This window comes from Neomonachus schauinslandi, chromosome 10, assembly GCF_002201575.2.
Source record: "Neomonachus schauinslandi chromosome 10, ASM220157v2, whole genome shotgun sequence".
NCBI classification, from domain to species: Eukaryota; Metazoa; Chordata; class Mammalia; order Carnivora; family Phocidae; genus Neomonachus; species Neomonachus schauinslandi.
Window position 1 is genome coordinate 116065984 of NC_058412.1, and position 143882 is coordinate 116209865.

The window sequence follows — 143882 nt, forward strand, 5'->3', positions numbered from 1 at the left end:
AAACGAAGTACTCCTACTTGATACCACATGTATCTTGAAAATGTTCATGCTAAGTGAAAGAAGCCAGTCACAAAAGGCCACACAATGTAGGATACCATTTACATAAAATGTCCATAATAGGCAAATCCATAATGGCAGAAAGTAGATTAGTGGTTGCCCAGGGGCTGGGCAAGGCCGCAGAGTGGCTGGGGAGTGACTGTTGATGGGCTTAGGGTTTCTTGTTGGGGCGATGAAAATGTTCTGGACCGAGAAAGTGGTGAAGGTTGTACAACTCTGAATATTCTACAAAACCACTGAACTGTATACTTTAGAAAGACAAACTTTATCGCATGTGAATTATATCTCAATAAAGCTGTTATTAAAAAAAAAAACCTAGAGCATGTTACCATTGTTATAGAAATAAGGGGTGTGCGTGGGTATGTGGGGGTGTGTGTGTGGGTGTGTGTGTGTGCATGCACACAGGCTGGGGAAGGTCTGAAGAATATATTATCAGGCTGTTCACAATGGGAATACAGCAAACTTACACTTGGCCTACTTCTTCCCCCACATTTTTGGGGGGTGGGGTGGGACATAGTCCTCCAGCTTTTCCTTTAAAATTTTTTTCATTACAAAATTTTCTAAAATTTAATATACAAAAATATATTCTCACTATAAATCTACACCACGCTGACAAATCAGAAGCGCCCCCGCCCCCCCCCCCCACCGCCAGCCATTCTCCTCCCCACCCTGAGGGTGACCACAGCTGACAGCCAGCTGGAGCTCCTTCTCGACCTCTGGCTCTGTGTTTAAAATACTGAAATAGATGGGGCTCTTTTAGACTTTCTTTCCTTCCTATGTTTACTTGACTCTGTGATCTTTGATTTTTATAATAAGCACCTTAGGCAGAAGAAAACCGCAAACATCCAGCATTTTTAAAAAGTTTGTGTTCATGCTACATTATTCTACATGTTACAGAAACCATGGATACAATACAATCCCATCTTCATTTTCTAAAAATACATAGAGAAATACACATTGTGTGAACACAGAGAAAAGCCTAAAAAGATACAAACCAACTTGCTAACCATGGGTTAAGCTGAGTCAGGAGCAGAATTGAGGGGGGTGGTTAAGAGAGGCTTCCCTCTTCTTTTTTATGTAGGGTTATTATTTCTATTATTTTTTGGATAACACATTCACATTGTTCAAACTTCAAAACCACAAAAATGGGGGAAGGGGGGCCAAGTGGGGGAAGGGGAGTGAGACACCTAGGCTTTCAGTTATGGAATGAATAGGTCTCAGGGATGAAAGGTACAGCATAGGGAATACAGTCAATAGGGTTGCCTGGAGAGAGATGGTAGCTACACTTACGGTGAGCACAGCATAATGTGTAGACTTGTTGAATCACTATGTCATACACCTGAAACCAATGTCACGTTGTGTGTCAACTACACTTCAAAAAAAAAAAAAAATCACAAAAAGGAATACAGTGAACCCAAGTCCCCAGTTTTCCTGCCAGAGACAAACCAATACACCTGGAGTCTGACATACGCATCCTCAGTGGTAGGCTGGGCCTGCACTGATGTGCTTTTGTAGTGATATTTTTGCTTCACTGAGCTTCTGTTAGGGGAAAAAAAAATGCATATAGACCTATACATTTCAATATGTGTGTGCATATAGATAGAAAAATGTATTGGAAGTATACGCCCCTCCCAAATAATAATTTGATAATTACTCAGAGTAACTTCCTCTGAAAACTGGATTACAGGTGAATTTTTCCTCCTTTTCACTTACTTGTATTTTTTTCTATTAGTCTTCCTCTATTAAGCCTATATATAACCTGTCGGGTGGAGGGGGAAAATCATAGTGAGATGTTTTTAATATACTTTCCCAAGAAAAGTCACTGGACACCTTTCCAACCGGCAGAGAGGAAGCTCTGAGAGCCATGAACCTCCCCAGGAAGGGAGGGCAGTAGGCAGCGAAGAGGGGCCAGAGCAGCAAACCCTTTCAGGACCAGAGTAACTCCAGCCTTTTCTGGTTGGAACTGACCCCCCCCGCATTCTAGTTGGTGTCTGGGACCACCCTGCGCTGCCCCCCCATCTAAGCCATTTGGGCTCCCACACCACCCTTCAGCTCTGGAGGGAAAACAAGGCAGGCTCACAGAGCACAAAGACCTCCTCCCCTCTGCAGGACAGCAGCTGGCCAGGCGGCCTGGGGGGCTGTGGTGCCCCTCCAGGGAGCCAGGGCCTGTCAGAGCCCCTTGGTAGAGCCCCCAGGGGCAGATGTTCTGGCCCCAGGCCTCAGGAGAGTGGGAAGGAAGGGGCAGGGCAGGGCAGTCCCAGACACCAACAAGAATGCCGGTTGCTAAGTGCCAGATCCCAAGGGCACATTCTTTGGCCTGGCACACATCAGGGGCTTCCCCACCTACCAGCAACTCACAAGGCCACCTCTGAGCAGCCAGGGTGGCGCCTCTAAGCATCCTTGGTCTAACAGCTCCTAGTAGGAGCAGGAGCTATGGCCTCCCTTGTCCTTCCCTAGGAGACTGGTAGATCGTGTCCCCCGCACATCCAGTGCGCACAGAGATGCTGCCTGAGCACAGCTCTGCAGAGGCCCCCTGCGCTCAAACACCTTCCCTGCTTCCGTCCTGCCGGGAAACAAAGACCAACCTTCAAGGAATAGAATGAACCTGCTGCCAAAACAGCCGGGCAGAGTCTCACCAAATATGGAGGGGATGTTTGAAAGGGTCTCACTGAAAACACAGCCTGTGCTGTGTGTCCAAAATTTACTCTAGAGGGGACCTGGGATGGGGGTGCGTCTCGAAGACTGAGGCATTCTTCCTCCAGAGCAGCTGAAGCAGCTAGAGCCGAGTGGCCCGGGCTAAGGGGAGATCATCTGGGGGGAGGAAGCAAAGACTGGTTTAGACGTGAGCCCCAAATCAGAAGTCACTGGGGCACACACTGACAATCGCAGGCATGACTTGCGATGTAAATGCTCCTTCCATGGGCAAGAGGCAGCCTGACACGGATCGCGCCTTGCTAAGCACTTCACCTGCTTGTCTCTGAGAAGCAGGGATTCGTATTCCTGTCTTATAAGTGAACAAACTGAGCCCTGGAACAGTTACATGATTTGCCCAGCAGCACAGTCATTGGCAAGTGAGCGGCAAGGCCAGCATTCAAACTCAGGCCCGTGTGACTCCAAATTCGAGTTTCCCCTAAACCACACAAACCACAGCCCGGCTGCATTAGATGACACCACCAGCAGAACCAAGATTTGAACCTGGGTGATCTGATGCCAAGGTCGGCACCCTGCCTACCCCATCGGAGTGGGAATCAGGACAAGAAGCCCGCGCTAGAGACGGAGGGACTCACTCCCTGACGTGAGCAGCCCCTTTGGAGGTTCTGAAAACACAGCAGGGCCCTAGGGAGGTACCTGGATAGGGTGAGGAGGGTGGGGCGGCACCTAAGAGTCAGGGTGACTTTGGGAGATAGAGAGTCCTGGGTTAGAATCCCATCTTTGTCTTTCCCCAGTCCCATCTCTATGCAGCAGTCCACTCCTTGGTATACACCCAAGAGAACTGAACACAGATGAACATCCAAAACCCGTATGCAAATGTACACAGCAGCATCACATAGACTAGTCAGAAGGTGGAAACAACCCAAATGTCCATCAACTGATGAGTGGACAAACAAAATGTCTATCCACACAATGGATTATTATTTGACCATTAAAAGGAATGAAGTACTAGGCTGCCTGGGTGGCTCAGTTGGTTAAGTGTCTGCCTTCGGCTCGGGTCATGATCCCAGCGTCCTGGGATCGAGTCCCACATGGGGCTCCCTGCTCAGCAGGAAGCCTGCTTCTCCCTCTCCCTGACGCTCGCTCGCTCTCTCTGACAAATAAATAAAATCTTTTCAAAAAATTTTTTAAAAAAAGTAATGAGTACTGACACATGCTTCAACATAGATGAACCTTGAAAACCTGATGCTATGTGAAAGAAGCCAGTCACAAAAAAATCACATATTGCAGGATTCCATTTGTATGAAATGTCCAGAATAGGCAAATCCACAGAGACAGAGTGTAGATTAGCAGTTGCCAGGGGCTGGAGGGCAGGGGGAATGGGGAGTGACTGCTAACAGGTACGGGGTTTCTTTCAGGGACAATGGAAATAGTCTAGATTTAGATCATGGTGATGGCCGTACAACACTATGAATATATTAAAAACCATTACATTTGACATTTTAACATGGTGACTTTAATAGGATGTGAATTATATCACAATTAAAATACTGTCGAGAAGCGTACCACCTATAAAATGAGGATAACAACACTAGGCATGTTGGGAGGCTGTTGGTTTCACAGCACGAGGAGGTATACCAAATGCTTGGTGTGGTGCCTGGTACAGAGCCAGCACTCAGACCCAGCAGCTATATTCTAATACATCACGTCAACACTCATGTTGGCTTTCTGCCTAAAACACAAGAACGGGGGACTGATACTGGACGAGGGGGAGGCTGGTGTTACGATTCTTGAACTGCAGCCCAGCTGCCCAACAGAACCACCGCAGAGGGCAGCTGGGGCCGGCCACCCTCCCTTCTCTACAGTGAAGAGCGATCGCCATGGCAACCACATCAGCTCAGGCCAGGGGCTCCTGTTCCCAGCTGGGTGACAGGATCGCCACAGCAACCTGTCAGGATGGCAAAGGCAGATCTGGATGATGGGACTCCGGCAGCTCTGGCAGAACTGCTAAGGGACCCTCATCTCCATGGAAACGATGTCAGGAAGGAGGAGGGGGAGAAGGCAATCAGCAAAGAAACACAGGGCCACACCCCCTTGCCCGGATCCTGAGACACCAAGGGGCATGCCAGGGAGGGCCAGACCTGCCTTGCTGACATCGCCTTCCTAGGGGAAGTGAACTAGTGTTTCTTGAGCACCTACTGTGTGCCTGGCACCACAAAGGGCTGTATACATGCTTGACTACATTTCAAATTTCACAAATAATCCCCCCACCAAAACCCACCTAACTACAGCATTCATTAAAAGAATACAAAGCAAAGTCATTTCCCCCATGCTATTCCCACCTCTCACTCCTTAGTTCAGTGGATTTTCCTCCACACCTTTGCTATACATTTGCACATATACATGCCCCCAAACCAGCCTGTTCTGTATGCCTTTGCAAAATAATTAGTGGGATTGCACGATACATATACATATATATGTGTGTGTGTGTATATGTATCTCTCTTTCTTTTCCTATTAGAGATCTTTCAGCATCAGTATTTATATATCTACCTTATTCTTTTTTTTTTTTTTTTAAAGATTTTATTTATTTATTTGACAGAGAGAGAGATAGCGAGAGCAGGAACACAAGCAGGGGGAGTGGGAGAGGGAGAAGCAGGCTTCCTGCCGAGCAGGGAGCCTGATGTGGGACTCGACCCCAGGACCCTGGAATCATGACCTGAGCCGAAGGCAGACGCTTAACGACTGAGCCACCCAGGCGCCCCCTTATTCTTTTTTTTAACTGTGCTAAAGTATACATAACATGAAATTTACCATTTCTAGTCACTTTCAAGTATATATTTCAGTGGCATTAGGTGCATTCACTTTGTCAAACAACCACTATTCATCTCTAGAACTTTTTTATTATCCTAAACTGAAACTCTATACCCACTGAATACCAATTCCCCACTCCCTCCTCTCTCCAGCACCTGGCTACCTCTGCCCTGCTTTCTGTCTCTGTGAATTTGGACTACCCTAAGTATGTCCTATACGTGGAACCATATACTACTGGTCCATTGGGGGCTGGCTTATTTCACTTAGCATCATGTCTTCAAGGTTCATCCATGGTGCAGCATGTGTCACAATTTCATTCCTTCTCAAAGCTTACCAAGAGTCCACTGTATATATATATATATATATACATTGATGGATATTTGGGTTGCTTCTACCTTTTGCCTATTATGAATAATGCTGCTTGGAACAGAGGGGTACAAATATCTGTTCATGTCCCTGCTTTCCATTCCTTGGGGCATAAATCCCAAAGTGGAACTCCTGGCTCATATAATAATTGCATGTTTAATTTGTTCAGGAATTGCCATACTACTTTATTCTTTTTAACTTCTTCATAGTGTTCTATGGTTACCCAAGCTTATTGCTGGTCATAAACAACCTCGTGAGCTGGGTACTGTTATTATCCCGATGTCACAGATGAAGAAACGGAGACTTAGAGGGGACACGGCTTTGGGATCTCAGCCACATCTCTGCCAAGAAAGGGGGGGTGAAGTCAGGCAAGCTGTCCCCCTCTGGGCCTCAGTTTCCTCTCCTTTACAATAGAAACATGCTGAGTTTGAGGCACCTGGGTGGCTCAGTCGGTTAAGTGTCTGACTCTTGATTTGGGCTTGGGTCATAATCTCAGGGTCCTAAGATTGAGCTCCGCATGTGCTCAGTGAGGAGTCTGCTTCTCTCCCTGTCCCTCTGCCCCTCCCCCTGCTCATGCACACTCTCTCTCTCTCAATTAAATAAATTAATCTTTAAAGAACAAAAAAGAAACATGCTAAGCTTTAAGGCACTCTCTGAAACTGTCTCCCCTTTCCACTATCAAGGGTGGCAACAATGAGATGTGTGAAGACAGCCCCCTGTGCCGTGGGCCAGGCCACGGGGGTGGGGGTGGGGGTTGGCAGGAGGCTGCCTGAGAGAGGGGCCTCCCACCCAGCCCTGGAGCAGAGCAGGGCCCCACGGCAGCCCTTAGCAGCAAATGCCCCGTCTCTACACTGAGAAGCCATTGGCACGTCACACCAACATGCCCAGGAGGAAGGGCAGCCGGAGGACTGTTCTGGCTTCAGGGCTGTGGTGTCTCAGGCCTGGAACACTGGCACGCCTGCCCTCGGGGAAGGTGAGGAATGCCCTAGAACAACGTGCAATCCTAGGATACCCTCGTGGCAGCCAGATAGCTGAGATCTAGCTGTGCCTCTGTGGTCAGAAGCCACCCGGGGCTGGCTGGACACAGACCCCTGAATTCTGGAGGATTTCAGCCCCTAGGGGTCACCTAGGCTGACGGCTTTCAAGAGGCATTCTGCGAGCCCACTGGGCCCTGTGTGACCTTGAGGACATCCCTCCTTCTCTCAGGGGCTGTTTCCTCATCCATAAAATGGGTATAATCACAACCTCACTGGGCCTTTATGGAAATTGTTGAGGTAAAGTGTCTAGCACGGTACCTAACATGCTGCACTCCCAACACATAGCAGAAGGCAAGTGGAAGGACTCATATGAGCAAAGACAAGCTGGTGCCTAGGGGCCACATTCAGGAAGCGTCTAACGTCCTAAAATCTGTGTTGAGAGGCTGGCGAGAGGGTGGCCAGAGGCCCGGCCCCAGCACTGCCTTCACACCAAATGCAGCCCCTAAAGCATGTGCACACAAGTTATCCCAGCTAGTCCTCACAACACTCAGGGCATCATTGTCCCGTTCTGTAGGTGAGGAAACTGAGGCAGAGGGCCCGGCCCCACGCTGGACACCGTGGAATGCTTCCTTAGTTAATCCTCCCACGGTTTGCGGTTCTTTGGTGGATGACTGTCTCCTTCACTGGCCTGTGGGCTCCTTGAGGACAGGAACCAGTGTCTTCCACTCACCACTGTGTCCTCAGGGTCGGCACACAGAGTACACAGTGGTGCTCAGGAAATGTGTGCTGCGGGGATGAACGCGTGACAAAGACAGCTCCACCAGGGACGCGTAACCGTGCAGACACAGCGGTTCAGAGCCCCGGCGCACGGCCCCCTGCCCCGGCCTGGCCCTGCCTGGGACGGAGGGGCCCTCACCTCTCTCGGCCGTTCCAGCTCCGTCTGCAGCACCTGCTTGGCCAGCTCGGTCTCGATGAGCCGCTGCCGAAGCTCCTCGTTCTCCTCCTCCAGCCGCGCCCGTTTCTTCTCCACCGCCTCGAGCTCCTTATGCAGCCGCACGGAGATGTCCTTAGAGACCTGAGCAAGGGTGGGTGATGAGCAGGGAACCCCACCTGCCCCCGGCTTTGGCTGCAGAGCAACCCCCCAGCAGACAGTGTTTCTCACCACCCCCACTTAGATGAGGAAACCGAGGCACAGAGTCAGTAGAGGGTACGGGGTCACACAGCCAGGAAACAGCAGAAGCAAAACCCAAACCCAGGCACCCCGTGCTCCCAATGTCTACATCACAGTTCAGTCCCCAGGAAGCTGGAAAGGCCCTGCCTGTTCTTCGCAAGGCCTTTTCAATTATCCAGCGCAGTCGGTGTTTCCAATTCTCACAAGAGCCTGAGGCAGGGCCAGAAGCTCATTTTAAAGGGAGGGAAGTGAGCTGGCGTGGAAACCAGAGCAAGATGGGCAGCCCCAGAGCCATCTGAATCCCACTGCTGCCAGTGACCAGCACGGGATCCTGGGCAAACCATCTCCCGACTCTGTGCCTCAGTCTCCTTAACTGCAAAATGGATGCAATAATAGCAGCAACCTCATGGGCCCCGCAGGAGGACCGAATCAGCTATGGCACAAAAAGCCTGGGCCCTGGGCCAGCACAGTTGAGTGCCGGGGGAGTGGTCATGCCGAAGCTCAGAGAGGGGCCTGACTTGCTGGAGGTCATGGTGTGACCCCGAGGCTGGTTTTCAATTGTCTGGGACATAGAACATGCTCTAAATGACAAAGGCTGGGCGCGTGTCCAAGTCATCCGTACAGAAAGGAACTAACAGAGCAGCAAACGTCAATCCTGGTGCCAGGGTTCTGCAGCAGAGCACCCCATTTCCTCGAGGACACCCTGGGGGTCAAAGGCCAGGAAGGGGGAGCCTCTGGGGATGCGGAAGGCCCTTCTGAGCTGGTAAATCACAACTATCATTCGTTGACTACCTACCGTGTGCCAGATTCATTTACCCCAATTCTGTCTGAGGCTCACAGCCGAAGTGACCTGACTCGGGGTCATGCCTAGCCAGGGGGACCCGAGCTGGGGGGAGCCCCTGGGATTTGCCCGAGAGGCCAATGTGGTCAGGGGCTCTGGAGGGGTCCGAGGGCTTTGCCCACAAGAGGTACGTGAGGGGCAGACAGCCCAACACCCCATGCCTGCCAGTCTCGGAAATGGCCATGGCACCTCCTCTACGCCGGAAGGGAAGAGGGCCCTCCCTGGCTCTTCCCTCTGCCTGGGCCCAGGCCCAGCTCGGCATGGACCCGTTGGCAGTATGAGAGGCAGGCCAAGAAAAACAACGGCCAGAAAGGGAATTCGGCGCTGCCTCCCCCACCGTCTGCTGCCCACTGCCGCTCTCTGCCTCTGAGGATCCCCAAGGACAGCCAGGATCTATCCCCCGTCCACAAACCCCTCAATAGCAGAACAAGGACTTGGCAGGCAGGAAGAGCTAGACTGAGTATGACTCCAGCGCTCTCTGTGTGGACACCCAAGACAAGTTTATTGACATATTCGAAGTCTCGGTGTGGTCACTGGTAAGTGGAATGGAGACAGCCCACTCCCAGGAGCCACTGTGAGGAACACATGACGTAGTCCCTGGGCTGGTGGTTGGAACATCAAGAAATACAACTTTTTAATGCACTGCCAGGATCACTGCTTCACCTCTGTGCACTGGTTTTACTGGACTGGGCCTCACTCTTGAGTTTGGGGTCAAGGATTTTGCTGGAAGTGTTCAGCCCCAGGCTCTTGGCTGTGGTCTCCAGTTTGGGGCTATTAAGTCACCCAGAAAGTCCCTGCCCTGATCAATACTCCATTCATTCATTCATTTATTCGTTCATCCTGTTGAGACCGTGGGGCAGGAGCGGTGGGGCACAGAGATGAAGGCCCCAGACCATGCCTGGGCTCCTTCACCTCCCTGTGTCCCAGTAGCAGCGCATGGTCTGGCACATGCTAGTGCCCAGGAAATGCTGGTCGGAGAACAAACAAATCCAAGGTTCCAAAAAGGGAAAAGAGAGGGAGGTGAAGGAGCGAATGCCTGATATATGGGGAGATGCACCTCTCCTAACTTGACGAGGGGGATGCTCCCCTCAACCAGCACCCCACCCACCGTCCAGGGAGGGCTGTGTCCCTGACTGACGTGAGGGCTTCTCTCCTAACTGCGCTCCCACTTGGGGCCAGCTCCTCTCCATCTGAGGGGTCGCTCCATCCCCACCATGGCCTCGACCTGGTAGGCAACACTCCCCCTCAAGAAGTCATGATCCGTGGATTCCTGGGTCCTCTTGGGTTCATAAATGACTCTATTGATCTCATCCCTTCCATGAGTCCCCAGGCTCCTTCCACCCCATTCTCCATAGGATCGCCTTCCCCATTTGTCCCCCACCCCCAAGGGTTGCTATGTCAAGAAAGCCCAACCCCAGGCAGCTTACAGGATTGCAGTGGGAACAAAAGAGCCCTTAATTTCAGATCCCACAGAACCCTGTGCCCCCTTTAGAGGAAGAGCACGGTAGCCTGGAGGGCAGGAGTCTGGTGGCCTCCGCCCTCCCTTCCTCTCTCTCAGTGGCCCTGGGTGCTCTTGCCTCTCATGGGTGACTTACAGAATCGGCTCTCACTTCCTGACACCACAGGCCTTCAATCCCCTCGAGAAAGGCTTTGTTATTCCCATTCTGAGGTGCAGAAAGGAAAGGTCACTTGCCCAAGGGCACACGGCTAGGAAGCTACAGAAACAAGGTCTGAAATCAGGTGGGTCAACTCTAGAGTCCTGCTCTCAACCTGACCCTGTTGTTGGCCCAAAGCCTGAAGACATTATGTTAATATCGGTACTAAAAGTATTAATAATAAGCCCAGCAGAGGGTTCACGGTGTCACATGCTCACAGGGCCCCACCTGCTTGTCTCATTTCATCGTCTTACGATCCTCCCAACTACTCCCAGGGCAGGGGGGCTGAGATACTACGGGAGGTGAAGCAGCTGCAGCTTCTGGACACCAGGGCAAATCCCCAAAGCACAAACAATGCGTTCAGCCATGAGGTCACTGTTTACAGCACTGAGGCCTGGCTCCTGCCAAATGCAACCAGCAGCCTCCAGGCCACAGTCCCCCTCGCATCAGGCCTCTCAGCGTCCCTGTCACTGTCACTGAATCCTCAGGGAGGGGGAATGGGAGGTGGGGCCTGGGAATCTGCACTGTGGACAAGCCCTCCAGGGGATTCTTATCCACACAGGCGGGCTGAGATTCTGGCCTCCCCTTCCCTGCCCTTGCCCCAGCCACTTGCCCTACGAGTGCCTTCTAGGATCTTCTGAACAGTAACACTGCAACCAACATTTGCTCCTTTGCCGGGTGAACACCCGGTGCCGGATTTTGTGGCCAGCACTCTCTTTACATGAGCCATTTCGTTTTATCCTCGCAAAAATCTCTCTAGGTAGAATCTAGTTTTATCTCCCTTTTCCACAAGAGGTGTGAAGCAGCTTTCCGAAGGTCACGCACCAAGCAAGTGGGAGAGCAGGTCTCTGCACCGCCACCACCCTGCCCTCCTCATGTATGTTCCCACTGAGGCTCTGTGGGGCCTGCAGGCTGTGAGGACCACAGACAGTGAGAGAGCCTGGGGGAGAGGGATACCAAGGTGTTACTCATGGCGCCCTCACCAATAACCTACCTGCTCGACAAAACCACTGGAACTGCAAAAGCCCTATAGATTTGGCTGCTCTCAGCCCCATATTTAACAGAAGGGGAAACTGAGGCCCCAAGAGGTGGCCCCAAGCCAGTCCCAGGGTGGGCCAAGGAGCTGGCAAAGCAAGTCAGAGAGTCCCCAGGGATACCCAGCTCTGAGGTCCCCTCCCCAGCTGGGCCCATCAAGCCCCCCCAGGAGACACCACAATTCTGAGAACCCCCAAAGTGACTGAGAACAAGTCCAGCACGTGGGGAGGATGTGGTGGCCAGAGGCATCCAGCCCGGGCCTGCAGGGATGAGCTCAGCGCTCCAGCTGCAGGGGCGGGGAGAAGAGGGGGAGAAGGGGGCAAGGTGGACGCTGATTGGCTAGTTCAAATCCCAACAGAAGGGGCGGCTTCCCTGCCCCGGGAGCCGAGAGACCCCCTCCGACATGCACACCAGCTGCTCTGGCTCCTCCCACCGAGGCGCTGGCTAGCCGGCCCAGTCGGTCCTCCCCCCCCCCGCCCCCCAATCTCTCTAAGGCTGACTCTTTGGTGTCCCGGCCCCAAAGCCCCAGCCACCCAGGCCCCAACTCTGCTTCGTCTGAGCTTCTCCAGCTCTTCCCCACCCCACGCCCTGTCCATCCAGTGCCTGGAGTTGGAGTATCTGTGCAACCACCTATCCCGGGGGCTGCCGGTCAGGTAGCTTTGGCCTGGGAGACACACCCCTTCTGAGCTCAGTTTCCTCATCTGCACAGCCGGCCTGTAATCCCAACTGCGCGCCCGCAAAGACAATGGGAAATGCGAGCCCGCCTGTGGCCGGCTGGCACTCAGGGTTTACCTCCCGGCCCTTACAGAGAGGCTCTCTCCCCGCCCCGGCATTCCTCCTCCCCACTCCCGGCTCAGGCCCTCTTCTCCCTCAGGCCTGGGTTCAGAAGTCACCCCTGCAGGAAGAGCCCCTAGGGCCCCCAGGCCGCACCCCCACCCCCAGCTCCTACACCCCCTGCTCACACTGGGCTGAGTTCTGAGAGCTGGGGACTGGGCACACAGACAGGCAGGGGTCGGCTCTTCCTGGAGGGCCCTCCTGCCAGTCTCCAGCCCATCAGCAGGGAGGGAGGCCAGGCCAGGCACAGGAGGCTGATAAGCCTGCACTGTAACCACTACACACTGAGTGTCATGTGACCTTGGACAGGTAGGTCCTTCCTTTCTCTGAGCCTCACTTTCCTCATCCAGAAAATGGGACTAATAACAGCTAACATTTTTGAGGGTTTACAGTGACATCTTACCTGTATTATCTCTTCTAACCCTCAGAGAACCTCGCTGCTGTGACACCCATTTTACAGGTGAAGAAACTGAAACTTAGGTGACTTGCTCAAAATCTCAAAATTAGGGCACTTTGGAGTCCAGATTTAAACCAGCCCTATCCAACTCCAGGCCTTCACTACGCTCCTTAGCACAATAAAGAAACCTCCACAGGGGCGCCTGGGTGGCTCAGCCCCCTTAAGCCTCCAACTCTTGATCTCAGCTCAGCTCTTGATCTCAGGGTTGTGAGTTCAAGCCCTGCATTGGGCTCCACGCTGGGCGTGGAGCCTACTTAAAAATAAGATAAAATAAAAAAATTTTTAAAAACCCCAAGAACCTGGGGCGCCTGGGTGGCTCAGCCGTTAAGTGTCTGCCTTCGGCTCAGGTCATGATCTCAGGGTCCTGGGATCGAGCCCCGCATCGGGCTCCCTGCTCCGTGGGAAGCCTGCTTCTCCCTCTCCCACTCCCCCTGCTTGTGTTCCCTCTCTCGCTGTGTCTCTCTCTGTCAAATAAATAAATAAAATCTTAAAAAATAAAAAAATAAAAATAAATAAAAATAAAAACCCCAAGAACCCTCCCCAGACGGTACATGGACAACTCAGAGCCCAGCATGTGGTTGACACTCGGAGTGGCTGCTTTGAGTAGGATTCATATTTATGATATTACCTTGGGACACCCCTGTCAGTTCGCCAGGGATCCCCACTTTACAGATGAGGAAGCTGAGGCCCAGAGAGGTGGAGTAACTTGCTCAAGGACACACAAGGAGCAAGCTGACCTGGGCTCGACCGGGGCTTGGGGGGGAGGCCTGGTGCTTACCTTGACGTCCTGCTCCAGCCCACGGATGAGCTCCCCATCCACCTGGCCCGTCTGTGCGGCTCGGAGGCTGCGGCGCTCGGCCTTGCGCAGACGGTACTGCAGAATGCGGCAGGTCTTGCTGGCCTGGTCCAGCTGCTGCCGCAGCTCCTGCAGCTGATACACATCCTCCTCCATGTAGACGTCCCGCATCTCCAGCATCTCGGCCCGAAGCTCCTCGATCTCGTCCTGCAGGGCGACGGGGCGGTCAGTTCACCACCGGGCCCCATGGCAGTGGCCTGAGGCCTGAATGCAGGCCACACCCAACACTCTCCTAGGCTGAATAACGGCCTCCAAAGACATCCGTGTCCTCGTTCTCAGAACCCGTGAATATGTTACCTTACACGGCAAAAGGGACTTTGTGAAGGAGATGAAGGTAAGGATCCCAAGATTGGGAGATGTTCCTGTATTCTGTCTGGGCAGCCCAACGTAATGACATGGGTTCTTGTAAGAGGGAGGCAAGAGGATCAAAGTAGGACGTGACGTGACAGAGCAGAGGTCAGAGGGACATGCACTGAAGATGGAGGACGGGTCACGAAGCGGAGAATAAAGGCCGTGTCCAGAAGCTGGAAAAGGGAGTAGATCCTCCCCCAGGGCCCCGCCATGTGGCCTCACCAACATAGCCCTGCCAACACCTCGATTTTCAGACTTCGAACCTCCAGAATGCTAAGATAATAATCTAGGATTGTTCGAAGCCACTCGATTTGCGGTGATTTGTCGCAGGAGCAATAGGGAAACTAACTGCTCTGGGGAAGCAGGACAGGCTCATTCAACAAGCATTCATGGGCACCAACTCTGTGCCAGGCCCCGTGCCAAGCACGGGGGGTGGGAAGGGACAGTACTGACCAAGACTGATGGGGCCCCTTCTGTATCTTCTGCACGGAGCCCCAGATCTCACTAGGGAGACACATGATAAACCAACAAATTAAAAAATCCAAATAAATGGCGAGAAACAAAAACCCCCACACCTAGGTAACATGCTACAGCACTGGGGAAAGGCTGTGTCCCAGGGCATGGTCGGGGTGGCCGTCTCCAAAGAAGGGACATCTGAGCTGAGGGAAGAAGGAACAGCCATGCAGCCAGCCAGCCAGGGAGAGATGACTCTAGGCAGAGGGTCTGGTGTGTGCAAAGGCTAATAGGCAGGACAGAGCCCAGTGTGTCAGAATATAGCAAGGTGGCCAGGGTAGCTAGAGGAGGGTGGGCTGAGGCCGGGCAAACAGACAGGGATCGGCCATCTAGGGCCTTGAAGGGCCAAGAAGAAGTTGGGTTTGGGTTTTAAGTGGAGGGTGCTGGGGGATGACCTCACTTCCTCAGGGCAGCTCCTGACCACCTCCGTCACCAGCTCCCAAATGTCCCTCACTTCCCCTTTGTCACCATGAGCATATCTAAATTTTCTATTTAAGAGTTTGTCTCCCCTCTGGGAGTGTGTGTGGGGCACTACCCCACATCTACCCTGATCCCTGCTGTATCCCCCACACCCAGCATTGGCCTAGCACCCCACAGACTCCCAACAAACATTAACTGAATGAGTGTACCATGTGCAGTTAGATAAACAACCACAAAAAGACATACCAACCTGAAACAATCATTAGACAGACAGATTGTAAGGCGGTGAGTGAGGAATCCAGCAGGAGAAACGGATAATTATTATATCTAATAACAAATGTGAAAACTGAGTCACAAATAGAAATAATATCTACTCTTAGTATGACTGAATGAATTAAACAAGATGGTATACTAAAAAGAGAAACTGAGGGACGCCTGGGTGGCTCAGTTGGTTCAGTGTCTGCCTTCAGCTCGGGTCATGATCCCCCGGTCCTGGGATCGAGTCCCGCATCGGGCTCCTTGCTCAGCGGGGAGTCTGCTTCTCCTTCTGCCTGCCACTCCCCCTGCTCGTGGTCTCTCTCTCTCTCTCTGGCAAATAAATAAATAAATAAAGCTTTAAAAAAATAAAAATAAATGAAAAGAGAAATTGAGTCACAGGGGAGGAATGATCTGCCAAAGGCATCCCTGAGGAGCCAGAGGAAACACCCAAGGGTGGTGCTGATGGGGGCAGGGAGGTGGGTCCAAGAAGCAAAAAAAAAACAACTCTGCAGGCTCTGGAGAGGGGCCACAATCCAGAGTGTGTTCACCAGCCCCTCTGTGCCTTCCTTTCCCCAAAGAAATTGGGTGGCTCCCTCTGGGGGCATGGCCTGAGGTTGTCCAGTGTCCCCTGGAGACTGGGTAGGTCAGTTTAATTCAGGAGCAGGGTTAGGAAGCAGGCCAGTTCTTAATGTGAAAGCTCATTCGTCTGTTTGACTCCCGCGGACTACTTCTCACATGGTCCTGAACTCAGGAGAGGAAGACAGAGGGGACAAGGATCTGTTTCTCCCAATGACATACTGTCCCGTTCCCACCGTCAACCCAAGGACTAAATCCCCACTTGCCACCACGGCCTCTCCTCTAGGGGTGGCTTCAGCAGCAACCCGCAAAGTGGATGATTCTGCCTACACCAGCTCAGAGGAAGGGTTCCCTCACCAGGACCCCATCTCCACCTCCATCCCAGTATACACACAGACTCACTGCCACCATGCCAAGTGGACAGAACCTAAAAGTGGAAAAAGAGGAAGTGGGACAGTCAATGATCACACCAGTCCAAAGAAATGAGGAAGTGAGGGGTCCACACTCCATTTCAGCTGGTGGATTAAGGAAGCATAAAGGAAACGGCACTCAGGAAGTACGGGCCAGATGAGCCTGTATTCAAATCCCCACCCTGCTATTTCCTAATATCTCACTTATTCTCACTACAGTCACGCTAACAGGTGATGGGGAGGATATGGAGGTCTAAGTGGACCTGAAGCATGAACCAAGGGGAAGGGCAGAGAACATTAAAGCTCATAATGTTGGGCTACGTTAATAGATGTATGACATTTAAGTCATGGGAGGTGACATCGCTCAACACAGGACCACATCCAGAGCACTGGAGTCAATCTGGGGGGACCATTTATTTTGTTAACTTTTAAATAACTGATTTTTCTATTTATAAAAGTAAACCATGATCACAGAAACAGTTTTGAAAGTACAGAAACCTAAATCACTCATAATTCCTACCCCTGGTCCTAAGTCACACTGGCTCTCGAACTGTGGTCCCTGGACCAGCAGCATATAACCATCACTGGGGAACTTGTCAGAAATTCTCATGCCTCAACTGAGACCCGCTGAATCAGAAACTCTGGGAGCAGGCCCCCCAAGTGACTCTAAGGCAGGGGGTTTCCTTCCAGTCTTTTTCCTAAAAGGGCAAGAGCCATCTGTGGCAGGACTACAAGACCAGGGCCTGACACAGAGCAGAGCCTCAACAAGCATCTATTGAACAAGTGAATCAATCAATGATCTTTCTCACATGAGCAGCTGGCTCCCCAGGGCCTGCCCTGGACCACAGTCAGTTTCTAAAAATGCAGGATGTTGCATTCACGCCAGCTCCATCTCCCCATGGGGCTAAGGAGGGGGGCCCAGGCCCATGCAGGCTCGTCCCAGCTGCAAGGCAGAATGCGGGTCAGCCCCTCCTGGCACGGCCCATGCAGGAGGGCGAGTCCACAAAGGCAGGCTTGTGGCCCGCACGGGCTGGGTCGGCTGGGACTCGGGCAGCCCGGGCTGGTGAATGCAGGACCCAGGCAGGGTCCTGAGGTGGGGTCAGGGAAAGGGGCTGCTAGGCCCTTGGGACGGGACCCTGGGGGGCAGGACCTTGCTTCACTCCAGAGGTTCTTTTTTTTTTTTTTTAAAGATTTTATTTATTTATTTGACAGAGAGAGACACAGTGAGAGAGGGAACACAAGCAAAGGGAGTGGGAGTGGGAGAAGCAGGCTTCCCGCGGAGCAGGGAGCCCGATGCGGGGCTCGATCCCAGGACCCTGGGATCATGACCTGAGCCGAAGGCAGACGCCTAACGACTGAGCCACCCAGGCGCCCCATCACTCCAGAGGTTCTTAGACCTCACTGAGCCTCCAAATCTTCCAGGGCTGCTCAGTCCTCCAGTCCCAGCCCCTGGCCCTAAAAAGCCCTCCGGTGACAGTCTGACCCAACGGACAGAGCTTGGAGAGAGGGAGGGGAGCCCGGCCTTCTCAGCTCCTTCACAGACAGCTCAGGGCCCTTGTTGCTCCTCCCCCCACCCCCCAGACCCCTCAACCGTGTGCAAGTGGGAGGGAGGGGACAAACTCCCCTGGACTCCACAGGCCCAGTGGCTATACAGAAAGGTTGTTGGAGACCCCCCAACACCGGTAGGGGAACCCCAAACCTCACTCTCCCCTGCAGATAGGAAAAGGCCAGCAGTGCCCTGGGGGCCCTGATTCTCAATCCCACAGTCCGAAAGGCCAGCCTAAAGAAGCCGGGGAAAGGTGCTCAGACCAGGCATGGCCTGCCAGCCCCTCGACAGCCCTCTATCCCCTCTGCCACTCCTTCAAGCTGACCGTCTCCTCCCCTTGAAGCTGACCCTCATTATTTAACACGGACAGAGAAGGGGGCTGCGGGCAGGGATAGAGAACAGGAACGGGGCACCCTGCCTACTGCCAGAGCAGTCTTCACTGAAAATGTTTATTTTGCTCTGATTACAGAGGTCATTCCTGTTTATTGGAGATAACTTGAAAAAAAAAAGGTCACTTTCTGTCTCCTCCACTCTTTCCCACTGGCTTCTGCAATAGGTGCAGTCCCTTACCTTGGAATCCAAACTGTCCCTGGTCTCCTCCCTGTTTCTGCCCCCCACCCCTGCCCCTGCATCCTCTGGCCCCCACATCCAGATATCTCAGGGCACCTGGCTGGCTCAGTCAGCAGAGCATGCGACTCGGTCTCGGGGTCATGAGCTTGAGCCCCACGTTGGGTGTAGAGGTTAGTTAAAAATAAAATCTTGGAGACGCCTGGGTGGCTCAGTTGGTTGGGCAACTGCCTTCGGCTCAGGTCATGATCCTGGAGTCCCGGGATGGAGTCCCGCATTGGGCTCCCTGCTCGGCGGGGAGTCTGCTTCTCCCTCTGACCCTCCCCCCTCTCATGCTCTCTGTCTCTCATTCTCTCTCTCTCAAATAAATAAATAAATAATATTTTAAAAATTAAAAAATAAAAAATAAATAAAATAAAATCTTGGGGGGCACCTGGGTGGCTCAGTTGGTTAAGCGACTGCCTTCGGCCTAGGTCATGATCCTGGAGTCCCAGGATCGAGTCCCGCATTGGGCTCCCCGCTCAGCAGGGAGTCTGCTTCTCATGCTGTCTCTCATTCTCTCTCTCTCAAATAAATAAATAAAATCTTAAAAAATAAAATAAAATAAAATCTTGGGGCGCCTGGGTGGCTCAGTCGGTTGGGCATCTGCCACATCGGGCTCCCTGCTTGGCGGGAAGCCTGCTTCTCCCTCTCCCACTCCTGCTTGTGTTCCTGCTCTCGCTCTCTCTCTCTCTGTCAAATAAATAAAATCTTAAAAAAATAAAATAGAAAAATAAATAAAAATAAAATCTTAAGAAAACAAAAACAAAAACAAAAAAAACACTACCACCTATCAGGAGGCTCACAAATGACCTTTTGATCAAGCCACATTTTATTTATTTTTTAACATTTACTCATTTGAGAGAGAGAGAGAGAGAGAGAGAGAGCACAAGTGGGGGAGGGGAGGGGCAGAAGGAGAGGGAGAAGCAGACTCCCCACTGAGCAGGGAGGCTGATGTAGGGCTCGATCCCAGGACCCTGGGATCATGACCTAAGCCGAAGTCAGATGCTTAACCCACTGAGCCACCCAGGTGCCCCATCAAGCCACATTTTAAATGCTGCAGGAAAGAATGCTTTCCGCAAGAAACCCACACACATAAGATGATGAATCTTTGTACAGTGAGGATGGGGGGGGGCGGAGTTTAGGTCTGGGGCCCACCGGAACACTTGCATGTGACAATGACTCCAGATGCATGAGTCTGATGGAATTGGTCTGGAGGAGTAGACGGTGAGAAGGTCTCCTGACCTGCAGGACCAGAGATGAAAGTGACCAAACCCGAGGCCCCTCTGCGGAAACACAGCAAGTGGCAATGGCTGGTATGAACCCCAGTAACAGCTGCCAGCCAGCCCTGAGGGAGCAGGGAGGGGACCAAGGAGACAGAAGGTTCCTGAAGGCAGGAGGAGGTCACCTCTTACCAGCCACCAAAGAAGAAACTATACCACAGCAGAGAATCCCCCAGCTACCTCCTATCCAAGAGAGTCAGACCCCATAAGGCTAGGGTAGATGCCTGTTCACCCAGCACCCCCAGGGAGCTCAGATGTGAGCCCTACAGACCACCCTTGTACACCAAAGCTGAGTCCGGTGCAGGAAGCCAGCGTCTCAGCCCCACTAGCTCCCAAAGGGACTCTGTACTGCCTGGGCCTCCTTCCACTCTGTATGTCTCCCACCTCCTCATCCCTCCACCTCAAATGCCACCTCCACCAAGAAGCCTCCCTGGCTGCCCCAGGCACAGCCTTTTTTATGAACAATTACTGAGTCTCTATAGTGAGACAGATTCATCACCAAATCATTGAATTTAACCCTCAGGATGGCCAGTTTTCTCCCCACTAATTTGTTCTCCACTTAGTACGTGGAATGTTGTTGTTTTTTTAACCACGTTACTCCCCTGTTTAAAACTCTCCAGTGATCACCAAAATCTGGAAACGACCCAAACGTCCCTCAGCTGGTGGATGGAGACACAGTGGCACATCCACGTGAGGGAATACTACTCAGCAATGAAAAAGAATGAACTGCTGAGACCCTCAACACCGTGGCCCAGGCGCAAACGCATTCTGCCGGGTGAAGGAAGCCAGACTCAGCAGGCCACTGGAGGATTCCCTTTCTATGACATTCTGGAAAAATCGGGACTGTGGAGACAGAAAACAGATGAGGGGAGAAGCTGGGGGAGGAGGAATTGACTAGAAAGGGGCCCAGGAGGAGTTTTTGGGACCGTTCCACATCTCGACTTTAGTGGTGGTTACAGAATTGCATCTGCAGTGCATCTGCCAAAACTCACTTTACCGTATGTAAATCACCTGACCTAACAGCAAGACAAAAGCCCGACCCCTGCCCACCTCCCCATCTTCACCTCCCCGCATTGGCTGTTCTCCCCGCAATCACCTAGCCTGTCCCACCACTAAGCCTCTGCCCTGCTGGTCCCTCTGCCCAGACTTCTCTCCCTGCATCTCTGCGCTCCTGGCTCCCCTCGTGCTCAAAGCCCCCATGTAAATGCCTCCTCTTCAGAGAAGCCTTCCAGACCCCTCTAGGCCCACTGTGTCCATCTCAAACCTGTTTCTTTCATGGGACATGTCACAGGCTTATCTGTGATGTTAATTATGTTACTTATTGATCTGTTTGCTTACGGAATGTCGGTCTCTACCACTAAGATGTGAGCTTCAGGAGGACAGAGCCTAGCCCAGTGCCTGGCACTCAAAGGATCAACTCAATAAAAAGCTGCCCAATTAATAAAGGGGTCCTAAGAGGGGAAGATTCCCATCCTGTTCCACTCCCCTGCAGAAAACCACCTCCAGTCAGTGCTGCTGTGTTTAAATCTAATTCTGTGATTCTGCAAAGCTAATGCCCATGGAAGCCTCGGAGCCTAGTGGTGGGCCTCAAATCCCGGCCTATCAACCCCCAGGCTGCATTCCCAAATATGTCACCTCCTCCCCAGGTTCCAGGGACTTGACCTGCCGATAGCAGACAGATCCAGGAAGAATGATAGAGCTGAGCTGAAGGACCCAAAACTTTCCGTCTGTGGGACAGCAACCATTCCAGGGAGGGACGGGAGCCTTTGCCTGGCTCTCCTGCTCCCACACTGCCCTGGCCACCACGGTCCCTCCCTCAGGCTAACCCCAGGCTGCCTGCCCATCTGCCACCCTGGCTCTGGCCTGGGGCACTCACCCCAGCCCGGAAGGGCTGACCTGCAGGGTGGGCCAACAGTGGCCACAGAGGCGGCATGCCAGGCCCCCGAGAGGCTAGGGCAGCCATCTGCTATCCCTTCTGTCCATCCCCCAGGTCTGTCAAGTCTCCAGATGAAATCACTGCAGTTGGACCCCAAAGAGGGCACAAGGCTCTGCAAAGCTCCACTTCCCTCCCCACTCAAAAGCAAAGACTCCAGGAGTAGCAAGGGGTGGGGGGTGGGGCAGAAGAGGCAGGGACACTGAGGCCTAGAGAGGGATTAGGGACAATCACATGGCCCCCCAGAAGATCCAGAGTCAAGTAGAGAAGGACTCTGGGCTCCTGCCTCCCAGCCCAGAACTCAATCCAGCTTAGCGTCCTTGGGTGAAAGCTGGGCTCTGGTTTGGGGACAGTCAGGGACAAAGGCCCTAGAGGAGGGCCAGGACACCCAGCCAGGTATGGCCATGCCACACAATGCCCCTGCTCTGGCTGGCACGGAGGCTACCTGGTCCCGGCGACCCACAAGGTCATGGGGAAGACAAGGGTCTTGGACTGGCCCCTCCAACACCAATAAATGGTAACAGGCGAGAGCACTCTCTCCGGGCCAGGCACAGGCCGGGCAGCACCCGCTGCCTCACTGTACTCCCCGCCACCCCCAACTGACCGGCGAGGAACCAAGATCAGAAAGGTCAACAATGTTGCTCAAGGTCACACGCTCAGGGGCACAGCCAGGATTCAAGTCCAGTTTGAGCTCTTGTCAACTACACTAGACAGTCTCTATAATAGGACAAGAGCTAGTATTTACAAGGGTTTACCGAGGGCCAGACACCTGGCTGAACGCGGCACGAATGTCCGTTATCCTGTGCTCAATCACAGGCCTCCTGAGGCCGCTGCTAATATTTCATACCCATTGTACCAATAAGCAAACAGAGGCTCAAGGAGACGAAGGCTCCACAGCCAGTCCGGAGCGTGCCTCCCACATCTGGCACCGCTCTGCGCCTGAGACCAGACACGTGTGCGTGCGTGTGTTTGGGGTGAGAAGCCACCCAGGGAGCACTGCCCACCAAGGCCAGGCCTGGCTTGCCACTGGCCCATTCCAGGCCTCCCCCAACAGAACAGGGAGACATCCGCAGCCCCCACAGCCTCGGGGGGTGGGTGCTCACAGTGGGAGTGCCTGACGGTGTCCCTCTCATCCTTTCTGTGGGAACAGGAAGGAAGGCAGCATTTGGATCTGGATGTGTTAAAAACATCTCCCAAATGGCCCCTGGGCTGCAGCCAGATCTCTGAACAGGGGAGGACAGGGCTCAGAGGTCTCTGGGGAGGGAGAGTGAGGCCGGAGAGGCGAGGGAGTGGCTCCAGCACATCCCAGCATCCCACACCTCCGAGGCTTTGCTTGTGCCACCCCCTGCCCAGGGCCCTGCACCACCGGACCGCCCGTCCTTCTGCCTCTTGCCATCTCTAGGCTGTGTGACCTCTGCCGAGCCCTTTAACCTCTCTGAGCCTCAGTGTACGCCTGTGTAAAAGGAAGGGGCTAGGTCCCCCCCAGGTAAGGCAGAACACATGGGGGGTGGCTGGTGTGCAACCTGTAATTACCCAATTAAGAATCTAATTACCATTGAGGTAAATGTCCCCAAGGAGCCCACAGAAAGTTCCTGGTTGTCTAACACAGGAGCCGGGCCTGCAGCTGAACACAGGGAGGAGGAGGAGGAAACCAAGGGCAAGGGGAGGGAACTGCAAGCACCAAGGCCCCGCAGGTGGGAAGAGCACGGGGACTGAGGCCCGGGTGTGAGGAACACAAGGGAGCTTGCGTGGAACGGGGGTGAGGTGAGGCTGACGGAGGCAGAACCACACAGGCTGCCCAGGCACTTGGCCAAGGCCAAGGAGGGGAGAGGCTGATGCAATTGACCCAGAAGATCCCGAGCAGATCTGGGGCAAACCAGCATAAAGCTGCTTCGCTGGGCCGGCGTAGCTGTGGGATCCCAGACTATTTCCCCTGGAGCCTGTGCTTCTCTCTGTGGCCCAGGCAAGAGAAGATGACTCACCTTGGTCTTAGCATAAGAGACCCCACAGGCGCCCTCCACCAGCAAAGCGGCATCCCCAGGTTGCAGAGTCTGCAGCACGCAGCACTGGCCGTTCGGAGATGACTGACAGGAGGGAGAGGGGGGACACCCAGGGAGAACTGTGTTTGGGGATCCCCACGATGCAATTGAGCTCCACGCACACCTCCCAGGCCCCGGCTCCATGCCAAGACCCACACCCGGAGCCAGGAACAACCTCTACTGTCAAGGACACAGGGCTCACAGGCAGTCAGACCGGAGCCTGCCAATGACGGACGAGGGAGGACAGCTGTTGAGCCCCTGCACTGAGCCAGGCCCCCACTAATCCTTACCTACGTGCTTCCTCCTATTTTATGCTCACAGTGACCCTGGAGGCCGAGCACTGTCAGCATCCCTAATTTACAGATGAGGAGCCTCCTAAAGGAGAGGCTCATAGAGGAAAAGGCAAAGCCGGGATTCAAGCTGAGGTTGGCTTGGCTCCAGACCACAGTGCTCTAAGCACCGTGGGCCCCGGAGAAGGGCAAAGCTGGCCTGCTGCCCCCCCTTGCCTGACTACCGGCCATTCCTCGAGGAGGCCAGCGCTACCTGCTCAGAATGCAGACTCCGTGCTGACCTGTGGGCCTCCAGAAAGGCCAGGGTCAGCCTGTCCCAGAACATCCTGGAGTCTCTGGCTCTCTCCCCACCCCAGCTCCAAGTTCCTTCTGGCACCAGAGGGCAGAGAATATGACTGCAGATGAGGTCATGTGTATGGGCTATGAGGGGAATGACCTTAGTAATAACCTTGGCTGCTGGTCAGGGCCCTGCCTGGAGCTTAGCCCAGCGCGCCCCACCCTCCCCCTGGGGAACTTCCCTTCCTCTGTGCCCAGGATGCTACTGGATGTGCCACGTACCTGAACGCTAATCCTCCCAAGTGCCCTGCAAAAAGGGATTAGTTTCCCATTTTACAGACAGGAAGACTGAGGCTTGATGATGGGCTTTTCACATGGAGATCATGCACAGAGAAGAGGTAACAAAGCAAGGTTTGGCCTTAGACCTGACCTCAAAGATGGAATTTGTCCATGAGACCACAGAGCCTTCCTTCCCTGCCACCCTGGGCTCCTGTGCCTTGTGCCTGGCCCTACCGATACACACTAAGGGGGGGGCAGCTCCTAGCCCTGCTGTATGGCCCCCTCCCAGCAAGGTGTTCACAGCGCCTCAGCATTCCATGCCCTTCCCAAGCAGGCCCAACCCCCTTCCCAGCCTCTCCCTCACCACTGCCCACACCCACTATTCCCTCCAGCTCTTCTATTTTAAGCCTGTAGACCACCTGCCTTTCATTCAATCACACGACAAACATTTGCTGAGTCCCTATCATGTGCCGGCACCATTCCAGCAGCTGGGCACACAGGCAGCCACTCAAGGCTAACTCCTCAGCTCTAATGCCTCCTCCTCCAGGAAGTCTTCCAGGTCCCTCTTCTTCTGAGTGCCCACATCTCCTCCAACCTCCTCTATCCTGGCCTCCTTCATTGTTTCCCAGGCAGAAACGGGCACCCTTCAAAGATGGGAGTGGTGTGGCCCTCCACAGTCCCCAGCAAAGGGAGAGGGGAGGAGGAGGTAGATGAGAGCAAGCCGGAAATTCCAAGGAGATTAGAAGGGAGTTGCCCCTGGCCGTGTTTCTCCTGTGGGCAGGCCTGACAATTGCTCCATTTCTTTCAGCCCACTGGCCCCGGGCCCAAGTGCTGGGTATCAGGGGCCTGCGGGCCTTCGGTGGAGCTTCTCCTGACTTAGTGACCTGCCGGGTCCAGGAGGTTACACGTCAAGCCCCCGCCATACTCCTCACTATTCCCAGCAGCCTTGTGGAGTAGCTGAACACAGTAGGTTGTACACATTCACTCCAGAGGACAGGGACCAGGATTTCCTGTGTTTCTGTGTGGGTGAAATGTCACAGCCTGTGTGCGTGTGTGTGTGTGTCTGGGGACCCTGGCTTGTGGGTCTCTGGTTCCCGGTGGCAAATGCTGCAGGCCTGACATGTGAGTGCTCTCCGCTCGTGTCCCTGCTTACGTGTCCACGGCTGCGCGTCTTGTGCCTGTGTGTGCGTCTCCCGGGCGTGGGTATGAGCCCCAGGTAAGCGTGCAAGGGCCGCCGCTGCTCTTTGTGGAAGAAACAGGGCGAGTATCTGGTGATGAGCTTGTGCCTGGGCCCGCCTGGCAGGGGCGGATCTGTGGATTTCCGTGGATGCTGGTGTCTGTGTGTAATGAGTCTGAGTGGGTTTGTGTGCGTCCCTGCGTGTGTATGTGTCCTTCCGATACGTCGGAGGGTGTCTTAAAGCCGTGTGTCCATCTGGGACACAGCCAAGTATGTCTAGGTATGTAAGATGTGTGTGTGTGTGTGTGTTTCTGAGCCAGGGGTCTCCTAGATGGCGTGAGGCTGTTGTGTCTGGTAGTGTGTGGGTGTGAGGAGACAGATTTTGTATCTGCATGGGTTTGTGTCCTTTGGAGGGTGTATCCTCTCTGACGTATCTGGAGGTGTGCTTCTGGAAGCCAACAACACACGTGTGTTCCTGGATGTACACGTGACACGTGTGTGAATGGCTGTGGATCTCTGAGCATGAGCTGTGAATATGTGTGTTTGTGTGTGCAAGAGTGAGCCCAGGGACACGGGCCCAGCCCCTCTGCGAGGCATGCTGGGAGCCCTGGTCCCCCCAGGCCTCCGCGGCAGCCGCCTCACATTTTCCGTCTCGCTGGAGCTGCCCTCCTCCCCCTAAGACAGGCAAACCGCTGAGGATTCTGAAAGACCCGGCTCTCAGAGCAGCTTCTTCCAGGCCGCCTCTCAGCTGCCATGGGGAGGGCTGGGATTCGGGCAGGGAGCAGCCAGGAGCTCTGCTGACCATAATGACCACCCCCTACCCCCACCCAGTGACACATTCTGGGAGCTGAGAAGAGCTTCACAACTTGCTCCTGGGCCAGACATCTGGTGGCCCGGAGGCTCTCAGAAAATATGGGTGGGGAAAAAAACAGAAAGAAAAGAAAAGAAAAGAGAAAAGAAAAAAAGAAAGAAAGGAAAAAAGAAAAGAAAAATATGGGTTGAGTGAATGAATGAGTAAATGAATGAATGAATGGATGAATATAGGTTGAGTGAATGAATGCTTGGAGAAGCAGGTGAGGGAAAGGGACCACAGGGACAAGCACTCACATTTACCGTGCATGCCAGCGGAAGGGGTACGACCCTGAGGCAGGCATGCTTATCCCCCACTTTACAGAAGAAACGAAGCTCAGAAAGGCGGAGCCTCTCACCCAATCACACAGCGTGTAACCGGCAAATCCAGACAAGAACTCTGCTGTGTGAAAGTCAGAAGCCCAGGCTACCTCCTGCATAGGAGAGGGTGGGAGAGCCAGGGGGCAAGGGGAGCTCCTTAGGGTTTTCCAGGGAGGTTCCCAAGTACATCAGCTGTGCAATCATGGGCAGGTTACATAGCCTCTTGGTTTCCTCATCTGTCAAACGGATCTGACGTCAAAACCCTCGACACGGGGTTGCTGTGAGGATAAGGGCTTACTTAACCCAGAGCCTAAGGCACTGGGAGTGATCCACAGGGGACAGCGATCACGAGGCCAGAGCCACAGAAGTCCAGGATCAGTGGTCTGGGGGTCCCCAAGCTGGCTCTCACATTCCAGCACCCTGGGCTCCAGCCTAACCATTAACTAACCCTTAAGGCTGGATCCAAACCCCCATCCTTTCCTCCAGGATCTCAGATTCCTCCCATCCCAATCACGTGCTGCACCAGCGCGAGGTACACACTCACCTCCATGCATGCACATGCATGCCCCTCTCCCCCTGCCTGTAGGCTCCAGACTCCAGTCCCAGCATCCGTTCCCCTCACTTGTTCCTGACAAGTCTTAGCCTAGAGCCTGGCACACAACAGGATTCCTTTCAGCAAACTGTGTCCCAGACTAGACGCACTGTTAGCAACCCGAAGCTCACTGCTCCAGTCATGCTTCAGAAAGACCAGGACGCAGAGGTTTGGAATCCTGGTTGTGACCTGGGGCCTCCATTTACCCAACTGTAAGTGAGACCCAGGGGGTGGAGTAGATGCTTCCTCTGGGCACTCCTGAGCTGACATCTGTACTTCAAACACTCACACCTAGAACCTCCAAGGGGGCCGGGGGGGGGGGGGGGGGGGGGGGGGAAGTGGCCTTGCTTCAAGGTGCCCACACAGCATGGAATGTGATCACACCTTCCTGTCCTCCCTGAAGCAGCTCCTGATTTATTACCATCCTAAAGCCGCGGGGATCCACCTTCCTGGCTTCTCCCAGCTGCCCCAAGAATGAAGACACAGACATCCTATCTGCTCATTGGCTAATAATGACAACAATTCCCCAAGAGATGTGGGATTTCACTGCTTGTAAAATCTTTTCTCGTCTATTCATACCTCCCTGATTCCTGAAAACAATCTTATGAAGCTGCCCAAGTAGGTTCCATCATCTTCATTATATAGATGAAAAAAAGGAGCTCAGAGAGGCCAAGTGACTTGCCCATGGCCACACAGTAAATGGCAGAGTCAGGTCTCAAAGCCAGGTCTCTGGGCCCCAACTCTCAGATTCTTCCATCTACACTGGGGTGGGTTCCCTGCACATCCTCACCCACAGCACATGGGTTAGCGGTGATGAGGAGCTGGAAGAACTCAGACCACCAGGGCTTTGAAGGTCAAATGCAGTCGATGCGTCTGCTCTGCAGCTAAAGCTGCGTCTTAGAATTCTGGAACCTCAAAAGTTCATCATCTCCAAACTTCCTTGGCCAGAAGGGATCCTAAGGTCAGGCAGTTCAACTGTAGCCACCACATAAATCTCTCCCTGAATCTTCCTTCTAATCACAACCACCAACATTTTATACAGTTTACAAGCTGCTTTCCACAAACCCCACATCTTCGTCCAAACACGCAAGGTCATCCAGCCTTTGTTTGAACAACTCAAGTGACAGCGGGCTCACTCCCTTCTCTCCTATCTCTGATTGGGAGGCAGCTGCCCCATACGCTCTTTCCCCACTTGGGCCCCCGGGCAGGCCTCATGCAACAGGAGATCTGCCACCACCCGTGAGGCCTTCCTTCCCCAGCTGACAGTTCCAGGGCCCCCACCTCTGGGAGGTGAACCCAAGCAGGGCCCCACCAGACTTGAGACTCAACCTAGGTAGCACGAAACCTACAGGGGACACACTGGGGAGCTGGAGTCCTTCTCCTGGTAACTCAGTTTCTGCATCTGGGAAGCAAAAAGGCCCAGAGGGGCAGAAAACACGTCAAGAGTGTAATACACTCTTACTCCCAACCCTGGCTGTCTGGAGAACCGGCTCAGGGACCCAGAGCAAGTCCCCTCCTCTCTCTGGCCACAGTTTACCCATCTGCAGAATGAACAAAACACCTCCTGTGACAGCTTCTATCCTTATGGTCCACATCCCCAGTCTCTAGATCTTCACCTCGCCTCTGTGAGATTGGTGGCTGGGTCAAACAAAGCTCTAGACAAGTTCAGGGACCCACCCAAGTGCACACAGCGAGAACCGCACGGTCTGGCCCAGCTCACCTCTCCACCCAACCTCCTTCCTCTCTCCAGTCTCTATGCTGTCCCTCAAAATCAACATGCTTTTTCCCACTTCCCTCAGCCTGGAATGTTCTTACTCCAGCTCCTATTCAGCTGGCTGCATGTCATCCTCCAGGCCGTGGCCTCCCTGAACGTCCCCAGCCCCACTTTCATGCGCTCTTGGCACACATTATCCTTTCACCCTTATCCTGATCTGTATTGTGATTTACTGAACTGCTATTGTTAAATCCCAGTCTCCCCCACTAGACTCTGAGCTCCGTGAACACAGACACGTCATCCTCGTCCAAGGCCGTATCTCGGATCTGCACTAGGGCCTGGTACACAGTAGGCACTAAATAAATGATGAAAGAATGAATGAGAGGCCAGAAGAAAGAGTCAGGCCCGCTTCAGGTGGGGAGGAGGATATTCTGCCACCCACAGAACCCACAGAGAACATGCTGGGTACCTGTGGAAATGTGTCCCACACCGCTGGGGAGCCGCCGTGATCACAACTGGCCTCATCTGAGGCTCACTCCATGCCAGGCACTCTAGTGTTTACACACATTATCTCCTTCAACCCTTAAGGTTGGAAGAAGCGTGATGTACCTTTTTACAATGAGGGTTTCCTCAATGAGGTCTGGAGACAGTAAGTCACTTGCCCAAGGCCACACAGCCAGGAAGCCAGACCCCAGATCCACTCGTGGCCTGAGGCCTGCCCGTGAAGCCTGAAGGGCTGAATGAAAGTGGAAATGTGGTTCAGCCCCAGCCCAGGCAGTGGGGGGTGCCCAGCCAGGCCTTGGCCCCTGGAGACCTTGGGCTCAACCCCCAGCCTTCTGGAACTACTGTCCATCTTAACAGTCACGGCTGGCCCAGGCAGACTCCAGAGCTCTGCCTGATGACTTCGTGGAATGGACAGGAGCCCACAAGGGTTGGTGCATGAGGAGACCTTGAAGCAAAGCTTCATGGTCCATCTCGCTCGCCAGGATGAACAGCGTGGGCCAGGAGGTCTGCGTTCAGAGCAGCTCAGGCAGGCAGGGCCAGAAGCAGTCAGGGCACCAAGAGGGCAGAGCCAGGCTTCTTTCTGGCTTGTCTCTGTCCTCCTACCCACCCCCCACGTGTCCTCTCCTCACCACGGGCTTCTGAAGACTGTGAGAGCTGACTGGGCCTTCAACTGTCAACAGTGAATGGGGCCTTTGGGAAGACTTGCCCTCCCATTTAACAGATGAGGAAGCTGAGACCTGGCTTGGGGAAAGATTAGAGGCTGAAGGGGTGGATTATGCCGATTCAGACAGACTCTGTCTTTTTATTCTACAAGCATTTCCTGAGCACATGCTGGAGAGGAGATCCTGGGGGAAAATCAGGAGGAAGAGACACAGTTGAGTAAGACCCCAGAAGTCTCACGAGAGAGAAACCTACTTGGCCAGAAGAGCCACAGCGCAAAGCTAAGTGTCGCCAGGCAGACATCAATCAGCAGAGTGATGTTAATTCTGTGGCTCTCAGCCAGGGTACGCTGGGGTGCTGTGCCAGGCCATCAACTGACAAGAGTAGCAGGTAGCATTTCGGCCTCTTCCAAAACCATGCCCAGCCAGTCGTGGTAGAGCCCACGAAGCTTTCGGTCTCCCCAGCCAAGGCCAGCACATGAGCACTGGGCTGTCTGTAGAGCTCTGGGTACCAGGCAGTGGGCAGGCAGAGACTGGCCAGTCCCCAGTGGGTGCTCATGTCCACCGAAAGGGGGAAGGCAAGATAGGTCTGCTCTCCAGGGAAGCTCTCAGGTCCCCAAGATGCCCAGACGGAATGCCCCTTTCAGACGGACAGCTTCCCTCCTCTGCGTGGGAACACGGGAAGGACAAGGGCACCGGCCATGAGGGGCCAGTGGGACTGCTGTGCGTACAGGGCAGAAGAGAGCAGAAGACAACATCCTGGGATTTAGGAAGCTGCCTCTGAACCAGTTCTCCCACGACATCATCCTCCCAGGCTGTGGGACCGTTAGACTGGGCGGAAGTCGGACTCGAGCCAAGGGGATGTTCCCAGATGTCATGCTTTCAAACAGGACCCGCCCTGAAAGGCAGGCGGGGACAGGCCTGCACCAAGGAAAGCCCTGGATGAAGACTCAGGATGGTGTTCTGGCCTCTCCCTTGCAGGGGGACAGCCACAGGTTTCCCTGGCACAAGTGCACCCCAATACCTGTCCCCCGAAAAGAGAGCCACCAAAGGCCTGGCCTCTGGCCTGGGGGTGGGGCTTCTAAGAAGCTGAAGGACAGGGGTCCAGCCCCTCACTGACTACCCCCACCCCATCCCAAGTAATGCATCTGGGCATCTCCCAAAGCAGTTTTCTCAAGACTCCCTTCCTCCAAAATCAGCGCCCTATGGCCAGTCTCAACTGGGTTCCTCCTCAGGGAGACGGCTTCCCAAACAAAAAGGGAGGCAGGATGTGTGGGAGCCCTAGGCCGAGCTCAGGGTGGTCCCCGAGGACTTGGGCCCCCTCTCCCAGCTCCTTCAGTGGGCCGGCGGGCCGGCTGGTGCCTCAGACGCCTGGGGCCGCCACAACCCGCGCCTCCCGCCGCCTCCCTTTCCCCCATCGGCGCCCTCACCTTGAGATAGTCGTTCTCCGAGCGCAGCTCCTCCAGCTCTCGCACGAAGCCGCCGGGCCCGCAGTCCAGCATGTCCTCGGTGAGGTCGGAGAAGGCGAGCGACGCACTGAGCGGCAGGCGACTGCTGCCCACCGACGACGCGGCCACCGACGGCTCATCCGGGGAGGCGGGCGGCCTCGGGGGCTGCTGTGCGGGCGGCGCGGGCTGGGGCGGCTGCCCCGTGCGGGCCCCCGCCGGGCCCCCGGCCGCCGACTCGGCGTCGCTGCTCAGCGCCAGCTCCAGGCCCAGCAAGCGCGCCTCCTCCGACGCACAGTCCGACACCTCCGAGCTGCTGTCGGTGAGGCTGGGCGGCGGGGGCGGCGGGCGCGGCCCGGTACCGGGGCGCGGGCGGCCCTTGGCGCGAACCCCGGTGCGGACCCCGGCCACTCGTGTCCCCGCGCTCCGCGCCCCGGGCGCCACCGCGCGCCCCTTCTTGTCCGGCCGCGCGGAGGACGCGGCGCTGCAGGCGGCTGCGGCGCCCGGGCCTGGGCCGCGGCGGCCCTTGGCCAGAGACCAGCCGGCCACGTCCTTGGGCCGGGCCGGCGACGGCGCGCGGTGGCTCTTCTTCCTCTCCGGGGCGGGCACGGGCGGGGGACCGCAGCCCCGGGCCGGGGGCTCCCCCGCCGGCACCTCCATCGCGGCCTCCCTCGGCCTCAGCGAGCGGCGCGCATGGCACGGGCCCGCCCGGCCTCCGCGCCCGTGGGGAGGGTCCCGGCGCCGCTCCGGCCGCTCCGGCCGCGGCTCCTCTCGGCCCACTTCAGCTGCGGGACTGCGTTCTGGCCCGGACCCCCGCCGCACAGGCTCTCCGCTGCCCTGAGCTCGGAGAGAGCGGCCCGATCGCCTCCAGGCGCCCCGGCTGCGGCTCCGGCTCCGCCCGGCGCCCGCCCCCTCGGCCTCGCCGCGCCCCCGGAGCGCGCCCGGGCCTCGGCTGCCTGCGCGCCGATCGCTCCCTCGGGCTCCGAGTCCGACTGCGGCTCGGGCCCCGGCTCCGCCCGGCGCGGCCCGCCCCCCGCGCAGCCCCGCCAGCTCCCCGCCCCGCCGCCTCGGCTCGGGGGCGCGCGGCTCCGCGAACAAAAGGCGGACGCGGCGGGAGCGGCAGGGAGGGACACAGGCTGCGAGCGAGGGAGGGATCTGCGAGGCAACAGCGACCCCCTCGAGGGTCAGGCAGGCCCGGGCTGCCGCGGCCCGGGCTCTCTCCTCCGCTCCGCCGCCGTTCCCTCCCCTGCCCGCCTGCGAAACGCGCCCGGCCGATGCTCCCCTGCGCCCAGCGTCCGGGCAGGGGCCGCGGGAGCGGCGAGCGAGGGGACTCCGAGGCAGAGGCCGAGCCGACCTCAGAAGGCAGGAGCCAGCATCCATATACCCGGCCGGTGCCTCGCCCCTCGCGGCTGTGCGGAGCGTGCGCGGACTCCGCCCCCCTTAACCTTGCAAAGCAAGACCAATTATCCCATAGTACAGATGCGTAAACTGAAGCCCCGGGAAGGTACGCGATTAGCCCAAAGCCAATGGCGGAGCGGGGATGGAACCCAAACCTCACACCTCCAGGGCGTGATCTCTGGTTCTACCTCGGCCTCCCTCTCTCAGGCGTAGGGACCGTGGAGCCCTAGGTGCACGCCCAGCTCTGCACACCTTGACCCGCTGGGATCTCAGGCATACTCCCTCCAACCCCAACCCGGTTTCAGGCTCTGCATAGTTAAAATGGAGGCGGCCCATTATGAGGTGTCAGACCGGCGATGCTTTGGGAGTATATTCTGACCCCGGTGGCGGTGGGGGCTGGCACAGACTAAAGACAATTGTCCTGATCTCCACACGTTGCCTCCCCAGGGCAACCCCAGGCAACCCGGAGCCCTGGCTCTGGTGGTTTCCGTTCTTTCCTTCCAGGAATGTGCTTCTGGCTCTGTAGTGGATTTTCCCGAGTCGATCACACCTTCCCCGCCTCCGTCCCCTCCCCCGCTCCGTGCTGCTACTCCCCCTCCCCCTCACCGAGCCACCGCCGGGCAGAGCCAGTTTTAAGTCCTTTGGCTGTCCCATGGGTGGGCACCCATCCTCAGCGTGGTGCTCCCTTGCCACCTGAGGAGGGGGGCAGGGTTATGTTTACCCCTCTGCAGCCTCTTCTTTTCCCGGGTTCCTGCCCCCCCTCCTTTTCCTCCACCTGACCGTTTTCTCCTTCCTCCTCTCCCCTACCCCCATCCTGCCCACTCCCCCCAATCCTGTTCCTTCGCCTCCTCCTGCCCTTGACAATCAGTTGGCACCAGGTCTGCTTCTTCATGTCTATCCCACCTCCCTCACAGCAGTAAATCCTGGGGTGTGCCTTCTCACCTGAGACATGGCTTCATCCTAGTCCAGGTGTGTCCACGTGTGTGAGTGCCCCCTCCACCCTCAGGTTTTTCCTCCAGGTGGCCCCACAGAGCCCCGTGGAGCAGGGCCACTTAGCAAAGCCTTCTTTAGGGGCATTCTCACCCCATCCTGGCACGGCTCCAGCTCCCCTGTTCCCACTGGCTGTCCGCTCACCTAGTCCAGAGGCACCAGGTAGGACAATGAGCGGACTTGTCATTGGTGCCTTCCTGACATCGTGGAGCATACAGTATAGAGGGGAGACGGGCCACTGTAGATTCACCACAAACAAGGTGGGCTTGTCTAGCACAGAGGCAAGGGCCAGAGCAGGCCTTCCCACCTCCTGGGCCTCAGCGTCCCCACTTGGTCTAGTCTGATGTAGCAGATGACAGGGTCCTTCCAGCTGTGATGTCTCCATTTCTTGTAGGCTGGTCCTTTTTTGGCACAGAGATGCTACAGAATTCTCAGAAATGGTTTACCTTGGGGCGCCTGGGTGGCTCAGTCAGTTAAGCATCTGCCTTCAGCTCAGGTCATGATCCTGGGGTCCCGGGATCGAGTCCCGCATTGGGTGGGCTCCGCGCTCTTGCTTGGCAGGGAGTCTGCTTCTCCCTCTGCCTCTGCCTGTCTGTCTGCCTACTTGTGATCGCTCTCTCTCTCTCTCTCTCTCTCTCTCTCTCACACACACACACACACACACGAACACATAAATAAATAAATAAAATCTTTTTTAAAAAAAGGAAAGAAAAGAAAGAAATGGTTTACCTTCTCTGTGTTTTGGTTTCTCCGCCATGCAGAATGTGGGCTTGGAGATGCTGGATGGTGTGAATCCAGGCAGGGGACATGCTAGTCCAGGCCAGCTCAGCCCCTCCTGACACACCCATGGCCACACTAGTGGTCCTGAGATTAGAGTGGCTTGAATCTTCCCACTTGGACCTGGGTCCAAGTCCCGAGTCCCGGCTCTACCACACAGATTCTGCCTGGGTCCCGACACTCATGGCCCAGCAGGAGGCTGAGGGCTCTTCCTGCTCTGAGGGTCTTTGGATTGGGGGAGCCATGAATCTACAGTGTAGCCCCAGGAGAGCCTGGAGAGCAGCAAGGCCCTGGTGGGGAGGGGTCCGAGGTTGGGGGCGGCCTAGGTAGGGGCTCTTGGACTCAGGCTCAGTTCAGGAATGAGACTTGCTGGGAGTTGAGAACTGGTTACACGCAGACAGGGAGACTGCAGCTTCCTGACCCTTGGGCACTCACCTGTGCCAGGCTCTGCGCTCAACGCTTCAGCAGAGGATCTTAGGAAGGTTAGGAGCTTCTTGTGGCTATTTTCCAAAGAGAAGCACAGCAATATACAGCTCATCCCAATCGCTGTTTTTACAGTGTGGCATTGACGCCCTTCCAGTTGAGCGACGGGATCTCTATCCCCTCCCCTTGAACCTGAGTAGAGCTTTGTGACGGCCTGAGCCAATAGAGAGTGGCAAAAGTGATGTGTGACTTCCAAGGCTAGCTCATAAAAAGCTCTTCAGCGATCTCTCGTGTGCTCACGCGCTCTCTCTCTCTTAATCCACTCCCCTTGGAACCTAGCCACCATGTTCGGAGGAAGCCCAGGCCTCATGGAGAGGTTAGTGAAGGTGTTCCAGCCAACAACTGCAGCTCTGGTCCCCGCTAACCACCAGACATGTGGGAGAGCGAACCTTCAGATGATTCAGGCCCCAGTCTTGGCACTGTCCCAGCTGATGCCAAGTAGAGCAGAAATGAGCTGTCCCAAACTGCAAAAGAAATATTGTTGTTTTAAGCCACTAAGTTTTGGGGTAGTTTGTTACGCGGCAATGGATAACTGGAATGCTTGTCCAAGGTCACACAGCTTGGAGGTGGCAGAGCTGAGACTGATTGGATCCCAGGGTCATCCAATTGCAGAGTCTGTTGTGCTGCACTAATGGGCAATGTTCAGCTCAGGCACACAGTGTATACGGCGTAAAGCTCTACTCAAGAAGGAATGAAGCATCAAATGATTATAAGAATTATATATCAGATTGTAAGAAATGATGCCGGTTACCCAGTGGAAAAAACAGTTTATTTCCTCCCATTCAAGCCGCTAAATTGACCAACATGATGAAAACTGAATGAAGACTAAATCCTGGAAGGCTTCAAAGAGGAGGTGATTTTTTTTAAATGAAAAGGTTTTTTTTTCATGGAAGAAACAAACCATTGGCTGAGGGAGAATTAGAGGAATTAGTAGGGGAACCTGCTTTCAATAGTATAGTCAGGGAGGCCTCACTGAGAAGGTGACATTTAAAATGAGTTATTAAAAATAAATAAATAGGGGCGCCTGGGTGGCTCAGTCGTTAAGCGTCTGCGTTCGGCTCAGGTCATGATCCCATGGTCCTGGGATCGAGCCCCGCCTCGGGCTCCTTGCTCAGCAGGAAGCCTGCTTCTCCCTCTCCCACTCCCCCTGCTTGTGTTCCCTTTCTTGCTGTCTCTCTCTCTGTCAAATAAATAAATAAAATATTTTAAAAATAAAATAAATAAATAAACTGAGTTATTTTTTAAAAAGCCCTAAAAAAATAAATAAACTGAGTTATTCAGGGGTGCCTGGTTACCTTGGTCAGTAGAGCATGCAACACTTAATCTCAGGGCTGTGAGTTCAAGCTCCACATTGGGTGTGGAGCCTGCTTAAAATAAAAATTAAATATATGTATATATATTTATATTTTTTTAATTTTTAATATGTATACATATAAATGGAGTTATTCAAAGAGCCAGAGTAAGAGAATTCCAGGCAGATGAAACAGCAAGGGCAAAGGCTCTGAGGAGAAACAGACTTGATAGATGTTTAAATAAGAAGGTCAGTGTGACTGGGACTAGATGAGTGATGGAAAGTAAAGGACAAGTTAAAGCTGGAGTGGAGCCAAGGCATGCCCTGGGCAGGGGCTTTATTCTTTTTTTTTAAGATTTTATTTATTTATTTGAGAGAGAGAGCAAGATTGAGAGAACGAGTGGGGGGAGGGGCAGAGGGAGAAGCAGACTCTCCGTGGAGCGGGGAGCCCGGTGGGGGGGGGGGGGTTCGATCCCAGGACCCCGGGATCATGACCTGAGCCGAAGGCAGACACTTAATCGACTGAGCCACCCAGGTGCCCGGGGCTTTATTCTTGATGCAGTGACAAGCCATGGAAGCCTCTAAGCAGCGGCATGATATAATCTAATTTGTGGGGTTTTTTTTTTTTTTAATTTGTGTTTTAAACAGACCACTCTAGTTGGTCTGGAGTCATGAAGAGTCATCAGCATTCAGACCATATTTAAATCCGTGGGACCAGGTGAGGTCACACCGGGAGAGCATCTATAGAGAAAAGAAAAACTGGCGCACAAGCAGGAAGTTAAGAATTTCTGATTCTAGAAAGTGAGTGAAAGAGGAAAAGCCAGCCAGAAAAGACTGAGAGAGAGCAGCCAGTGAGGTAGGAGAGAACACACAGCAATGTGTTGTCGGGAGGTCAGGAGAACAGATACATGAGGAGGGAGACCTCCCACTGCATGGCACCACTTGGAGGCTGCTGGGGACCTTGACAAGAGCCAGGGTGGTGGGGACAGAAGCCAAAGGGAGTGGACTGACGAGTGAACAGGACATGGAGGTGGAGTGTAGGAAGAAGAGAAATGGAGCATTTGGGGAGGGGACTGTCGTGTGGAGAGAGAGGGGGAGAGAAGGGGGGCAGACAGATCGAGGGATGGGGGCTTGGCCTTTGAAAGGAGCAGGGCGCTTACCTCCATTGTCTTGGAGGAAGGATGGAAGACTTGGATGAGATGCAGGGGCTTCTGTTGGGAGGAGGAGGGGCGGCCAATGATGGCCTCTGTTTTTTCAGTGGAGAATAAAGTCACCTGGTGAGAGTGAGGAGACCAAGGAGCGCAAAGACCTCAGATCTCAGAGAACAGAAACCAGACTTCCCAGGACGTGTGAGGAGGTGAAGCCAGGCCGCCCAGTGAGCATGGGCTATTTTCTAGAAAGGACTTTAGCCAAGTGTATTTCCCATAGCTGAAACTGTGCGGCGCATATGATTTTATGTCCTGCCTTTTCCCACTCACCAGAGCGGCAGAAGCATTGCCCCGTGCATGCATAAAATCTTTGCAAACATCACTTTTAAAACTTAGAAATAACCCATGGAGTGGATGTTCCAAGGGTCACTTAACCTTTCCCCCTTTTATTGGACATTCAGGTTGTTTCCTGGCAATAATACTGGAGCTCTGAGAGAGGTGGCGTGTGGTCTGGAGAAGAAAGGAGAAGGCAAGCTTCGAGGCAGAGCTGGGATGTCTGACGCCCTGGCGCCTAGAATCCCATCATGGGAGCTTTGAGGGGCCTATTATTGGCAATTGGTGCTCCTGACAGGTCACATTCTGGGTTTTCCTGGACATGAGGACAAAGAATGGGACAGCAAGGCACATCTCACTGGCTTCTCAAAGTACCCAGTGGTTCGGGTACTGAGCCTGGGGAAAACAAAGTGGGGAGAAGGGCCGAGAGGGCCCAGAGGGCCAAACGTGTGATCCCTGAACCGTTTACAGTTGAAACACAGAGTGCAACAGCCGTGTTTGAGGTGGCAACGGGGCCCTTCACTTTGCCTGTTTTCCCCATAATACAAGTCTTTTCTGCATCCCACCCTTCCTGGAGGGGGCATTGCTCCAAGAGACCTGGCCTTGGGCAGCCTATCTAGGGACTCAGGTCCTCAACACAAAGCCCAGCAGAAGAGCGCTCTCTCGGCTATGTGAGAACGAGGCGGGCCTCCTGAGACAAGGGGCTCACCCCCCAAGCAGAGGCCAGCAGACCACTGCGGGACATAGCTTCCAGGGCGTACTGCCCTGGGCCGAGACTGTTCTAGGATTAGCCAAAGCCTCTTCCAACTGGAGGTTCTGTGGTTTGACAACGCAGCATTCACGGAATCCTACTATGAGCCAGGGGCAGAAAAGTAACCCCCGTGGGCAAAGTGCCTACTGTGTGCCAAACACCGGGCTTCCCGTGCATGAACTCACCCACTGCCACGGCCCGCCACTGAGGCGAGTACCATCACCCCGGGGGAGGGAGGGGAAACAAGCCAGGACCGGGCAGGACTGCTTCTCTCTGCTTCCCAGCCCTGGGCTTCCGCCACGGCATGGGGTGACCGACGGAGACTCCCACAGCGCTGCCCTTTTCTGTAGCATTTGTACCTGATAAAGCAAGGTTCCTCGTGGTGGGCTCCAGGCACCGGGTGGCACCTGGCAGCTGTGGCGAGACTTCGAGAGCCATCCCTTTGGACTGGTGGGGCAGAGCTGGAGGTCAGAGGGTGACAAGGTCTTGTTTGTGTGTGTTTATGGGATTTGAGTTTCTGATGGATGATAATCACTACCGGGCTTCCCAACTGGAACGGGAGTGGGCACAAGGCCAGGGCCGGCCGCCCTCTGGGCAGGTATAAGCCAGGGAGGAGCGCCTGGAGCCTGGCGGGGACAGAGGGGCCAGCCGCTGCCGGGGGGACCAGGGTGCAGAGCTAACGCTGCTTCAGACAGACTGCCGGGTGTGTTCTGGAAGTGGCCCTCCCTGTCTCTGGGGAGTCTGGGAGGTGAGCTAAGGAAACCCTCGGGCTGGACAGGCTGGGGCGAGGTTGCCAGAAGCCAAGGCTCAGCAGTGTAAGTACATTCTTCCACAGTTCCTGCCTTTTTCTTCCCCGCTGAGCTGCTTCTTCCCCCGATCAAGTGACCAAGTGTCAGGAATTTGAGCCCTGGATTTCTCAGAGGCAGTGGGGGGTGGGGGGATAGCAGTAAGCACTGTCATTTACCCACTGCTCACCAAACCCCAGGTGCTCTGGGTTATCTCATCGAATTGATAACAGAAGGATGGAGACTGGGCTTGGCATCCTGGTTCTTCAGGCATTATCTTTTTTTTTTTTTAAAGATTTATTTATTTATTTATTTGTTTGGAAGAGAGAGAGAGTGCACGCATGCACAAGTGGGCAGAGGGGCAGAGGGAGAGCATCTTCAAGCAGACTCCCCGCTGAGCAGGGCTCCATCCATGAGATCACGACCTGAGCCGAAACCAAGAGCAGGACGCCTAACCCACTGAGCCACCCAGGCGCCCCAGGCATTATCTTCTTTTACTCTTACAACAGCCCTATGAGGTGGATATTAGTATTTTACCGAAGAGAAGACTGAAGCACAGAGATGTTAAGTAACTTGCCCAAGGTCACATAGCAAGGAAGTGGCAAAACCAGGATTCGAACTCCCTGACTCCAGAGTCTGTACTCGTCACCACCCTGTTATACTAGTGGGGCTGTGGTAAGGCTCTTCCACTTTCTGAGGGGTCATTTCCTTATCTGTAATGTTATAAAACTTGATGATCAGAAATGTATTACCCTGAGATTCACTAAAGATACCTTGAGATGGGTCAGCTTTAAGCACCGGAAAGCCTTGTTGGAAACATTATCGAGAACTATGGGGGTGCCAGGGTGGCTCAGGTTGTTAAGCATCTGACTTTGGCTCCGGTCATGGTCTTGGGGTCCTGGAATCGAGCCCCACGGCTCCCCACTTAGAGGGAAGTCTGCTTGTTTCTCTCCCTCTCCCTCTGCCCCTCCTCCGGCTCGTGCTTGCTCTCTCTCAAATAAATAAATAAAATCTTAAAAAAAAAGAAAAAAGAACTATATGGGGGTGCCTGGCTGGCACAGTCAGTGGATCATGCGACACTTGAGCACAGGGCTGTGAGTTAGAGCCCCATGATGGGTGTAGAAATTAGTTTTAAAAAAAAGAAGAAGAAGAACTATGTGTATGCCTTTTGATTCAGCATTCAACTTTTGAAATTTATCATAAAGGATATAATCAGATTTATGAGCAGGGAATTTCACTACAGTTTTGCTTATAATCATAGAAAATTAGAAGCAAACAAAATGGGGCGCCTGGGTGGCTCAGTTGGTTAAGCGACTGCCTTCGGCTCAGGTCATGATCCTGGAGTCCCGGGATCGAGTCCCGCATCGGGCTCCCTGCTCGGCAGGGGGTCTGCTTCTCCCTCTGCCCTCTTCCCTCTTGTGCTCTCTGTCTCTCGTTCTCTCTCTCTCAAATAAATAAATAAAATCTTTAAAAAAAAATTAAAAAAAATAAAAAAAAAGAAGCAAACAAAATGTCCAACAGTTGAGGAATAAATGATACATCCTATGATGAAACAATATGTAGCCATTAAAAATCATGTGTTCAAAGTGTGCTGAATGTCATTGGAAAATTCTCATTTTTAAGTGGAAAAGGCACTTTATAAAATTATACATGGTATGATCTATTTATAAAAATATGTGTATATATATTAAATAAATGAAACAGACTGGAAAAAATATACTTAAGTGTTGAAAGCTTATCTCTGAGAGATGAAATCATGAATATTTTTGTATCTTTCTTTATTCTTTTCTAGATTCCTCAAACTTTCTATAATATACATGCCTTACTTTTTAAATTAGAAAAATGAAGATTTAAAAAAAAATGAAGATTTTGTTCATTTGTTGTTCTTTTGGTTTAGGCTTGGCTCCTTTCGAGCTTCTGTTATAATACAGAGGGAACTGAGTTGCCTGCAGTCAGTATTGTGAGGGCCTCTGAGGTGGTCTGGTCCAACATGTTTCATGTAGGAAAACTGAAGCCCAAGGGTGCAAGGGACTTACACAAGGTCAGAGAGAGAACCAGAGGCTCCAGACCCTCAGCCTGGAGCTCAGGCATGTCTGCCCAAAGGGCCAGAATCCCTAGGCCAATCTTCCAGAAGGGTAGGGAGATGGAAGGGAATCAGCTAGAATTACTGGATTAATTTAATGCGTGTTAGTTGCTAACTCCAAGTGAGGCTTTGAATGCCAAGGGTAGCTGACCTCACAGACCTACCCAGTGACAGTTAGTCCTGGGAGTGACAGGAGAGAGCAAAGGGCAGCTAGGTGGCCCGGAGCTAGCAGGGTGTGCCCCAGGCCTCTCCCTCTCATTTCTAGGCCTCGCCGGCCCGCAGTACTCCCTCCCCCTGGGAGGGCCGAGGACTCTTACCACCAGCCTCGGGGCCCCAGACAGCATGAAAGGTCGCTGGCGTTACACTCGGCTGGTAAAGGGCCCAGCTTGGGCTGGGGAGTCAGGCCAGCGAAGGTGGGGGAGGTCAGATCTCTGGCAGGGTGGGGTCTGGGCTAGGATTGGAGGCAGGCGGGTGCTTTGTTCCCTTCCAAGTCCCTCTCCAGCTGGCCTAGAGTTCAGAGTTCAGGAACCCCGCGGCCCCAACCCCATGGTCCTGAGACCCTAACAAGCATAGACCGCTGTCTCCAGCCAGATGGCGCTCTGTCCGGAAGCCCCACGCAGCTAGGACCCCTTCCTTAGGCCTGAACCTGGGTAACAGGAAAGCAGTGTCCTGGTCATTTCTCATCTTGGAGGAGCCTCTCCTTATGAAAAGTCCCCAAGTCATTGTGCGCAGGTGCATGTGTATACACACACACACACGCACACGCACACGCACACGCACACACACATACCCTCTGGACCAGAGTGGAAGCTCAACTGAATGAATGCATAAACCAAGACACATCCACACTGACACACACACATATTTATACAATCCCAACTCACACTCACAAACATGTTGACAGGTAAACACACAAAGTTACTCAACACTCTCACACTGATTTGCCAACACAAGTCTATTTTAAGCTGATACACACCTTCGCGTGGATGAACACACACATCTTACACAAACCTGCCCATGCTTTCTCAGCTGCTACACGCATTGTCTCCCTGGCCGACAGGGAAGCCTCTGGCCCTCATTTTTTTTTCTTTGTAAAATAAGGATAGTAAGGAGAACATTCTTAGGATTCTTGGGAAAATACAGAGAGATCATGCACAGCGAGCACTCAGCCAGGCCTGGCCCAGGGTGTGCTGACCAACATCAGCCACTACCGGTATTGTTATTGTTATGATTGTTGATATTATTATTATTGTTTCGGGTGCAGACACAGGGTTACAGCTCGCAAGGCTGGGCTGGGCCGGGCTGCCTCCTGCCTTTCTCTCCTGCCCCTGAGCTTAGAACTTGATCCTTGGCACCCACTCTGGATCTAGAGCAGGCAGGCAGACAAACCACAGAGTCCATGGCCACATCTGATGGGCATGTGTACCTCCGACCTTCGGCTGGCAGGGGCCAGGACGGGAGCCGGTCACAGGCAGGGGTGGGTGGTGGTGGCAGGGGCCTAAGCAGGGGTGATGAGGCAGCCGAGGCTCTTGGGCTCTGGAGACATGGAAGCCAATGTCTCCTTGTCCCTCTTGGTGTCTTCACAGCCCAGCCAGGTGGATGACGCTCTATCTGCGGAGGAGGGTGAGGAGGAGGAAGAGGAGACAGCCCCAGCCCCGGCCCCCGTCTCAGCTCCTGCTCCGGAAGATCCCGTGGGGCCCCAACTGGCAGAAGCCAGCCAGGTTCTAGGAGCCTCGGAGATTAGGCAGGTTCGGGCACAGTGCCAGGAGCCTCAGGGTCCCACCCTCCTGCCCTACCCCAGCCAGGTCCAGGGACACCTGGGGTCACTCTGGCTATGTCCCAAAGCTGGGGGGGGGGGCGGGCGGAAGGATGAGGTAGGGAGGATTAGGGGGAGGGATTCAGCATCTCCTCTATTCTCCAGCCTGTAGGGACCAAGGTGACCAAGGGGAGAGAGTCCTGAGGGAGACCTGACCTTGGTTCAAATCCTGGCTCTGCCACTTACTCCCCGTGTGGGCTTTAGGCAAGTGGCTTCACCTCCCTGAGCCTCATTTTCTTCAACCATAAAATGGGAATGATAATCCCTCTCTAAGGGGCCCTTGGAAACGGTAAACTCCTGTGGCACCCATAAAGCACCATGCTTGTGTGAGTGGGGCCTGTCCAACTTCAGCCCTTCTGGGACCCTGAGGATGGGGGGAAGGAGCGGGGGAGGACGGGGATCCTTGCTCACCTCCAGCCCTGTCCCTAGCTCAGCCTCCACCTCCCCCCACGAGTCACCGGACATCCCTGGAGCCTGGCCTTCTGCACGTCGAGAGATGGCTTCAGCCTGCGGAGCTTGTACAGGCAGATGGAAGGCCACAGTGGGCCGGTGCTGCTGGTGCTGAGGGACCAGGATGGGCAGGTGAGCTGGGCCCGGGGCCCCAGCCTGAAGCCCTGGGGGTGCCCGACCACACACCAGCGGGCCCTGCCCCAGGGCAGCCTCAGGGCCGGGAGGCAGAGGGGATAGCCCGTCACATGTAAGGGACAATGAGGATGACATAGAGACCTCCCCCGTTCAGAGCCATTCCTTCCTTCCTTCATCCCCTAATTCATCCATTTAACACATGTACATTAAGCACGGCCTATGTGCGAGCTTAGATGTGGACAAGAGCAAGGTCCAGACAGAAGTGGCTCCAGCCCTCTTGGAGCTACAGGCCTAATGGGGAGGCGGGCCAGAGGTGAACAAATAATCAACTGGGGAGACATCTTAAGTGGAGGATCTGCACCTTCATGATCCACTGATGCTTTGAAAACATCCCCCTGTTGGTTGGGGGCTACGAGTAAAAGCTGGCTTTGAGGAGGCAGCCACAGACCTTGGGAAGGCGCTGTCTCAGATCCCTGTGGTCTCGCCAACGTGGGGGGGCCGGGGGGTGTTCTGCCAGGCCCTCTAGACAGGGGCCAGGGGAGGGGGGGAAATGCTGGTTTCAAGTGCTCTTCCATGGGAGGAACATGTTAGAGCTGGGAGAGATCTCCAGGGTCCCTGAGGACCCTCACGTGGGCAGGAGCTCCTTCCATCCTCAAGATGCCAATCAAGGACTTTCCACCTCCAGGCCACGGAGCTCACTTCCTCAGGATGGAGCCCCTTCCTTGGCAGAATGCTGCTGACTATGAGGAAGTGACTCCTTACATTAAGCCAAAACCTACTCCCCATGGCTGCCTCCCAGTGGTCCTGCCTCTGCCCTGCAGTCCACCAACTATCCCACAGGAGAAAATGGCTAAGTGAACTACGGTTCTGCGACATAGTGAAATATTACCAAGGGCTGGGGGAAAAAATGATGTAGAGCCATACCTACTAAAAGTGTTGTTTTTATTATTTTTATTTATTTATTTAAGACTTTATTTTTATTTTTTTAAGGAATCTCCACACCCAACGTGGGGCTTGAACTCACAACCCTGAGATCAAGAGTTGCATGCTCCCCCGACTGAGCTGACAGGCGCCCCAAGTTTTTGTTCTTAAAGCAGGATATGAAAGGCACTCTTGTGCCAATGGAGAAAATGTATTATGAACTAGATACTAGGTAACATTATGGAATTGCTGTTAATTTTCTTAGGTGAGATGATAGTATTGTGGTCATACATGAGAAAATCCCCATTCTTAGGAGCTGAACCATTTAGGGGTAAATGGGTTATAATATCTGCAACTTACTGTCAAACAGAACACCAAAAAATCTAAGGAGAGAGAAAGTAAATATGGCGAACACATTCACAATTTTGAATACACATGGAGGGTATCTGTACCATGCTTTTACTTTTCTGTGTGTTTGAACTTTTATAAAGAAAAGTGAAGGGGGAGGCAGCTTACAAAACACAGGTACGGGGCACCTGGCTGGTTCAGTTGGAAGAGCGTGCAACTCTTGATCTCAGGGTCGTGAGTTTGAGCCCCATCTTGGGTGTAGAGATTACTTAAATAAATAAAACTTAAAAAAACAAAACAAAACACAGATGTACTGTAGGATCTGGTTTTCTGTATAAGAACATATACACTGGCATTAAACAGATGCTGGAAGGAAATGCACCAAAACGTTAAGAATAGTTACCTTGGAGAGCAGAAGGGGGAATTGGAATATGGCTTTAGTTTCTCTTTCTGCTTGTCTGTAACTTCTAATACTTTTCTACAAGGATTACTTTTATAAAATAGGTACGTTTAAGAAAAAGTAGGAAGACGCCAGCAAGAGTTCTTCCTTGGGGAGTGTTAAGGGAAAGGACACACGTTGATGGGCCCATGCGGCCCTCCCCACCCCCCAGCTCTGTCCCAGGCTCCCCGCCTGGCTAGGTGAGCCTATATTACCAAGCCTGGAGAATGGGGTTGCCTCCTCTCCCCGCGAGCTGCCGCAGCAAGCTCCTCTGCTTTCCAGATGTTTGGAGCCTTCTCTTCCTCGGCCATTCGACTCAGCAAAAGCTTCTATGGTACCGGAGAGACATTCCTCTTCTCCTTCTCCCCACAGCTAAAGGTGATATTCCCAGCCTCCTAGGGAGGGGGGAGGAGGGCTATGACAAAGATCCTGAGGCCCCAGTGGCCCCTAGCTCTATCCCCCATGCTGGGGTGCCTTGTATCCCTCCATCTTTCCACAGAAGGAATGGGACAGGCCAGTGGTGGGCAGCGCATCCCCCTTGGCCCTGTTCATCTTCATTTCTTACAGTGCTCAGTAGGTCCCTGGAGACCACAGACTGGCTCATAAAGGAAGAGGCGTCTTGCTCACCCGAGCAGGCTGCGAAGACAAGATGGGTCCAAGTGCAGGTAGATCTGTGGGTGTACAGGTAGGAAGAGGAAGACAGACACATCCAGTGACTTCAGTCTTCTTAGGAAGTGTGGGCTGAGGTCATCGGCTAAGAGTGAGGTTGGGGGAGAGAGTGTACAGACTGAGCAGAGAGAAGGTGTCAAATCGTCATTACGGGAGTGGAGAGGGAGGCCTACCGGAGAGAACCAGAGAAACAGAAGGACAGCTAGGCAGCGTGAACTGGAAGTGGGGAGCGTCAGCTTAAAGGCAATCTAGTCCCCTGGTGTTTTTCCGCCAGCTACGTTCGGCTCCTTGGTTCGGGCGTGGAGAGTGTGGCTGGGAGGGCTTCTCCAGGATGGGGCTTCCGCTAAGGTGGTGTGACCGAGCGAGAGAGGGAAGCGGAAGCTGAAGGGAGTGGAAATGTAAAATGGACCACAGAACCTAGTCTGGATCAGTGGGGAAGGGCAGCCAGGGAGGCTGAAGGACAATGAGACGAAGACAAAAACAACAGTTGAGAGGTGGCCTTGTGGTCAGAGACTTGGAGCAAGGACACCAGTCGAGCCATGTGTTGGAATATAAGATCTAAGAGAGAGGGCCATTGGAAACAGACCAGGAAGGACGGGTTCCTGGGTGTGAACAGAGGGGACAGTGGCTGAGGTGGGGGTAAGAAGTCCCCTGCACTGGAAAAGGAAGGGCGCTGAGGGCAGGCACGGGATGGGTCCGTGCGGACGGCGAAGTTCACCAAGGACACTGCAGGAATGAGGAAGGAGGAGAGGAGGGTGAGACAGAGCTCAAGCCTCTAATTCACGGTGACTGGTGACTAGGAGATGGGTGAGTGACAGAGCCAAGACCGGTGGAGACAGAGGGTACTTGCTGCTGGAGAGTAGAGCTTTAGAAGGAGGGAGGGGGATGGTCAGTCGCCAGCATCTCCCATGTAAAACTTTTCCATCTCTGAGCTATTTATTGAATAAAACGACTGAGCGCTGCAGGCTTGGCACGAAGAGCACTACTTTTACTCCTCATAAAAATAGTAGCAACTAACTGGGCACTAGTGTACCACCTGCCAGGCACTATTCTGAGACATTCACAAATTAGCGCATTTAATCATAACAACACTCCTCTGAGGGACATACTATTATCGGCCCCACTTAACAGTTGAAGAAACAGAGGCACAGAGAGGTCGAGTGACTTGCTAGTCAGTGGTGAGGATGAGATGCAGAAACAGGCCCTGGGGCTTGAACTCAGGCATGGCGCTAGGCTACCCCTCTAAATGACGGAGATGCTCTCGGGCTTGCAGAAGAGAGGCGATCACAATATAGAGCGATGAGGGCTGTGGAAGAAACTGCAAGGAAGAGCACCTCTATCAAACGGGAGTGGGGAGATCAAAGGAGACTTCCTAGAGGAGGAGCTTCTTGAGTTGGATCTTGATGGACAAACAAGATCACCAGGTGATGAAGGGCATGGGGAGCAGTCTTCTTGGAGCATGTGCAAAGGCAAGTAATTGGAAAGGAGACAATGCCCATTTAGGAACCCAACAGATGAATGGGTAGGGGGTCAGAGTGTGTCTGCACTGCCAGAACATGCCCTCACGATATACTCATTCAATGGATGAAGAACTAGTCCCAGGTGTTTTTGTTCGCTATGAGAGACCTCCCCTCCAATGCATGGACCAAGGACCTACAGATATACTCAGCCACACAATTATTTGGTCCCATGACGAGGTCACAAGGAACTACGGACTCCTTGCTAAAAGCAAAACACAAGGTATCTATTGCATTGTCTCCATCAGCCAGCCTGGTAACCTTTCCAGGAAACAGGAGAGGGGTCCGTTGTTCCTAGTGAACCTGTGCTGGATTCTAATTACCACTTGTTTTCCTGTATTCACATGCTGGAATTCTAAAGTTCTCGGATTTTCCTCCTACTGCACTGAATACTCCTTGGCAGAATCATTTGCTGATTCCTCCTCACCTCCCCAACCTTTTGACATCAGAGGGTCCCAGAGCAAAGTTTTTGGTTCTTGTCTCTTCTCTACCCTCATTTTTTTCAAGGTCTCGTGCTGATGGCCTCTACCCCTGAACTCGAAACTGACATATATCCAACTACTACCTAGAGTTTCTGCTTGGACCTCAAGCCCGGCATTTCAAGCCTCACAGGTCCCAAACCGAGCTCCTAACTTTGCCCCCAAATCTGCTCCTCCTGCCCATCTTCCCCAGTGGAGTTAATGGCACCTACATCTTTCCTACTGCTGAGACCAGAAATTTTGGGGTCTTTGATTCCTCTCTGTCACACCCTAAACCTGAGTTGTCAATGAATCCTGATGGCTCTGCCTTCTCTATCTATATCCAGAACCCATTTCTCACCATGTCCTTTGCTGTCACCTGGTTCAAGCCAGCATCATTATTTGTCCTTGTTCCTGCTATGCCCTCCTGAAGGGTCTCCCTGCTTCCACCTCAGTCATCACAATAGCTAGAGTGTTCCTTTTTTTTCCCCTAAAGATTATTTTATTTATTTGTTTGTTTATTTATTTGAGAGAGAGAGAGAGAGAGAATGAGCAGTTGTGAGGAGGGGCAGGGGGAGAGGGAGAAGCAGACTCCCTGCTGAGCAGGGAACCCAATGCAGGGCTTGATCCCAGGACTCCAGGACCATGACCTGAGCTGAAGGCAGACGCTTAACAGACTGAGCCACCCAGGGGCCCCTAGAGTGTTCCTTTTAAAAGGTAAGTTAGAGCGTGTCATTCCTTGGCTCCAAGCTGCCAATGGCTTTCTTTCTTGGAGAAAAGCCAGTCTTTATAATAACCTATAAGGCCTGTGAGCCTGGGTGGCTCGGGCCTTAACCTCACTTGGTTAGTATCTGCCTTTGGCTTGGGTCATGATCTCGGGGTCCTGGGATCGAGCCCCGCATTGGGCTACGTGCTCAATGGCGAGCCTGCTTTTCCCTCTCCCCCCCGCCCGCCACAGCCCCCCCCCCCCCCGCCCCATCGCTTGTGCTCTCTCTTGCTATCTGTCTCAGATAAATAAAATCTTAAAAATATATATAACAACCTACAAGGCCCTACATCTTCTGGCCTCTCTCTTATGTTGTTTCTTGTTATTTTTCCTTTCCCTCACTCTGCTCTAGCCACAGTGAGCTCTGAGCTGGTCCTTAAACATGCAGGTCTGCTCCTACCTCAGGGCCTTTGCATATGCTGTTCTGCCTAGCTTGCCTTCTACTGGATCACCAACCACATGGCTCAGGTCTCACCTCCTGTAGGATTCTGCTCAAATGTCACCATCACAGAGAGGCCCTCTGTGACCAACTAATTTAAATTTATAACATTCCATTCTTTGAAAACCCTTCTTGTCCTTCTCTACTTTTTTATCCTTAGCATTTTTCACCACCTAACAGTCTATTTATTTTACTTAGTTACCCGCCTCCACCTACTAGAATGGGAGTCCCATGAAGGCAGGAATTTTTGTCTGTTACATTCACCCTTCCACCCAGTACATAAAAGTGACTGGTACTAAATGCTAAAAATAAATAAATAAATGAATGAATAAAATTTAAAAAAATTTTTTAAATTGTTGAATGAGATGAATTATTTTTAGAAGGGCTGTCTTCCCAGCCCCCGTTATGGAATCTTGGTGTTTTTGTTTTTGTTTTTGTTTTTGTTTTTAATTGGGTAATCTTTGCCTATCTTTGGTCTTTTGACACCTCTTGTGTTCTTTATGAATTCCCAGTGGCTCCTTGATGGTGATTCCAAATAGCACCATGAACAGGGTCGTCGTTTCTTCCGTAGCAATGTTTATCTTACTCCTTCAAGTCTGAAGGTCACATTCTTCAATGAAAGTAGAGCAGGAATTGAATGGTTCTGTCTTTTCATGGTCACTTGTTAATATTATCTTATCTCGTCTGAGCCCAGGGTTTATTTTATTAGTCTGTTTTCTTGCTAAAAACCCTTTGGCTGCTCATAGCATTTTTTTAAAACAACTAATTACAGGCAGTAATATGCTATACATTTGTGGCCTTCTAGAAATATTTTTATTAGCCCAATTGACTCTTGAATAATTTATTCATTCAACAGACATCTATACCATGCCTTGGGAATATTGCTGGGAATCAAGACCGCCCTCACAGACCTTACACAGTAGTGGACTAAGCAACGACACATTGGCACATGAACAGGGTCATCTCAAAGAGTGCTAAATGCTGAGGAAAAGGAAACAGGGCCTGGGAGGAAGGGCTACTTTAGGCAGGGTGACCCAGGAAACTTCTCTGGGATGACATTTGGGCTGAAAGATGAGAAGTGGGCCATTTCAGGATCTGGGGGAAGAGCATCCTCAGTAGAGGGATCAGCAAGTGTGAAGGTCCTAAAGCAGGAATAGCTTTGGGTGTCCCAGGGACAGCAAGGCCAGGGTAGCTGAAGTGAAGTCAGTAAGGGGGAGAAGAGGTCAGAGAGGAAAGCAGCAGTCAGAGCAGGCTGGGCTTCTGGCTGGAGTGAGGAGCTGGATTGTATTCCCATTGCAGCGGGGAGCCCTCAGAGGGCTTTAGGCAGAGGAATGGTAATATTGATCACAAGGCAGAGCGGAGATGGGCTGTGGGCAGGTGACTGGAAGCCGGGACAAGTAAGGAGGCTGTGAGCTAGGGAGGAGTGACTGTGGCGGGGATTGGGTGGGCACAAGTGGAGATAGACGTGACAGAAATGGGGGTAGTCTGGCTGTGTCTTTGGGGTGGGGCCCACAAGACCTGCTAAAGAACGGAGTTTTATGAGGCAGTGTGGGGAAGTGGGCAGGCTCCAGGGAGAGAGGAGGAAACAGCTCATGGCAGAATCAGGGCCTAGCTCCTGACCAGGAACTTCCCCCTCTTCTCTCCAGCTTTGCAAGCAGGATGCTAGAGAGTTCTCGTCTGTTTCTAGAACAGGGGGGCTTGGGGTTGTGGGAACTCAGACTGGAAGGCAAGAGGAGATGAAATCCGGGGAGAATGGAAAGAAATCTCCTCAGGGGCCAGGGTACTTCCCCACGCTTAGCTGGGGCTTGGGCCTGGATGTTCCGTTCCCTCCACGACACTGCCACCCAGTGGTGTGGAGTCAAACTGCAAGGGCAGGACTCCCCCAGTAACCCAGCTTTTCTCCTGTCATCCCAGGTCTTCAAGTGGACAGGAAGCAACTCTTTTTTTTGTGAAAGGAGACTTGGATTCACTGATGATGGGCAGCGGCAGGTGCGTGTCTCAGTCCTCCCAGGGTCTGGAGTCTTGGGGTAGTCTGTGTTCTGGTCCCTCCCCCATCCAGAAATGCTGGGCTACAGCTGCCCCAGATAAGATGAAGCTAGTGGTGAACTTCCAGGCCTTTCCCTTCTTTTTTTTTTTTTTTTTATTAAAGATTTTATTTATTTATTTGAGACAGAGAGCACATGAGATGGGGGAGGGTCAGAGGGAGGAGCAGACTCCCCGCCGAGCAGGGAGCCCGGTGCGGGACTCGATCCGGGGACTCCAGGATCATGACCTGAGCCGAAGGCAGTCGCTTAACCAACTGAGCCACCCAGGCGCCCCCAGGCCTTTCCCTTCAACACAGCCCCGGTGCTGCCTAGTCCCCCAGTCAAATCCCTCAAGCCTCCTCTAAACACCGAGGGGGTAGAATGGCATGGACTACCCTCCAAAGTGTTTACAGTTGATGACAGCTTAGTCTGAATGCATGTGATTTGGGGAACAGCATTCTGCATGGTTGGATGAGGCTAGAGTCAAGGGATGGGAGGCTAGATCAGGTAACATAGCTCACTGGAGGAAGGCAGGCATCTGCCCAGGAAACCAGCGTGTGTGCGCGCGTGTGTGTTGGGGGGATGAGTGGGTTAGGAAGAAAAAGTTAGCCTTATTCCTGGTGAGACCTCCAAATTCAGGCAGAATAAATCTTACCTTGAGGGCAAAGATGAAAGCGGTGTTTGACTAGTACCAGGCAAGTTCTTTGCTCTCCTAGCTCCCTGAAGAGCCTCTACTGAGACAGTTTGGCACAGAACATACAAGCCATTGCTGATTTGCAGTAACCCACTTCCCAGCCCCAGACTAGTTTGCTGTCTAATGAGGGGATCAGAATGGATGCTTTCTGAAATGTTTTGGGCTGAGTCCATGCCTTAAGATTCACTCCTTTGGTTAAGCATTGCCATCTTTAAAATGTTCCACATGTTCTAAAACTGGACTGGGGACAGTGGTGCACCACTGTATATATTTATTAAAATCATTTAACTATAAAAAAAATGCTCCAAATCTTATGGGGAACAACATGTGGAGTTCCCAACAATTCTGGATATAAATCAGTTTAAGGGAAGATGAAACAGGCAAAACTGAGCTGTGGTCATGGTGAGGCCAAAGGCTGATGGTGTAGACCTGGAAGGCCAACATCCAGGAGTGAGTCATGCCGAGATTTTCCTCTTCTCTTTAGTGGCCAGTTTGGGCTGTGGTTGGATGGAGACTTGTACCATGGGGGAAGCCACCCTTGTGCAACCTTCAATAATGAGGTGCTGGCCCGGCAAGAGCAGTTCTGCATCAAGGAGCTGGAGGCCTGGGTCCTGAGCTGATGGAGCTTTCTGAAACAACAAATGCTCAGACCTGCTCATGAACACCATCTAGACCCTCCTTAGAGAGGGCTGCCCATTTTCTCCAAAACCTGGATGACTATGGCTGTGACCAGACCTCCCTGTGGCCTGGGGACCCGAGACAGTCCTGGAAGCAAGCAATGTTCTCCAGGACAGGTGACTCTGAAGTGAAAGGTACTTACACCTCTTCTGAACAGCACAAAGACCCTCATGACATTTCTTTAAAGTAGGCTCCATGCCCAGCATGGGGTTCAAACTCATGACCCTGAGATTAAGAGTCCCATGCTCCACCAACTGAGCCAGCCAGGCGCCCCCCTGAAATTTCTTTTTAGAAATTATACAACTAAAACATGTTGACTGTAGAAAAAACAGAAGACTTTAAAAAATTTTAAAGTTGCCTAAAATTCAACCACTCCCCCAAAACACTAACATTTTCATTTTCATATACACCCTTCTAGAGAATTTTCCATGGAGAGATATATATTCTACTCTGGATGTTTTAGAAATCATTTTAACTTCATACTGTCAAACCACAGACACCTGGACTCAACTAGTGAAACTCATAAAGACTCTGGTAGCATCTTTTTCTAGAACACTGAGGGCTTCCTGTCGGCCACCAGCATACAGGGTGCTTGCAAATCTCTAATTTCACAAGGAAGATATGAAAGCAGCAAATGAACAATATGCTTATTTGGATAAAGAAGCTGAATCTCTGTAGATGGGAACCTAGGGCAGGTTAAAAAGGAGGAAAGATATGTTTCCTGACACAAGAGCTCAGGAAATGAAGAGACATCCATATCCCGTCCCATGACAATGCCCGCCTCCTGTCAGAAAACCAAATAACATAAGTCCTGTTAAATATCATCCCCTCTCTTGCAAACCAAACATAGCGTTGACATAGTCAGACGCATCTGGGTAGATTCCTAGACACATTTCATTTGCAGAACAGGGTGCAGACTGGGCACACATGTGTGAGAGGACGTCATTAAGGAAAACACCTTTGGTTTCAAGATGGAGATACATTCATGAAGCTTTATTGCAGCTATTTTCCTCACCCAAACGAAGTAACAAATCATTTAAACTCATAGTTCTTACATTCTCAAGGTGACAACAGTTCAGTAACTCTAGAGGTTGTTAAAATCTCAGTTTTTATACAAATAGTGAAGGTGTTTGTTAAGAAAAATTTAACCTTGTAAATGGCACACGGTTCTGATAATTAAAACAGTTGCAAAGAGCATAAAGTGCAGCTGACTTATATGTAAAGGGTGCAAACAAAGTTGATTCAAGTTATTTCTCAGATAGCACAATGATACAATATTGAAACCATAAAATTCCAGAGTAAACCACAATGATTTAAAGATAGGAGTTGCAGAAAGAAAACAATCTTAGCAGAAGAGCATTACATTCTTGACCTTGAGTCTGGATACACTAAGTCTGAGTCCCACACTTCTCCCCACGAATGTTTCAGAGGTACCTCGGCCAACACAGATATGACCCAGTCCCATGGCTGACTTCACTTGTGCTTCTAGGAGCCCACATGTGGACACATCCTCACCCACACAGCATTATGGTGGAAGTGGGGAGGGTTTTAATTATTCTCCTATGAATTAGGGTCAACTCTTGATCATCTACTGGGGGATGGAGGAGGGTGGTGGTGGTTATACAGAATGGCAGGTATCTCTAATACTTTTCAGCCTAGTGTCAACAGAACAGAACTTGATTACACAGTAGAAGGTGGCAGCATTCCTAAGACTGTGGATAATCTACTGCCTATAGTCTGAGTTCCTTCCTTCCTCCCACTTGCTCTTGTCTGGAGCCAGGCCTGGCTCCCCAATCCCGGCCTGCCATGGAGGCTTTTGTAAGGGAGTGTCAAAGCATAAGATGTTAAGGGCTTAGGACTCCCATTCCCCACTGCCCTGCATCTACAGGACCCTCTGGCTACCACCAGCTTTGGCTCTAACTTCAGACTTTATTCTTGGTGAAGGTCTGTAGAACTGATAATTGTGTGTATATGGAGGTGGGGGTGGGGGCCCTCTGCACAGAATTGCTCAACCACAGTGGTGCCTACTCCACTGCAGGAGGTAAAGAACAAGCATGGGGAATACTGGGCCACGGAGGGGAACTTGGAATTCTCGGGATAATCACTCATTTCATCCCAGGCAGCTGTCTTTGCTCTGAAACCCATAAAATGCTCACTGAACCAGCAAAAACAAAGTCCCAGCTCTGAGTAGCCCCAAGAATGGCTTCTGTGACCCTGATCAGCTTACAAGGGAAATTCAGACAGAAGGTTGGAGGAGAGCCTTCTCCAGGCTGAGTAGTGATAGTGAAAAAGACCTTGGGACATGGACAGTGAGTATTCAGGAGTAAGAAACTGCCCAGGTCTGGGGCTGCAACTGACCCAGAGAACAGCCTCCCCAGAGGCAGTTTTATGTCCCACTCCAGAGAAGGCCAGAGCACTCGGACCTTTTCAAAAAATTAATCATGCCTCTCACTCAGGAGTTGGAGCTAACTCCCGGCCCTCATTTCCTACTGTTTAGTCCAACCTGGCTAAAAGGGTGAGGGAAGGTCTTTCACGAACATTCAGATCACTTAAGAAGAATTGTCCTCAAATTCGAGGTGATGGGTACCTCCCTCAAGGGGCTAGGATTTTGTTTCGTTCTTAACCATGGCTATTTACGACAGTCCCAACTTCAAATTCCTATGTGCACCTTCTCTCATTTCTAAACATTTTTTTTTTAAAAGAACAATCATATGTCATAAGAGTTCAGAGTACCTAAATTTTTTTTTTTGTTATTCTAAGAAAATAAGACTACTAGAGAAAGACTTTAGTTACAGTTAAAATAGACAAGGTAACACTTTCCGTAGCATGTATAGCAAGATTTGCCTAATACCTTTTTGTTTCTTTGGATAAAAATTACTTAGCTTCAGCATGTGTGTATATTCAAAATATAAAAAGCACTAGTTATCACTAAATTTGTAGAATTCCACGACCAAATTCCCTATGTTAGTTAATACTGCTGGGGGACAGGGAAGAAGGCTTTATGTAAACAACTGGTTGCAAACATTCACACTGAGTCATCCGGAAAAAGCCGCTGTCTAGATTTGGACTCTTTCTGGAAGTGATCTGGGCTCTGGGCTGAATTTGCGTTATTCCACTCCATTTTTCGAGGTGTTATAAGAGGGGCTACAACGTCACCATCCTGTCAAGAAAAGAAAAACCAGGAACAAAGAAAAGCCAGTTTTCATAACTTTGAGTGAAATCCTCATGTGCACCTATCGTTGTCTTGCAGATAGATTGCTTCTAGACATACTTATTCTTGGGAAACCCTAAATTACATATATGCCCTGTGCTTGGGCCAAATTAGAAACACCACAGTCCTGAGCAGGTAAGAGCCTCTGTAGGAAACGCTATTGGACCTATTCTTCTCAAAGATGGCCAGAGGCAGGACACCACAGAGTTCTGACTCCTCTGCCTTCATACACTTTTCACAAAACACAAACTCTGTCTTTCTTTTTTTGAAAATACCAATTGCTTTTATTTTTTTATATTATTTTATTTTTTTTAGGGAGAGAGGGGTGGGGAGGGGCAGAGGGAGAGACAGAATCTTAAGCAGGCTCCACACTGAGCGCAGAGCCCAACATGGGGCTCAGTCTCATGACCCTGAGATCATGATCTGAGCCAAAATCAAGAGTCAGATATTTAACTGACTGCGCCACCCAGGTGCCCCTCTGTTTTTCCAGGAAAAGAGGGACTTCACTGGATCCCTGCTCCTCTCTTGCCTAGTCCCCCCCTACAATAAATGATATTCCTATTTGGAAGACCCTTCTGGCTCAAAGTCAACATTATTTGCCTTTAAACTCATCTCTATTTCTATCAAGCATCCTTATTTCTACCCATTCTAATTTCAACTCTAGTGAATTTTGTAAATATGAACTTGAATGTCACTCTCCTGCTTAAAACACTTTAATGGCTTCCATTGCTCTTGGCCTACAGGACTATGCAAAATCCCCTGGACCCCTCCCCTAAAGGCACCATGTTCTCGCCCATCTTCTGGCCTTCCCCCCTCCATCGACTTTGCCCAGCTGACTCCTTCTCATCCATCCTTCAAGTCTCAGCTTCTAAGTCCTTCTTAAAATAAGCCTTTCCCAACCAACCAAGCTATGGCTTAAATCCTTCTCCTTTTGGCTCCACTAAGACTCTGTGCACCCTACCCCAAAGCACTTACCACACCACCACAATTGTTATTTACTTGTTGCCCCAACAAGACTCTGGGAACTATGTCTGTCTTAGGTACTGTTCCATCTCTGGTACCTAACATAGGACCTGGCAAAAACCCTCATTCAATGAGTGAATGTATCTTCATTTTAAAGTAGTTATTGCCAGATGGCTGAACTTCAACAGCCTCTTGTTTAATTCCAGTCTCTCCAAGTTCCAATCCATCTGCTGCTAGTTTTCTTTCTTAATCAGAGGTTTAGTTTCCTTAGGTGCTACAGCACTTCCTCATTCCCATGGGTCTCATTCTAGTTGGAGATAACAAATGCAGAAGGAAGTGATGATGGCAGCACCTAAGGAAACTCTTGAAATCTCTCAATGGTTCCCTCCCCACTGTTCATAAGAAGTCTTCTTTCTTAGCTGATTATGCAAGGCTCTCCATAATCTAGTCTATTCTTCCCATTCAACCTCTCACCACTCAACAGTAGGGATTCTTGAGTCCACATGGCTGGTCTCCTCACGGCCCCCAAACACACTCCACTTGTTCCAGTTTCATGCCACTGGGTTACTCCTCTAGCAACTACATCCACCTTTTCTCCCTGCTACTCATTCAAACATAATCCAGCCTTCTGGACCCAGCAGAATCGCTTCTCCTTCAGAAGGCTTTCCTGACAGCTCTCAACTCTTAGAATCCTAACAGAACTCATCTGTATCACTCCTTCTGGCACTTGATAAAGTACCAACTACCGGGTTGCTCCTTCATTTTGTTTCCTTCAGCACCCAATGCATGGGGGTGGGGGAAGGCAGACCCGGTGTTGTGGGAGAGCGTACTGGGCTAGGAAGTAGAACGTAGCTTCCCACCTGCCTGCCAAATATTTCACTCAGACACTCAACAAATAATCGACTGGCCACTTTCTCTGTGCCAGGCACCTGCCATGTCCAGGTCAGTAAGGGACAACTTTAACAACATCGCTATAGGATTGTCAGCTACAGCTTGGCTCCTCTTCTCCATTGTCTTATTCCAGACAATTTAAATAGTTTACAGTTTTGGGAATGCTGAATTTGAAATAATAAGTTAGAAAACTTATTATCAACTTGTACGTAGCCTTAAACAATTTACTCAGCTTTGGTAACCTTCTCGGAAAGATGAGGACACTATGACTCATTTCCCAGGTAACTGGGAGGAGTGCAGACAACTGGTGAGAACATTATAAAGTACTATCACATGTTCATCATTTTGAACTTTTAGCATTAGGATAATAATGATAAACAGAGTACCCACTCAAAATTGGTGTAGGAAGAAATCACTAGTCGACATAGAGTCAGACATTTTAAAAGGAAAGCTTAAACTGGAAAAACTTTTTTTCCAAAACCATAATCTAGTGACTATAATTTAAATGAGAACTCTTCAGAGGGAAGTAAAGATCTCTTTTAGTTTTTACTTAGAAATAAAAAATTGTGCAAATCATGTGAATAATAAACCACCCACCTGAGGCTTGGTGAAGTCTCTGATTAAGCACCAATGAACAAAATGTTGTTGTGCAACAAACAAGGTCTTTGCATCAGTCTTCTTGCAGTATACGCGAATTAGCTGCTCTTCAAATCTCTCTGGCAAAAGCTCTGAAACCTTTTCAAAGAAGAAAAGATTTCACTGTCATCTTGAGTTCATACATTGAAGAGAGGTTAGCTGTTCCTAAGCTCCATTCTATTTTTTTTTTTTTTTGAGATCTTATTTATTTGAGAGAGAGTGTGAGCGAGCAGGGAGAGGACAAGCAGACTCCCCGCTGAGCACAGAGCCCAACATGGGGCACGATCCCAGGAACCTGGGATCATGACCTGAGCTGAAGTCAGATGCTTAACTGACTGAACCACCCAGGTGTCCCAGCTCCATTTCCGATGTTATTTAAAAACACCACACTGTTTTACTGTTATATCCCAATTATCATCCAAAGAAAAGAATTCAAGGTAGTTGTCATACTGCAAAATGCCCCACAATTTTATGTCAGTAAAAGACTAAAAGTTTGTATCATGTAATTATATGTAGACCAGACTCTCACTGAAAGATATGCAAATAAGCACATTTAACTTTCATGACTTCAACCATACAACACTACTTTTCCCATCAGATTTATAACCTAGTCTCTAAACCAAAAACAGTGCTTTCATCTATGTTCAGCAAACAGGAAAAACTGGCTGCTAAGATGGTCTAGTCTACATAAAAATCAGATATATTTAAGTTTTTTAAGACTTTTTAAGATTTTATTTGAGGGCGCCTGGGTGGCTCAGTTGGTTGGGCAACTGCCTTCGGCTCAGGTCATGATCCTGGAGTCCCTGGATCAAGTCCCGCATCGGGCTCCCTGCTCGGTGGGGAGCCTGCTTCTGCCTCTGACCCTCCCCCCTCTCATGTGTTCTCTCTCTCTCGTTCTCTCTGTCTCAAATAAATAAATAAATAAATAAAAATCTTAAAAAAAAAAAAAAGATTTTATTTGAGAGCGAGCGAGTGCACAAGCGGGGGGGGGAGGGGCAGAGAGAGAGGGAGAAGAAGACTCCCCACTAGCAGGGAACCTGACATGGGGCTTGATCCCACGCCCGTGGGATCATGAACTGAGCAGAAGGCAGACACTTACCCGACTGAGCCACCCAGGGACCCCAATTTTTTAAAGATTTTATTTATTCATTTATTTGAGAGAGAGAGCACATGTGAGCGGGAGGAAGGACAAAGAGGAGAGGCAGAGAAATTCAAGCAGATTCTGAACTGAGCACGGAGCCCAATGCGGGGTTTGATCTCATGACTCCAAGACCATGACCTGAGCCGAAACCAAGAGTCGGATGCTCAACCGACTGAGCCACCCAGGAGCCCCCAGATATACTTTAATTTTAAAAATAATTCTTTTTTGGGGCACCTGGGTGGCTCAGTCGTTAAGCGTCTGCCTTTGGTCATGATCCTAGGGTCCTGGGATCGAGCCCCGCATCGGGCTTCCTGCTCCGTGGGAGGCCTGCTTTTCCCTCTCCCACTCTCCCTGCTTGCGTTCCCTCTCTCGCTGTGTCTCTCTCTGTCAAAGAAATAAATAAAATCTTAAAAATAATAATAATAATTCTTTTTTTTTAAATTTTACTATACACATTGACTTTAAGACCTAATCTGCATGTAAAACGCAGATTTATCAGGGCACCTGGGTGGCTCAGTCGTTAAGTGTCTGCCTTCAGCTCAGGTCATGATCCCAGGGTCCTGGAATCGAGCCCCGTATCAGGCACCCTGCTCAGCAGGAAGCCTGCTTCTCCCTCTCCCACTCCCCCTGCCTGTGTTCCCTCTTTCACTGTGTCTCTCTCTGTCAAATAAATAAATAAAATCTTTAAAAAAAACAAAACAAAACGCAGATTTATCATAGATTTGCGAAATGCCACTACAGTCTATTTGTTTTACCTAAGTAGTTACCTGATCTTTAGTTATCATGACTGCTTTGCTGAGGTCACTCTTACAATAGAAGCGAACATGATCAATAGGATTCTTGTCTTCCATTCCATAATCCATGTTGATAACCTTAATAAAAGCAATAAATTAGTGATCACTCACATAATAGTGAGAATTGAATTCAGGGTTGTAGGAGCATCACAAGAAATGGAGCAGAGCTCTCTGGAGGTTCAGGAATAAGGCACTGATAAGGTAGCTCATAGTAGAATAAAAATAACTCTGTTGCATGTGCCATAGGTTTGGTCTTGAAATCTGGATGGGGTGGGGGAGGTTATTTGCTTTCAACATAAGTAAGGTGTAAAGTCTCCGCCTATGTGACAGCCACTGTGACAGGTCCTGTAGGTACAAGGAAACTTGATACAATCCCAGCACCCACAGCATGTGTGGCCTAGACTGAGGTTGAACAAATAATTATAAAAGTAACGATCTAACTACATTTGTTCTAAGAGCTACCAAGGAGAAGCAAAGGGTGCTGTGAAACTTTGGAACCGGGGAGCCTAGTAGTCTGGGGCTCCCTGTAAATGACTGGGCATGTTTTCCTGGGAAAGTGAACAGGAATTAGCCAGGTCTGTCTATGTGGGAAGGAAATGAATTCCAGGCAGAAGAAACAGCTCTGAGGCACAGGGCTGCCATGGTCCACTGGGTTAAGTAACACTGAACTTGGAAGAATAGTTCTCGTATGATGATGGCAACAGACAAAAGGTTCAGGAGTAAATGAGAAATAATAAAAGAGAAGACAACTCTTAGAAGCTTGACTGTTGAAAGATGCAAGAGAGAAGAATGTGGAGAGGAACACAGTACCTGGGAAAGGTAAGGGAGTTGCAGGGGGGCAACTTTTCAATGAACTGGACCCTAAAGAAGAGGAGAGAAGTGAAGAGTACGATGTTTGCTGCTTTCCTGAGATGAAAGTCTGTTTAACTGCTGGTGGGGAAGTCAGAAAGAGAGGACAGAATGGATCCTGGGCTCCACAGAAATGCTAAGATGAATGGCTCTATGGTGTATTACTCAATGTTGTAGCCACTAACCACATGGGGCTTTTTAATTTTAAAGTTATTAACATTAAATACAACAAAAATTTACTCAGTTGCAGTAGTGACGTTTCAGGTGTTTAACAGCCGTGTGTAGCTAGTGGCTACCAAAATGGACAGCACAATTACACAGAACATTTCCAGCATCACAGAAAGTTCTACCAGACAGCCCTGGTCTAGAACACAAGTAAAAGGATTACTCTTAGCCTTTGATAAGAAGAGAGACATTTTCCCACTACCAGAGGGAAGGCTGAACACAGCTGCAGATGGAGGCTTATTCGGTGTGTGTAGGTTGAGAGTGTTCCTATCTAATGGCCTATATTTTATCTCTGAAATAAGGGCCAAAGTGGGGTTAGTCCCAGTGAATACAGTTGTGGGCAGGGAACAGGGCTGGAGGTCTGAGAAGAGTGGAGATGGTTTGGAATAGTCATGGAGACTGGGAGAATTGCACTAAGCCTACCAGAAGTCCAGAGGGCCCAACGAAGATTGGGGACTATGAACTGCCATTCAGCCTTTTGCTGGGTAGATGCAAAGAAAGGAAGGGAGTAGAGGGTAATTGTAGAAATTGACTGAATCCATCACAGAATCTAAGATTGGGAGAGAAATAGAGATCGTTCATTGACAAGCTGGAAGAAAGCGAGGAGACAATAAACTAGAGGTCCTGAAGAGCAAGAAACAAGCACATAAGGTAAAAGGGGTTTTAGGACAGACAGGATGCTTAAAAATCAGTGATTTTTAGAGGAAAGGTATTTTCAAATATCGGTATGGTTCAGAATGTAATCTGCTGAGTGTTGGCCGAGGTAGAGTGGGTAAGGTCACCGAGGATAAGGATGAAGAGATCAGTCAGAATTGGCCAGCCTTGTGGACTATGAAGCCACCAAGGACCACTGCAGGAACTGGAACAGGGAGAAAAGCTCTAAACCAGCCCAAAATCTTCAATTAAGAGGACAGCAGGTTGGGAGATGCCGGTCTCAGAGGAACAGGGATCTTGCATAGGGTCTCGAAGTGATACTAGGGAACAAGAGGACTGATGAACAGGAAGGCCTCCTGACCCTGAGGAACACGCTTTTCCCGAAGGGGCTGCAGAAGCATCAGGTTCTCAGGGAACAGCCAGGATGCAGCAAGAGCAAAAAGAGAGTCAACAAAGAGGCTGAGGATCCAGGGAAGCATGTTAATTATGGTGTGGAAGGGCTCCATGGACAGGACTGGGAGAAAGGGTGGGTCTGGAAATAAGAGGGGGAAAAACTAGAGTAATGGGGTGATGATGGTACAGAAAAGAACAGACGATAAGAGGAGCTTATCCTGTGACTGGTTCCTGAAGAAAACAAACAAACAAAAATGGTCTATGAGGTTCCTGCCAGTACCTTGTGAGAGAAAAGAAGACACTGAGGTTCACCTCTGGTCCCGAAGTCAGACCAGGGGTGTGTGTCCCAGCGTGTGTGTGCTACTGGCTTTGAGAGCTGCAGCGAGTGTTCTGCACGCCTTTACCTGGGAGGGAGCAATGGCTCAGTCTCCCCATGAACCCAGGGCTGGTGCCATCCTAGGCTTCTCTCCTGGGTGCTGTTTCATGTGGGGAGGGACCCAATGGAGCCTTGACACTGTTACACATTACGGTAAGGTATGAACACTAATCAAATTTTCAGCAATTTTCAGGAGTGCCACCAGCTCTTTGGTATTTATTTCCTTGGTTTTAGGCTAGAAATAAAAGGCAATACCTATTTTCTCCAAAACATATATAACTAGAAATTCCTCCTTAAAGCAGATTTGATAAAACGGTTATTTTTCTAGAAGGGCAATACTATAATAGTTGGAGTTCCCATTCTTTTTTTTTTTAAAGATTTTTATTTATTTGACAGAGAGAGATACAGCGAGAGAGGGAACACAAGCAGGGGGAGTGGAGAGGGAGAAGCAGGCCTCTCACTGAGCAGGGAGCCCGATGTAGGGCTCGATCCCAGGACCCTGAGATCATGACGTGAGCCGAAGGCAGACGCTTAACGACTGAGCCACCCAGGCGCCCCTGGAGTTCCCATTCTTAACCAAGGAAGGACTCAAGAGCAAAATGTAGCTACAGATCAACAACTATGAATCTTTCATTCTAAATAGCAAAATTAAGTTTTATAGCCCATTAAGTAATCATAAAAGTTACTACACACACTCTTAAAAGGAGGCACATATAGTAAAATGTACCACATAAATATATTACACTGTCAAACTAAAATTGAGAGGCTAATACATAATAAGACATTTAATTAGCAAATTGCTTTCTCAGAATACAAAAGGGCTTTATCCATCTTAACCCCATCTTCACCCATCTTTTTCTGATTATGAAATTCTTCTACCATACTCACTCTAAAAAAAAAAGTACCTGCAACTCCATCACCCAGGCAGAAACAATGTTAACGTTTTACCAATACATTCAGAATTTTTTTCAGAGTGCTCACTATACACAGTGTATATATATTTAAAGAAACAAAAATAAAATCATTCTGAATGTATTGCTTTTTTAGTTATAAATATCTTTTCATGTTAAAAACAACTTTTAATGTTTGCATTATTCCACTATATTTCCTACTGAGAGATATATCCTTCCCCCCCTTATTTTACACTATAATAATGCCACAATATATAGATTTGTGCTTGTTTTTTGTTTTTCGTTCTTTTTTCAAGACTGATTATCTCCTTACAACAAATACCTAGAATGAAATTGCTGGGTTGGTTAACATCGACTCTAATGTGGTCTCCTGTATCAATTTACATTCCCATTTTCACATACCTTTATCATAACAAAATCTTATAGAATTTTTTGTTCTGACATGTCTGATAGTCAAAAAAATCTTTCATTGCTCCATCAATTTGCCTTTAGGTTAAAGCAAGCTTAATCATGTGTGTGCTGTCTTCTCCTATGTCTCTTCAGGTACTTCTGATCCTATATTCATTAGCAGATTGCACTTTGAGAGAAAAACCAGATGGGAGGTCAGGGATTGACTAGGATAGTGCACTGAATTGAGGGCAATGCAGACCCTCAAGTAAAGCACTGAGGGCAAGGGAGGACATGTGACAGCCCAGGGAAAACATTCGGGAGAGTAAGTTCTTTCAGAATCTCAGAAACTCAGAAATTCAGAAAATCCCTTTATTCTGGTGTAATTTCATCTAAAGAAACAGGAAACCGGGCGCCTGGGTGGCTCAGTTGGTTAAGCGACTGCCTTCGGCTCAGGTCATGATCCTGGAGTCCCGGGATCGAGTCCCGCATCGGGCTCCCTGCTCGGCGGGGAGTCTGCTTCTCCCTCTGACCCTCCCCCCTCTCATGCTCTCTGTCTCTCATTCTCTCTGTCTCAAATAAATAAATAAAATCTTTAAAAAAAAAAAAAAAAAGAAACAGGAAACCGTAGCCTGATCTGCAGGTGTGAGGCACTTCAACCCTCAGCCAAGTGACTAGACTGGGTCCAAGGACAATTCACTTGTTGCATCCCTTGGTAAAGAATGGTTATGGAGAGATCACCCTTCACCAAAGATGCATCAACAAGAAAACAGCAAATGAGAGGCTTATTGAAAAAAATTCATGGGCAACACTGTCTCAAGATTTCAGAGGAGTAGAACTCTGAAAAGCAGTTCCTATAAGAAACAAAAGAAAATGTGAAGAAGCCATTTGATAGTCTTGTTAGGATACAAGACACTACAGTCTCTATGAAGGAGCTAAAAAGTCTTTCTCCTTTGTATGCATGGACAGTTTTAAAAAATAATTGGCATAGATTACTTTTGTGATCAAAAAAACATTCAAAAATCAATATACGCAATGTTCTGCTAACCACATGATCACGATTACATTAAAAATATCAATGTCAAAGAAAATTTTAAAAACTGGCTAATTTTGATTCTTTGAGATCACAGGTGATTCTTTTCCTTCTATTTTTCTGTATTTTCCAAATTTTCTTTAATGAACATGTACTACTTTTATAATGGAACGGGGGAGGCTTTAATCTTAAAAAAATTTCTCAGTATATTATCGGGCTAACTACTTACATCCACTATTAAATCTTCAGCCTTCAGTTCAGCTTCCAGCAATACGTCACTAGGTTTAGCATTGGCAATTTCCTCTGGAAGGCGTTTATAGTCTTCCTAGAAAAGACAAGACTCCTCATGTTAGCACCCCAGTTTTTCATCATTAAGTGTTTATGCCACAAAAGGTTCCCTCTCTGAAAATGGCATTTTACTAGGAAAAGTGAGTAGAGATAGCCCTAACAAATACGTGGCTTCTGCTTCTGCCATCCTTCAAACAAACCACAATAGAGTGATTCTCTTAACAAAATTTTCATGTTAAAAAAAAAAATGTGGCATTGACCTATTAGTAAAATAAGAGGAAGGTGTTAGGAGGCAGGGTGTGGTTGTCAGTATGGCTCATGTTACTGATTTTCTGGCAAAGAGAAAAACCTTCCACAAGCAAGAGGGGAAAACAGATATAGATATTTGGCATGCACCATCTGGGAGAACCTGATACAGTGTGAAAGAAGAAATTATGAACAGCAGGTCCTTAGCGTCTCCGTGAAGTTCATGCAGATACCGTATTTTGAGGCCCCATTTTCTTGCCATTGGATCTAGCCAAAATTTGGGGGGCCCCCCTCACTTCTGGGATGAGAGAGTAAAGGTTTGGACTAAGTCAGACTTGGCTTTGAATACTGGCTCACTAACTGTGCTTCCTAGGCAAGTTATTTAATCTCTCCCAAGCCTCAGTTCCTTCATCTACAGGACAGACCAAAGAACACGTTATTGATGAGAAGATTAAGTAAAAATGAATGTAAAGGGCTTAGAACAGAGTTGTGGTATTATGATGGGTTAATGGTTTCCTCTTGGAGGACAAATGGAAGAGAGAGACCTTTCACTACTGGAAAGGTGTTTGACAACTTACCCTTTCAATTTTTGTTTTTCCCTTTGGCTTAGTCTCACCCACATACTTGTATAGATTACGGTATTCGATTTTTCTTAAAATCTCTCGTGCTGCATCCAGTTTTGGATCAGAAGAATATAAAATCTCCAGAAAAATGTTATCTGCCAATTTGATAAAATTTCAGTTAGATTAAGATGAAAAAAAAGATTTAAGAAGACTCATACACTACGGTACTTCTGGAATGATTTCAAGTGGACATTTAAATGTAAGCACAGTAGAACATCCAATGTCTTGGATCTGCTTCACGATAATCTAGTGAATGGGAGAGGGTAGAAATTAAGCAAGACTGTACTGGAGTTGATGGCTTACAGCTGGGTGATGGGAAATAGGGGTGTATTAATTTGTTGTTATGTTTTGTTTTCTTAAAGAGAATGATATTTAAGTAATTGTAAAATTATGTCTGAGATCTGCTTCAAAATAGCGTAGTATCTTATGGAAGTGGTTGGATAGAGTAGATGACGCAAAACTGCTGTGTTGATAATTGTCGCAGCTAAGTGATGGGTACGTGGAATTTGTAAATTTCATAATAAAAAGTTTTGTAATGTTCCATTCCATGATAAAAGCAGAAGTTGGTTCTTTTTTCTTTTAAGATTATATTTTATTTTTTAAGATTTTATTTTTGGGGCACCTGGGTGGCTCAGTTATACATTCGACTCCAACTCTTGGTTTCAGCTCAGGTAATGATCTCAGGATCACGGGATCGAGCCCAGTGTCAGTGGGCTCTTCGCTTACCAGGGAGTCTGCTTCTCTCCCTCTGCCTCCCCCCACCCCCACTTGCATTCTCTCTCTCTAAAATAAATAAATGTTTTTATTAAAAGTTCTTTTTTAAAAAATATTTTATTTGCCAGAGAGAGAGAGAGAGAGAAAGAGCACAAGCAAGGAGCCCAATGTGGGATTTGATCCCAGGACCCTGGGATCATGACCTGAGCTGAAGGCAGCCACTTAACCGACTGAGTCACCCATGCGTCCCAAATAAATTAAAAAAAAAAAAAAGAAGATTTTATTTTTAAGTAATCTCTACACCTAATGTGGGGCTTAAACTTACAACCCTGTGACCAAGAGTCTCATGCCCTACTGAGTCAGCTAGGCGCCCCAAAAGTTAATTTTCTTTTCTTTTATTCCTCCGACTTTTTATTTTGAAAAATTTTGAAATAAAATACCTTTCGCCTAAATCCATCAACTGTTAACTTTTTTCTACATATGCATACACTGTGTATGTGTATACACACAATTTTTTTGCACACGCACAAATTTTTGATGAAATATTTGAAAATTACAGACATCAAGACCCTTCACTAAATACTTCTGCATGTATCTCCCAAGAACAAGAACATTCTCCTACATAACCACTATCAAGTGCCAAAAAATTAAAGACTGATATAAAAATATCTAACATAACAGTCTATATTTGAATTTGCTTAATTCTTTTTTTAAAGATTTTATTTATTTATTTGACAGAGAGAGACACAGCGAGAGAGGGAACACAAGCAGGGGAGTGGGAGAGGGAGAAGCAGGTCTCCTGCCGAGCAGGGAGCCCGATGCGGGGCTCGATCCCAGGACCCTGAGATCATGACCTGAGCCGAAGGCAGACGCTTAACGACTGAGCCACCCAGGCGCCCCGAGAATTTGCTTAATTCTTGAAATAATGCAATTTATGGATTTATGTTGCTGGATAGAGAAACCAATCAAGCATTATGGATGACATTAGTCATCATATTCTTTAGTCGCCTTTAATCTAGAACTAAATAATTCCCCTGACTTCTTTCATGATGTTGACATTTTAGAAAAGTTCAGACACTCATTTTGGACAATGTCCCACACTTTGAACTTGTCTGTTTCTTTACCATTAGATTCAGGTTAAACACTATTGTCAAGAACACAGGATGTGCCTGGCTCAATGCATCAGGAGTCACATAATGAGATGTTACCATTATTGGTTGTTAAATTCCATCAGTTGGTTAAGGCAATAATCCCAGCTTTCTCTATTATAAATGTATTTTCCCTTTTGTAATTAACAAATAATCCACAGGGTAGTATTTTGAGACTGTATGATTATCCCAATAAGTTTTCAACCAATGGCTTAGCATTAATTGGTAATCATTGACTGAATCAATTATTGCATTTTGCAAAATGAGTTCTACCAAAAATGCTTTTTCTTGGCAAAATAAAATATTAACAGCCTTATGTCATTCACCTCACTGATGTGTATACATTCCTCCCTAATCAATCTACAGTTAACACATTCCTCATCCTCTCAGTGATGCTTTTTACAAACCACCTCTTCATCTATAGTTTTTATTATTTCTTTACATATTATTATACATACAGTTTGAAAAACAGCAATTTTACTTTAACATAATAAGACCACACTTTTCTAATCCATGCCTTTAGCTACCCTATTCCTGGGTGAATTAATGGAATGCTTCCCCCATCACAGGATCTCACTTCTTTTTATTTTTTTTAAGTAATCTCTACACCCAACATGGGGCTTGAACTCACAGCCCTAAGATCAAGAGTCACCTCCTCTACCAACTGAGCCAGCCAGGCGTCCCTCACTTCTTTTTTTAATTTAATTTTTTTTAAGTATTCTCTACGCCCAACATAGGGCTTGAGCTCATGACCCCAGTATCAAGAGTCACATGCTCCATTGAGTGAGCCAGCCAGGTGCCCCAAAATCTCACTTCTTGAAAGCCTACCTAATCTCCAAGATTCATCTCAAAAGGCACCTCACTGTGAAATCTTCCTCAACCCAACCAAACTAGAGATGTAATTCCTCCTTCCTTTGAACCCCACAGAATTTTACTGATGGTATTTCTTATGCCTTTTACCTTATTCTTATAAGGTACAGGCTTTTAGGTGGACTTACATTTCCATTTCTGTTGGGTAAGCAGGTAGAAGAGGAATTACTGGATCATAGGATAAATATATATTTATATGAAAATGTTAAACTTTTTCAAAGGGGCTGCACCATTTGCATTCCCACTAGCTATGTGGGAAAGCTCTATTTGTTCCACATATTTGTGTTCAGAAAAGAGTTATGTATGAAACTTAAGGACACTGCTTGTATGTTAAACTGAATAACTATATATCACTCTAAAATAGTGTAAGCAACATTCAACTTTGGAGCCAGAAGACTTGAGTTTAGCTTTGCCATTTATCAGGATAAGTTGCTTTCCCTCACTTGGCCTCTGTTTCCTCATTTGAGGAGGTGGTCTTTTTTCTTTTTAAGATTTTATTTGTCAGAGGGAGAGAGAGAGAGAGAACACAAGCATGGGGAGCAGCAGGCAGAGGGAGAAGCAGGCTCCCCGCTGAGCAAGGAGCCCGATGCGGAACTCGATCCCAGGAACCTGGGATAATGACCTGAGCCGAAGGCAGACGCTTAACCGCCTGAGCCACCCAGATGTCCCTTGAGGAGTTTTAAGTAGCTGATCTCTAAGGTCCTTTTAAATTTAACATTCTATCATTCCAATTTAATTAAGGGATTTTGGGATAAGGGGGCTTGCAGAGGAAGGAAGGGAAGTAAGGTCCACCTATTGCCTAGGAATACTGAGGGATAAAGACTAATGTAAGAAAATGGTTACCTAAGACAGTGGTCATAACATTTGCAATGCTTAAGATAGCCAACTTCTATGTAAGCTGAAACATTTATAGAAATATTTATAGGAACATTGATAAATAGGAAATTAGGAAGCAGAGAGGACAGATAAACTATGTTCATATGATGAACTATTACTCAGCAATAAAAAGGAATAAACTAGTGATGCGTGCAGTCTGGATGAATCTCAAATACTCAACATTGAGTAAAAAGGAGCCCTACAGAGAGGAGTACACACTGTATGATTCCATTTATATAAAAGTCTAGAACAGGGGCGCCTGGCTGGCTCAATTGGAAGAGCATGCGACTCTTGATCTCAGGGTCATGAGTTTGAGCCCCATGTTGAGTGTAGAGATTACTAAAAATAAATAAACTTAAAAAAAGTCTAGAATTGTCAAGTTGTAGTTGTTTCTAGGGGTGAGGTGGGGGCAGGAATTGACTGGGAAGAAGCATAAGAGAACTTTCTAAGGAGAAGATGAAGTTCTGTATCTTGCATTTGTCAAAACACTAGCAAATGTATGTAAGATTTGTACATTTATACAAATTGCATGTGAATTTTACATCAGAAGGAAAAAATCTATAATTAATTTTTGAACTTTAGTTAATCTGCATGCTAAGGGAGTTAAGGTAAAGTGTAGTGGTATCTGCAATTTATTTTTTTAAAAAGATTTTATTTATTTATTTGACAGAGGGAGAGAGAGCACAAGCAGGGGGAGTGGCAGGCAGAGGCAGAGGGAGAAGCAGGCTCCCCACAGAGCAGGGAGCCTGATGCAGGGCTTGATCCCAGGACCCCAGGGTCATGACTTGAGCTGAAGGCAGTTGCTTAACTGACTGAACCACCCAGGTGCCCCATGCAATTTACTTCAAAATGCATCAAAATTGGGGCACCTGGGCGGTTCAGTCAGTTGAGCATCCGACTCTTGGTTTCGGCTCATGTCATGACCTTAGGGTCCTGGGATCAAGCCCCATGTTGGGCTCTGCACCCAGCAGGGAGTTTGCTGGAGATCCTTCTCCATCATGCACGCGCGCGCACATGCATGCTCTCTCTCTTCCTAAAAATAAATTATCTTTTTAAAAATTAAAAAAAAACTTTAAAATGCATCAAAATTAAGATGGATTAATAAGATGGATAGATGGGGGGCGCCTGGGTGGCTCAGCCGTTAAACGTCTGCCTTCGGCTCAGGTCATGATCTCAGGGTCCTGGGATCGAGCCCCGCATCAGGCTCCCTGCTCCGCGGAAGGCCTGCTTCTCCCTCTCCCACTCCCCTTGCTTGTGTTCCGAACCTCTCTCACTGTGTCTCTCTCTGTCAAATAAATAAAATCTTTAAAAAAATAAAAAAAAATAAAAAAATAAAATAAGATGAATAGATGGATGGTAAGTGATAGATAAGTAATAAAGCAAGTTCAGTAAATGCTAGAATTTAGGGGGTGAATGGTAAGTGATAAGTAATAAAGCAAGTTCAGTAAATGCTAGAATTGAGGGGGTGAGTGTAAAAGTGTTCACTGAAAAATTCTTTCAACACTGTTGTAGGTTTTCAACACTTCCCGGTAAGTGGAAAAACATTCTAAAAAATTAAAAAACAAGAACTGGAGACTTCTAGATAAAGTAAGTTGACTTTTGGAAAAGCAGCAAAGGTAACATGGTAAAGGCCCACATGGACTTATTCCTTCCAGGTCATGTAGTTAAGGCCAATAAGGATTATAGGACTGCTCCGAATAGTATGCAAGGAAGATAAGATTATCCCTATCTCAAATGATGACAGCTGAAAATTCCATATGCTTGTTTTCCCATACTCTGGCAGATAAAGCACAAAAATGTGACCTAATATTTTGGCATTTTTGACATTAATACAATATCCAAGTGCATAATCAGTGGATTCATCTCACTGAACAGGGTAAAAGCCAGTTTGGGCATTATAGAACCTTCATGATGAGCAAGAGCTATGTATAATCATGTGGTAAGATCATATTAAACTGGGGCGCCTGGGTGGCTCAGTTGGTTAAGCGACTGCCTTCGGCTCAGGTCATGGTCCTGGAGTCCCGGGATCGAGTCCCGCATCGGGCTCCCTGCTCGGCAGGGAGTCTGCTTCTCCCTCTGACCCTCCTCCCTCTCATGCTCTCTGTCTCTCATTCTCTCTGTCTCAAATAAATAAATAAAATCTTTAAAAAAAAAAAAAAAAAAAAGATCATATTAAACTGTATACTTTATGGTTTGTCAGTTAATCCAAAAGTGCATAAAATCCCCAATTCATTTCTTTTCACCAAGAGATAGTAGAAATGTAATATAATGTTACAGGATAAATTGTTAGAACTGGCTTCTGATGAAGACCGAAGATAACTTTTTTTTTTTTTTAAGATGACTGTTTAAATACGGCATCATCTGCTTCATTATGAACAAAGTTGAAAATAGGCCCCAACTTGCTCAAATTATTATATAACCTCATCTTTCATTCCTATGAACACAACAGTGGGAGGTTAGTATCTACTATGATGTTATTAAAACAAAACACAGAAACAATTTAGATACACATTATCCCCTGTGAGGGACTGTGTCATCTAATCTAGATTAAGAAGGAAAATCACTTGTTACATTATAAACCTTAAATACTGATATACACAATGTTCTGAGTGTACACAAAGATAGCTAATATGAGGAATCACTCTTTCACTTCTAATTTTTGATTTATTTATGATTAGAAAATGACTAAAAAGTTACAAGTGTAATAGGGACTCTGCATTACCTACACGTATATTTTTAAAGAATAATACATATAACTTTTCTTATTTAAATTTCTGTTTCTTTTGATTATATTTATTGAAATATATGTTAAGTCTGTCAAACTCAATACTAAATATTTGGGCTTGTATTTTGTATGTCCTGCCCACCCCCATTTCATTTTACTGGCAATTCATTTTTAGTGCTCTACAAAAGTATCAATCTGCGAATGGTTGGACACGAAGAATACTGGTTCTTCAAAGACAGTCTCAGAGGAACTGGTATGGGTCTCATTCTGGCAGCGTGCTGCAGAATCGAACAGTGATGGAAGAGTAGTAGTACCACTCACAGGAACCTCATGGAAAGTGATCTTGGCTGTCTTAGGCCACTGAGCTTGTGTTGTTTTTGCTCATTTTAAGAATCTCCAGCCTTGAGTGCCTGGATGGCTCAGTTAGTTAGGCATGTGCCTTTGGCTCAGGTCATGGTCCCAGAGTCCTGGGATCGAGTCCCACATCAGACTCCCTGCTCAGCGGGCAGTCTGCTTTTCCCTCTGCCCTTCACCCTGCTTGTGCTCTCGCTCGCTTGCTATTTCTCTCTCAAATAAATAAATGAAATCTTAAAAAAAAAAATCTCCAGCCTTTCCATGGATTCTACAAGCTATGTGACTGCTTTCTAACTTTCTTCTTAAACAGAATCAGTTTCGTGATATGCAACTAAGAACTGCAACTGGTACATACTTTTTTGTCTACTCCTTTTGCTTTGCTGATCTTTATTGCTCAGTCTGCACTTCCCCATGTGAAATAACCAGCTGCAACTCCTTCACCTCTCCCTTCCCACCCTAAGCTGCAGGTTTCGTTTCTGCTTTAGTGTGGCAAAATGTTCCTGGTTCCCTGTGTTTTACAACAAAAATAATGTTAAAAGGGCGAGTCTGCTATTAGTCCAGCTGTATTATAACTTAAATAATAGTAAATATTGGGTACTTATGTGCCAAGTACGATACTAGGTGTTATGCCTCATTTAAATACTACAACAAAACTCTATGCAAGATAGCAATACTCCCATTTTATAGATGAGGAAACTAAGAGAGAGGTTAAATAACTTTACCAAGGTTATATTGTTAATACAAAGCAGAGATAAAGCTCAATTCCAAAAGCATATAATCACTTGAGAAGCCAAATATATTGGAATGTTTGGAAAATAACCCATCTGTAATCCAGGGACAGCGTACACTTTATCTGAGATGGACCACCTATGTTACTTTCTGGCTCTTACCTGTTAGCTTAGTGAAGGCTTCCATGTCATCAATTGCTGTAGAAATGTGATACTTTTTTCCTTCAGCACCTGTAATCTCTATGTAGGGGTCTGCTTTGAGGAAAGCATCTGTAATCCTAAAGATCATTTCATAAAAATGTATGCTTATGAGAAAATTTGAGTATTTGCTTAATGCCATGCTTAAAGTTAAAGAAATCTTTCTACTTCAGAGAAGTAAAATCCTGAGACGTGATGTTCTAAAGACAACTGTTTTTGGATCATACATAAATGCATAAATAAGCACATGGTGATTTGTGAGCTACCATGTTCACTGGGATCCAGGCATTATGTAGGGCTTTGGATAGATTATCTTATTTAATCTTTCCAACAAGATAGACGTAATCAGCCTCCATTTTATAGATGCAGAAATGAAGTATTTTCGTTTAACCAAATTAGGAAGAAGCAATACCAGGCTTTGAACCTAGATCTCTCTGACTCTCTGAATTAAAAACAAACAAAAACTTCTTATCAAAGGAACAACCATACAAATGGGTGACTGTATTCTAACTAGTCTGCTCATGTCAATTTAAAACTATTTCAGAGACATGGAATAACTCAGGCTCTACTTTTGAGAACTCTCCATGGGTCTTGGAGTCTCATAGAGAAGCATGGCTGTACCCGTCTCTGTACTTGGCCCAACTTTCCTGCTACGGTTCCCACTGGGTTGGGGAGAAGAGGTGAAATTCCTATCGGCTTCACTATTTTCCACAAATAACTGACAGGGTGAGGACAGATATTAATCTTCATCCTTAAAATTAATTTTTTGTCATTAGTTTTACAGTGTCAATTATTCACATCTTATCTCTCACCTTGATACTTATACCTGGCACAGAAGCAACTAGCTCTGGGGAGGTCTAAGCCATGCCTCTTCATGTCTAGTTGAAGCCAACTCTTCCACCCTTCATCTATCCCCTTTATTCATTCTCCTCCTTTACTTTATGCTAGTTTTTTGTTGTATTAAGGGAACCATTTTAGATTTATTCATTTAAAATTCACTTGAATTCATCTAGAAATCTCAACTTGACCCAAGAATGATCTAACAAAGTATCATAAAAAATTTTATAGAGAAATAGCAGTCGAATTTCTTACATCGTATCAATGATGTTGCCAACTTTGTGTTGATAAGCTCTGCGGTGCAAAGAGTTGCGAGTATGGAACATGTCATACAGATTCCCAACCTCCTGCAGGAAAACATGAAATAAATATTAATGCAGGGTCAGGTTATGTTACCCTTGTTAGTAGATAAGTACATAGGACAAGGAAAAGGGAGGTGACAGACAAGAAGGCTATGCACGGGAGCTACCTCATTAAAATCCCTGAGTCCATTAAAAAACTACAAGGCAGGTTAGGAAAACCATTTCTTCTGGGTTTGCAACTTTTCTTCTTCTTCTTCTTCTTCTTTTTTTTTTTTTTTAAACTTTATTTATTTGTCAGAGAGAGAGCAAGCACAAGCAGGGGGAGCTGCAGGCAGAGGGAGAGGGAGAAGCAGGCTTCCCGCCAAGCAAGGAGCCAGATGCGGGACTCGATCCCAGGACCCTGAGATCATGACCTGAGCCGAAGGCAGACGCTTAATGACTGAGCCACCCAGGCGTCCCTCAACTTTTCTTCTTAATCTATTGTTTTAATTCTGTAGCAGGTTCTGTTTTAAGGCATCTTCAATATGTTTTTTAATCTTCTCAACAAGTCTAGAAGTTAGGCATTATTCTTCTTATATTCTTTATTCTCAAAAGACTTTTTTTTTTTTTTTAAGATTTTATTTATTTGTCAGAGAGAGAGAGAGCACAAGCAGGGGGAGCGGCAGGCAGAGGGAGAAGCAGGCTCCCCGCTGAGCAGGGAGCCCGATGTAGAACTTGATCCCAGGACTCTGGGATCAAGACCTGAGCTGAAGGCAGATGCTTAACCGACTGAGCCACCCAGGCATCCAAAGAAAGACTTTCTATAGTACAATCCCATACTACTCTTTAGTTACATGACTCTAATCTAGCAGGGACCTAATGATTTAGTATTTTACCTATTATGAAACACTAACATAGAACACTAACTATGGTTAAGGATGAGACTTGAGTCAAACTTTCTGGGCTGAAACTCCAGTTCTGCCATTTATTAACAATATGTCTTCTCTGTGCTTCAATTTGCTCACCTATTAAGTGGCATAAAAATAGTATCTATTTCATAGGGTTGTGAGGACCAAGTTAATCCACCTAAAGCACTTAGAACAGTGCCTACCACAATACTCAATAAATGTCTGTTGTAATTTTGCAGAAGTGAAAAGAACTTTTAGATATTTACAAGTGCTAAGTGTAAAGTAAAAAGATTGACAATTTACCAGGTTGTGATTTTTCCAAATTATTGAATGATTACTTCTAGACTTGGAACTAGGAACTACACCTTCTTTATTGTTCCTCTGACATAACTCACCTTATCTCTAGTACAAATACGCTTCCTATTATCTACTTCACAGACACGGGCGAATTTAATAAAGCGCTGGTAATCAAAATTATTTTGGATTCCAAGATGATGGCAGTCCCTGGAAAGATTCCAAAGCAGAGAGATGAAATTTTTCAACGAGGAAACTGTACCTTAAATATTAACACTAAATGTACACAAGAATTTCATTTTTTATTTATTTAAGTAAAAATTAAATATATTTAAAGCATGTAAGGATTTTAACCAATTTTTCTGAAGTGTTCAGTGCATACCTGGCAAAATAATCCCATTTGTCCACATCGATGCCATTTCTTTTATTGGCCACTATCTCATAAAGGAAGCTTTTCTCTTTAGGACGCCCTTTATAAGGCCACTGGAAGACAAGAAAACTCACCAAAGTTTTAAGATATGAACCATATCTATTTACAAGCAAAGCAAAGCAACTGTGTTCACCTAAAAATCATAAACAGATACTTGAATGGGAATGTGAGATAACTTAGAAGGTTCTACTCTTTCCTTCTTCCACTTAATTCCTAAACTATTAGAAAAAGTTAAAGAAATGCTAAGGTATGTGATATCCTGTTAATACTAAACCTTGTGCCATTGGAAGGATCCTAACTCAGGGCGCCTGGGTGGCTCAGATAGTTAAGCCTCTGCCTTCGGCTCAGGTTGTGATCCCAGGGTCCTGGGATTGAGCCCCACATCAGGCTCCCTGCTCAGCAGGAAGCCTGCTGCTCCCTCTCCCACTCCTTCTGCTTGTGTTCCCTCTCTCGCTGTGTCTCTCTCTGTCAAATAAATAAATAAAATCTTTTTTTTTTTTAAAGATTTTATTTATTTATTTGAGAGAGAGACTGGGAGAGAGAGAGCATGAGAGGGGGGAGGGTCGGGAGGGTCAGAGGGAGAAGCAGACTCCCAGCCGAGCAGGGAGCCCGATGCGGGACTCGATCCAGGGGCTCCAGGATCATGACCTGAGCCGAAGGCAGTCGCTTAACCAACTGAGCCACCCAGGCGCCCAAATAAATAAAATCTTAAAAAAATATATAAAATCTAGGGGCGCCTGGGTGGCTCAGTCGTTAGGCGTCTGCCTTCGGCTCAGGTCATGATCCCAGGGTCCTGGGATCGAGCCCCACATCGGGCTCCCTGCTCCATGGGAGGCCTGCTTCTCCCTCTCCCACTCCCCCTGCTTGTGTTCCCTCTCTGGCTCTCTTTCTCTCTGTCAAATAAATAAAATCTTATAAAATAAAATAAAATAAAAAATCTAATTATAAATTGGTAAGAATGTCCCTCATATACTAATGCTTGAATTCATGCATGAAACTAGTATTATCGTTCAAAGTAGTTACACATCTAGTCTAAATGAAATGTACTGTTCAAAGAATTTTGGGGGCACCTGGGTGGCTCAGTCAGTTAAGCAGCTGCCTTCAGCTCAGGTCGTGATCCCAGGGTCCTGGGATTGAGCCCCACATCGGGCTCCCTGCCCAGAGGGGAGGCTGCTATTCCTGCTCCCTCTGCAGCTCCCCCCTGTTTATGCTCTCTCTCTGTCAAATAAATAAATGAAATCTTAAAAAAAATTTTTTTGAAGCTCCCATATTTTGGAAATAGAGTATTTGCTTCAAAATCCAGCTCTTCATTTTATATCTTACAAATAGATTTGTATATTTATTCAAGGAAAAAAAATTTAGAGGGAAATTATTTTTCAACTTCTTTTTTATTATTTATTTTTTTTAAGTATTTTATTTATTTATTTGAGAGCGAGCATGAGCAGGAGGAGAGGCAGAGGAAGAAGCAGACTTCCTGCTGAGCAGGGAGCCCCAAGTGGGGCTTGATCCCAGAACCCTGGGATCATGACCTGAGCGGAAGGCAGATGCTTAACCAACTGAGCCACCCAGGTGCCCCATTTATCTGTCTATCTATCTACCTATCTATCATTTATCTATCTATCTGGGGGGGGAGGGGCACATGGAGAAGGAGAGAGAGAATCCCAAGTAGGCTCCATGCCCAGCACAGAGCCTGACATGGGGCTCAATCTCAGAACCCTGAGATCATGACCTGAGCCAAAACCAAGAGTTGGACACATAATCAACCAAGCCACCCAGGCACCCCTCAACTTCTTTTTAATTAAAACAAACAAACAAAAAAACAAAAGAGATTTTCCTTTGAACTATTCAACATTTTTTCTAGGTCTTCATATATCTAAATATTTCAGATGCTATTTTTTTTTTTTTAAAGATTTTATTTATTTATCTGAGAGAGAATGGGAGACAGAAAGCATGAGAGGGGGAGGATCAGAGGGAGAAGCAGACTCCCCGCCGAGCAGGGAGCCCGATGCGGGACTCGATCCCGGGACTCCAGGATCATGACCTGAGCCGAAGGCAGTTGCTTAACCAACTGAGCCACCCAGGCGCCCCAGATGCTATTTTTTTTATCATTTTATTTTTTTTTCTTTTTTAAATTTCCTTTTCTGAATCCTGCCCCCTCTCATTTTTCCCTCCCCCCCACTTCCCATTCCCTCACACCTCTCCCCCCAGCACTCAAACATGTTAATTTTAATGGGGAAACAAGACATATACTTTTACGTTTTCCAAATGACATTACCTCCAACTCCTATGTAGAATACTGCATATCTATCCACCAAAAAATATTTACATATGTATTTTAATTTGGGGGATAACTTCTAAAGATCTCAGTTAAGAGATAAAAAAATAGATAAGCCTTTCATTTTTTTGGTATTAAACAGTAGAAACATATAATGTATTTTATCATTTAGTCTCCTTAAAATAGCCAAATGTGTCTCTTCATATAGCTCTGAAGGAAACTAGGGAAGACTAGACGGGAAACACAGTCAATTCAAATTAAGTTGTACATGAACTTACCGAAGAATCTTTGATTGGTGATTCAAGTGGTCCTGTAATTTGTTCCTTGATAAAGCAAATGTCTTCTTCAGGGATGAGACCATAGTATTCCATGACTTCTTTGAGTCCATTAGAATTAACTAGGTGCTCAAACATCATCACTGAGCCCTGTTCATGCTAGGAAAAGTCAACACAATATGGTCTGTTATAAACTCTAGTGCATTAGGGACCCCAGATAATCCAAATTATTCTTGACTCCAGGTAATTCAAAGATAAATTTCTACTGCATGTTAATTATCTAGCTTTCAGCTACTGTCTTGCAGATATTTTTTTTTAAGTAGACTACACACCCAGCATGGAGCCCAATGCAGGGCTTTACCTCAGGATCCTGAGATCGAGACCTGAGCTAAGATCAAGAGTCAGATGCCTCACCGACTGAGCACCCAGGCATCCCTTGCAGATATTTTTTAAAAACCTGTCAAATTTGTCTCTATTTTACTACCGATAAGCCTTTGATGTATCATGTTCATCATTATTTCATAAACATATTTAATGTGGGGCACCTGGGTGGCTCAGTTGGTTAAGCGTCTGCCTTCAGCTCAGGTCATGATCCCAGGGTCTTGGGATCCAGTCCCGCTTCAGGCTCCCTGCTCAGCAGGGAAACTGCTTCTTCCTCTCCCTCTCCCTCTGCCTCTCCTTCTGCTTGTGCACTTGTGCGCTCTCTCTCTAATAAATAAAATTTTTTTAAAAAGTAATAAATATATTTAATGAGATATAATCATTTACAGTACAGACGTACTGCACAGTACAGTACAGAAGAATATTACCCAGTCACACAGGTAGAATCACTATAAAATTCAGTTCAACTGGGGTGCCTGGCTGGCTCAGTCAGTGGAGCATGAGACTCTTGATCTTGGGTCATGAGTTCAAGCCCCACATTGGGTGTGAAGCCTACTTAAAATAAAATTTAAAATTAAAAAAAAAAATTCAGTTCTATTATTTCATCAGCCTTGAAACATCGTTACAAATTCTGTTAGCACTTCCATCTAGTGGCGAAAAGGGGTAATTGCAAACTTGCCAGTAAAAACAAAAATGTTTTAGAGCTTTGTGGTCAGCATGGAGGTGGGAATCTCAAACTGGCCTCTTTTTACTCCTCTGTCTCTGCTCTCTCATTCATAATTGTAAAAATCAAATGATCCCCTGAAGACATCGGTGCCATCACAGGTCTTACCAAAAACTGATTCAATATGAAAACAAAAACCTTAATGGTCCTACAACTATTTTTTAAAAAATTGAATCAAGATGCATATTAATTACAAAGAGAAAAAACAGTTAAAGTTTATAATGGGAAATCTGGTAAACATTGCCTGAATCAAGTGATCAAAGTTAATATCACCAGCAGTGTGCTAAACAGATTTTATGTGCCTCTGATGTGATATACTAAGAAGATACAATGTGGCATTCTGCCAAAAACACAGAGTCTGACAGTATGTATCAGAAAATGGCAAACATCAGACAAATTGAAGGACATTCCAGAAACAACTCAACTGTACTCTTCAAAAAATAACAAGGTCAACAGGCACCTGGGTGGCTCAGTTGGTTAAGCGACTGCCTTCAGCTCAGGTCATGATCCTGGAGACCCAGGATCGAGTCCCGCATCGGGCTCCCTGCTCAGCGGGGAGTCTGCTTCTCCCTCTGGCCCTCCCCCCTTTCATGCTCTATTTCATTCTCTCTCTCAAATAAACAAATAAAATCTTAAAAAAAAAAAAATAACAAGGTCTTAAAAGATAAAGACTGAAGACTTGTTCCAGATCAAAGGAGAGTAAAGAAAAATAGCAACTAAGTAGTATGTATGGATCAGGGAGGAAAAAAAAAAAAAGTTTTCTTCCTCCTTTTCTATAGGGACAATTGGTGCAATTTGAAAGAAATAAAAATTAGATAATAGTATAGCATCGATATTAATTTTCTGGTTTAGGTACTTGTACTGTGGTCATGTAAGAGAATGTTCTTGTTTTTAGGAAATACTCACTGAAGTATTTAGGAATAAAGGGGTTTGTCTACAACTTACTTTCAAATGGTTCAGAAAAAAATATATTACTTTTAAAAAGATTTTTATTAAGTAATCTCTACACCCAATACAGGGCTCAAACTCATAAGCCAGAGATCAAGAATCCCATGCTCCACCGACTGAACCAGCCAGGCACCCACCCCAAAATGTATATATACAGAAAAATCTAAGTCCCACAAAGATAGTACGGACAAGAGCAAGGAAAATTATAAGCAACTCAGGAGTAAATATAACAAAAGATGTATAAAAACTTTATGGAGAAAATTATAAAATATAAAATAGAAGAGCCAAGGGCCAAAGATACTCAATAAAAGAACAGGGTGCAAACAATTGTACTACCAACTATCAAGACTTATTATAAAGTAATAATAATTAAGAAAGTGTGGAATAGGGGCGCCTGGGTGAGTCGGTGGTTGGGCATGTGACTCATGATTTCGGCTTGGAGGGTGATCTCGGGGTCATGGGACTGAGCCCCGAGTCGGGCTCCCCGCTCAGCATGGAGTCTGCTTGGGATTCTCTGTCTCCCTCTCCCTCTGCCCCTCCCCTGCTCCCATGCTCACTCGCTCTCTCTCTAATAAATAAAGTGTCTGACTTTTGGTTTTGGCTCAGGTCATGATCTAAGGGTCCTGAGATGGAGCCAAGCATCAGACTCCATACTCAGCAGGGAACCTGCTTCTTTCCTTCTCCCTCTGGCCCTCTCCCTGCTCATGTGCTCTCTCTCTCTCAAATAAAGAAATCTTTAAAAGAACAAAAATTTAAAAAAATAAAAATAAAAATAAATAAATAGGGGTGCTTGGGTGGCTTAGTCAGGTAGACATCTGACTCTTGGTTTCAGCTTGGGTCATGATCTCATGGGTCGTGGGGTCAAGCCCTGTGTCAGGCTCTGCTCTCAGCAAGGGGTTGGCTTGGGGATTCTCTCTGCCCTTCCCGCCACTGTCTCTCTCTCTCAAAAATAAATAAATAAATCTTTTAAAAAAACACAAAACATAAAAATAAATAAAATCTTAAAAAAAAGGTGAAAGGCCAATTTTTTAATTTAAAATTTTTTAAATTTATTTATTTAAGTTACACCCAACGTGGGGCTTGAACTCACAACTATGAGATCAAGAGCTGCATGCTCTAGCAACTGAGCCACCCAGGCACCCCTGAAAGGCCAAAAAAAAATTTTTTTTTGAAAGATGTATTTATTTATTTTAGAGAGAGAGAGAGCACAAGTGGGAGGAGAAGAAGGAAAGAAACTCTCAAGCAGACTCAGTGCCGAGCAAGGAGCCCCACATGGGGCTTGATCCCATGACCCTGAGATCAGGGCCTGAAACAAAATCCAAGAATCAGACACCTAACTGATTGTGCCACCCAGACACTGCTGAAAGGCCAAATTTTCAAATATAAAGACTCGGAAATCGGGACGCCTTGATCTCAGGGTTGTGAGTTCAAGCCCCATGTTGGGAGTGGAGCCTACTTTAAAAAATAAATACAAAGACTTGCAAATGACTGAATAGATCCTTTTTAGATCAGCCTTGCTGAAGAAAACAACTATTAAGTCTGGACAACTTCCTACAGGTACTGGCAGGCAACCAATAGCAGACAGATGTGAGCAGGAAGTTAACATTTGAAAAAAAGCCTTGGGCAATATGCCAGTTATTTTATGGCGTTTAGCATGAGGCCCCAAGGCAGCAAAACTACAGAGAAACTACCCATCTTAGTCGAAGAACCAGAATACTTCATCAGAATTTAAAATTTGGGGGCGCCTGGGTGGCTCATTTGTTAAGTGTCTGCCTTCGGCTCAGGTCATGATCCAGGGTCCTGGGATGAGCCCCACATCGGGCTCCCTGCTCGGCAGGAAGCCTGCTTCTACCTCTCCCACTCCCCCTGCTTGTGTTCCCTCTCTCGCTGTGTCTCTCTCTGTCAAATAAATAAATAAAATCTTAAAAAAAAAAAAAGAATTTAAAATTTGTTTCTCAAAAGGCACTATTAAAAATAATGAATTGGCAAGTTCGAGATGGGAAAAAAATCTTCACAATACATATATCTATTATATATATAGTTACTACATACACTATTATATTTGTATATATAGTTATATATATAATTACTCAAATCAACAATTAAAAGGCAAGCAATAGGGCGCCTGGGTGGCTCAGTTGGTTAAGCAACTGCCTTCGGCTCAGGTCATGATCCTGGAGTCCCGGGATCGAGTCCCGCATTGGGCTCCCTGCTCGGCAGGGAGCCTGCTTCTGCCTCTGACCCTCCCCCTTCTCATGTGCTCTCTCTCTCGTTCTCTCTGTCTCAAATTAAAAAAAAAAAAAAAAAAAATCTTTAAAAAAATAAAAAAATAATAAAAGGCAAGCAATAACATTTTTTAATGTTGAAAGAACTCTTCACAAAAGATATATCAATAACAAAGTACAGGAAATGGTATTCAATGTACATCGAAGAACGTCAATAAAAAAGCCCCCCAAAACACCACTTGACACTCATTAGGTTAATCTAAAAAACCAAATGTTGATGAGGCTATGGGACAGGAAATCTCCCACAGTGCTTACAGAGCATAAAATGGTACAATATGGGAGAGGTCTAGGAGTTTCTAACAAAGTAAACATGCATCTACTTTATGATCTGGCACTTTTAGGCATTTTACCTAAAAGAAATGAAGACATTTTCCACAAAAATCATGTACAGTGATGTGTATAGCAACCTCATTTGTAATAGTCAAAAAGTGAAAACAACCCAAATTCTATCAAAGGGAAAAAGGATAAACAAATCACAATTTACCCATACAATGGAATACTAACTCACCAATAAGCAGGGATATCAAAAGGTGATGCATGCAACATGAAGGAATCTCACAATCATCATGTTGTGTGAATAAAAGCAAGACACAAAAGAATATCTACGATATGATTCTACTTATATCAAATCTAAGAATAGACAAAGCTAATCTTAGTTTATAAAACTCAGAAGGTGATGAGGGAGAAGTAGGCACTGACTGAGAATTTTCCAAGAAGATGAAGACATTCCATATCCTGACTTGGGTAGTGGTTACGTGGATGTATACACCTGCCAAAATTCACTGAACCAGGGCACCTGACTGGCTCAGTCAGTGCAGTGTGCGACTCTTGATCTTGGGGTTGTGAATTTGAGCTCCATGTTAGGTGTAGAGATTACTTAAAATAAACAAACCAACAAACTTTAAAAAAATTCACTGACTGTACACTTAAGATCAGTACAACTTACTATATGTGAATTTTTCCTTTGAAAGAAAGAAAAGTAGGGGTGCCTGGTTGGCTCAGTTGGTGAAGCATGTGACTCTTGATCTTGGGGTCATGAGTTCAAGCCCCACATTGGGTGTAGATGTTACTTAAGAAAAGTAAAATATTTTAAAAAAAGAAAGAAAGAAAATAGAGGTTGATGTGGAAGAACCATTCATTACATATTAATATCCTTTTCTACTCCATGTTCCAGAAATACAATGTTGTAAAAAATGGAAGCCAGCATAACTTCACTTTTCAAAAATTGATTGCAAAAATACGGGTCAGCCACCTGCATATCCTAATTATAAAATAGTTCAATTAATATAAATGATAAAACTTGCCTGGTATTGGCTACTTCATGATAAAAAAAAAAAAAGTTAAAATGGAGTTGGCCTTTTATTTATTTTTTCAATAGTGTGATAGAATAGTAAGAGCATTAAATTAGCAGCTAGAGGGACACCTGGGTGGCTCAGTTGGTTAAACATCTGCCTTTGGCTCAGGTCATGATCTGGGGGTCCTGGGACTGAGCCCCGAGTTGGGCTTCCCGCTCAGCAGAGAGTCTGCTTCTCCCTCTTCCCCTCCACCCCATTTGTGCTCTGTCTCTCTCTCAAATAAATAAAATCTTTTTTAAAAATTTAGCAGCTAGAAAACCTGGTTTTCTAGTGCTGGCTCTACCATTTAACAGCTTTGTGATTTTTTTTTTTTAAGATTTATTTTTTTTTGAGAGAGAGAGAGAGAGAGAGAGAGCGTGTGAGCAGGAGTAAGGGGCAGAGGGAGAAGGAGACGAAGCAGACTCTGTGCTGAGTGCAGAGCCCAATGAGGGTCTCGATCTCACAACCCATGAGATCATGACCTAAGCCGGAACCAAGAGTTGTTCACTTAACTGACTGCCACCCAGGCGCCCCAAGCTTTGTGATTTTTTTGTATATCAGTATACCTCTGTGAGCTTCAAGTTCCTTTACACTTATAAAAATGTAGGTAATGATTCTTTCCTTAAAGACTACTGGGAGATCAAATTAAATACACACACACACACACACACACATATGCCATATATATATGAATATGAGTACACTGTAATGGAGAAGTATACTATCACACAGCAATGGTTGCTTAAATAGTCTTTGCTAACTATTGAATATATGAATACATACCGTCCATTTCACATTTGGGCGAGCAAGTGGAATAAATCTTCCATCAAACATATGAGAAAATGGCCCATGACCTTAAAAACAAAAGCAGCCTTAGAACAAGGAAATTGCTTGTAAACTGGTAAAGTGTAAATCTATTTTTTTATCTTTTTAGCCTAACTTGAAAATGAACAGAAATTAATAATCTATAAGTACATCACAAAAAGGGACAAGCAAATCCTTCCTTCCTATTTTCTAAAACAAGAGATTAGGAAATAAAATCATATAGGAAAGTCAGGTGTCCATGGAGGGTCTCTGAGTTATCAGAGCTTACATAAATCTGATGAAAGGATGGTTCTGTGTTAACTAAAAGGAATGTTAAGGAAAAACCTTTGGCATCTTCAGATTGAATATATTAGAATAGCCATTTTAAGACAATCCCTTGGGGTGCAGGAAGAAAATAATATAACTTTATTTTTCTACTCTCATCCTTTAAAAACATCTTTTTTCATGTAAATTTTATAATGTACATAATATATTTTACAGTAAATATACACACTTGGATTTTTACTGCTGATGTGGGCAACCAAAAGTGGAGATCACTAGTTTATCTTATTCATAAGTGATTTTTTTTTAAAGATTTTATTTATTTATTTGAGAGAGAGAATGAGAGACAGAGAGCACGAGAGGGGAGAGGGTCAGAGGGAGAAGTAGACCCCCCACTGAGCAGGGAGCCCGATGCGGGACTCGATCCCGGGACTCCAGGATCATGACCTGAGCCGAAGGCAGTCGCTTAACCAACTGAGCCACCCAGGCACCCCCATAAGTGATTTTTAACATTCCACTCATTTAATAATATGAAACTTTGTTGACACACAACTCTATAATTACCAGAATTTCTGAAATGAGTTAGTTGGCTGAAGAGGGACTCCACCTGGACCAGCCCTGGGTCTTTCTGCAAATCGCAGTCTATACAAAAAGGCTCATGGGCGCCTGGGTGGCTCAGTTGTTAAGCGTCTGCCTTCGGCTCAGGTCATGATCCCAGGGTCCTGGGATCGAGTCCCACATCGGGCTCCCTGCTCTGCGGAGAGCCTGCTTCTCCCTCTCCCACTCCCCCTGTTTGTGTTCCTGCTCTCGCTGTGTCTCTCTCTGTCAAATAAATAAACAAAATCTTTAAAAAAAAAAAAAAGGCTCATGAGTGCAGTATTCAGACTTCTAGAGACTGGCAAAGGTTTCCCAATGATACCCTCTCAAAATACCTAGAATCTGTTAAATTTATCATCTAGGAGTGATATTGGTCTACTGACATCTCCAAGGGGACAAGCTAAAGAGAGTGCCCTACCCCTTTAAGAATCTGGCTAGGGGCGCCTGGATGGCTTAGTCGTTAAGTGTCTGCCTTTGGCTCAGGTCATGTTCCCAGGGTCCTGGGATTGAGCCCCACATCAGGCTCCCTGCTCAGCTGGAAGCCTGCTTCTCCCTCTCCCACTCGCCCTGCTTGTGTTCCTGCTCTTGCTGTCTCTCTCTCTGTCAAAAAAAAAAAAAAAAAAAAAAAAGAATCTGGCTATTTTGAAACACAGATACCTCCCTTTCTCTGCCCTGAGGGCACACACAAACTCTTAGACCCCTCCAATAGGTAGGAATAAACTACAAAGAGATGGGGGTAAAAACTCCCATAACAAAGAGGACAATCTCTTTTCTCTTTCTTTGTCAAAGAAGGATGATACTCTTCTACTTGGATTTAAGTGGTCCAAGACCTCACATGGGCCAGGGAAGAAAAGGAGTTCTCTAAATCTGTTGTTAATCTGCTAGGGCAGATTATGTATTCTGGGTACGAGAAGAATGGATTTGATAAAGTAACTGAAAGAAATATGGCAATTTTTCAATAAGAAGAATAAAACAAAGATAAAACTCACATTCTCCTAAACACAGTAGTCAAAAAAATTTCACTATCATAAAGTCCTTTCATATAACTTGTAGCAAAGATGTGTAACATGGGAAATACACTGAAAGACTACAAAAAAAAAAAAAAAAGAGCAATGCTTTGGGCTTATGAATCACGCTAGGAAGAAGCAATGGCATATTTAGATTAATGTTAACTGCAGAATTAAAACATAATTTTCATATATCTTTTGGTTAATCGGATTTTTTAATTTCAAAGAGAGATAACACATTATGGTTTTACGTGAACAACTTTGGTTCTTTGTATAGCATACCGAGATCATGACAAAGGCCAGCAATCTGAACACAGAGCACATCTCGTGCACTTATCTGCAGCTCTGGTTGTTTCTCACGCAGTGCACGAACCAGACATCCTGCTAGATACCCTACACTGCAGAGTAAGCAAAACAAAAAACAACATAAAGTCACTCTTCCATTTGAAAGACGATACTTCTGGACCTCAAGAACTTTAACATGTTTCTCAAATGCTCTAATACATGTCTATAACAAGTTAACAGAGTAGTCAAGTAGTCTGTTTCAGAACTAGGCAGAAACACACAAACAGAATCCCCAAAGCAGGACCACAATCAGTAATCATTAGGGAAATGTAACATCAAAATCGCAATGAGCTATCACCCTCACACGCCTTAGAAAGGCTATTATAAAACAAAACAAAACAAAACCACAAATGTTGGCTAGAACGTGGAGAAATTAGAACCCTTATGCACTGTTGTTGGGAGTGTATAATGGTGCAGCCACTATGAAAAACAATATGGTAGCTCTTCAAAAAATTAAAAATAAAATTACCATATGATCCAGCAGTTCCACTCTGGGTATACACCCAGAACACTAAAAGCAGGGTCTCAAAGAGATATATGCACACCCATGTTCATAGCAACACTATTCACAATAGCCAGAGGTGGAAGCAACCCAAGTGTCCACTCACAAATAAAGGGATAAACAAAATATGGTATAAGCATATAATTGAGTATTACTCAGTCTTAAAAAAGAATTTCTCACACATGCTCCAACATAGATGAACTTTGAGAAAATTATGCTAAGTGAATTGAGCCAGTCACAAAAAGACAAATACTGTAGGATATTACTTATATGAGATACCTAGAATACTTAAATTCATAGAAACCAAAAGCAGAATGGTGATGACCAGAGGCTAGAGGGAGAGGAGAATGGGGAACTGTTATTTAATGGGTATAGAGTTTCAGTTTTGCAAGATGAAAAGGTTCTGGAGTTTGGTTGCACAATAATATGGATATATTTAACACTACTGAACTGTACACTTAAAAATGGTTTAGATGGTAAACTTTATATTCTGTGTATTTTACCACAAAAAATTTTTTTTCAAAGAAGCAGGACTTCTGGCTTTGTAATGCTGACAACACAGATAGAAGATAAAGTGCCTGACAAATGTTAAAAGCACTTTTAGCATTTCCCCCTAAAAGTAATTCCTGAGAATACAATATCTTTCTTTCCCCTTTAACTCTGAACTCCACGAAGTTAGAGACAATTGCTACCTTGTTGGTTTGGTAGGGCCTAGTGAGTTTTCAATAAATATGTGTTGATGAATGAATGTACATTTGGGTAGACACTTGTGTTCCTGCTATTAAAAACACTTGAAAAAAAAAAACCCCACAAAAAAACAAAAAACACTTCAAACAAACAAAACAAAGTAAAACAGTGTGAGTACTTCATGAAACCTAGAAAACTGTCCAGTTCTTCCCAGCCCATATTCTCCTGGCTCCAGATTTTATAATGGAAAAGCAGACCAAATTCTCAACTTAGTTGTATGTAACAGAGGTGCTACCTTCTCTAAGTTTATGAATATTTTCCTGATCTACAAATTTCCTGATAGATGAAGAAAATCATCTGCTTTCAAAGGCAATTCTGTACAAGACTAAACAGGAAAATTTAAAAAATCAAACTTACAGTTAGTTATATCAGTAACCAACCCTGTTAGGTTTTAAATATTTAAACACAAATATGTCATCCAAATGACCTGTCAATAGACAGTTTATCTTTCCAGTGAAGATCTGAACTGGCTTGTAAGAATACATAAAATAAACAAAATATAGCAAGGTACATCAAAGCCTCAATTTTCTCATCAACAAAATATGGATATTATTACCATTTTGTAAAACTGTTCTCTAAAAGATGAGACAGTCATTTCATGATAAAGAAGGTACTTAATAACTGTAAATTCCCCATTAACTGCCTTCTTACCCTAGACTGTGCTCAAATCGATTGTGTGAAGCGCCTGGAAAAATGTAGTAACTGCCTCCCAACTGTTTGATATATCGAAGCCGCTGAAATTGAGGTGTGTCGATGATTCGGATGAGGAGAGGGTGGAGTTCAATGTGGCCATGGATAGGATCATTAATTACCTAGAAAATTATGTTTAAATTAATATCAGTAACAATATGTAACTTCATCTAAAATTTTTGTGCAGCTATTCCTATCTACAGTGTACAAAGCTATTCAATTGTTCTCAAGTAAGAACAAGACTACAGGAAATAATAAGATATTAATATCATTACCTTACTATCAGACAAATCAAGTATATTGGATCTGGGTATATTTACTTCTTCTTAATGGATTCTAATAATAGAAAGATAAGGACTTTAATCTTTTTATTATGATTTGATTAGCCTTTAATAAGTTAGTCTTGAATTCAAGTTAAACATACTTATTTAACACACTTGTTCAGATCATAAAAGCATATTACTATAGGCAATGTGTATATTTTTTCCCCTAAATGTATCTATATACTGCCCATTAGGGAGAGAGGGAGGGAGTGAGGAAGAAAGGAAGCTTCCTATCATAAAGATAAGAAATCTGAGGCAGGAAAATAAAATTCTATACTACTTAATATTACTCAGAAATACTTAGTAAAAATAAATTTTACAATTACTTCTTACTCTAAGTTTGAACAGGGTTAAATATGGGTGAAGATTTAATGCCTCTCTATATTTCTTTAAATAAAGATACTTCTTGGGGCACCTGGGCCCTCAGTCAGTTAAGCGACTGACTCTTGGTTTCGGCTCAGGTCATGATCTCAGGGTCGTGAGATGGAGCTCTGTGTCAGGCTCTGTGCTCAGAGCAGAGTCTGCTTAAGATTCTCTTTCTGGGGTGCGTGGGTGGCTCAGTCGTTAGGCGTCTGCCTTCGGCTCAGGTCATGATCCCAGGGTCCTGGGATCGAGCCCCGCATCGGGCTCCCTGCTCCGCGGGAAGCCTGCTGCTCCCTCTCCCACTCCCCCTGCTTGTGTTCTCTCTCTCTCGCTGTCTCTCTCTGTCAAATAAATAAAATCTTTAAAAAACAAATAAAAAATAAAAAATAAAAAAAGATTCTCTCTTTCCCTCTCCCTCTGCCCCTCTCCCCCAGTACATGCACCCTCCTTCCCTCTCTCTCTAAAACAAATAAAATCTTAAAAATATATATACTTATTTCTTAACTATCTATAACTACCTTTTAAAGAGAAAGATACAAAATAAAAAAGGAATTTAATAAATGATCTAATTCATGATTTTCAAACTGCTTCAAATTTTTCCATGAAGTTTCTTAAACATGTACAGAATTCTGGGAGGTGAAGGGCCTTGTCTGTGCCATTTATTGCCATAGTCTCAGAATGCAGCACACAGCATAGTGCCTGACACATAGTAGGAACTCAAATATGTTTTATTTTTTTATTTTTATTTTTTTTAAAGATTTTATTTATTTGAGAGAGAGAGAGAGAACGAGTGGTGGGGAGGGCCAGAGGGAGAGAGAGAGAGAGAGAAGCAGGTTCCCATTGAGCAGGGAGCCCGATGCAGAGCTCGATCCCAGGACCTGGAGATCATGACCTGAGACGAAGGCAGATGCTCAACCGAATGAGCCACCCACGCGCCCCTCAAATATGTTTTAAATGACTACTGTTGGGGCACCTTCGGCTTGGGTCATGATCCCGGAGCTCCAGGATCGAGCTCCACATCTGACTCCCTGCTTAGCAGGGAGTCTGCTTCTCCCTCTCCCTCTGCTCTTCCCCTGCCCGCCGCCCCCCCCAACCCGCTCATGCTCTTTCTCTCTCACTCTCTCTCTCAAATAAGTAAAATCTTAAATAAATAAATAACTACTGTTAAACTGTTATTGCAAAGATACATATGTTAAGATGCTATTATAGTTAAAGTGTACCATACCCATACACAGAAATATATAAAATATGAATTAGAGAAGCTCAATGCTGTAAAGAAGCTTAAAGGGGTCATCTGGTCCAACATTTGAAGATGCTGGTGATAAGGAAGTAATTTCCTTTAAAAATAGCTCAATTCAAGTTGCATACTGACAGCCTGAGTCAAGTAATGACTAATATTTACAACTTTGTTAAACAACGTGTATGCGTATTAACAAAGATTAGATTTATGGTTGATGATTGGTGAGTATTACTTTTTTTCACCCTGCTCTATAAAGCCACTTTATCACCACAATAAACTATATCAAGTTTAGTCACCTCTAATAATATACCAAGAATGATGTCAAAGTATCTCTGGAATAGAAGACACCGTGAATGTTGTTAATTCAACCTTTTGGATGTCCTTATCAGACAAGAAAAAGTTCCAAAATCTTTAAAGATTTATGTATTTATTTGAGGGGATGGGAGGGGCAGAGGGAGAGAGTCCTAAGCAGACTCCACACTGAGCCTGGAGCCCAACTCAGGCCTCAATCTTACGACCCTGAGATCATGACCCTGAGATCACGACCGGAGCCAAAACCAAGAGTTGGATGCTCAGCTGACTGTGCCACCCAGGCATCCCCCAAAATCTTTAAATATATGACAATCAGGGGTATCTGGCTGGCTCAGTCAGTGGAGCATGCAACTCTTTTTTTTTTTTTAAGATTTTATTTATTTATTTGACAGAGAAAGAGATAGCGAGAGCAGGAACACGAGCAGGAACCCAAGCAGGGGGAGTGGGAGAGGGAGAAGTAGGCTCCCCACTGAGCAGGGAGCCCAATGCAGGGCTCGATCCCAGGACCCTGGGATCATGACCTGAGCCAAAGGCAGACGCTTAACAACTGAGCCACCCAGGCGCCCCGGAGCATGCAACTCTTGATAGGGTTGAGAGTTTGAGCCCCACACTGGGTGTAGAGATGACTTAAAAATAAAAATATATTTAAAAAATTAAGTAAAATAAAAAGAAAATCATATATTGGCCTATTCTTTCCCCTTATATAAAATTAATGTAACCATCACAAACAGAATCTATTTTTATTATTTTTTAAATTTTTTATATTTTTTAAAGATCGTATATATTTGTCAGAAGAGAGAAAGAGAGCGAGCACAAGCAGGGGGAACAGCAGGCAGAGGGAGAAGCAGACTCTCCACTGAGCAGGGAGCAGGGAGCTGATGTGGGACTCAATCCCAGGACCCTGGGATCGTGACCTGAGCTGAAGGTATCTTCATCCTTAACCAACTGAGACCCCCAGGCATCCCCAGAATCTATTTTTTAAAAATATTTTCTTTATTTATTTGAGAGAGAAAGAGCATGAATGGGAGGAGGGGCAGAGGAAAAGGGACAAGCAGACTCCCTGCTGAGCCGGGAGCACAATGCGGGGCTCAATCCCAGGACCCTGAGATCATGACCTGCGCCAAAGTCAGATGCTTAACTGACTGAGCCATGCAGGTACCCCTAGAATCTATTTTGTTGGTTTCTCTTCAGATCGCAAAAATTATAAAAAAAAAAAAATTCTATAATCTACTTTTAATCCATTTAAGGGTCTAAGTTTTTACTGTCAAGTTTTCGGGTATAATAACTGGTTAAAACAAAGTAAATTTAAGCAGCTTTATAAAAAAAAATAAAGAGAGGTGCCTGGTGGCTCAGTCGGTTAAGCAACCAGCTCTTTGTTTTGGCTCAGGTCATGATCTCAGGGTTGTGAGATCAAGCTCCATATAGGGCTCCACACCCAGTGTGGAGCTTGAGATTCTCTCTCTCCCCCTTTCCCTCTGCCCCTTCCCCCATGCACTCTCTCTCTCTCAAATGGGTAAATAAAATCTTAAAAAAAAAAAAAAATAAAGAACTCACTGAAAATCATTTTTAACATATCATAACTTTTCATGTCAAAATGCATCATGAGCAATTAATCATTTTACAGATCTTAATAATTATCCTTTAAAAAAAAGATTTATTTATTTTAGAGAGAGAGAGACCATGCAATTGTGCACAAAAGTGGGGAGAGGGGCAGAGGGAAAGAGAGAACCTCAAACAACTCCAAGCTGAGCGTAAGCCCAACAGGGAGCTTGATTTCATGACCGGAGATCATGACCTGAGCTCAAATCAGAGCCAGAGGCTCAACTGACTGAGCCACCCAGGCGCCCCATCCTTTTTTTTCTTTTTAAAGTAAGCTCTATGCCCAATGTGGGGCTTGAACTCATGACCTGAGATCAAGAATTGCATGCTAAGGGAAAAAAAAAAAAAAAGAGTTCCATGCTCTACAGACTAACAGACTGAGCCAGGCACCCCAATAATTATCCTTGTAATGGCTTCATTTCATTAATGAACTAACTTTTTTATAAAAAGATTTTTTAATTAATTTTTTAAAGATTTTATTTATTTGACACAGAGAGAGTGAGAGAGAGAGCACAAGCAGGGGGAGTGGCAGGCAGAGGGAGAAGGAGAAGCAGGCTCTCTGCTGAGCAAGGAGCCCAATCTGGGGCTCATTCCAGGACCCTGGAATCATGACCTGAGCCGAAGGCAGCCACTTAACCGAATGACCCACCCAGGTGCCCCTGATTTTTTAATTTATTTTGAGAGAGTGTGTGTGTGTGTGTGCGCGTGTGCACGCGCCTGTGGGAGCACGTGAGCGAGTGCGGGGAGGGGCAGAGGCAGCGGGACAGGCAGAATCTCAACCAGACTCCACACTGAGCATGGAGCCTCACGACCCAGAGATCATGACCTGAGCCAAAATCGAGAGTCAGATGCTTAACTGACTGAGCGACCTAGGTGCCCCATGATGAACTAACATTTTTAAACCATTCCTTAATGTTGGGCAACAAGTTGTTGGTAATTCAAGTTATGTTATTTCATATTCCCTAACTTTTTTTTTTTAAAGATTTTATTTATTTATTTGACAGAGAGAGAGATAGCGAGAGAGAGAACACAAGCAGGGGGAAGGGGAGAGGGAGAAGCAGGCCTCCCTCAGGGGAAGGGAGCCTGATGTGGGGCTCGATCCCAGGACCCTGGGATCATGACCTGAGCTGAAGGCAGATGCTTAATGACTGAGCCACCCAGGCGCCCCTCCCTTTCTAACTCTTAACGAGTATGAATATATTAAAGTGTTTTGATCAGTGTTTATAATGTTATTTTTATTCTCCCAGTATTATTTAATATAAACTGCTTACACTTGTCACTTTTAAAAATATGATACTTTACTGTGTTAATAGCCAAGAAGTTTGAAAAAATCCTATTGTCTATGAATTGTCTCCTATATATGCCAAACAGAGGATGAGATGAGTAAGGCACAATTCCTGTCCTCTGGGGGAGATAATAGAATATATGTCCAGAGTAGTGGAGTGGTCAGTTCTACCCAGAAGAAAAGAAAGAGGGAGCTATCAGAGAAAGATACAGAGCTGGTGATTCTAGAATTTAACACATATTAAGAGAAAGTACATAAAGCAGGCATTTTACTCACTTAAGATTCATTTGACAAATTAGCACCTGTTAGGTCAAACACTATAATTCCTCCTCACTGTTACACAATTCCCGCCTTCAGAGGCCGACTAAATTTAGCATGAAGAAAATTGAACCAAGAATAAAAGGTTGTGACCTTGGGTTAGGCAATGGTTTCTTAGATACAACAAAAGCATGAGAGACAAAAAGAAAAAAACTAGGGGTGCCTGGGTTAAGCATCTGCCTTCAGTTCAGGTCATGATCCCAGGGTCCTGCTCAGCAGGGAGCCTGCTTCTCCCTCTCCCTCTGTTTGCTGCTCCCTTTGCTTGTGCTCACTCTCTGTCAAATGAATATTTATTAAAAAAATAAACTGGACTATATCAAAATGAAAAGCTTTTTGTGCTTTAAAGAATAGCACCAAGAAAGTAAACATGATCCAGAGAATGGGAGAAAATATTTGCCTATCATATATCTGATAAGGGACTTATATCCAGAATACATAAAGAATCTTTTTTTTTTTTTAAGTAATCTCTATGCCCAATGTGGGCATTTGAACTCAATGTGGCCCAATTGAACTCATGACCCCGAGATTGAGACTTGCACGCTCTACCGAATGAGCCAGCCAGGAGCCCCAACTTGTAGACTTTTAAGCGACTGAATCATGAGCTATGTGAATTATAGCTCACTAAAGCTGCTCTTTAAAAAAAAAAAAAAAAGAATAAAAGGTGGATACCAAATTAGAGTAGGAATCAATTATTTGTTCAGCTGTACTGCTGCTGAAGCTAAAATCATATAAGCTATCAATTTCATTACTATACAGTGACTCAGTGACTAAAGTACTTATAACTTTAAAATCTGTTTTAAACAACTATAAGTTAAAATTTATAAATGTGGTTAGTTTCCTGTTTCTGATGAAAAACAGAATAAAAGTGAGCAAATGAAACTGCTGTCTTGAATATTCAAAAATATTTTGTTGTAAATTGTAACTGTGAAAATGGGGTCACAGAGATCATCTGAGATGATCTCACCGCACCCCTTATGCTGCCCTTCTCATGAAGGACAAAACAGATTACAGGATAGCACCTTTCTTCCAACTACAGGACAAAATTGTTAAATATCATCTTTGATAAGTGATCACTCTAATTCTTCATGAAAAGAATGAGGCATTTTAATATTAGGAAACTTTTTCAGAAAGGGCTAGGATTTGATTATTCTTCAAATAAAATACTTGCTGTAAGAACCACTACTTGGCCTATAAAATTATTGTAGGACTGAACCAAACACATTCATTAAATATTTTCAAACATGGGGTGCCTGGCTGGCTCAGTCTGTGGAGTATGTGACTCTTGATCTCAGGGTTGTGACTTCAAGCCCCATTTTGGGTGTAGAGATTACTTAAAAATAAAATTTGTTTAAAAAAAGGCAGGGCGCCTGGGTGGCTCAGTTGGTTAAGCGACTGCCTTCAGCTCAGGTCATGATCCCAGGGTCCTGGGATCGAGTCCCGCATCGGGCTCCCTGCTCTGCGGGGAGCCTGCTTCTCCCTCTCCCACTCCCCCTGCTTGTGTTCCCTCTCTCGCTGTGTCTCTCTGTCAAATAAATAAATAAAATCTTTAAAAAAAAAAAAAAAAAAAAAAAAAAAAAAAGGCAGGGGGCGCCTGGGTGGCTCAGTCAGTTGAGCAGCCGAGTCTTGGTTTCCGGATAGGTCATGATCTCATTGTCATGGGATCAAGCCCTGTGTCGGACTCCGCTCAGCGGAGTCTGCTTCAGATTCTCTTTCCTTCTCCCTCTCCCTCCAGCTCACATGCACCTCTCTCCCTCAAATAAATAAATAAAAATCTTTAAGAATAAATAAGTAAATAGACAGATAGATAGATAGGGGGTGCACCTGGCTGGCTCAGTCAGAGCACACTTCTTTTTGTTTTTTTTTGAGAGTGAGAAAGAGAGCGAGCGCGTGCAGGTGTGTATGCACACACACATGCAAGTGGGCGGGGACAGCAGAGAGAGTGAGGGAATCTTAAGCGGGCTCCATGCCCAGCCGTGAAACTCAATCTCACGACCCTGAGAATATGACCTGAGCCAAAATCAAGAGTTAGACACCTAGTAGACTGAGCCACCCATGCACCCCAAGCACGTGACTCTTGATCTCAGGGTTGTACGTTCGAGCCCCACTTTGGGTGTAGAGATTACTTAAAATAAAATCTTAAAAATATATATATATAAAATAAAAAAATTTAAAAAAATAAAATCTTAAAAATTTTTTTTTCAAACATGATTTTCAGTGGATGATAAAGCAGGCTAACTAGCAAAAGTAAAACTGAAATATGTATTCTCATAGGGATCTTAGATAACTTAAATACTGTAAAAATACATAAAACACCACTGATGAAAAACATAAATGATGATCATGAGAAAGGGTGCAAAAGGAGAATGAGATACCCTACACCTTTGTCCAGGTCTGAAACTAAGTTTTCTTAACCTATAGATGTCAAAGGGTGAACAATAAGGTACAATTTCTGTCACCAACCAATCAAGGCACATTTCAGGTTCTTTTTAATTAATTAATTTATAATTCTTTTAAAAGTAGTTTCTAGGGGCACCTGGGTGGCTCAGTCGGTTAAGCGGCTGTATTCGGCTCAGGTCATGATCCCAGGGTCCTGGGATCGAGTCCCGCATCGGGCTCCCTGCTTGGTGGAGAGCCTGCTTCTCCCTCTCCCTCTGCCTGCCTCTCTGCCTACTTGTGCTCTCTGTCAAATAAATAAATAAAATCTTTAAAAAATAATAAAAATAAAAAAATAAAAGTAGTCTCTACACCCAACATGGGGCTTGAACTCACAATCCCGAGGACAAGAGTGGCATGCTTTCTTTACTGACTGAGCCAGCCAGGCACCCCAAGAAACATTTCTTTAATTATGACATCAGAATCATCCCAAAGAGTTTGTGAAAAACGCACCTTCCTGGGCTTACTGTAAATTCCCATAATCAGAATTTCTGGGATGAAGGCTAGGCAGTTGACCATTTGTTAAAATGATTCTTGGGACACTGAGTCTGAAAAAAAGGGCCTTTAAGGTCTGGAAGGAGCTGGGAGATGAGAAACAAACAACTATTGATAGATTAAACTTTAGAAATATATCTATCCTTTGGACTAATATTTGATACAAAAGTTTACCAGAATTGACATGAAAATTCAGTACAACTTCAAAAGTTATTCTATGACTGAGGGGAAAGTGGAGCTGTGTGTTGTTGTGAATGATTCTCAAAAGTGTAATGTAAAAAGAAATGTAATGTAAAATGAAAGTTTAAGGGGTGCCTAGGTGGCTTAGTTTGTTAAGCATTTGCCTTCGGCTCAGGTCATGATCCCAGGGTCCTGGGATCGAGCCCCAAGTTGGGCTCCCTGCTTAGCAGGGGAGTGTGCTTCTCCTTCTCCCTCTGCCCCTGCTCCTGTGCTCTCTCTCTCGTTCACTCTCTCTCTTTCAAATAAATAAATAAATAATCTTTAAAAAAAAGAAAGTTTAGGGGCACCTGGGTGGCTCTGTCATTGAGCGACCTTTGGCTCAGGTCATGATCCCAGATCCTAGGATCGAGCCCCACGTCGGGCTCCCTGTTCAGCAGGAAGCCTGCTTCTCTCTCTCCCACTCCCCCTGCTTGTTTTCCCTCTCGCTGTGTCTCTGTCAAATAAATAAAATCTTAAAAAAAAAAAAAGTTTTGGGCGCCTGGGTGGCTCAGTTGGTTAAGCGACTGCCTTCGGCTCAGGTCATGATCCTGGAGTCCCTGGATCGAGTCCCGCATCGGGCTCCCTGCTCGGCAGGGAGTCTGCTTCTCCCTCTGCCCCTCCCCCTCTCATGTGCTCTCTGTCTCTCTCATTCTCTCTGTCTCAAATAAATAAATAAAATCTTTAAAAAAAAAAAAGTTTAAAACACTTACTGTAGGGCGCCTGGGTGGCCCAGTTGGTTAAGCAACTGCCTTCGGCTCAGGTCATGATCCTGGAGTCCCTGGATCGAGTCCCGCATCGGGCTCCCTGCTCGGCAGGGAGTCTGCTTCTCCCTCTAACCCTCCCCCCTCTCATGTGCTCTCTCTCATTCTCTCTCTCTCAAATAAATAAATAAAATCTTAAAAAAAAACAACACTGTAAAATATAATTTTTATAAAGTTTAAAAAACATGTAGAACAATACTACATATTGTTTATGGCCACACATACACGTGTAGTAAAAGTAAAAACATTTGTGAAAATGATTAAACCCAATTCAGGATGGTGCTTTTGGGGGAAGAGGGGAAGAAAGGATGGAAACAGAATCTAGGAAGGGTACAAAAAAGGCCCTATATTGTTTCTAACATTTTGTTCTAAAAACAACAGATCTAAAGCAAATTAGGCAAAATGTTAAGATTTAACAAGCTGGGCAGTAGTCCACTTATACTTTTCTGTATGCTTAATATATTTTAGTGGGTTTTTTTGATGTAAATATTCTGTGCTTAATTTAGAAAATGCAGTTTATGGGGCGCCTGGGTGGCTCAATGGGTTAAGAGTCCAACTCTTGATTTCAGCTCAGGGGCCCGAGCTGGGTGGGAAGCCTGCTGAAGATTCTCTCCCTCTGCCCCTCCTCTCCACAACTAGTGCATGTGTGTGCACTCTTTCTCTCTCACTCTCTAAAAAAAATAATAATAAAAAGAGAAAAAAGAAAATGCAGTTTAGAAGTATCAAAATCAACCACAATCCTATTACTGAGAAGATTTCCTTCCATTCTTTTTAAAATGAATTTTTTTTTCTTTTTCTTTTTATTTATTTATTTGTTTGACAGATAGAGACACAGGGAGAGAGGGAACACAAGCAGGGGGAGTGGGAGAAGGAGAAGCAGGCTTCCTGCCAAGCAGGGAGCCCAATGTGGGGCTCGATCCCAGGACCCTGGGATCAAACCGTGCATCCAGCTCTGCCCTCAGCGAGGAGTCTGATTGAGATTCTCTCTCTCTGTCTCTGTCCCTCCCCCCAGCTTGTGTGCATGCATATGCTCTCTCTAAAATAAATAAATAAAATCTTTTTAAAAAATAAATAAAATGAATTCTACAGGTGTTCATTCTAAGTTATGTCACTTTATAATTCAAAAAACATGATAAACAAACAAAAAAAACCATGATAAACTCTGATTCCTCTTACCTTCATTGAATCAACGTGAATTTCACTCAGTTGTTGGATATAATTATGCAGCTTCTTTCTGTCCCCCAAGGTACTAGAATTATAACAGGATAAGCAAATCTATCATTATTTGCTTAATAATAATCCCTGGAGTATATAATAGTATATAATCAACTCTAAATTATCTACATTAATATAATGAGAAGTCAGATTAAAAGGAACAATTAATAATTCAAACATACACCCCCGCTAGAAACTCTCCCTTAGGCTTCTGCCCTTGATGCTCTTCCCGTGGTAACTCAGACTTCAACATCTATGTCTCTACTGAGTGCTCAATTGATACTTCAAACTTATTTTAATCTACCTGAAGTTGACATCTTCCCTCACAACCCTGAATTTGCATGGCTCAAGGTACACTCTGAAGTAGAGCACAGTGAGAATGAAAAAGGACTTTGAAATCAGAACTGATTCACATCTTTACACAGAATCTGTGTGACCTTGGGAAAAAAAAAAATCACTCAAACTTTTTTAGTACATAAATGTTCTTATCCATAGCACAGGAAAAATGCGAGTACTAGGTATAACTCATGCACAGATCAAATATATATATATGAAGGTTATAGCTTTACTTGTACCCATCTTCCTTTGTCAGTAAGCCCTCATAATGCTCAAGGTTCAATAAATAAATTTAATAGAATTTAACGTAAACAGCTCAAAATCCTATAATTCATTATCCTGTGTCATTTACACTTACTGGTCCAAGCAAGTTAGCCTGACACCTGGCTAATTATTAACAGAACCAGCAGACAAGGGGCAGAATTTACTAATCTACTAGCTAGCTAATTAGATTGAAAAATCTTATGCTCAAAGTCCTAGATAGAGTCAGAATCACTACAATTGGCCTCTATATTGTACTCTAAGACTCATGATAACTACAAAATCTAAGAATGATTTTCTTGGGATGTACAGAAGCATTATTACAGCTGATAAATCATAAAGCAGTATACCTTGTGTTTTCCTATTCCCCTACCATCCTCATCAGGTTGATGTAACAAGCACAGGGAAGTACTTACAGGTGATCTAAAACTGAGTCAGGTTAAGTATTGTTGCACAGTTGAGTATAACCAAAAGTCACAGCATAAAATACCAAACCTAAACCAATCTCACTGCCCAATATTTTCCTGAACTAATAATAGTCATCATTTAATAAAACCCAAAAAGAAACTATTCACAAAGAAATCGCTGATGAAAGTATATAAAAATAGCCAACCAAAACCTGGTGGTTTTTTGTTTTATTTTAACAAAGGCTATAACAAAATACAGTATTTTATATATATAGTTTTGAAGATTTATTTATTCTAGAAAGAGGGGGAGAGAGCCCCTGTGTGTGAGTAGGGGAAGGGGCAGAGGGAGAGGAAGAGAAGCCTCAAGCAGACTCCCTGCCACCCAGGTGCCCCAAAATAAATAGTACTTTATTTTATTTATTTATTGAGAGAGAGAGTGATAGAGAGAGAGCATGAGAGGGGGAGAGTCAGAGGGAGAGGCAGACTCCCCGCTGAGCAGGGAGCCCGATGCGGGACTCGATTCCGGGACTCCAGGATCATGACCTGAGCCGAAGGCAGTCGCTTAACCAACTGAGCCACCCAGGTGCCCCAATAAATAGTACTTTAAACAAAAATTTCAAGTAGTCATGGGCTGGGGGGCCCTCAGTGGCTCGGTTGAGCCTCCGACTCTTGATTTCAGCTCAGGTCATGATCTCAGCTCAGTCATAATCTCAGGTTGGTGAGATCCAGCCCTGTGTGGGGCTCCATGCTCAGTGGGGAGTCTGTTTCTCTACCTCTCCCTCTGCTTCTTCCCCCCTTCATGCACGCGGGTGTGCCCTCTCTCTAAATAAAAATAAAGAAATCCTTAAAGTAGTCACAGGCCATAGTTAGACTACAGTAAGATTTTATTTCTGTATTTCATAATTTCTGAAATCTAAAATTTCCTACAACTGATATGTACATTTAATGTACTGTTTCTTACTTGTTAGAAAAACCTCTTAAATCAACGGTTGATCATAAACTTGAGAAAATTTAAGTACTTGTCTAAACCGGATTCCCCCTAGAAAGCAGAGTCTAGGACAACAGCTTACATACAGGTCGCTTATTTTAGGATGTGAATCCTAGGAAAGGTGAAACAGGAAAGGAGGGGGAAAGAGTACAAGGCTATATTAATACATTGGTTGACCTGTACTACTGTTAACAACTTTGACTCGTCCTACTGGGATCTTTAAAGGCAGCTCTAGACAGCAGAATTTTGCCATAATGGAAATGTCCTATATCTGCCCTGCCCAACATGGGAGCCTCTAGCCATAAGTGGCTATTGAGCACTTGAAGTATGGCTAGGTGAGGATATTTAAATTTAATTTACATTTAATTTACTTTAATTTAAATTAATTTAAACATGGAGCTGGTGGCTACTGTATAGGAAAACACAGTCCTGAAAAGTCCTGCAGAATCCACCTCATAGTTATAAGGTGAGTAATAAGGCATGCCAGATAATGCTCATTTGAAATTCTATTTTGTTCACTCATGTCTCCCAAGTTCCTAGAAAAATTCCTAACACTCAGTGGGCCCTCCATAAATATTTGTTGAATAAATCAGTAGTATTTGGGTCCACAAAGTAAATGGTTCTCTTTAAAAGCAAGACTCTATTAGAGCAAATTCAATTCAATTAAAATAGTAAGCAACTATTATATCTAAGAAATAAGTAGTAAGGGGGACTTTGAGGAGACTAACGGGGCTGAAATGTGATTATGAAAGAGGCAAGATGAGGCTCTTAAAGATTCTGATCCAAAGGACATTTATTAAAATTCAAGTAAAAGTCCTAAGGTGATCTTTTCTCACAATCTGCTTCTATTATCAACTACTAAACAATAATGCATGAAGTAATTCAGTATAATCCTTTGTTTTGATTCTTTAGTTACTGTTACCACAAACAACATTTAGCTAAATGGAATTCCAGAAGGAAAAAACCTTATTTCACCACTGTTGCCAATTCTCTTAAAAAAAAAAAAGTCTCCATTTTAAGGAATATTTAAATATTTGCTCCTCAGCTGTGATCTTTAAAGTGAATCCACACTAATCTAGACCCTGCAACCTCCAGCCTTATATTTACTAAAGGCCAACATGCTAATCACTTTATGTACATTGTCTCATTATTACTTTCCATTTGACAGGTGTAGAAACTGAAGAGTTAAATTACTTGTCTCAAACCATACAACCAAAAAAGGACCAAACTACTTTGGATTGCATCTTTAAATCTAATACCAGGTATATATTTCAGTCTTGAGATAACTTTAGGAAGACCTAGAAATATGTTCAAGATAAGGCTGCAGCCTTGATTTTTCTTGCCAACATTTCCCCCCTATCAGTTCTTACATATTTTATGGTGTGTATAATCCAATTATTCTGCACTTGCGAGTAAAAAGTTGATCACTGAAACTTCATGAAGGCTTGTCAGCAAAATTTTTTAAAATAGGAATCATTAGCAATATTAAACACAACATGTGCACAGTAAAACCAAGCAAACAAAAACAACTGTGTTGGGGCGCCTGGGTGGCTCAGTTGTTAAGCGTCTGCCTTCGGCTCAGGTCATGATCCCAGGGCCCTGGGATAGAGCCCCACATCAGGCTTCCTGCTCCGCGGGAAGCCTGCTTCTCCCACTCCCCACGCTTGTGTTCCCTCTCTCTCTGTCAAATAAATAAATAAAATCTTAAAAAACAACAACAACTGTGTTAACCAGCAGGCAGGGGATTCTGTTTAAAACACTCTGTAGGTTTAAAATGAGGACAGTTAATATCGGTGATCATGTGCTTTGTCCCTCAGAGGTGAATAAAAAGGTCCTAAGTATGCTTGGCTACAAGGTGAATTTTATCATTCTTACCTTATTCCAAGACTTTCAAGATCAGACTCATTAAGATGGAGTAGTGTTAAACCTGTAATTTCATTTTCTTTGGAAGAAAAGAGAGAAAAAAGATAAAATGGTTTCAATATTTACAGCATATGCATTTTTATTTCTTTCGGTTTGGAGTCGCCAGATTTTACTCAGATCAACATTTACTAGCCACCCACTCTAGGAAATGAACTGTGCTAAGTTCCACTTTTTTTTTTTTATGATTTTATTTATTTATGAGAGAGAGGGAGCACGAGCCGGGGGCTGGGAGGTGGCAGAGGGAGAGGGAGAAGCAGGCTCCCCGCTGAGCAGGGAGCCTCACTTGGGGCTTGATCCCAGGACCCCGGGATCATGACCTGAGCTGAAGGCAGACGCTTAACTGACTAAGCCACCCAGGTGCCCCTAAGTACCACTTTTTCATTTGCCACTTGGAAAGTCTTTTTTTTCTCAACATGGGGCTTGAACTCACAACCCCAGGTTCAAAAGCCACATGCTCTACTGACTGAGCCAGCCAGGTGCCCCTGCCCCTTGGAAAGTCTTCATTTTAATTAGATAACTATACCAACAGGCTTTTTTGGATAACTAAGTAAAAATTTTTAAGATTTATTTATTTATTTGAGAGAGAGAGAGCGTGCACTCCACTGAGTGCACAGCGAGGAGGGGCAGAGGGAGAGAGAGCCTTAAGCAGACTCCACAGAGCCTGTCGCAGGCAGGGTTCAATGTCATGACCCTGAGATCAAGACCTGAGCTGAAGCCAAGAGTTGGGCGCTTAAAGGACTATACTACCCAGGCAACCCCTCAAGTGAAATTTTTTTAATTATTTGAGTAAATTATTTGCAGTGAAGTCCCAGTTGCAAAATCAGCAGCTTCCTTCTAAAACAGGTGAGGTTTGGGGAGGGGGGTGAATGAAGTGTAAATCTACTGTTCTTAGAATAGTCAGGTCAAAACCATAGCCTGGGGACACCTGGGTGGCTCAGTGGGTTGAGCTGCAGACTCTTGATCTTGGCTCAGGTCTTGATCTCACTTGATCCCATGATGGGCTATGTCCTGGGTGTGCAGCCTACTTAAAACACACAAAAAAAGAACAATTCCAAGTTCAGTAAAATTTTATTTTGTATTTTTACTTTAGTGCTATCCTAGTTTTCTAAAAATACTCTCAATAAACTCTAAGACATATTTGAGGTGCCTGGCTGGCTCAGTCAGTAAAGTATGCGACTCTTGATCTTGAGGTTGTCAATTTGAACCCCACCTTGGGTGTAAGAGATTACTTAAATAAAAATTTTAAAAACTTCGGGAGCCTGGGTGGCTCAGTCGGTTAAGCATCCAACTCTTGATCTCAGCTCAGGTCTTTGGGTTCTGAATTCAAGCCCTGCATTGGGCTCCACACTGGGCATGGAGCCTACTTAAAAAAAAATTTTTTTTTAAATTTTTTAACTTAGGGGCACCTGGGTGGCTCAGTCATTAGCGTCTGCCTTCGGCTCAGGTCTTGATCACAGAACCCTGGGATCGAGCCCCGCATTGGGCTCCCTGCTCCATGGGAAGCCTGCTTCTCCCTCTCCCACTCCCCCTGCTTGTGTTCCCTCTCTCGTCTCTCTCTGTCAAATAAATAAAATCTTAAAAAAATAAATAAATAAATTTTTAAACTTAAAAAAACACTAATAAACTTGAAGATGTATTTTTAAAAAAAAAGACACTGAGCTATGCAATTATGTAATTTTACACAAATGGAATTATGTCATTTATAATTTATTTTTTCACACCTAAGAAGTCACGGAGATCTTTTTGGTCAATTTTATTAAACTACATCATTTTTAATGCCTGTCTTATATTCTACAATATAGATGCACCATAATATATTTAACCAATTTTTTCTGAGCCTTATGCTCAGAAATGAGGATACCGGAACGCCTGGGTGGCTCAGTTGGTTAAGCAGCTGCCTTCGGCTCAGGTCATGATCCCAGGGTCCTGGGATTGAGTCCCACATCGGGCTCCCTGCTCAGCAGGGAGCCTGCTTCTCCTTCTGCCTGCTGCTCCGCCTGCTTGTGCGCTCTCTCTCTCTGACAGATAAAAATAAAATCTTAAAAAAAAAAAAAAAGAAATGAGGATACCTAAATGAGCATGCCTTAAAATGAGTATACCTAAACCGATGTGATAGTTGTAAAGATTTTACTAGATAAAATATGAGAAGTGCATAGAATAGTACTTCACACAAAGTAAATGCTGAGTAAACGCTATCACTATTATGTATAACTATTATCAATGGATAGATTATTTCTACTTTTTTGCTACTTATAACCAATGGTTAAAAGAATGACCTTGAACATATTTCTTTGGACACCTGTACAATTCTATCTGTAAATTCCTACAAGTGAAATTTCCTAAGTAAAAAGGTATTACCAAACTGTCCACGGTTTGAGCCAATAGACACTTCCATCAACTTCACTGGATTACCCATTTCTCCTATTATCAGTCTTTAAATATTTTTCTATCTAGGGGCACCTGGGTGGCTCAGTAGGTTAAGTGGGATGGAGATCTCAGGGTCGTGGGATGGAGCCAGGAATTGGGCTCTAGGCTTGGTATGGAGTTGGCTTAGGATTCTCTCTCTTCCTCTTCCTGCCCCTCCTCGCCCTGCACTCTCCAAGAATAACTAAATCTTAAAAAAATTTTTTTTAATTAAAAAATAAAAATAAAGATCTTTAAAAGAAAAAAGAAATGAGCAATTATACCATGTGGTCAGTTTTTACCAATTAAAAGCACATAGTGAGGGGTGCCTGGGTGGCTCAGTCGGCTAAGAGTCTGCCTTCAGCTCAGGTCATGATCCCAGGGTGCTGGGATCCAGCCAGGTCAGACTTCCTGCTCAGCAGGGGAGTCTGCTTCTTCCTCTCCCTCTACCCAGCCCCCCTGCTCATGCGCTCGCACTCTCTCTCTCAAATAAATAAATAAAATCTTAAAAAAAAAAAAAGGATGTAGTGAATTCTGCTCGTATTAGACTGTGGGTTCAAGAGAACAGATGATTCTGAAGGTTGATGAATTATTCTTTAGAACACCACTGAGGGGCGCCTGGGTGGCTCAGTCGGTTAAGCGTCTGCCCTGGGCTCAGGTCATGATCCCAGGGTCCTGGGATGGAGCCCCACGTCAGGCTCCCTGCTCAGCGGGGAGCCTGCTCTTCCCTCTCCCCACTCATGCTCTCTGTCACTATTTCTGTCTCTTTCTCAAATATATAAATAAAATCTTAAAAAAAAAAAAAGAACACCACTGAAACAGAGAGCCAATAACATAATCAATCATATTTTGGAGACAGAAAATATAAAACTACTTCATTCCCACCTACTGCTATTCAGAGAAAAATTCCATCCAGAGTGGAGGAAAACCAAAGGGGAGAGAAGAAAACAGAAGTACAACTTCCGACACCATCAGCTATTTTTTTAAGCCTTTAAATAGTTAAAGTTCCTCCCACCCTAGACAAATGGGACTCCACCCCATAATTGCAGAAGTGTACTAAATTTGTAAATGATACCACCTTCCTATAGAACACTTCAGAGGATAAGACAGAGAGAGGGTAAGCTTCATATCCATTAGGGAAAGTTGAGTAGATTTCAAGTGGATGGATATTTGACTTGAGCCCATTGCTTAAAACTCACAACCCACACATCTCCCCATGTGATGTGGCCAAGGTGGGGACTGCTGAGAGTCCAGTGGTCAGCTGAACAACCCTAGTGTTCAGATTTAACTAGGGAAACTGATTTTGGAGAGCAAAACATCAACATTACCAAGCTCTACAAGTACGGTCAACAAACATATTGAGCCCTACTGGGATGCTATGGTAAGGCAATGGGGATTCAGGGATTAACAAAACATGTCTCCACTCCCTTAGGAAAACCCCGCCTTGACAGATGATGGGTAGAAACTGAAACTTAAGAGCAGCAGCACATACTCTAAGTGGCAAGTGTTCAAGGAGCTGCAGCTGTAGCACGGAGGGGTCTCCTGAGCCCGGTGCGCCTGAATGACAGGTCTGGGGAAAACATTCTTCTAAGAATAGGAACCGAGTCTCGCCCGCCCGGCGCTGCGGTGGCAAGTTCCCGAAGAAACCCAGCAGCATCAGGCCAGGGGCCCCACCCAAGTTCACAGTCCCCAAAGTCGGCTTTCTTCCAGCTGGTCCCCAACCCCAGAAGCCCCATTTCTCCTTCCTCCATCTCAGGGTGCACTCCTGGGCGCCCCTTCTGTACCTCCCCGCGCCTGGTCTCTCCTCCCCGCCTCAGGTTTCCGTTCTCAGCCGCAGGTCATTCCTCCCGAGGCGCCCCCCGCCTCAGGTCCAGCCCTGCGGGTGCCTCCCCGCGCAGGTCTCCCTTCCCTGCTTCAGGGCCCCTGCTCAGGACGGCTCTCCGCCTCAGGTTTCCGTTCTCCGCCTCAGGTCAACCCTGGCTCGGCGCCTCAGGAACACCCCTTTGGTACCTCCCGGAGCAAGTCTCCCTTCCCCACTTCGGGTCCTCTTTGAGGCCCCCAGCTCACTGCCCCAGGACGGCCTCTCCTCAGGCCCGCAGTCTCCGCCTCGGGTCGCCGTCCCCCGGCCCCTCAGCCCTCTAGCCCTGCTACCTCGGAAACGGTCCAGCAGTCGGGGATCACTGAAGCCACTGCGCTTTAGGAAGCAGCACACCTGCTCCGGGCCCCAGGTCTGGTGATTTGGGCGGAGTTCGGGGCTCGGGGACGTCTCCGCCGCCGCAGAACGGATGTTTGGTGGCGTTCTTGGGCTGCCATCCCATCGGGCTCGCTTGAAGGGCTGTTGCGAGTCCGCTCCCTGCATGGCTACAACCACCGCCGGCACAGCGCAGTCAAGAACCGCGGCGCTTGGACGGCGCGCAAGCGCACTGACTGCCGGTCGCGGAGGACGAGTCCGCACAGCACTGCCAGCCTACTGGCCTCCCGCGCAGGCGTACTGACAGCTCAGACCTTGGGGCCAGGCAGCCCAGCCACTTCAGCCACCAGGCCCCCTTGCGCAGGCGCATTGACAGCCCAATGGTCCTCAATAGGTCCCGGAGTTCACAGAAAGGGAGCGACTAGAAGCAGAGCCAAGGGCGTGCTATTAAGGAGGTGAGGAAAGACTGTACCTAGGACCCGTGGAAGTCCCGGCACAGTCCGGAGCAGGGGCTCTTCTGGTGAATTGAGGGTGCCTTCCTCCAAATGAGTATCCCAGATATACCCTTGGCCGTGTTGCAGATGCCCCAAACTTAAAGAAACCTAAAAGGCCATCAAGCTGGCCATCTTCCCAGTTAGAGAAAAATGGGCAAGAAGCTGATCTGGAAGACCCTGGAATGATTTCAAATCTGATATGAAGGTAGTCTTGCATTTCACAAGTTCTACAGTATTGCTGGGCAGTTAGAGGGCCCTGGGGGTGCCTCTCCATGAATCTTTTTTTTTTTTTAAGTAACGTATAATGTATTATTCAGGGGTATAGGTCTGTGATTCATCAGTCTTGCACATGTCCATGAACTCTTTTTTTTTTTTAAGATTTTATTTATTTATTTGAGACAGAGAGAATGAGAGACAGAGAGCATGAGAGGGAGGAGGGTCAGAGAGAGAAGCAGACTCCCTGCCGAGCAGGGAGCCTGATGTGGGACTCGATCCCAGGACTCCAGGATCATGACCTGAGCCGAAGGCAGTCGCTTAACCAACTGAGCCACCCAGGCGCCCTGTCCATGAACTCTTATCTTCAGGTTTCCATACAGAAGTAGACTCAAACTTCTCTCCAAAAGAATCCTCAACCCCTCTCTCCCCCCCCGACTCCCTGCCCAGAGGAAAGGAAGTGGCCAATCTGATTATGTGAAACAAAATTCACCTGAGGAGATTTGAAGATCTAACTGGCTTTATTCATGTAATTTTATTTTTTTTTAAGCTTTTTTATTTTTTATTAGAGAGAGAGAGAGCACAAGCAGTGGGAGCGGCAGGCAGAGGGAGAGGGAGAAGCAGACTCCCCGCTCAGCAGGGAGCCCGATGTGGGGCTTGATCCCAAGATCCCAGGATCATGACCTGAGCCGAAGGCAGACGCTTAACCGACTGAGCCACCCAGGCGCCCCTAAGTGGCTTTATTCAGTGACTCACGAATAGGGCAGCATCCCATCTAGTGAGGACAAAGGAGATCTGAGGAACTGTACAAAATGGAAGGTTTTTAAAGGCAGAAAGGGGGTAAGACAAGGAAGTCATAGCAAAAGAAAGAATTATTTTAGGCAGAGTCCCCCAGCTTTGGGGAAAGGCAGGAGTCTACCAGGCTCCTGCCTCACCAGTGCTGGCCAGGAAATTCCAGACTGGTTAAAGGTCACAGTCCTGGGAAAGGCTGAAACTGCAAGTAGGTTAGATATTAAGTCTTGGTTTGCTGATGTGGGGCTTAGCACAGGTGACTTCATTTTGGACCTGTTTCTTTTTCAACATTACTTAAAGCTTATCTTCAAGGACTTTTACCACCTGGTGGTAACAGCCTGTAAAATAGAGAGGCATGTCCCCATCACGTTAATCACTTAGGGGCAAGACCAAACTTCCCTATAAATCCTAGGGCATGCGGTTAAATTGGTAATAGGACCACTACTACCACCACTAAAGCCAATATACTGCCCCATCAACCCAGCCATAGACCCATCTAGGGGATAAAGGATGAATAAGACAGGGGCACCTGGCTGGCTCAGTTAGTAGAGCATGCAACTCTTGATCCCAGGGGTCATGAGTTTGAGCCCCACGTTGGGTATAGAGATTATTTTAAAAAGCAAAACAAAACATGTAATTGAAAAAAAAAGGATGAAGGAAACAGATTATCATTAAGCAGTATGAACTAGTGGTCTGGTAGAGAGCAAAATATCCTTTTTTCTTTTTTAAAAGCAATCTCTGGGTGATAGACATTGGGGAGGGTATGTGCTATGGTGAGCGCTGTGAATTGTGCAAGACTGTTGAATCACAGATCTGTACCTCTGAAACAATGCAATATATGTTAAGAAAAAAAAAAAGATAGCAGGAGGGGAAGAATGAAGGGGGGAAAATCGGAGGGGGAGATGAACCATGAGAGACGATGGACTCTGAAAAATAAACTGAGGGTTCTAGAGGGGAGGGGGGTGGGAGGATGGGTTAGCCTGGTGATGGGTATTAAAGAGGGCACGTTCTGCATGGAGCACTGGGTGTTATGCACAAACAATGACTCATGGAACACTACATCAAAAACTAATGATGTAATGTATGGTGATTAACATAATAAAAAATTTAAAAAATAAAAGCAATCTCTATACTCAATGTGGGGCTCGAACTCACAACCCTGAGATCAAGTGCATGCTCTACTGAGCCGGCTGGTCACCCCATAAAATATTCTTAGCATACACTTAGAGCTTTACTCTGATGCTGGGCACTGTTCTAAGGGTTTTACAAATATTAATTAATGTATGTATAATAACAACCCTAGGGTGTAAGGAACTGAGATACAGAGAAATAAGTAAATAGTTTGTTCATGGTCACACAGCTAGTAAGTGATGAAGCCTGGATTCAAACCCAGACAATCTAGCGTGGCTCCAAAGTCCATGCTCTTAATCACTTGCTAACTATTGCTTGTTAATGGGAATTTTGAAATAAAATTATTTTATATTAGTTAACTCAAAATTTTCAATTACTCCCCTTTTCCCAAAGACCCAAGGAGGAAAGTATAGAGGGGCGAACTTGCCCTCCATCTGCACAAAAGGCCCAGGCTCAGCAAAACACTCCCTTAAGCCCCAGAATGATTTGAGAAAAGAACAGAGAGTTGCCAAGACTTGTGAAACCCAAACAAAGGGGTAAAAGAGACAATGAATAACCTATGAATGAAAGCCTATTTTAACTTGGAAATGGCCCGCTTGAAAACTTGTATTTTTTTAGACTTGTGGGAAAATCTGCCCTGATTGCAAAGTTTCCTTGGCAGTAGAAGGTGGTATAAAGCAGGGTTTTAAATTTAATCAACTGGGTTTGTTCAAAGCAGTTGCTTTTGAGAACTTTAATTTTCTGTTTATGTTTGTTCAAGAGTGTCATTTAATGCCATGTTTATTATTTTCCTCCTCATCCCCTACTTTCTAGGGGTCCTAGATCTTGCACAAGGTGGTCGGTTACTTGCTCAAGGTCACATGGCTGGTAAGTGACAGAATGGAGATTTGAAGCTGACTCCAAAACTTCAGTGCTTTCCAGTTTACCAGGTCAGTGACCTCTACTCACAGTCCTGGTGATCTTGTTCCATCTCGTCTTTCCACAACATGGGAACAGTTACCTCCTTGACATAGGCCCTGTGCTCTGGTCATGTTGAAAGAAAGGACGGCTCAGCCTCTCCTCTGATGTCAAACTTGCCATAGTTCAGACTAGAAAAAACTGTAATTTCAATTAACTAAAAGCCCATGCTTCATGACCTTGAATATACCCAGGAATTTTTCCCTGCCCTTACCTAGCTACCTTCCATCCACCCAGCTGAGCTGGGCAATTTTATTTCTGTCAGCATTAACCATGTGGTTTTAAATCTCTCCACAGCTTCCCTTTCAACCATTGCTGCTGTCACTCTGTGTTTCACTTCCTCTTCACCCTTCACTGAACCTAGCCTCCTCAAGACATTCTTTTATTTTTTTTAACATTTGCCGCAAATCCCAAAGCCAAGCCAAAATTCTTTTTTTTTTTTTTTTTTAAGATTTTATTTTCATGTAAGCTCTACACCTGACGTGGAGCTCAAACTCACAACACTGAGAACAAGAGTGGCACGATCCACCAACTAAGCCAGCCTCCAAGCCAAAATTCTTTTAAAAAAATAATAATTCGGGGCGCCTGGGTGGCTCAGTCGTTAAGCGTCTGCCTTCGGCTCGGGTCATGATCTCAGGGTCCTGGGATCGAGCCCCGCATCGGGCTCCCTGCTCATCGGGAAGCCTGCTTCTCCCTCTCCCACTCCCCGTGCTTGTGTTGCCTCTCTCTGTCAAATAAATAAATAAAATCTTTAAAAAAAAAAAATAATAATAATAATAATAATTCATTTTCTCATCTGATAAAAATACCGCTTAAGAAGGAAAACTTGGAAAGCAAAATGTGTATATATGCAAAGATCACTTCCTGGTAGGTGCTCCATAAATCATTTTTTAAAAAGATTTTATTTATTTATTTGTTGGAGAGAGAGAGAGGGCACAAGCCCAGGGGGAGCGGCAGGCAGAGGGAGAAGCAGGCTTCCTGCTGAGCAGGGAGCCTGATGTGGGACTCGATTCCAGGACCCTGGGATGATGACCTGAGCCGAAGGCAGATGCTTAACCAACTGAGTCACCCAGGCATCCCCATAAACCTTTTTCTGTTCATAAATGTAAAAACTTATCTCCAGGTCTGGGAATTCTTTGAAAAAAGAGACCTTGCAGAATGACAATAGTTACCATATTTGAGTACCTGCTATGAGTCAGAACTTGCAGAATGACAATAGTTACTATATTTGAGTACCTGCTCTGAGTCAGACATGTGCTTTACTTTATATCCATAATTTTTTTTAAAGATTTTATTTATTTATTTGACAGAGACAGAGACAGCGAGAGCAGGAACACAAGCAGGGGGAGAGGGAGAAGGAGAAGCAGGCCTCCCGCCGAGCAGGGAGCCTGATGTGGGGCTCGATCCCAGGACCCTGGGATTATGACCTGAGCCGAAGGCAGACGTTTAACAACTGAGCCACCCAAGCGCCCCTATATCCATTATTTCTAATCCTTATAACAACCTCAGTTAATAGGTATTATACTAGTTAGACTTATTTGGTTATAAATACATTCACCCATTCATTCAAGAAATATATCTTTTTTGGGGTACCTGCTTCTCCCTCTCCTCTGCCTGCCGCTCCCCCTGCTTGTATGTGCTCTCTCTCTCTCTGTCAAATAAAAATTTTATTTATTTATTTGACAGAGAGAGAGAGTTTGAGCAGAGGGAGGGGAAGAGGGAGAGGAAGAGAGATTCTCAAGTGGACTCCCTACTGAGCACGGAGCCCAACACAGGATGCAATCCCAGGACCCTGAGATCATTATCTGAGCCAAAATCAAGAGTTGGACAACTAGCTGACTGAGCCACTCAGGTGCCCCAAGAAATATTAATATTTACTGGGTACTTACTGATTTGCCTGGCACCTGAGACACAGCAGTGAACAAAAGAAACAGAAATCCCTACCCTAGTGAAACCCATATTTCTAGTTGGGGTAGACTGGCAGTGAATAATAATATAATTAACAGTAGTAAACAGGCGCCTGGGTGGCTCAGTTAAGCTTCTGCCTTCAGCTCAGGTCATGATCTCAGGGTCCTGGGATCGAGCCTTGCGTGGGGCTCCCTGCTCAGCAGGGAGTCTCTTCTCCCTCTCCCTTTAACCTTCCCCCAACTTGTGCACTCTCTCTCTTTCTCTCAGTTAAATAAATAAATCTTAAAAAAAAAAAAAAAAAAAAAGTAATAAAAATATTAAAAGTTAGTGATGTGGAAAAAAATTTAAGAGGAGTGGAGGGGGACAGAGTCACAATTCTGAATAGGGTAGTCATAATAGGCCTTTTGAGAAAGTGTCATTTAAGCAGAGACTTGAAGGAGATGAAATGAAAGAAAGTCTCTGCTCCTCCAGTTCCAACAGAATAACTTCAACAAGCCTGGATTGTGTTCATTCCTGGACCAATTGCTGTGTTATAAGATAATTGACCCAATCAGGTCACATGTTACCCCTTGGGTGAGAAGGCAAGATCTAGTACAGGAAGAAGAGAATTGGTTCTGAACAAAGACCCTAAGTGTTGTTATACTCATTTAACATGGAAGGAACTGAAACTCAGAGAGGTGAAATGACTTGCCCAGGGTCACACACATGTATTAAGTGCTTTGGGATTTGAACTCAGCTCTTCCAGAAGAACCATTATTCTTGGGGTGCCTGGGTGGCGCAGTCGAGCAGCTGAATCTTGGGTTCAGCTCAGGTCTGGTTCTCAGGGTCATGAGATTGAGCCCCACGTCGCGCTCTGCTCTCAGCATGGAGTCTGCTTAAGACTCTCTCTACCTCGCCCTCTGCTCTCCTCTGAATAAATAAATAAATCTTTATTTAAAAACATTTTTTTTATTATGGGGTGCCTGGGTGGTTCAGTCGTTGGGCATCTGCCTTCAGCTTGGATCATGATCCCAGGGTCTTGGGATTGAGCCCCGCATCAGGCTCCCTGCTCTGCAGGAAGCCTGCTTCTCCTTCTCCCACTCCCCCTGCTTGTGTTCCTTTTCGTGCTGTGTCTCTCTCTGTCAAATATAAAATCTTAAAAAAAAAAAAATTTTTTTTTTATTATGTAATGTTAGTCACCATACAGTACATCATTAGTTTTTGATGTAGTGTTCCATGATTCGTTGTTTGCGTATAACACCCAGTGCTCCATGCAATACTTGCCCTCCTTAATTACCCATCACTGGGCTAACCCATCCCCCCACCCAAAATAAATCTTTAAAAACAAAACAAAACAAATATTGTTCTTTTCTGCAATTTGAGCTGGGTACTGGTTCTATTGCTTTTAGGCATTGACAGGGACAGGCCATCCCAATCTAGACTCCCTGTAACTGGCTCAATGTTTGGGGAGATGTGACAATGTATTTGGGGGTTAGGATGCTCAAACACATAAAGGAGTGGCCAGACTTCAGGGACTGGGATACCACTAGGCAAAAATAACTTATGGATCCTTTTTTTTTTTTTTAAGTAAACTCTATGCCCACTGTGGGGCTCAAACTCATAACCCCAAGATCAAGAGTCACGTGCTCTATTGACTGAGCCAGCCAGGTGGCCCGCTCATCTCATGGATCCTTTTATTTATTTATTTTTTACTTTTTAAAGGATTTATTTTTTTAAGATATTTTTATTTTTTTTTAAATGGAAGTTGGTCAGTTTTTTGTTTTTAAAAATTATTTATTTATTTATTTGAAAGAGAGAGAGAGAGAGAGACAGCGAGAGAGGGAACACAAGCAGGGGGAGTGGGAGAGGGAGAAGCAGGCTTCCCATGGAGTAGGGAGCCCGATGCGGGGCTCAATCCCAGGACCCTGGGATCATGACCTGAGCCGAAGGCAGACGCTTAACGACTGGGCCATCCAGGCGCCTCTTTAAGATATTTTTAAAAGTAATCTCCACACCCGGTCCAGGGCTCCAACCCACAACAACCTTGAGATCAAAAGTTGCACACTCCACCAACTGAGCCAGCCAGGCCCTCTAGATCTTGGGTCTTTGATAAGAATACTCAGCTAACCCAAGAGTTCACCCCATCTTTGTACTTCTAACTTCATGAGCCTATAAACTTCCTTAGTTTTTAGGCCAGTTTAAGTTGAATTATCTCTTTTGTGTGTGTGTGTGCTTTGAATCTTTGGATTTTCTCTCATTTGTAGCTGAAAGCATCCCTGATATACTTCATAACTTTAACATCTGAGACGGCTGATTTTTTTCCTTGGTGTGACATTTGTATCTAGACTAATTTAGTCTGATTCCTCATCACTCATGTCCTACTATCCCTAGTGAATACCACTATCTGTCAGCCAAATTCACAAAGATCTTTGCCTCTGAGAAAGTTCTTGCCACTCACTGAGTGGGCCCACATTGTTATGGACTGAATTGTGTCCCCCCAGAATCCCCAGTCCCCAGTGTGGCAGGGCTTTGTCTGTCTGTCTGTCTATCTATCTATCTATTTTAGGCTCTACTCTCAACATGGGGCTTGAACTCAGGATCCCGAGATTAAGAGTTGCATACTCTGGATGGCTGGGTGGCTCAGTCACTTTAGTGTCTGCCGTTGGCTCAGGTCATGATCTCAGAGTCCTGGGATCGAGTCCATATCAGGCTCCTTGCTCAGCAGGGGAGCCTGCTTCTCCCTCTACCTGCTGCTGCCCTTGCTTGTGCTCTCTCTCTCTCTATCTTTCCAATAAATAAATAAATAAAATCTTAAAAAAAAAAATAGAGTTGCATGATGTACTTACTGAGCCAGCCAGGTACCCCTGGCCTTTTTAAGGGAGTAATTAAAGTTAAATACAGTCATACAAGTCGGCTCCTAATCCAACAGAACTGATGTCCTTATAAGGAGGTGGCACCAGAGATCTCTGAGGCTGGATGCTTGGTTCCTGGACCTATTTTGAAAGCATAAGCAGTGTAAAAGTTATATTAGTTATACCATTAATTTAGCTGTATATTCTGGGTTGTTGTTATGTTCCTCACTTAATTGTGTTTTATGTTCCTCTGAGCCCTATGCCCAATTAATCATTAACTGTGCCTTTTTCACTCCCTACTCCCTGTTTGCACCTTGATTGTAGAAACCTGATAGTAACCAGATGATGACTTTTGTCTTGAAATTATCTGACATACTCTGTACCAATCCTGGATGGCGCCTTACTGTCCAGAAGAATGTATACATTCAGATTGTTTCAAGGCTTCCCTGCTCCGAGATTTCAAGAAACGCATCACCATCCTGATGCAGGCAGGCCGGGTCTGAGGACCTAGAGGGGGCCCCTACAGTACCAGCCAAGAGGGTCCTTGACTTTGCACAGGATAGAAATCAAATGCAAGCCAGGAGGAAATGAGAACAGAGTTTATGGGGTGTAAGTGATAGAGTATAGCAGATGGAATATCAGAGAGACTTGGGAAGGTGAGCCATGCTGTTGCTTGGGGTTAAAGGTTTATATTGGAAAGGGGTCCAGAGTACCTGTTCCTTCAAAAATCCAAGGTAGGTTCCGATTAAAGGTGAGTATCAGGTGAACAATAGGTGTTATTCCATAAATCACCAACTGCAGGGGGACTGATGACAGTGTTGATGGAGGTTTGTTTGAAGTGAATGTCCTGGAACATGACTGGGATACAGTTCTTCTCAGATGTTAGTGATGTAGGAAAGACGTTATTAGGGTTCGAAACCGAAGGCCAAGAAAGAATTCTTGAGACGTCTTCGGTGCAAAAAGGTGATTTTATTAAAGCACGGGGACAGGACCCATGGGCAGAAAGAACGGCACCGGGGTCACGAGGAGTGGCCCATTATAGACTTTCAAGTTGGGAGAGGGTTAGGGATAGCGTAAGTCTCTAAGGAATTTTGGAAGCAAGGTTTCCAGGACTTTGAGGGGGCTAGCTATTGTTGGGAAAAGGTCATTTATTACTAATAAAACCTTAGTTATGAGACCCTTGAGATGTCTATCAGTAGGCCATATGCTTGGGGGATGATTACCAACATGTATCTTGGGGGGGGGTTTAGAGATAAAGGAAGTTTCCAAAGGAATTCTTATATGTTAAAGTAGACTTACAGGATTTTGGGGGGTGGGGATGGTCAAGCTAGGATTGCCTTTTGCCCTTAGCAAAGTATTAACATCGAGGCAGTTGAGTCACTAGAGGAATGTTACTCTGCCGGTTTCAAGGGCTTGTCAATGGGCTGTAGGTAGTAAGGAAATTTAATAATTTTTCTTCTGCCTTTGTTTCCCACATCATTAGCAGGTGTTTGAGGGCCTGGGACAAAACTTAGAGAATGATTAACTTTCTTGTCTTACCCTTGAGTGGGAACATAGCTTCTTTGGTTTGGCCTAAGGTTGGACATTTGGTTTACTCAGATGCAAAATATAGAGCATGAGTAAATGGCACTTAGCAGAGAAACAACAGAAATGGAGCCTTTCTAAAATCAAGTCCCTTCCATTTCCCTATCTTGTTCCTTTCATATAGTTACCTCCTTCCCCACAAACTGTTCCTAGGCTCAACAAAGCAAGGCAGCTTTGGGAAGAACCCTTTGCCTTCTTGTTGGGCTGCTCTTCTGATAATAAAGCTTTCTTTGCTTCAAAACTGTGGTGTCTCTCTCCATCGTATGGGGGCCTCCAAATGTGGGGCGATGATCAGGTGGAAGCCTGGGAGGCGAAAGGATTCACCCAAGATAGGACAAAGGAGATAGAAGTTTACTGAATGCACCGAGAGGGAGCAGAGGGCCTGACAACAGAGGAGAGGCTGTTGCAATGATGCAGTGGGTGGTGGCTATCTTTAAAGGGGGAAGACAAGAAGGTATGGCAACGTATGGAATTTTCTCTTTTTTGGTAACTGTGCCTGGTTGTAAATAGCCCATTGGTTAGTTAGGGCCTATGGATATTGTGAGATGGGTCACCCAGACCATTGAGAGGTCTCACCAGAAACCAACTGTGCTAGCACCTTGATCTTGGACCTCCGGCCTCCAGAACGATGAGAAACTACACTTCTGTTATTTAAGCCACTCAGTCTGTGGTATTTTGTTCAGGCAGTCCTAGCAGACTAATACACATGGCCAACATGTTCTAGGTGACTCCACTCCTGAGTTGACCAAAGGTTGGGTGGACATTTTGACTTTGTGGTTGCCAATCTTTGGGGCCCAGGCTTCTTGGTTATTTCCCAAAACCCTGGGCTATTGGATATTATGCAAAATAAGGTCACACATATTTGTCTGTTTCTCCACTCTGAAGTGTGCTGTCGTTATTAACAAAAAACACATATTGAGGGCGCCTGGGTGGCTCAGTTGGTTAAGCGACTGCCTTCGGCTCAGGTCATGATCCTGGAGTCCTGGGATCGAGTCCCGTATCGGGCTCCCTGCTCGGCGGGGAGTCTGCTTCTCCCTCTGACCCTCCTCCCTCTCATACTCTCTGTCTCTCATTCTCTCTCTCTCAAATAAATAAAATCTTAAAAAAAACAAAAAAACAACAAAAAAACCCACATATTGATTCAAGTGTTGAAGGCTTTGATCATTTTTTTTTTTTTTACGTTTCTTCCCCAAGTTTAAATACCTTGTTTACATTGTGATCCGTCTCATTTAAAAACCTGATCCTTATCTCAAAGAGAATGTCTGAAGGCATTCATATGCTTGGGACTTGTTAACCACTGTTATTAACAAGGAAAAGAGTTTCAGAATTTCTACTAAGGTAGGGCTTGAGCCTATAACCTGTGATTGGAGGAGTTGTCTTTGGAGTCACATTTGCATAACAAACATACTGAATTTACCTATATTGTGAGTTAAAGGAGACCACTAAACAGAGTGTTTTAGATACTCTTACTCATTTTTCACAGGACTGAGAAAAACCTCTATCCCTAGGGAAGAGAAGTACCATTTATATTTGAAGTGGCTGCAGGAGGGGCACCTGCCTGGCTCATTGCTAGAGTGTGCGACTCTTGATCTCAGGTAATGAGTTCAAGCCCCACGTTGGGCATAGAGCCTACTTAAAAAAAAAAAAAAAAAGTGAAGCGACTGCAGGAAAGTCAACTTTCCTTAACCCAGAGCTCTCTGAGTATGGTGTATATGTTTGCGGGGAGGGGGGGGTGGGGGGGGGTTGAGGGGGCACACGGAACTGGCACCAGATTCTGAGGAGGAGAGCAGTGTTCCTTGGGGAAAAGACCCTGTTCCTTGGGCAAGTAGTTAAGGGGGCACTGAAATTTCTGGGTGTTGGTGGAAGCTGGTGGTGCTAGGGCTTCTAAGGTGGGAAGTTCAGGGAAGGCACAGTAAAGGCAAGGCATTTGGGGTTTGCAGGAGGCAACTGCGAGAGCGGGTTTAGAAGAGGACTGAGTAAGGGGAGAAGATTGGCATTGGAGCACATTAACACCTCCCCCCACCCCCACCACTTTTGTTGCCTGGAAATCTTCCAACAGGCTGAGTTCCTTCTATGGGAGATGGGGGTGGGAGGATCTGCTTCAAAATAGAAACAAGGGATGTTTCCCAAGGCAAAGGAAGAAAACAAATTTTTTTTAAAAATTTTTAAAGATTTTATTTATTCATTTGAGACACAGAGATAGAGAGAGCATGAGCCAGGGGGAGGCAGAGGGAGAAGCAGGCTCCCCGCTAAGCCAAGAGCCCGACGTGGGGCTTGATTCCAGGACCCCGGAATCATGACCTGAGCCGAAGGCAGACGCCCAACCATCTGAGCCACCCAGGCACCCCAGGAAGAAAACAAAATTTAAGGAAGAAAACGAAACTTAAGAATACAGCCAAGGACTTCCCAGAATATGAGTCACTCAAGGCTAGTTTCGAAAGACATGGTATATCTTACAGATTAAAAATTGGGCTGCAGGGGCGCCTGAGTGGCTCAGTCGTTAAGCGTCTGCCTTCAGCTCAGGTCATGATCCCAGGGTCCTGGGATTGAGCCCCGCGTCAGGCTCCCTGCTCAGCGGGAAGCCTGCTTCTCCCTCTTCCACTCCCCCTGCTTGTGTTCCCTCTCTCGCTGTGTCTCTCTCTGTCAAATAAATAAATGAAATCTAAAAAAAAAATAAAAATAAAAATTGGGCTGCAGTCCAAGGACAGATGAATGGATAAAGAAAATGTATACACATACAATGGAATGTTATTGAGCCTTAAAAAGAAGGAAATTCGGAGGAGCCTGGGTGGCTCAGTCGGTTAAGTGTCTGACTTTGGCTTGGGTCATGATCAGGGTCCTGGGATCCAGCCCCACATGGAGTGCCCACATCACCTCAGATTCCTTGCTCAGCCAGGAGTCTGCTTATCCCTCCCCCAGCTCATGCTCTCTCTCTTTCAAATAAATAAATAAAATCTTTAAAAAAAGAGTAAATTGATTTACCACTGCTTCTAAAAAATAAAAAAAAGGAAATTCTCACATGCAACAACATGAATGAACCTTGAGGACTTTGTGTCAAGTGAAATAATCCAGTCACAAAAAGGCAAATACTTTATGATTCCCCTTATATGAAGTGTCCAGTGTAGTCTAACTCAGAAATTAGAATGGTGGTTGCCAGGAAGAGGAGGGAAGAAGAAAAGGAAAGTTACTTACTGGGTAGAGTTTCAGTTTCGCAAGATGAAAAAATTTTGAAGATTGGGTGTGCAACAATGGGAGTGGAGGGAGACAGTCACAGTTTTGGATAGGGTAGTTAATAGGCCTTTTGAGAAAGTGCCATTTAATCAGACTTGAAGGAGATGAAGGAGTCAGCCATGCAGGCGTCTGGGGGAAAAGCATTCCAGACAATGAGAACAGCAGGTGCAGGAGCTTTGGAGGCAGGATCATGCCTGGAGTTGAGAAATGGCAAGGATGGGAAAAGTGAAAAAGGGGAAAGTGTTAAAAGATGAGTGCAAACCATGTGGGAACATATGGGCTACAAGCTATGAGCAGCTCTGAGGTCCCATCCAGTTAAGACTACATTTCTAGGGGAAGTTGAAACTGCAGTTAGAATATGTATTAATTAAGCACTGGTTTGGGAACTCAGTCTAAGTTAACACCATTTTGGGCCTGTGTTTTCTTTTTCTTTTCTTCTTCTTCTTCTTCTTCTTGCTCTTGTTTTTCTTCAAAAATCCACAGTATGGAAAATTGCTCAGCAATAGAAAGAAATTCTTTACACATACAACATGAATGAATCTCAGAAACTTGTACTAAATGACAGAACTCAAATACAAAAGGTTACATACTGTGCATACATACATTTTATATGAAATTCTAGAAAAGGCAAAGCTATAGTGACAAAAAGATCAGTTGACTAGAGTGTGTGGTGGGGAGGATGTGGGGAGGGCAGAAGTTCAGAGGGCACAAAGAAACGTTTTTTTTTTGTTTGTTTTTTGTTTTTTTTTTTACAAGGAAACGTTTTGATGTGGTGGAAATGTTCTATATATGGATTGTAGTGGAAGTTATACAACTGCGTACAATTACTAAATTTCATCAAACTATATACTGAAAATGGGTACATCTTACTCTGTAAATTATACCTCAGTAAAGCTGGAAAAAATTCATTATAACATATACAACTTAAGATTTACACATTTTCCTTCATGTGAAAAATAACCGTAACAAAAACGTTTTAAAAAGATTTTAAGTAATCTCTACACCCGACATGGGGCTCAAACTCACACCTGCGAGATCAACAGTGGCACCCTCCCCCAACTGAGCCAGCCAGCGACTGTTGATCTTGGGGTTGTGAGTTCAAGCCCCAAGTCGGGTGTAGTGGTTACTTAAAAATAAAATCTTTACAAAGATGACCTCTGACTGCCTTCTGCTCAGGTAATGTTACCAGGGTCCTGAAATCAAGCTCCATGTCAGGCTTCCCGCTTAGCAGGGAGCCCGATGCGGCACTCGATCCTAGGACCCCGGGATCATGACCTGAGCCGAAGGCAGACACTTAACGACTGAGCCATCCAGGTGCCCCGGGACTATGGTTTTTTTTTTTTAAATCTTTTTGTGTTGTTTATATATCTTCTAATTTCTGTTATTTTCTATAATTAATTATTTCCTGAAGTGATGATGAAGTCAGTGAACAGTGAAGTTCAATTGGGTTTGGTGGTGCAGCGTCAGGGAGGTTATATGAACCTGGAGCTCCATACTCTTGGCCTTTATCCTCTTCTGCTGGCCTTGAACTTGCCTGGTTAAGTAAGAACAGCCTGGGATGCTTCACAAAACTGTGTACCACACTATTGATCTGTATAGTTAATAAATCCTCCACAGTGATTCTTACCATTGGGAAATTTGATGGAACTACTGCCTAGATAGAGGATCTGAAACCTCCGGAACATTTTCTTAAGGGTCTATCACTGATGCCAACTAACTCCACCTGGAATCTATTATCATTAATTATTTCTGGAAAGTCATCCCTGACTGGGATCCCATATATGCCCAGTTACGTGACTCTCTGTGGTTCCTCTTCTATCCCCACTACCAGTATCTTAAAGCATACAGCTCTTCTTGACCAGGTGTTTACTTTTTTTTTAAGATTTTATTTGAGAGAGAGAGTGCACGCAAGAGAGCACAAGCAGGGGGAACAGCAGAGGGAGAGGGAGAAGCAGACTCCCCCATGAGCAGGGAGCCCGATACGTGGCTCCATCTCAGGACCCCGAGATCATGACCTGAGCTGAAGGCAGCTGCCTAGCCACTGAGCCACCCAGGCGCCCCAACACCATCCCTCTTTGTGTAGAGCTCTATTACTATACTTATTCTACAGTTGACTCTTGAACAACATGGGTTTGAACTGTGTGGGTCCACTTAACATGCAGATTCTTTTTGATAATAGTATAGTACTGTAAATGTATTTTCCTTATGATTTTAACATTTAAAAATATTTTTAACTTAATTGTAAGAATACAGTATATAATACATATAGCATACAAAGTATGTGTTAATCAACTATTTAGGATATTGTTAAGGCTTCCAGTCTTACAGGCTATTAGTAATTAAATATTTGAAAGGGAGTCAAAAATTATACATGGATCTTTGACAGCGGGCTGTGAGGTGTGTGTGTGGAGATGCCGGTGTCTGGTGTTGTTCAAGGAACAACTGTAGTAATGGGTTACAATTATTATATCTCGAGCACAGGTACTATGGCTGGTTTATTTTTATATCCCTGGCACCTAGTTAAGGGCCAGGAATATGGTAGGCAGCTATTAACAGTTTTGACTTAGTGAAAGTACCATAAAAGAAGAAAAAAAAAAAAGAAAAACAAGCAGGAATATTATCTTTTTTTAAAAAAGATTTTATTTATTTATTTATCAGAGAGACAGAGAGAGCACAAGCAGGGGGAGCAGCAGGCAGAGGGAGAAGCAGGCTTCCTGCTGAGCAAGGAGCCCGATGTGGGACTTGATCCCAGGACCCTGAGATCATGACCTGAGCTGAAGGCAGACGCTCAACCGACTGAGCCACCCAGGCACCCCAGGAATATTACCTTCTTTAAAAAATCTGATTTAATGTAATCTAACTACATAAAAATCTTAATTAGGAAAGAACTTTAAGTTGTGAGTCCCATCTGGAGAAATACGCCTGAAAGCACTCCTAAGAGTGCTTTCCTTAATTCAGTATCATAATTTGCTTCACAAATTCATTCCAAGGACTTGAAGTCATCCTGTTTCTTTATGTGTCTAAGGCATTTTTTGAATTGAGGTGAAAGTCACCAAACATAATCATTTTATTTTGAAGATTCATTATCTTCAACTTATAAAGAGTGTCACTTGTTTTCGTATCACAGAGCAAGCTTACAGAATAGGAATCTGTTACCAGCTTCAAGAATATCACAGATGCTTTAGGAAAAGTCATTGCTATTTGGATTCAAACATCAGTGTGGAAGGAGTAACTAATTATCTCCCTCTCCTGATTTTTCCATAATTTTACAAAATCATCACTAGGAAAGCTAATAGTTGGGATGTCACATAATTATGCCAGAATCTGGTAAGAGCAGTGAAACCAGCCATGTGAATCCAGTTGCATGACCTTTTATTGTCCTTCTCTCCTGTTTCTGGAGTAGGAAGGCTCTACTTTATAGCCCTGTGGGCCAGCAATACTCTTGAGTTACAATGTGTAGGTTCCTTCTGGTTATACTTGTAAAAGAAGCCATGGAATTCTTGAGGGTCTGACATGTAGAAAGGAGCAAGCTAGGAGGCAGACTGCTGACCTGGATTTACTTAGATGGAAAACATTTATGTGAGCAGTCCAGTTGATAGGCTGTTAACATTGAAATAACCAAGGCTTGGGGCGCCTGGGTGGCTCAGTCGGCCAAGCGTCCAACTCTTTTGTTGTTGTTGTATATATATAGTTTATTTTTTTATTATGTTATGTTAATCACCATACATTACATCATTAGTTTTTGATGTAGTGTTCCATGATTGTTTGCATATAACACCCAGTGCTCCATGCAGAACATGCCCTCTTTAATACCCATCACCAGGCTAACCCATCCCCCCACCCCCTCCCCTCTAGAAACCTCAGTTTGTTTCTCAGAGTCCATAGTCTCTCACGGTTCGTCTCCCCCTCCGATTTCCCCCGCTAAGCGTCCAACTCTTGATGTCAGCTCAGGTCACTAGGGTTGTGATATCGAGCCCCACATCGGGCTCAGCGCTGGGCATGGATTCTCTCTCTCCCTCTGCCCCTCCCCACCCCCAAAGAAATAATCAAGCCAGTACTGGTCAACAAGGTCAGTCAGCTGATCAGGATACCATCCCTAGACCTTTAAGTGACACATTTGAAGTTCTCACAGTAAAGTTGCAGCTCCATCAGCTGTGATTATCTTCTTTGATTTTAATGCCCATCAGTCTTTACCAGCCGTAGCAGCCACTGACTGGTAAAGCTTTGCCACAAAGTCTGGCTCACTGACCTCCAGCTGCCTGACAAATTCATTGCGCTCCTGCTCAGCCCAGCTTCAAAACCACTGATCCCAAAGACGTAGCTGGCACTCAAAGATACAGGGTGGTCGGTTTGCTCCAGACACACTAAGCTGCTCCAGCCCTTCCAGCAGTGGCTGTAATTTTCCTGGCACTGCCTTAGCTACCAGGTCCTATAGGCAACCAGTGAAGAATACACTTCATCTCCTGGGAAGTGATGTAAGACATTGGGGAAGGGGAAAAGTTAGTAATACTGTCTGGTACTGAGGGTAAGGGAGAAGGGAAGGATAGTGGCATCAAAGAGGAAGATGATTCCAGTGGCATCCTCCCCTTTCCTCTCACAGGGAACCCGGAGACCGTCAAAAAAGTGCTTAAATTCCAACTGTTGTCGCCGCTTCCATGGTTCCTGAAAATCCTAAGCAGGGCCAGCCCCTCATTTTATTTTTTAAAATAATCATTTTAAAGTGTCATTTAGTAAATTCACATTATACAACCACTATCTACATCAAGTTCTAAAATGTTTTTATCCCCTCAAAAGAAAACCCTGTATTCAAGCAGTCGCTCTCCAATCTCTTCCTAGCCCCTGGAAACCACCAGAACGTTAACTTTTAAGTTACACTACGGTATTTAAAAAACATAAAACAGGTTATTTAAGAAGGTACAGGTTGTAGATGGCTGCAGAATTGTTTCTAGTCACACAAATACACTGTCTTTCAATATCTCAGAAACGCCAATGTTTTATTAGCTATTTTATGTACACTGATATTGTCTTAAAAATTGATAAAAACATACCCAGAGCTTCTGATATAGTCAATGTACAAATGCTCATGTATATTTTCCACATTAATAATGAAGATGAAAATGACACAATAGTTACAGCTACATAAAAATATATACAAGGACTTCAGACAAATTTGATGTTATTTGGCTTACAACATGTGTAGATACTACACAAAAAATGAGGATGTAATTTTCAGAAAAGTAAAATGTGACCAAAATCACTTTTCTTAAAATTTAAAAATAAAATTCCTGACAATAGCAATTACAAATTTACAGCCAAATCTTAGACTAACTCAAATCAGCCAGGGTTAGATATAAGTTAAACATTTTGTATTTAAAAAAATAACGTCTGCAGTTTAAAAAACATACATTTCATAACTTTCTCAAAATTAATTAAGAATGGTTTATTCATGTCCTTCCAGATTCTGGAAACACATTAAAAAAAGTGAATATTGAACAGCTGATTCTTTGGAAAGCTGCACCCAAGTACCCCTTTTATTAGGTTGTGACATCAGCTAAGAAGGCTTAGGGATGGAAGGCAAGGAGCATAGTAATGCATGGGCTCAGGCGCAAATCTGCTTATGCTCAAGGAGAGAAAGGGCATGAGAAGGGAGCTAGACAACCCAGAATGGTGGTGGCACCTGGATGTGGAGTTGCCAGAGTGGGTCAGAGATGGGCTAGTGTGTCATCCTTTGGCCCAGGTGCTATGGGAGCCAAACCCTACTCAATATACATATATAATTTTTTAAGTAATCTCTATGCCCAACATGGGGCTCGAACTCATGACCCCGAGATCAAGAGTCTCATGTTCTACCAGCCAGATGCCCCTCCACTCAATATTAAATTAAGAACTGAGATATCTCAAAGGATGCTTACCAAAAACAGATTATTTACCTTCATATTACAAAGCGCAGAAGGAGGAGACATTTGATTTTTAAAAGTGAGCTAAAAAATTATGAGGTATCTCCTTACTTCATCTTAAAAACTAAACCAAGGAATAGTCATTTAAAAGATTCTATAACTATTAAAATGTTTAAAAGGCACTTGAAATATTGCTTTCCAATCCAACTCAAAATACACTGTCAACTACATTTTGGATAAATGTAAAAAAAAAACCCATATAATTTTGGTGCAATTTTTCATGTAACTCAGTGATACTTTCTATCTACAGGGCTGAAAACCCCCAACTTTCTGCCACCTGAAAGTGCTTTTATGATAGAAACAGGAAGGGTGTTAATGATTTGCTCTCTCACTGACAACATCCTGTAGTCGTTTAAGCAAAACATCATCATTTTCTTGACAGAGGCGTTTGGCAGGGGATTCTGCATCACCATCTATGGCTATTGCTCGCTTCTTGGTTCTCTGTTCCCCCTGCCTTATCATATTGTTGATCTCTTTCAAACTCTGCAAAAATAGAGGACACATGTGAGTAAAAGGGGACAAAAGAGGAAACAGCAGCAAAGAACTAAGCTAACTGCTTTTTCCTGCACTCTATCCAAAGCTCAACAATAAGGTAGAGATTATTTTAAGATTTAAAAAAATTTTTTAAGTAATCTCTACACCCAACATGGGACGTGAACTCACAACGCGAGATCAAGAGTCACATGCTCCACTGACTGAGTTAGCCAGGTGCCCTAGAGATTATTTTTTGAATCTAGGCCAACCTAATAAGGATGATTAGAACTCATCTTCTCATGGCTTTAAAAATTGGATTTACCTTATAGCAGTAGTTCTCAAAGTATAGACACTGGGCCAGACGTATAAGTTTCTAGGAACTTATTAGGAATGCAAACTCTCAAGCCTCACCCTCACACCTACTGAATCAGATACTCTGGGAACGGGGTTGAGCAATCTATGTTTAATCAAGCCCTCCAGGTGATTCTAAGCTTCCTTAAGGTTTGAGATCCTCCTCCTAGAGCATGCTTTTTAAGCTTTAATGTTCTTATTAATCATCTGTGGATCTTGTTAAAATGCAGATCCAGTAGGGCTGGCATGAGGCTTGAAATCCTGCATTTTTAACATGCTCCCAGGTGACACTGATGTTGCTGGTCTATAAACTACATTCTGAGTAGCAAGGCCTTAGAGAAGTGGTTCTTGAAAGCTGTGGATCTCAATGGTCTAGTGAACCTGACTGCCAGAGCTTTGGGATTCAGTAGGTCTCTCGGACAGATATGTGTTCAACAAGCACCCCAGGTGATTCTGATCTATGATTTTGCAATCACTGCCTGAGAAGTCAACTGGTCTCCTCTTTGATTTCATGGAAGAATCTCTTCTAAACATCCTTGCAGGAAATCAACTTCTATGAAGAGGAAATGCAAGTCTGTGAGGTATTATATCTTAGGTTGGCTTCTGGAGACATACTGAACATACCTGCTTGATAGCTCTTCAAATATCTGAAAACAACAATCATGTAACTGTCACATCTTTATCACTGTATGGAAATTAAGATGGGGATAACCACAGAACGGTTTGTGTAAATAAGAGAAGGCCTCTATTTTCAGGCTTTTCACTATCCCATTCACCAAACGAACTTTCACTTTGAAGGCCTTTCTTTAAAGTTAATATCCCTTGTGTCTGACCACTTACAGGTGCTGCCTTATTTGTCCCTTCTCAAGATCATGCTTAAGCAGGAGACACATTGAACTCTTGCAGTGAACTTCCCTAATATCATAACAATAGTAATGGATTAAACTGTATCAACTGAACACACTGCTCTTGATCACTGGAGACTTGCCACAGTAACAGTTCATATTTATTAGTAGTAACTCTGCAGACAAAGAGCAAGATTAAAGATTACTAACTGGTAATCTGAAATCCAATTTTTAACACATGTACATAGGTTGTTTTGGAGTAAGTCTGTATGTACCTTACCTTAGAAGGGCTGCCATTGAACCTGTATAGCAGAGCACTCCTGGGTGTAAGGCCTGACCCATTCTTATGTGGGGAAACATAAATGGAGTGTTGCTGGGAAATACGGCGTGGTGAGCCTGGTTGTTGCTTAATATGTGGAAAAGGAGAGAGAGGTGGAGCTTCCATCTGAAATAACCAAAAGTACATTTTTGTAAGGTAAGTTTCTTTTTTTGAATCCCACCATATTTTTATTCTTTTTTTTTTTTTTTTAAGTAGGCTCCATGCCCAACATGGAGCTTGAACTCCCAAACCCAAAATCAAGAGTTGCATCCTCTACCAAATGAGCCAGCCAGGCACCCCCATATTTTTATTCTTTTTTTAAAAAAATGGTATATGTGGGGCGCCTGGGTGGCTCAGTTGGTTAAGCGACTGCCTTCGGCTCAGGTCATGATCCTGGAGTCCCTGGATCGAGTCCCGCATCGGGCTCCCTGCTCGGCAGGGAGCCTGCTTCTCCCTCTGACCCTCCCCCCTCTCATGTGCTCTCTGTCTCTCTCATTCTCTCTGTCTCAAATAAATAAATAAAATCTTTAAAAAAAAAAAAAAAAGAAATGTTTTAAAAAAAAAAAAAATGGTATATGTTACTTTTTTAAAAAGACTTTATTTATTTGAATGAGAGAGAGAGAGCATGGGTGGGGTGAAGGGCAGAGGGAGAAGCAGACTCCCCACTGAGCAGGGAGCCTGATGCGGGGCTCGATCCTGGGACTCCTGGATCATGACCTGAGCAGAAGGCAGACGCTTAACCGACTGAGCTACCCAGGTGCCCTCCATATTTTTATTCTTATTGGCGTTTCTTAGTTAGGTGTCAGGTATACTTTAAGAGTTTATTTATGGCTGAAAAAAGCAAAGACAAATTTGCTATTCTTATTGGCGTTTCTTAGTTAGGTGTCAGCTATACTTTAAGAGTTTATTTATGGCTGAAAAAAGCAAAGACAAGAAAAGCTCGATAAATTTTTCAACAATTACTAACAGATAAACTAAAATTTATTTCCCTGCATCTTTTAGGAACTCCTGAAGAATTCTGAGACACCCAGAAGTGGTAAGCTAGCAGCACAGGAACCTCTTGTTCATGCACAGAAAGCAGAGGCAAAGTAATCAATGTCCTAACACAATAATAATCTCTCTCTCTACACACACACACACACACACACACACACTATAACCAAGCAGGAGCAGAGGGAAAAAAAGAGAGACAGAACTCTATGAGCCAGGAGGATGAGTCCAACATGGAACAAATCTGTTAATGAAAGGGTTAAGACTTTATATTGAAATGCAAATGATTTAGCAATAGAGTTAGGGGAGCAGGTATTACACTTTCCTTTAATATTCTGTACAATGTTTCCATTCTAGGAATAAATGGAGATGGCTCCTTAATTAATAATTTCATTCATCATCTTCACTTGAAGCTAATAAAACTTTTTTTTTTTTTTAAGTAGGCTCCATGCCCAGCGTGGAGCCCAATGTGGGACCTGAACTCACAACCCTGAGATCAAGACCTGAGCTGAAATCAAGAGACACTTTAACTGAGTCACCTAGGCACCCCTAATAAAACTAGTTCCAATTTTGCTAATGACAGACATACTCATGATAGGGGAGGTGGAACCAATGGAATTGAACGAGCAGTCACGGCCTTTGTGAATAGTCACAGACCACATTCCTTGAAAGGGACAAGGATGGAAATGTAAAGAGAGACACAAATACACATATATGGCTACCAGCTAGATGCAGTTTCTACTAGGTCCCTCTACAACTAATGTCTACTCTCGTGGGAACCAACCTCAGCTTATACACTGGTAATACTTTCACAGGCTTTCTGGTACTTCTGAATCTGCACAAAAATGTCTTAGTGTTGCCTCTATTAATGATTCAGGCCTATTTATTTCCTTTTCTCTTTATCTTGAGAAAAACAGTTATCTCATATATAAATATAACAAAAGAAATCAAAAACAGAAAAAATTACCAGAATTGATTTCATTTTTCCATATTCTCATCTAGTACTTGCCCATATGTTAACATAATTTCCAGCAACATAATCACAGTATAGATAAAATTTCCATGATTTCCACTGATCTGTGTTGTATCAATGCCTTAATCACTCTCTAATTACCAGCATTTTTTTTCTCCTATATGTTATCAGTGGCATTTTGCCTCTGAAACGCTTATCTAGGAAACTCACAATACTCCAACTATGACTATAAATATTCATATAGTAAAATATAAAACGTACCACATGGTCCTGATTTGACAAGTCGTATTTCAGTGCAAATGACTTCACTCTTCCTACATATATTGTATTATAAAATTTGATGAGATCACCTCTTTCCTCTTTCACTGGTCCACTGGAACAGTCAGGTGTTTTTGTAGCATCTTCCAAGTCTGTTAAAAGAATTCAGTGTTATGACAGATGCACATTAATATATAAAGTGGTGACTTGAATTACAACTCTCTCTACAACATAAAAAAAACCAAGTTAACACAAATCTTTATGTAAAGCAATTAATGTTTTTATTTTTGTTTTATTTTATTTTACTTTTTTTTTTTTTTTTTTAAAGATTTTATTTATTTATTTGACAGAGAGAGACACAGAGAGAGAGGGAACACAAGCAGAGGGAGTGGGAGAGGGAGAAGCAGGCTTCCCGCGGAGCGGGGAGCCCGATGCGGAGCTCGATCCCAGGATCCTGGGATCATGACCTGAGCCGAAGGCAGACGCCCAACGACTGAGCCACCCAGGCGCCCCTTTATTTTACTTTTTAAAAGATTTTATTAGAGGGCGCCTGGGTGGCTCAGATGGTTAAGCGTCTGTCTTTGGCTCAGGTCATGATCCCAGGGTCCTGGGATCGAGTCCCGCATCGGGCTCTCTGCTCCTTGGGAGCCTGCTTCTCCCTCTGCCTCTCTCTCTCTGTCTCTCATGAATAAATAAATAAAATCTTAAAAAAAAAAAAAAAAGATTTTATTAGAGAGAGAGAGACAGTGAGAGACGGAACACAAGCAGGGGGAGTGGGAGAGGGAGAAGCAGGCTTCCTGCCGAGGAGAGAGCCTGATGTGGGGCTCGATCCCAGGACCCCAGGATCATGACCTGAGCCGAAGGCAGACACTTAACGACTGAGCCACCCAGGAGCCCCAGCAACTGTTTTTAGAAAAGGTTCAGAAATCCATCTATATTATGTATAAATTAAATTGGAATCTTGAGAAATGCAAATATGTAAACTTAGGCTACTACTCTTTTTCTTTAGATATTACTTCAGCAAGAATGTTTTCACAATCATACTTTTTTTTTTTTAAGATTTTTTATTTATTTCTTTGACAGAGAGAGACACAGCGAAAAAGGGAACACAAGCAGGGGGAGTGGGAGAGGGAAAAGCAGGCCTCCCGCTGAGCAGGGAGCCCGATGCGGGGCTTGATCCAGGACCCTGAGATCATGACCTAAGCCGAAGGCCAACGTTTAATGACTGAGCCACCCAGGCGCCCCAACACAATCATACCTTTTTGAGCTCACTGTCACTGGTGGCTAGAGGGGCACTAGCCCTGGGTTGGGATTTAGCTAAACTGAGCTCCAGAGTATGGGTGGCAGTGGCAAATCATGAGCTTTGGGTAACAAAAGGCCTGCAGATATTCATAATGGCTCTTTGAGAAAGGTGGAAAGACTCTAAGAAGGTAAAGCATACCTTCACAGGTGAAGGAAGAAGCAAGATAAATCGCTTGTTTTATTTTTCTGCAAATACAAGGCAGGTGACAAGTGTTCTAAGAGCCTTATTTTCCCCAAGCACAACAGGAAACTTGGTGCTCAGTTTATAGTTAGTGTCCTCAGTTATAAAATGATAGCTTGCCTTGAGGTGCTTTCCTATTTACTGTGTAACTCTGGGATAGCTTGTTGCACCATGCAGAACTTTAACCTACTCTTTCTTTGGGAAGAGTATTACAAACCATTGTCTACTTGAACATGTAAGAATCATCTGCTTATAGGAGCTAAGGAAACCACTGACAATTAAAAATAATTCAGCATAGGGGTGGGTGGCTCAGTTGAGTGTCTGCCTATGCTCAGGTCATGATCCTGGGGTCCTGGAATTGAGCCCTGCAGCAGGCTCCCTGCTCAGTGGGGAGTTGGCCTCTACCTCTGCCCCTCCCCCTCCCCATGATCTCTCTCTCTCTCTCTCTCAAATAAATAAAACCTTAAAAAAATAAAAATAATTCAACATACGAAAAAAAGTTCTCATTCTGAATATACTGGCCTGCAAACACTGCAGACAAAGGATAAAAGCATCCTTTCATCCAGGGAAAACCAGAAAACTCAAACATGGTCCAAGGGCCAAGCAGCCCCAGGGAACTACAGGGGTCTTAGTCACAATTTGGATTTCTTGAACACTCTTGTTTTTTTATTAATTTTTATTTATGTTTTTAAAGATTTATTTGAGAGGGAGCGTATGTGCGCACGAGTGGCAGGAAGGGGAGGAGAGGGAGAGCATCTCAAGCAGACTCCCTGCTGAGTGAGGAGCCCGATGTGGGGCTCGATCCCACGACCCTGAGATCACGACCTGAGCCGAAATCAGGAGGTGGACCCTTAATTGACCGAGCCACCCAGGCATCATTTGCTTTCTTTTTTTTTTTTAAGTTTATTTATTTTTAGCAATCTCTACACCCAGTGTGGGGCTGGAACTCACAATCCTGAGATCAAGACTCTCATGCTCTTTCTACTGAGCCAGCCAGGCACCCCCTTGGTATTTTTAAAAAATTAAATTAAATTATTATTACTATTTAAGTAGTTTATTTATTTAAGCGAGAGAGAGTGCATGAGACAGAGCATGTGTGTGAGAGAGAGAGAGAGCACAAAAAGCGGGGGGGAGGGGCAGAGAGAGAAGCAGGCTCCCCGCCAAGCAGGGAGCCCAATGCGGGACTCGATCCCAGGACCCAGGGATCATCACCAGGCGCCCAATTATTATTATTATTATTATTATTATTTTTAGATTTTGTTTATTTGTCAGAGAGAGAGAGGGAGAGAGAGACAGAGAGCAAGCACAAGCAGGGGGTGCGGCAGGCAGAAGGAGGAGCAGGCTCCCCAAGTAGCAAGGAGCCTGATGCGGGACTCGATCCCAGGACCCTGGAATCATGACCTGAGCTGAAGGCAGCCACTTAACTGGCTGAGCCACCCAGGCATCCCTATTATTATTTTTTAAGTAAGCTCTATGTCCAACATATGGCTTGAGCTCATGACCCCAAGATCGAGTCACATGCTCTACCAACTGAGCCAGCCAGTTGCCTCTCTTGCTATTTTGAAGGTGGGAAAAAGCTATGCGGTCAAGTAAGTTAAGGAAATGCTTCATATTATACCCTCCTCTTAGAAATTCAGAGTCCATGTTAGTTAGGCTCTGAGAAGGGGCTCCTGGGTGGCTCAGTCAGTTAAGCGTCTGCCTTTGGCACAGGTCATGACCCAGGGTCCTGGGATCGAGCCCCACGTCAGGCTCCCTGCTCAGCAGGGAGCCTGCTTTTCCCTCCTCCCTGGCTCGTGCTTTCTCTTGCTATCTCTGTCTCTCTCTTTCTCAAATAAATAAAATCTTTAAAAAAAGGCTCTGAAAAGTTTTGCAGTTGGAAAAAAACACATATTCATTTTAATTCCATGCTTCTCAAATTTTTTATGCATAGTCCCCCTTCCCTGTAACACCTACTACCATCTTTTTTTTTTTTTTTTTAATTTTAACCTACTACCATCCTAAATTAACACTATTCCAAGGCACACTGGCTTGGTAACGGCAGTTGTAGATTATCCTTACTACATGGATCAGGTTCCATGCTCAGTGCGGAGTCCGCTTGTCCCTCTCCCTCTGCTCCTCCCTTCGCTCTCTCTCTTAAAAAAAATGTCTCACATTGTGGAATTCAATAAATCATGGTACATGTGATACCCATGTACACATAGGTATACAATAAGTAATGGAAAGATGAGACAAGGAAAAGATGGGCAGAAGAGGCATTTTCACAACTTATCAACATGAATAATCACCATTTGATTTTCCTTTCTTTGAAAAACATTTACTAGTGCCTCAAGTCTTAGCATGGTGGTAACAACAGGGTGGCAGCTTTGCTGGTGGTGGCAGAATACGTATTAATGAACAAGATATTTCCTTAATTGTCACCCCAGGCAGATCACTGACACTGATCACTGATTACTTTCCATGTAATTCAGATTTATTTTAAAAATTTATTAAGAGCCTTTTATGTGTCTTACTGATGTATGTAAGTAGACTATGAAACTTCTAAAACACAACTAACAGGTGACAAATTAATGGTTTTAATTTACAACCTCTTTGGAGGGAGGCACCTGACCCATATTTATCTCAAAGTTGTTTCTTCCCAAATGCATTCACGTATGCATTATCCATCCCACCTTCATCATTGACTCCATGTTGTCTGACACCCACTGCATTATGTACAATGTAATCAAAGGTATATTACAGGGACGCCTGGGAGGCTCAGTCTATTAAGCGTCTACCTTCAGCTCAGGTCATGATCCCAAGGTCCTGGGATCGAGTCCCGCGTTGGGCTCTGCTCAGCAGGGAGCCTGCAGCTCCCCCTGCTTTTGTGCTCTCTTTCTCACTCTGACATTTAAATAAATAAAATCTTAAAGAAAATGTATATTACATATAGAATATTAAATTGGGCAACTTACCACAATCTGTCATTTCAAAATCACCATTTACGTTTTTATTGTATGCCACAACTTCTCTTGGAATACTTTTCAACAGTACACTTCTATAGACCTATACGTCAGATTGGGAAAAAAGGACTGCTAAGTCACAAAGAGGCACAGGTTAAGCAAAACCAAAATAAGAAGAACAAAATAGGATGCCAGTGAAAAACTATTTGTCTGTATGGGTGATAATCAAGGATAAAATGTTATTAGCCTGGTAAATGCAGATTACAACAAATGTCTTAGTAGAGGGGATATGGAAGCAGAGCCTATTACCTAAACCATGCCATTGTTGGAGTTTACAAAATAGAAGACTTGAGTAAGTAGCAACTAAATAAACACTGATGAGCAGGTTTCGCCAAATAAAAGCAACTTCAAATATCTGAGCTTGTTCTTCCTTTTTAATTCCTTACATGAGAATCATTTGATCTCATTAAGGCTTGTTTTCCTGCTCTCATCTCATTTCCATCTCCTTTCAGAGGGCCACAGGAAAATGTTCCATTCCTTCCCCTAAATTCCTTCCTACCTCCAATATAGCTGAAAGGCATGATGCATTCCTGGTCATCCTATGCGTACTGGTATTGAAAGGGTATTTAGGAAGCTCTGGCTTGGTCCATTTTGGATCCACACTAACTTCACCTTAATGATCTTTGGGGAGAGGGCGCCTGGGTGGCTCAGTTGGTTAAGCGACTGCCTTCGGCTCAGGTCGTGATCCTGAAGTCCCAGGATCGAGTCCCACATCGGGCTCCCTGCTCAGCAGGGGGTCTGCTTCTCCCTCTGACCTTCTTCCCTCTCGTGCTCTCTGTCTCTCATTCTCTCTCTCTCAAATAAATAAAATCTTAAAAAAAAAAAAAAAAGATCTTTGGGGATAATCTGGACCTCTCTAGGCTCTGTTCCTGAGGGATTTTTCTGAAGGGTCCAGAAACTCTTAGCCTGTCATAGGATATAATAAATGCCTGTACCTGGCTCTTCTAATGTCTGTATTACGGTCACTGTATTTTGGGGCTTAGGTAAAGAAGTGAAACTAGGGGCACCTGGGTGGCTCAGTCGTTAAGTGTCTGCCTTCGGCTCAGATCATGATCCCAGGGTCCTGGGATCGAGCCCTGCATCGGGCTCCCTGCTCGGCAGGAAGTCTGCTTCTCCCTCTCCCACTCCCCCTGCTTGTGTTCCCTCTCTCGCTGTCCCTCTCTGTCAAAAAATAAATAAAATCTTTAAAAAAAAAAAAAAAAGTGAAACTATATGTGGGGCTCTCTTAGAAGGGGGTGTGACTACCAGTACTTGAGCATGGGATATCTGAGCAGCCACATCTCTCTTCCTAAGATGGCAGATCACCAAGGCCAGAAAAGAGGCCATTATGCTCCCTAGAGCATAGCAACCAGGCTCTTTAGTGGCCAAAGCCTTAAGATAGCCTAATCTTGGTTCTTCAGCTACAGTAATAATAATAATATGGAGATAACAGTCATTAAATACTTACTATGTGCCAGGCCAATAGATTAATATTATATTTCCATGACTGAAAGGTTGTATAGGATTCTCACCATGTCTATTATAAAACAACATTATCAAAATGTTCGGTATCTATTTAAAGATGAAAACGTTAAGATTCTTAGTAGATGGCAAAAGAAGCTGGACTTAAGTTAATAAATCCTCAAGTTTCACTAGATTTAAACATCATTAGGGAATCAAGTCTCATACAATTAGAGAATATTATTATTATATATATTTTTAATAAAAGTAGGCTCCATGCCCTATGTGGGGCTTGAACTCACAACCCTGAGATCAAGAGTCACATGCTCTACTGACTGAATCAGCCAGGTGCCCCTCATCAGATTTTTTTGACAAATGTCCCCATTTAACAAATGAACAAATGGAATAGGAGAACATGTGAGAAGTATATGCAAATATATGGATGAGTCAGAAACAGCCAATTTCCTGGCTTTTACTGAACTGTCTTTAGAGTTTAATGGTATGCATTAAACCAAAAAATCTAAAGTATAGTAAAGCTATAAAAGAAGTTTACCATTTGTATGACTTGTCAACAGAGAAACAGTACAAATCTATTTTTGGACAGGAGGAAAAATAATGTAACTCACATGACTATTAGCCTGGGGCTGATTCCTATAACTTTTCATTATTTCTTGAAAAGTTCTTTCTTCTTTTGTTACCTAAGGAAAATAAAAACTGCATTTATAAATTGCTCTTAAAAGAAAAATGGCTGTGAACAAAAACTTCCAATTATATGGCATATTTACTGGCATTGAGTGCAGCCTTGCAGAAAGCCATTAACCCCAGGCCAGTCCATGACTAAAAACCACTACCATTTATGATTTTTACTAGCTTTAAAGTTCAAGCTTTATGGCCTGTGGGGACTCAGCTAATAGTTTCATTAATCAAAAGCACTGATATTGCTATGGTATAACTCTACTGAAAATGCACTTCTTTTTATAAAAAGAATGATACAAGAAAACTCAGATCTGTTGCATACCCTGCAGTCTCTGATGTTATTAGCTTTTAAAGTACTTATTTAAAAGTAAGTTAACTAGACACTAAAGGACAGAAAATGTCTGGTAGTGATTCACAAGAAAACGGAGCAGTTATTATAGGTTGAGGTTTTAACATTTTAGGACAGATTACAGGGTTTCTAATGCTTAGACAGAAAAGTTACAGTGATGGCCAAAAGGAAGAAAATGGATTAGTGATCCACAAAGGTAAACTTTATAATAACAAATAGGCCAGAAAGGATATTAAAGTTTATTCCTTCCCTCTGCTTCACTAAAGTCCATTAGCACTAAACCTGTTCTCTATAATGATGGGCTAGAAATGCCAAAGCCTGAACTCTGATAGTTCTCTGGAAAACACAAGTGATTAGTTAATAACATTTATTGATATCTATTTTGTATAGAGATTTAAAAAGGCATTGTGAGAGGTGAGTCAAAAAGGAGTTTGAAAACATGTTTTCTGCCTCAAAAACTTTAAAAATTAGGTCTTAACTATGTACACCTACTAGGATTGCCAGTGTGGCCAATATGGTCCAGACCAAAGTTATAAGTGATTGTTTCAGATATATCAGAATTTTAAAAAACAAGTAAGATATGTTATTTTATGATTGAAAACATACAACGTTGTAGCAACTGGAATGTAAAATGCTCTTCTGAAGTGGTGCAACAAATCACTAGAGAGCAATATGTTATAGAAGCTATTTTTTGAATTATAAATTCATTAAATTATGAAATAGGAAATCCTAGGTTGCCATTTATTAATTGTATAACTTCAACAAATTACTTTCAGCTCTAGGCTTAGGTTACCAGCCTACAACATAATGATCATTTTACTGTAAAGTACTGGATGAGAGGTATCACAGGGATGGGAATGGAAATGGTATTGTTCACAGGAATAATATGGAGAGCCACATACTACAAATGGTCTCTAAGACCTTTTATTTATAACCAATGTATTCTTATGATGTGGGAAAGCTGATTATTACAAAATGAAATGGAGAGTTCAGAGAATAGATGTAGTAGCTGGAGTTTACTAATTAACAAGGGTGGGCAGTGTTGGCGTATAGCATTTAAGGCAAAATAACAGGTGCAACAGATTTTCACTTCATGCTTCAAAAATGGGTAACTAGGACAAAGAGCTTCCCCAGCTTATACATTACCTTTGCCATGATGTAAAAGGCACAAAGGAGCAGCTGATCCAAATGTCTGTCTTTCATTAGATCAGGGCAGTGAACTAAAGTGAATTCAAAACACGTCCATATCTTCCTTCGTAACTCATTTGAAACATCCAGTTTTAAACATAAATCACGTAAGCGTACACTTGCCAAATGATAGACCTAAGATGGAAGGTAGTACATTGATGCAAAAAAAAATAGTAAATAATTTCTCTAATTTATCTCATACCATGAACATGGGCTTTCAGGCCAAGATTAACAAACACCTAGGCTGTTGATAAATGTTATGTAAAATTACATAAAATTTCTGTTCTATAGTACTAGTTCACTGCTATGGCAGAAGACTGTATATTATTTTTTTTTTAATAATTTTTAAAAGATTTTATTTATTTTGTCAGAGAGAGAGAGAAAGAGTGAGCACAAGCAGGGGGAGCAGCAGGCAGAGGGAGAGGGAGACGTAGGCTCCCCGCTGAGCAAGGAGCCTGATGCGGGACTAGATCCCAGGACCCTGAGATCATGACCTGAGCCGAGGGCAGACACTTAACCAACTAAGCCACCCAGGCATCCCGGAAGACTGTAGATTAAAACAAAATTCTCTTTAGAAAACCATCTTAAAAATTCTTTTGGAAAAGATGTCTTCTATGCTGTCATCTGTGTAAAGTAAGAAACACTAAAATGCAGGATTTACTTGCATCATGACCAATATGAACACATAATTTTTCAAGTGTTCAGAAATCCCCCCCACCTTTTTTTGTTCAGATAAAATTGCTAGAGAGTCTAAAATGTCAGATAATAGGGGTGCCTGGCTGGCTCAGTTGGTGGAGCATGCAACTTTTGATCTCGGTGTTGTGGGTTCAAGCCCCAAGTTGGGTGTAGAGATTACTTAAAATAAAATCTTAAAAAAAAAAAAAAAAGTCAGATAATCAAGAGCTAAAATGTTTCAAGAATGAGTCAGAAAGCAAAACCATGGGGCACCTGGGTGGCTCAGTCAGTTAAGCATCTGTCTTTGGCTCAGGTCATGATCCCAGGGTCCTGGGATTGAGCCCTGCATCACATAGGGCTCCCTGCTCAGTGGGGAGCCTGCTTCTCCCTCTCCCTCTCCCTCTTCCAATCCCCCTGCTTGTGTGCTCGCTCTGTCAAATAAATAAATAAAATCTTAAAGAAAAAGAAACAAAACAAAAAAAGCAAACCATTTAAAAAACTTCCCCTATATGGGGCCCCTGGGTGGCTCAGTCCTTAAGTGTCTACCTTTGGCTCGGGTCATGATCCCAGGGGCCTGGGATTGAGCCCCGCATCGGGCTCCCTGCTCAGCGGGAAGCCTGCTTCTCCCTCTCCCACTCCCCCTGCTTCTGTTCCCTCTCGCACTGTGTCTCTGTCAAATAAATAAAAAATCTTTAACCCCCCCCAAAAACAACATTTCCCCTATATTCTACATTATTTTCACGAGCTCATAAATGGAACACTGAAGTAAATGAGATACCAGGTTTTTTGTTTTTGTTGTTTCTAAGTACATCAGGGTAAATTCAGTTCAATGCCATGAACCTTTCATTTTTACAATCTTTATATGAACTGATACTAAAGCAAATGACCTGAAGGTCCTGCAAGATTCTAAAATGGTTTCCAATCATCCAAGAAGCATTATGTTTTACTGTTTTAAAAACTGGTACCCTGGGGCGCCTGGGTGGCTCAGTTGGTTAAGCGACTGTCTTCGGCTCAGGTGGATGATCCTGGAGTCCCTGGATCGAGTCCCACATTGGGCTCCCTGCTCGGCAGGGAGCCTGCTTCTCCCTCTGACCTTCCCCCCTCTCATGTGCTCTCTCTCTCTCATTCTCTGTCTCAAATAAATAAATAAAATCTTTAAAAAAAAAAAAAATTGGTACCCTGCTGTAGTATTCCTAAATCACACTATTCTGTTTGAACTAAGTCTTTAAATTTAAATGTTCAGGGAAAAATAATGAAGAAAGAGTCAGGCATCCCTTATATAAAAGTATCTTTGGCAGGAAAATAATCCACAGTTTAAAAACAAATGTAAGCTATCCAATACACTAATCTGATAGAAAGACGAGTGGTTGACTCCAAAGCCACAAGTCATTCATTTTATAGCAAACTCATTTTCTGTATCCTATCCCTTTATTTCTGGCCCAGCTGGCCAAGAGATAAACAGAATCCATTTGGGTCAGAGCAGTGGGAAAGAGGCTAGAACTTTATATTTGTGATAGAAAATGAAAGATACAGTCCTAGTTAAAAAGATTAAAAATAATATGTAATTAAATAATAGTTAAGTATCTTTTACAGAGTTGATCCAATGCATTAAAGAAATATACTTTTTTTTTTTTTTTAAGATTTTATTTATTTATTTGAGAGAGAGAGAATGAGAGAGAACACATGAGAGGGGGGAGGGCCAGAGGGAGAAGCAGACTCCCTGCCGAGCAGGGAGCCCGATGCGGGACTCGATCCAGGGACTCCAGGATCATGACCTGAGCCGAAGGCAGTCGCTTAACCAACTGAGCCACCCAGGCGCCCTAAAGAAATATACTCTTGAGTATTCTGATTCTAACAAAAAATTCACAGAAAATTCTGTTCAGGCACAGAACACCAGCATCACACTGAATTCAGCATAGATAATAGCTGCAGTTTACTCAGGGAATGGTTATTTTGAATTCATTATAGACACGGGCACTTACGCTCTTTATAGATATAGACCTCCTATTCTCTTTTAGGATGAAATTTTTCTAGATTCTAATCTATATCAAGTAGGTTTCATTTATTTATAAAGGTTTTATTTATTTATTTGAGAGAGAGAGAGAGAACTCACGCACGCTCACACGCACAAGCAGGGGGAGCGGCAGGCAGAAGGAGAAGCAGGCTCCTGGCTGAGCAAGGAGCCTAATGCGGGACTCAATCCCAGGACCCTGGGATCATGACCTGAGTGGAAGGCAGATGCTTAACTGACTGAGCCACCCAGGTGCCCCATCAAGTAAGCTACATTTAAATGGAAAGAAAAAAAAAAAGATCCTGAAGTAGATTCAGAATTAAAAATTCAGAA

The 143882-nt window shown here is 45.6% G+C and overlaps 4 protein-coding genes and 1 pseudogene across 5 annotated transcripts in view; 1 reads left to right on the top strand and 4 right to left on the bottom strand.

Moving 5' to 3' along the window:
* The window catches only part of SOGA1 (suppressor of glucose, autophagy associated 1), a 60429-nt gene extending 28014 nt beyond the window's left edge, over positions 1-32415 (bottom strand). Inside the window, exons 1-3 of the mRNA XM_021689117.1 lie at positions 31741-32415; positions 13637-13861; positions 7782-7940 (exon numbers count right to left, since the gene is read on the bottom strand). Coding sequence (XP_021544792.1) covers positions 7782-7940; positions 13637-13861; positions 31741-32415 — 1059 coding nt within the window. The remainder of the gene's footprint in view (positions 1-7781; positions 7941-13636; positions 13862-31740) is intronic.
* A 9721-nt stretch (positions 32416-42136) lies between these two features.
* Positions 42137-53090, top strand: TLDC2 (TBC/LysM-associated domain containing 2). The gene is given in 7 exon segments (XM_021689237.1): positions 42137-42166; positions 43381-43542; positions 44040-44192; positions 46186-46281; positions 51667-51693; positions 51695-51741; positions 52955-53090. Coding segments are annotated over 7 exon segments (651 nt in total).
* Positions 53091-54127: 1037 nt separating this feature from the next.
* On the bottom strand, positions 54128-109568 carry SAMHD1 (SAM and HD domain containing deoxynucleoside triphosphate triphosphohydrolase 1). 2 transcript variants are annotated; one of them, XM_021689260.1, is made up of 16 exons: positions 109361-109568; positions 104759-104825; positions 100853-100925; positions 90290-90450; positions 88327-88442; positions 86138-86208; positions 79686-79841; positions 77085-77185; positions 76804-76912; positions 75475-75566; positions 74347-74462; positions 66725-66864; positions 65842-65937; positions 60758-60862; positions 58811-58948; positions 54128-56308 (listed from the first exon to the last, which is right to left on the bottom strand). In XM_021689260.1, the coding sequence occupies exons 1-16, from the start codon at positions 109566-109568 to the stop codon at positions 56174-56176; spliced, it is 1884 nt and encodes a 627-aa protein (XP_021544935.1). In that variant the 3' UTR covers positions 54128-56173. The 2 variants fall into 2 exon arrangements, with proteins under 2 accessions (XP_021544935.1, XP_044774819.1); XM_044918884.1 differs by lacking the exon at positions 60758-60862.
* Positions 109569-126685: 17117 nt separating this feature from the next.
* LOC110579588 lies at positions 126686-127121 on the bottom strand (annotated as a pseudogene).
* A 1229-nt stretch (positions 127122-128350) lies between these two features.
* RBL1 (RB transcriptional corepressor like 1) overlaps positions 128351-143882 on the bottom strand; it is a 59799-nt gene continuing 44267 nt past the window's right edge. Inside the window, exons 17-22 of the mRNA XM_021688957.2 lie at positions 140822-140998; positions 139257-139328; positions 137143-137233; positions 132712-132860; positions 130449-130613; positions 128351-128981 (exon numbers count right to left, since the gene is read on the bottom strand). Of these exons, the coding sequence (XP_021544632.1) occupies positions 128811-128981; positions 130449-130613; positions 132712-132860; positions 137143-137233; positions 139257-139328; positions 140822-140998 (825 nt within the window). The 3' untranslated portion in view covers positions 128351-128810. The remainder of the gene's footprint in view (positions 128982-130448; positions 130614-132711; positions 132861-137142; positions 137234-139256; positions 139329-140821; positions 140999-143882) is intronic.

Coding starts and splice junctions, on each gene's coding strand:
- SAMHD1 (XM_021689260.1), bottom strand. CDS start 109,568: ATGCAGGGAGCGGACTCGCAACAGCCCTTCAAGCGAGCCCGATGGGAT. Junction 104,826..109,360: donor ACTGCTGGACCGTTTCCGAG/GTAGCAGGGCTA, acceptor TTTCTTCCAAAG/AAAATGAAATTACAGGTTTA. Junction 65,938..66,724: donor GAAAAACAAAAATTGAAAGG/GTAAGTTGTCAA, acceptor TGTCTTTTCTAG/GAAGACTATAAACGCCTTCC.